Source organism: Oncorhynchus gorbuscha, linkage group LG16 (assembly GCF_021184085.1).
Source record: "Oncorhynchus gorbuscha isolate QuinsamMale2020 ecotype Even-year linkage group LG16, OgorEven_v1.0, whole genome shotgun sequence".
Lineage (NCBI taxonomy): Eukaryota > Metazoa > Chordata > Actinopteri > Salmoniformes > Salmonidae > Oncorhynchus > Oncorhynchus gorbuscha.
Genome location: NC_060188.1, coordinates 31,888,701 through 32,032,879, shown reverse-complemented (window position 1 = coordinate 32,032,879; position 144,179 = coordinate 31,888,701). Strand labels below are relative to the sequence as shown.

General features: G+C 44.1%; 5 protein-coding genes across 9 annotated transcripts in view; 1 reads left to right on the top strand and 4 right to left on the bottom strand.

Annotated features, from left to right (window-relative positions):
- Window positions 1-11,852, bottom strand: part of LOC123999887 (membrane-spanning 4-domains subfamily A member 4A-like) — a 12,920-nt gene extending 1,068 nt beyond the window's left edge. The window contains exons 1-6 of the mRNA XM_046305898.1: window positions 11,626-11,852; window positions 11,412-11,528; window positions 10,912-10,968; window positions 10,478-10,612; window positions 10,071-10,193; window positions 8,416-8,505 (exon numbers count right to left, since the gene is read on the bottom strand). Of these exons, the coding sequence (XP_046161854.1) occupies window positions 8,416-8,505; window positions 10,071-10,193; window positions 10,478-10,612; window positions 10,912-10,968; window positions 11,412-11,528; window positions 11,626-11,796 (693 nt within the window). The 5' untranslated portion in view covers window positions 11,797-11,852. The remainder of the gene's footprint in view (window positions 1-8,415; window positions 8,506-10,070; window positions 10,194-10,477; window positions 10,613-10,911; window positions 10,969-11,411; window positions 11,529-11,625) is intronic.
- Window positions 11,853-34,752: 22,900 nt separating this feature from the next.
- Window positions 34,753-38,080, bottom strand: LOC123999612 (dynein axonemal light chain 4-like). 2 transcript variants are annotated; one of them, XM_046305541.1, is made up of 4 exons: window positions 37,954-38,080; window positions 37,296-37,379; window positions 37,096-37,179; window positions 34,753-36,478 (listed from the first exon to the last, which is right to left on the bottom strand). In XM_046305541.1, exons 2-4 carry the CDS (start codon window positions 37,365-37,367, stop codon window positions 36,314-36,316), a joined length of 321 nt encoding a protein of 106 aa, XP_046161497.1. In that variant the 5' UTR covers window positions 37,368-37,379; window positions 37,954-38,080; the 3' UTR covers window positions 34,753-36,313. The 2 variants fall into 2 exon arrangements, with proteins under 2 accessions (XP_046161497.1, XP_046161499.1); XM_046305543.1 differs by having other exon boundaries at window positions 37,296-37,395; window positions 37,954-38,056.
- Window positions 38,081-49,790: 11,710 nt separating this feature from the next.
- Window positions 49,791-59,012, bottom strand: LOC123999747 (neuronal pentraxin receptor-like). Its single transcript, XM_046305777.1, has 6 exons — window positions 58,816-59,012; window positions 56,430-57,222; window positions 52,118-52,433; window positions 51,447-51,688; window positions 50,555-50,734; window positions 49,791-50,244 (listed from the first exon to the last, which is right to left on the bottom strand). Exons 1-6 carry the CDS (start codon window positions 59,010-59,012, stop codon window positions 50,002-50,004), a joined length of 1,971 nt encoding a protein of 656 aa, XP_046161733.1. The 3' UTR covers window positions 49,791-50,001.
- An 18,879-nt stretch (window positions 59,013-77,891) lies between these two features.
- baiap2l2a (BAR/IMD domain containing adaptor protein 2 like 2a) lies at window positions 77,892-97,357 on the top strand. 3 transcript variants are annotated; one of them, XM_046304751.1, is made up of 14 exons: window positions 77,892-78,075; window positions 78,373-78,448; window positions 79,095-79,181; window positions 85,945-86,006; window positions 86,311-86,382; window positions 87,071-87,151; window positions 87,587-87,712; window positions 88,189-88,378; window positions 88,628-88,847; window positions 89,125-89,190; window positions 89,346-89,499; window positions 90,051-90,094; window positions 93,763-93,862; window positions 96,380-97,357. In XM_046304751.1, exons 1-13 carry the CDS (start codon window positions 77,995-77,997, stop codon window positions 93,839-93,841), a joined length of 1,338 nt encoding a protein of 445 aa, XP_046160707.1. In that variant the 5' UTR covers window positions 77,892-77,994; the 3' UTR covers window positions 93,842-93,862; window positions 96,380-97,357. The 3 variants fall into 3 exon arrangements, with proteins under 3 accessions (XP_046160707.1, XP_046160705.1, XP_046160706.1); XM_046304749.1 differs by having other exon boundaries at window positions 89,331-89,499; XM_046304750.1 differs by having other exon boundaries at window positions 77,893-78,075; window positions 89,334-89,499.
- Window positions 97,358-97,880: 523 nt separating this feature from the next.
- Window positions 97,881-142,478, bottom strand: LOC123999211 (parvalbumin-7-like). Of its 2 annotated transcripts, none has more exons than XM_046304753.1 (5): window positions 142,252-142,478; window positions 100,640-100,708; window positions 98,938-99,070; window positions 98,580-98,689; window positions 97,881-98,447 (listed from the first exon to the last, which is right to left on the bottom strand). In XM_046304753.1, exons 2-5 carry the CDS (start codon window positions 100,698-100,700, stop codon window positions 98,422-98,424), a joined length of 330 nt encoding a protein of 109 aa, XP_046160709.1. In that variant the 5' UTR covers window positions 100,701-100,708; window positions 142,252-142,478; the 3' UTR covers window positions 97,881-98,421. The 2 variants fall into 2 exon arrangements, with proteins under 2 accessions (XP_046160709.1, XP_046160708.1); XM_046304752.1 differs by lacking the exon at window positions 142,252-142,478 and adding an exon at window positions 108,120-108,214.
- Window positions 142,479-144,179: the final 1,701 nt, after the last annotated feature.

Below are 144,179 nucleotides of genomic sequence, written 5' to 3'. Positions count from 1 at the left end.
CTGACAGTCATTCTGAATGTAGGTTGAGGGTGAATAAAAAATATAACTGTTGGATATCCTAACTCTGGCTGGATTCCAATAGGAATTACACATAATCAGTATAATGTGACTTGCAGGCCTGATGTGGCCTTTAAACCAGGAGTTTCCTAACGCCACAGGTGGTCCTGTGAAGCTCAGTTGGTAGAGCATGGCGCTTGTAATGCCAGGGTAGTGGGTTCGATCCCCGGGACCACCCACATGTAGAATGTATGCACACATGACTGTAAGTCGCTTTGGATAAAAGCGTCTGCTAAATGGCATATATTATTATATTATTATTAAGGTAAATCTGGGCCACTTACTATGCCAATAATTAATAGTGATGGGAAATCAAGGATTTCTGAAGGCTTCGGAGTTTTCACCAAACTGTGCAGAAAAACGGTTCTTTACTCAGAGATTCGTTATCGGTTCACATTAGTGACATCTGCTGCTCAACAATAAATAGCAGCGTTTGATTAACAGATGTTTCCCCCCCTTTTCCCACTATTTTCAGCACAACTCTGTGGCGCAGCAGTAAATGGTTGGCTTTAGTAGCTTACAAATCAGTTGGAAACCAGATTCGCATCATGCTTCCATTTTTTTGCCTACAAGTTGACAATTTAAAAAAAAAACAGAATCTATGGCATTATTTAGGATGCTTAAGAAAGAAGCTTATACTACTGTATACTAAATAAACACATTTTTTAACAAACATTTGCAAAAAGTGTGTTTTCTCATAAAATAAAATAAAAAGTGTGCCTTTACCAGAATTCGACCTCATGCCCTCATGTCCCTGAAAGCTCTATAGTCCCCTACTCTACCTGCTAAGCTACCAGTCAGATGAAACTACAAGTACAACATCTGAACTATATTTGCAAGTACAAAGTCCAGCAATGCTCCCTCAAATCGGCAATGACAAATTTCAAGTCTGCTGCATAGAACTTGTGTGCAACTTCTGGCGCATGTTTACTGTGAACACCGAGGCTGTACCTGCTTTAAGTTACAGTTCTAACAGTGGTCAAGTAGGCTAGTGTGGCTACTTGATCATAATGTAGGCCTACCAGAGTGGCCTAACATTTAAAAAAGACATTGGAGAAAATGCATCCCATAACATTTTACCATGGAATTAGCTGTTCTATCATTCAGCCTGTAGTAGCAGCCAATGTGTGGTGTTCAGTGTAGGTCTACATTCCATAAGACTTTTGAAAAAAACATGCAGAGCTTGACATGAACCTGTTTATCCATTTGTCCTTCAGACAAGGAGGTGACTGAACATTTTGTTGTTGTTTGATGCAAGAAACCACTTTACAAAATACAATTATTTTTTCCCCCCATACCATTATTACAGAGAATCAGACAAAATATTATACTCCCTGCCTATTGTCTCCTTAACTTATTCAAGACTGTCTCTAAATACAACACTGCCCCTTTAAGACTCGCTTTTCAAAGATGGCTTGAAATGCACATGTTTTGATCTCTTCTAAGAAGCATTCACTTCCCCATTGCTGACTACAGTACAATATAACTGGGCTAATAATTCACTAACTAGCAAAGGATATGAACAAATGTGCACACGTGGCTACATGTAGCTCTCGCTTTGATGTATATGGCAATGGTTTATTTGGTATAGCCCTATTGCAGCTCTGGTTGGTTATGTCACACTGGTGTAGAGTACAGGCCTGAGTCGTGCCTGTCAATAGAGTACCACAGTATGAGTCATAAAACCTAGAGGTCAAACAGGGAAATGGTTCCAATCGTTTTTACACCATTCATTTTTCACATAGGGGATTTTAGAAAAACTTCAAGTAAGGTCTGTTTGTCGTGTAGACTTACCATGGCGTGACATTTTGATAACTGTGTAAATCTCTCAAAGCCAAGGTGACTTTTATAAATATATTCGGCTCGAATTAGTCCGATTCGGAAATGCTAATTAACCATCAAAGTAGACATCATGCAAAACAATCAACTGAAAGGTGCATACCACCTACTGTACTGGAGTGTGAGTACCACTATATTCTCTTATTAACTAACCTCAAATTTCTAAGAAAATAATTCCCTACAAACCTCATTTACTCCCATCCCCCCACCCCCAAAATAAAACCCATTCCTGTCCAACCTCTCTGACCCTGTCAAACAACCTCTCACTTTCTACATCATCATCATTTCACAAAATAATAATCACCATACAGCCATTACACATTCCAGTACCATGTTTGCCTATCAATTTCAAAGAGGAATTCAATCCCGAATGCCTGAATCTCATCCTACACCACATAAACTCCTCCCTTCTGTTCCCATTATGACACTATCGCCCATGCAGATTTCCTTACTATAAAAATGTCTGCCCTTACTACTTTCATCCCACTGTCTCTGCAAGCAATCTAACCAAATGTTTTAATTTCCCTTCTACCCAACTGCACCTGTATATCCACACAATTATTTAACATTGCTTTTTCTGCTATTATATCTACTATATAATTTCTATAAACTCTGGGCACACCTGTATTTGGGGAGTTTCTCCCATTCTTTTCTGCAGATCCTCTCAAGCTCTGTCAGGTTGAATGTGTCGCTGTTCACTCCGTTCATCTTTCCCTTGATCCTGACTATTCTCCTAGTCCCTGAAGTTGAAAAACATCCCTACAGCATGATGCTGCCACCACCATGCTTCACCGTAGGGATGATGCCAGGTTTCTTCCAGATGTGATGCTTGGCATTCAGGCCAAAGAGTTCAATCTTGGTTTCATCAGACCAGAGAATCTTGTTTCTCATGGTCGGAGTCCTTTAGGTGCCTTTTGGCAAACTCCAAGCGGGCTGTCATGTGCCTTTTACTGAGGAGTGACTTCCGTCTAGCCATAAAGGCCTGGTTGATGGCGTGCTGCAGAGATGGTTGTCCTCCACAGAGGAACTCTGGAGCTCTGTCAGAGTGACCATCGGGTTCTTGGTCACCTCCCCGACCAAGGCCCTTCTCCCCCGATTACTCAGTTTGGCCAGGCGGTCAGCTCTAGGAAGAGTCTTGGTGATTCCAAACTTCTTCCATTTAAGAATGATGAAGGACACTGTGTTCACGGGGACCTTCAATGCTGCAGGAATGTTTTGGTACCCTTCTCTAGATCTGTGCCTTGACATAATCCTGTCTTGGAGTTCTACGGACAATTACTTCCACCTCATGGTTTGGTTTTTGCTCTGACATACACTGTCAACTGTGGGACAGGTGTGTGCCTTTCCAAATCATGTCCAATCAATTGAATTTACCACAGGTGGACTCCAATCAAGTTGTAGAAGCCTCTCAAGGATGATCAATGGATACAGGATGCATCTGAATACTTAAAAACAAAATTGAAAACAATTCTAAAAACCTGTTTTTGCTTTGTTATGATGGGGTATGGTGTGTAGATCAATGAGGAAATAAATGTATGCAATCCATTTTATGATAAGGCTTTAACGTAGCAATGTGGAAAAAGGGAAGGAGTTTGAATACTTTCTGTGTGTGTGTGTGTGTGTGTGTGTGTGTGTGTGTGTGTGTGTGTGTGTGTGTGTGTGTGTGTGTGTGTGTGTGTGTGTGTGTGTGTGTGTGTGTGTGTGTGTGTGTGTGTGTGTGTGTGTGTGTGTGTGTGTGTGTGTGTGTGTGTGTGTGTGTGTGTGTGTTCTTGGGGACCTTCTTGTCATGTTTTGTCTTAGATTGTCTTGTCATTTTGCTTTTCCTTCTGTTCGTTTTCCCCCTGCTGGTCTTTTTAGGTTCGTTCCCCTTTTTCTCTCTCCCTTCCTCTCTCTCTTCTCTCTATCGTTCCGTTCCTGCTCCCAGCTGTTCCTATTCCCCTAATCAATCATTTAGTCTTCCCACACATGTTCCCTATCTTTTTCCCTGATTAGAGTCCCTATTTCTCCCCTTGTTTTCCGTTCCTGCCCTGTCGGATCCTTGTCTATTGTTCACCGTGCTGTGTCTGTGTATCGCCCTGTCGTGTCGTGTTTCCCTCAGATGCTGCGTGGTGAGCAGGTGTCTGAGTCTGCTACGTTCAAGTGCCTTCCCGAGGCAACCTGCAGTTCATGATCGAGTCTCCAGTCTGTTCTCGTCATTACGAGTGGAATTATGCTTTATGATTGTAGATTTACTTTACTGGATTAAAGACTCTGTTTTCGCCAAGTTGCTTTTGGGTCCTCATTCACCTGCATAACAGAAGGATCCGACCAAGAATGGACCCAGCGACTATGGATTCTCTCTACTCTACTCTCGAGTTCCAGGGAGCGATGCTCGGCAGACACGAGCAGGAATTGTCTGCTGCTCGGCATGCCGTTGAGACCCTGGCCGCTCAGGTCTCCGACCTCTCAGGACAGTATCAGAGTCTTCGTCTCGTGCCACCAGCTACTTCCGGGTCTTCCGAGCCTCCGGAACCTAGGGTTAATAACCCACCATGTTATTCTGGGCAGCCCACTGAGTGCCGCTCCTTTCTCACCCAGTGTGATATAGTGTTCTCTCTCCAACCCAACACATACTCAAGAGAGAGAGCTCGGATTGCCTACGTCATATCACTCCTTACTGGTCGGGCTCGGCAGTGGGGCACAGCTATCTGGGAGGCAAGCGCTGAGTGTACTAACAATTATCTGAACTTTAAAGAGGAGATGATAAGGGTTTTTGATCGTTCAGTTTTTGGGAAAGAAGCTTCCTGGTCCCTGTCTTCCCTATGTCAAGGTAATCGATCCATAACGGATTACTCTATAGAGTTTCGCACTCTTGCTGCCTCCAGTAACTGGAACGAGCAGGCGTTGCTCGCTCGTTTTCTGGAGGGACTCCACGCTAAGGTTAAGGATGAGATTCTCTCTCGGGAGGTTCCATCCAGCGTGGATTCTTTGATTGAACTCGCTATTCGCATTGAACGACGGGTAGATCTTCGTCACCGAGCTCATAGAAGAGAGCTCGCGTTAACTGTGTCCCCCCTCTCCCCTACACTACCATCTTTCCCCACTGACTCAGGTGTTGAGCCCATGCAGCTGGGGGGTATTCGCATCTCGACTAAGGAGAGGGAACGGAGAATCACCAACCGCCTCTGTCTCTATTGCGGTTCCGCTGGTCATTTTGTCATTTCATGTCCAGTTAAAGGCCAGAGCTCATCAGTAAGCGGAGGGCGACTGATAAGCGCTACTAGACGGTCCTCTCCGTCAAGTCCCTGTACTACCTTACCGGTCCATCTACGCTGGACCGGATCGGCAGCTTCCTGCAGTGCATTAATAGACTCTGGGGCGGAGGGCTGTTTTATGGACGAAGCCTGGGCTCGGGAACATGACATTCCTCTCAGACAGTTAGGGGAGCCCACGGTCATGTTTGCCTTGGATGGTAGTCCTCTCCCCAGTATATTATATGAAACACTACCTTTAACCCTCACTGTATCGGGTAACCATAGTGAGACCATTTATTTTTTGATTTTTTGTTCACCTTTTACACCTGTTGTTTTGGGTCATCCCTGGCTAGTGTGTCATAATCCTTCTTTTGATTGGTCTAGTAATTCTATCCTTTCCTGGAACGTTTCTTGTCATGTGAAGTGTTTAATGTCTGCTATTTCTCCTGTTTGTTCTGTCCCCTCTTCTCAGGAGGAACCTGGTGATTTGACAGGAGTGCCGGAGGAGTATCATGGTCTGCGCACGGTCTTCATTCGGTCCAGAACCAACTCCCTTCCTCCTCACCGGTCGTATGATTGTTGTCCTGATCTCTTCAAGAAGCGTTTTGCATCCGCTCCTATCCTTGTTGCACCTGACGTCACTAAACCGTTTATTGTTGAGGTTGACGCGTCGGGGGTGGGCGTGGGAGCCATTCTGTCCCAGCGCTCCGATACTGACGATGGGGTCCACCCTTGTGCGTATTTTTCTCATCGCCTGTCACCGTCGGAACGTAACTATGATGTGGCTAACCGCGAACTGCTCGCCATCCGTTTAGCCCTAGGCAAATGGCGACAGTGGTTGGAGGGGGCGACCGTTCCTTTTGTCGTTTGGACTGACCAAGAGAACCTTGAGTACATCCGTTCTGCCAAACGACTTAATGCGCGTCATGCTCGTTGGGCGTTGTTTTTCGCTCGTTTCGAATTCGTTATTTCTTATTGCCCGGATACTAAGAACACCAAGCCTCATGCTTTATCCCGTCTCTTTAGTTCTTCTGTGGCTTCTACCGATCCCGAGGGGATCCTTCCTGTTGGGCGTGTTGTCGGGTTGACTGTCTGGGGAATTGAGAGACAGGTTAAGCAAGCACTCACGCACACTGCGTCGCCGCGCGCTTGCCCTAGTAACCTTCTTTTCGTTCCTGTTTCTACTCGTCTGGCTGTTCTTCAGTGGGCTCACTCTGCCAAGTTAGCTGGCCATCCCGGCGTTCGGGGTACGCTTGCTTCTATTCGCCAGCGGTTTTGGTGGCCTACTCAGGAGCGTGACACGCGCCGTTTCGTGGCTGCGTGTTCGGACTGCGCGCAGAAGAAGTCTGGTAATTTTTTTTCTGCTTCTGCTCCTGGTCTTGCTGGGTCTCAGTCTGTTCCCTGCCATCGCATCTCTCCTGTTCTTGTTCCTGCCCTTGCTGTGTCTCAGTCTGTCCCTAGTTGTTACTCTCCTGGCCTGTTTGGTCCTGTTTGCTCTAAAGCTTTCAGTTCTCTACCCGTGTCTCATTTTTTTCTAGTTTCCCTTTTTTTTCGTTTTTCCGTTACGGTCCTGAGGAGAGGAGTTGGGTTCTTTCTCGGGACGTGCTGGACCGTTTGTGATCTATGATTTCCTCCGTTGCCGCCAGTGTTCCTCCTCGAGAGCGCCAGGAGGCGCTCGGTGAGTGGGGGGGTACTGTCATGTTTTGTCTTAGATTGTCTTGTCATTTTGCTTTTCCTTCTGTTCGTTTTCCCCCCTGCTGGTCTTTTTAGGTTCGTTCCCCTTTTTCTCTCTCCCTTCCTCTCTCTCTTCTCTCTATCGTTCCGTTCCTGCTCCCAGCTGTTCCTATTCCCCTAATCAATCATTTAGTCTTCCCACACCTGTTCCCTATCTTTTTCCCTGATTAGAGTCCCTATTTCTCCCCTTGTTTTCCGTTCCTGCCCTGTCGGATCCTTGTCTATTGTTCACCGTGCTGTGTCTGTGTATCGCCCTGTCGTGTCGTGTTTCCCTCAGATGCTGCGTGGTGAGCAGGTGTCTGAGTCTGCTACGTTCAAGTGCCTTCCCGAGGCAACCTGCAGTTCATGATCGAGTCTCCAGTCTGTTCTCGTCATTACGAGTGGAATTATGCTTTATGATTGTAGATTTACTTTACTGGATTAAAAACTCTGTTTTCGCCAAGTTGCTTTTGGGTCCTCATTCACCTGCATATCACTTCTATGCTGCAGGAATGTCACTGTCACTAACAAATACATTTTACTCAAAGGAAAGGGCCCCGTGGAAAATATGAAAATTAAGCATAACACTATATAGTGCTAAAACAACACCCCAAAATAATTGACTGTAACATTACAGTTGTTAATTTCTTAATCTGAGAAAGTGTAACAGCTTCAGCAATAAGGAAATTGAGTCCAGTTTACTCTAAATCAAGTGTTATGTTTTACACTGTACGTGTTGCATATTACTCTACGGTAGAGCTATGCAAACACCACAATCAATTTCCTTTGAACACTTTAAGAGTTAAATGGGGAACACTGCAACATAGTTCAATCTGTCCAAATGTTTATTTTAACACTAGTACGGTGGGAATCATGTTTTCTGAAAATAGTGTATATTTGACACGTTCAGGGTTAAATGGGGAACACTGCAACAGAGTTAAAACACACTCAAACATGTTATTTCAAATGTGCTGTTTATAATTTCTGTAGCGTTTCCCTCATATTTGCTTTGTTAAAGTCCCCAGCTACAATAAATATGGCCTCAGGATATGTGATTTCCAGTTTGCACGAAGTCCAGTGTAGTTCTTTGAGGGCCCTTAGCGGTATCGGCTCGAGGAGGAATATGCATTGTTCAGTGGGACTCATATGTTGAATGAAATTAGTGTACATTTTACACTTTCAGACTTTCAAAGTTAAATGTATACCATTGATTTTGCTGTGTACAATAAAGCTACATTATACATGCTACAGTATCTACAATTTAAACTGATTACTGGGTTTAGCCTACAGGTTGAGTCAAAATTCTAGTACATAATATTTCATCATTGCAGAATCTCTTTCGTGGCATCCCAAATGACACCCGATTCACTACATAGGCCCTGGTAAAAAGGAGTGCACTATATCAGGAATAGGGTGCCACTTGGGACACACACTGGATGTTTTCAATGACTCAAGAAACTCAGTTACTAAGACACCGGTGAGATCTTATTTTTATATTTAAAAAAAATATATTCATGTCAAGCCACCTATTTCACATGGCAACCCTGAAATTCAACCGGCCAAGATGTCATACCTCGTAGTTGTTCTGAGGAGGGTAAGGTGCGTTGCTTGGAGTCATGCTGCCATGAGGTACCGGTATTTGATACCCAATGGAGGACACTTGCTAAAAGACAGACATGTCCATTTTAAGTCCATTTCAAGTCTTTGCTTAAACAAAAATACAGTGTATTCATGTAAACATGATAGTAACAGTTTCATTCAGCTTGATTGTTCTCTTCCTGCTATTTGAGATGCCATGGACACTCAGTGCTCCTACAGTTGCCAGAACATACTTGACTTAGTTTAATATTTATCTTTTACAGTATAGTAAGACTTACATGTATATGTAGATCTGTTTCAATTACTTATTCTGTGAGATTTTCTTCCGAAAGTCTCAACTTTACCCTGTATAAAAGTGAAACTCTCCCACTCACTGTCCATGTTCGCTTCCTCATTGAAGAGCTCTACTCGACTGGTTCTTGATTTTCTCAACATGACCAAAGTGTTTCCTTGCACATGGACGAGTGCGCGTTCTTTTGTTTATCTCCGGTAAAGACAATAACGATTCTCCGTCTTAAATTTGATTGTTTATTTTCGTATTAGGGTACCTAAGGTTTGATTATAAATGTTGTTTGACTTGTTTGGAAAAGTTTATTAGTAACGTTTGGGATTCATTATGTATGCATCTTGACGGAGGGTAACTGAGTGGATTTTTGACTGAAGCATGCCAGCTAAACTGAGTTTTTATGGATATAAAGACAGACATTATCGAACAAAAGGATCATTTGTGATGTAACTGGGACATTTTGGAGTGCCAATAGAAGAAGATCATCAAAGATAAGGCATTTTTTATATCGCTATTTCTGAGTTTCGTGTCGCACCTCCCTGGATGAAAATGACTTGTTATGCATTTGTATGATGGGGTGCTGTCCTCAGATATTCGCATGGTTTGCTTTCGCCGTAATGCCTTTTTTTTAATCTGACACGGCGGCTGGATTAACAGCAAGTTAAGCTTTAATTTGATGTATTGCACTTGTGATTTCATGAAAGTCTAATATTTATAGTAATTTCATTTGAATTTGGCGCTCTGCCATTTCACCGGATGTTGTCGAGGAGTTCCGCTACCGGAACGTCTAGCCCTAACAGGTGCTGTCTTCCCACATGTTCTAATAAAGGGATTCTAAATCCTAACTCCCCTTTATACAGGATAAGATTTATAGGGTCCACAGCGAATGCTCCTTAGCCCTTTCTGGCTTTGGGTGGCCATCACTCCACATGGTGTAGTTTCCTTAGCTCGTTTCGGAGAACTAGGGAACATCCTCTCGGAGCTTCAGGTATAGCCATTACAGCACACCATACTCTACACAGAGCAGGAACCAGACATACCTGTCTCATAGCTGTCCTATTGGCAGTGGATTAAGAAGTCTGGCTCTCAGTTTCTACATGAGCCTTTCGCAACACTGCCTGACGCTCTACGTCACACTTTCCACGGCGCTCTTATGCACGGTAGCCCCACAGGCTGGACTGGCTAGTGACCCCAAAGTGAGACTTTTGGAATGAAATTCCACTTGTGAAATACGTACTTAACTCATAATATCAGAGAACTTGGGAAATGTAAATAACCTTGAGATTTACAACATTTTGTTAAAAAAAATACAAATGGACAGAAATCTAAGTCTATAGACTCACCTCAGGGGTGGAACGGCAGCACAGGCAGACAGCTCTGCAGGCGAATGACGAGACACAGATGGACACTATGAACTCCAGCAAGGAGAAAACAGCCAAAACACCTGATATTCCCTGAGACCTGACCTATAGACAGAGAGGAACAGGAAACAGCAGTGAACTAGGCTACACCGCCATTCTGGAGCAATTATGAGCACTTTGTGAACTTTCAGTTTCAATGTGGACTAAAATGACCTGTAAACTTTACTGCAGTTATCTACATTACTATTGCTTTCATGTTGCTAATGTCACATGTTTAAATGCATAATTTAAATTAGCCTAATAAAAAATATTCAACAGTAAAATATATATTTAAAAATATCTCCTGACCAATGAAAGTTTAAAAAAATGAATAAGCATTTGGTATATACCCAGTACTGTTGACATAACTGGTATGTACTGTTACAGTAGTACAACATGATCCCAGCACTGTCTAAAGAATGGAGGATGATGCCAGTCAGAGCAGTAACCGTGGCGACAACATTCATTCCCAGGGAGCCATTCACCTAAGGGACAGAGCAGAAAGAGGACATGGACATGGCTGGTTGTGGAAGGAAATTTCTGAAGAATTAAACGCAATACCGAATTCAGTATGTTGTTATTCCTTATCATTGTCATTACGATTTCTTTAAGCGGGCAATCCACAGTTAATGCCAGTGGCACTGCTTGTGTTTTGGGAGGAAAACAAACAGATGAACGAAAACATGAGGGTCTATCGTACAGTAGATTCTATGTCTTCAAATGGAGTGGAACTTTATAAATCAAAAGCCTAAACTTTATCCGGGGAAAAAATATTGATACTGACCAGACATTTGTCCAGTTTGTTGTCAGCGGCAACAGTGAGAGAGCCTGCAACTACATACTGAGAAGGAACAAGAAAGAGATTATTCAAGGCGGCATCCTAAACGGCTCCCTATTCCCTACATTGTGCACCATATGACTACTGTATCCCTATTTCCTACATAGTGCATTATATAGGGAATAGTGTGCCATTTGGGACACACATATTTCTACAGCATGACCAAAGTTCAAATTCAAGTTTAATTACTCCCACATCAATACAAAATGAAATGCATGAGGGAATACATGGCATAGGCCTAGCCAAATTCATATATGTTGAGAAAGGTCATTGGTTAAGACAAATTGTTCGTTAAGACAAGTCATTATTTATAAAGCATTACTTCAAATGAAATACATTTATTTTTTTAAAGTGACACGATTTAACTATGAGGACGTTTTGTTTCAGGCAGACAGGAAAATGAAAGGGAGGATTGTTAGAAAGAGCAGCTCAAGCAGCTCACTCACAATGATCGATCCCCAGACAAATATTCCACTGACTACTCCAATGTTATCCAACCACGGTGCCATAGCCATCACAATTCCTGTCAACAGCATCATCAAACCAATCATGATCTGTACGGTCTGTGAGAGAAAAACAAAGCGCAAAGCAGGAAATATATTTTTTTCTGTTCTTCCATTACATTCAACCAAAATTGTCATTTTAATAAAAAATTCTTACCCCAAGTGCTTTTGGATGCCCTGCCCGGAAACTTTCCAGCACTGAGGAGACCGTCTGTCCCAAACAGTGAGGGGTAGAAGCGACCCCCGCGACCCCCATCCCGTTCCCATAGGGGTAGACATGGGTGATGACCACCGCCCCATTAGTGGTGGTTGTTTGAGAGCTGGACATCTTCACAGAGGAGGGAAGGATGTTTGTGTAATTTGGGATCTGACTGGTTGTTGTGTGTCATGCTTTATACTTTACCTGGGACTTCCTGATAAGAAATGACATGTGACTGTTATGAATAGCAAGTGTGTAAGCTAGTCATGAAACTTTGAACTCTCACCATTGAATATAGGCTGTGTGTGTGTGTGTGTGTGTGTGTGTGTGTGTGTGTGTGTGTGTGTGTGTGTGTGTGTGTGTGTGTGTGTGTGTGTGTGTGTGTGTGTGTGTGTGTGTGTGTGTGTGTGTGTGTGTGTGTGTGTGTGTGTGTGTGTGTGTGTGTGTGTGTGTGTGTGTGTGTGTGTGTCATAATGACATGCGGCACTTTGGGGTGAGAGAAGACTAGAAATAGATAAGATGTTGGCGTACACTGTTGGATTACTTCATGGAGCAAAAATGTTTTTATTTTCATAACGGAGCATTTTCTAAATTCAAACACATCCCCTGCAACTGGACAGAGACATTTTCAGACTCCTGTTTCCACCAATTGAGGACGAAGACGGCATGGCTAAGGTTGGTCGAACGTGCTCTGTGCTATACCAAATAGTACCTATTCTGCAACTCCCAATATTGGATACCGAAATTCTTTGGTTAAATCACATTATCTCTAGTAACAATGCGTAGCTACCAAGTTCTCTGCCTTTTACTACACCCGAGACACATTGAACTGTATGTTACTTTTACCATATACCATTCTTGTTGAATACCCAGTTCTCCTTTTTAGTTAGCATCATATATTGTACACGTCCTTATATTTTAGATTTTGACAAATAAACATTATTTAGATTTATCTGAATGTCTAACATCCGTTTGATGCTACAGAGCCCTGTACAGCTTATATCAATATTGTGGCAGACGGCATGGAGGGGTGAGGGGAGTGGTAATGTAGGCTAACCCCATTCCATACAAATGTGTGCAACTGTGACATTCAAACGAGGCTGCAAAGAAAACAATGGGACTGTAGTGACTGTGTTGACCCCAAAACCTGGGGTGTGAACTATGTTTCTATTCAAGCGTTGATTGACATGGTAATGGCTCTATAGTATTGGAGAAAAGTTTTTTTTTTTTTTTAACTGACCCTTCTGACGCTGTACGTTACATGGTGACGTGTCAAGGCGTAACATACTGCACTCAGAAAGCAACTAATTCTGTCTCACAGCCTCTCTCCACCAGGTATCCACCACTTATCTCACCGTTTAAAAACAAGAAAGGGACAGCGATGGGGGTAAGGGGGAGATACCTAGTCATTTTTTTTGCGTCATCACTGCACGCTATCATGACTCTCAAAAGCCGCTGTTTACTTCTGAAGTTCACTTTAGCATCTCCCAAAAAACCCAATTCAAATTTGACACAAACCTTCAAATAGGTATGTAATGACACATTATATAAGCTCTTTAGTGTTTTTTTTACATTTCAGAGGCGATAAGGAGATAAGTTGGACAGATCGAGTGACGAAAGCAGTTTCTCCAACACGACATCTCTCCTTCTCACTATCACGCAATAGGTTTAGCTTCCCCACCCGCCATTCTTAAAAAGACCCTACGGAGCTCATTGCCTTCTTGAATTATGCAGAGATCAGCAGCATGAAGGTCTCGTCATTGATTTTGTTGGAAAGGGGAGAAATTGTGCTTTACATTGGTATTGATATTACAGTTGATCTGGAAGTATTACGTATTTTACGGACCAGCGCGATGTACAAAACTGAGTGAGTTTACGTTAATTGAGGAGAGATCTTGCAGGTAGCTGGCTCCAACCCCAAGCGTTATATGGACTTCCTGCCCCAACGAGGAAAGACTGTGGTCGTTAACCACCAACTGTTTGGACCTCTTGTAGAGAATTTGCTGGTACTTCACGTCTCCTGGAAAGCCATGGTTGTGGTGTAACTATTTTACACTTTTTTTGTGGAAGGGATGTAGGGCAAGATGCCTTTTTTTGTTAAAGGTGTCAACCGTTTGGGACCTAAGTGTTTAGAGACAGACTAGTGTATTGTTTAGGGAGGATGAGGAACATTGGGAGCTGCTTTTAAGGGGAAAGATCAGTTGACAAAGTGAATGGAATGGAGGGCTAAAGAAGGTATGAAAAGTCTTAGGGAAAATGATTGTGTATGGGAAATTAAGGAGAAATGGTACCTCTCAATCACTCTCATACACAACAACACATTTACTGTCTCAAAGCACAACCAAACCCCCTTCCTCATCTCAAAGATCTGTCTGTAAACCTCACCCAGCCCATTGACTTTGACAGATCGTTCTTGTAAATAGTAGCAGGGGATTTTTGTAGACGTGTCTTTGTATTGTGTTTTGAGAAATCTGCAGAGAGAAGAATGAGGTGGGTGTCCAGAGCGTAGGCGTTGTTGATCTGCTCTGGTGGCGAGGGATTGGCTCAGAGTGATGTCACTCACAACACCGCAGCATCTACTGGGAGTGCTCACTGATGACCAGGCAGCTTCTGCCCCTTGGGTGATGCCATAGAGTTAAATTGGCAGTGCCCGTCTAAGAAGGCTCAAGGTCATTGGCCACAGATAAGTCAAATTATTTTCTCCAGTGATTGGGACTGATCTGCGTTAACTTCATTGTTTACCACATCTTCTAGCCAGCCGAAAAGTTATTATGAATCATGTTGACTATCTCCGAGCAAATCATTTTCAAACTATGAAGAAAATGGAGAGATAAAATGTCTCGGTGCTCATCAGCCACTATAAACATTGAAATAAGACCACCCATTAAAAACAAAGCAAGCTAGAAAAGAAGATTAGACTGTGGTTGGTGGTGGATGGAAGCAGCGGCTAACTTCTGTTCTGAGGTAGTTATACGACGCAGCTTGTTAATGTTTGATGCCACTGTTATACTCATGGAACTGTAACTATGAAATAGAGGAAGCGAGGGAGTAACTTTATAAACTTTGTTGCTTTATTCTTAAACAGAGCATCTTAGTAAAATATACACTCAGAATTGTATTTTCTCTGGGTTCCAACACTTGAATAATGTACCAATATTGTAGACCCAATATTGTAGACCCAATATTGTAGACCCAATATTGTTGACCCAATATTGTTGACCCAATATTGTAGACTCATGCTGAATTTGACTATGGGAAGTAAACGGATCATAACCGAATGTTATAATGTTTGTGTCTGTGGTGGTTTCGATCCATATGAGCTTTTTTGTTATTAAGTTTGCACAATCAATATTTGAATGTTACAGTGTGTGTCACATTATAAAGTATAGATGGAAGGTAATGGTGTAACGGTTCTCTTGTGGTGAAGGAGATTCGGACCAAAATGCAGCGTGTAGATTGCGATCCATGTTTAATCAACAAACGTAAACACGAATCAATACAAACACTACAAAACAATAAACGTAATGAAAACCGAAACAGCCTATACTTGTGTCAACTAACACAGCGACAGGAACAAAGACACTAAGGACAATCACCCAACGACAAACTCAAAGAATATGGCTGCCTAAATATGGTTCCCAATCAGAGACAACGATAAACACCTGCCTCTGATTGAGAACCACTCCAGACAGCCATAGACTTTGCTAGATCACCCCACTAGCTACAATACCAATACCAACACCAAAACCCCAAGACAAAACACACCACAATACAAAAACCCCATGCCACACCCTGGCCTGACCCAATACATGAAGATAAACACAAAATACTTCGACCAGGGCGTGACATATGGTACTCACGTCCTCCCGTTGACTTGGTGCAGCAGTAAAGTGTGATTCCCAAACTTCCCAAAAGTCTCGTAGTGATGTCTGTCCATATTACCTTTAGTAGGAATTAAAGCAAAATAATCCTTTATTGGTTTCTGTCTATTCAAAACCTGTTCCACATCATCAATGGATTTAAACCTTGGCACATTTCTAATATGGTTGTGTGGGGAAATGTTTTGTCATTCTTATGGTATGTATTGCTTCAGTGATTCAAATGTTCTTTTTTTGTTTTTGTTTTTTAAAGAGAAAAATCAAGATAGTGTGTTGAATTGTTACTGATTCAAGAATACAGGAATTACAGGAATTACCGAAGTAGTAATAGTAGTCGAAGCTCACAATCAAATCCAATCAAATCAAATGTTATTTGGTTAGCAGATGTTAATGCGAGCGTAGCGAAATGCTTGTCCTTCTAGTTCCGACAATGCAGTAATAACCAACGAGTAATCTAACTGAATAATTTCACAACAGCTACCTTATACACACAACTGTAAAGGGATGAAGAATATGTACATAAAGATACATGAATGAGTGATGGTACAGAATAGGCAAGGCAAGGCAAGATACAGTAGACGGTATCGAGTACAGTATATACATATGAGATGAGTAATGTAGGGTATGTAAACATTATTAAGTGGCATTGTTTAAAGTGGCTAGTGATACATTTTTTACTTGTATGGCAGCAGCCACTCAATGTTAGTGGTGGCTGTTTAACAGTCTGATGGCCTTGAGATAGAAGCTGTTTTTCAGTCTCTTGGTCCCTGCTTTGATACACCTGTACTGACCTTGCCTTCTGGATGATAGCGGGGTGAACAGGCAGTGGCTAGGGTGGTTGTTGTCCTTGATGATTTTATGGCCTTCCTGTGACATCGGGTGGTGTAGGTGTCCTGGAGGGCAGGTAGTTTGCCCCTGGTGATGCGTTGTGCAGACCTCACTACCCTTTGGAGAGCCTTACGGTTGTGGGGGGAGCAGTTGCCGTACCAGGCGGTGATTCAGCCCAACAGAATGCTCTCGATTGTGCATCAGTAAAAGTTTGTGAGTGCTTTTGGTGACTAGCCAAATTTCTTCAGCCTTCTGAGGTTGAAGATGCGCTGCTGCGCATTCTTCACCACGCTGTCTGTGTGGGTGAACCAATTCAGTTTGTCCGTAATGTGTACGCCGAGGAATTTAAACTTTTACCCTCTCCACTACTGTCCCGTCGATGTGGATAGGGGGGTGCTCCCTCCTGAAGTTTCCTGAAGTCCACGATCATCTCCTTTGTTTTGTTGATGTTGAGTGTGAGGTTATTTTCCTGACACCACACTCCGAGGGCCCTCCCCTCCTCCCTGTAGGCCATCTTGTCGTTGTTGGTAATCAAGCCTACCACTGTAGTGTCGTCTGCAAACTTGATGATTGAGTTGGAGGCGTGCATGGCCACGCAGTCGTGGGTGAACAGGGAGTACAGGAGAGGGCTCAGAATGCACCCTTGTGGGTCCCCAGTGTTGAGGACCAGCGCGGTGGCAATGTTGTTACCTACCCTCACCACTTTGGGGCAGCCCGTCAGGAAGTCCAGTACCCAGTTGCACAGCGCGGGGTCGAGACTCAGTGTTTGGAGGGTACTATGATGTTAAATGCTGATCTGTAGTCGATGAACAGCATTCTCACATAGGTATTCCTCTTGTCCAGATGGGTTAGGGCAGTGTGCAGTGTGATGGCGATTACATTGTCTGTGGACCTATTGGGGCAGTAAGCAAATTGGAGTGGGTCTAGGGCATCAGGTAGGGTGGAGGTGATATGGTCCTTGACTAGTCTCTCAATTCACTTCATGATGACGGAAGTGAGTGCTACGGGGCTGTAGTCGTTTAGCTCAGTTATCTTAGCTTTCTTGGGAACAGGAACAATGGTGGCCCTCTTGAAGCATGTGGGAACAGCTGTTATGCAGGTGAATGAGGACCCAAAAGCGACTTAACAGAAACAGAGTTTATTCCAGTCCAAACAGAAAACGACTAATCCTGAATTCTTAACAGGTAATGTCCAAACGGGGAATAACAGAAATCCTCTAGTCTGTAGAGGGGAATAACAGGAGAAGCGGCCACAGACTGCAGGTCGCTTCAGGTAGGCGCAGGCCGTAGCTGATAGAGACACCTGCTCACACGCAGCATCTGATGAAGGCAAAAACACGACAGGACGGAACATGAACACAGTACAGCAAACAAGGATCCGACAAGGACAGAAGCGGAAACAGAGAGAGAAATAGGGACTTAATCAGAGGGCAAAATAGGGGACAGGTGTGAAAGAGTAAACGAGGTAGTTAGGAGAATGAGGAACAGCTGGGAGCAGGAACGGAACGATAGAGAGAGAGAGAGAGGGATAGAGAGAGGGAAAGAACCTAATAAGACCAGCAGGGGGAAACGAATAGAAGAGGAAGCACAGGGACAAGACATGACAATCTATGACAAAACATGACAACAGCAGACTGGGATAAGGATGGATTGAATATGTCTGTAAACACACCAGCCAGCTGGTCTGCGCATGCTCTGAGGACGCGGCTGAAAGAGACAAGGGGTTGACAAGGAGTCAATAGTACAGTAAACTGACAAAATGCAAGTAATATGCCTACAGTGGACAGTTGTTGCCAAACATTTGGGGTCGTAAACCCATCTCAAAGCATTTGGAGCTTTTCCTTGTGACCAGTCATAAACCCAGAACGAAACGTAAAGTAAACTGTAGCCCACCAGTGCAACCCAACCAACCATTTAGGAAACGTTGGACTAGTACATAGTGAATGCCAATATCCACACACAAGCATAATAAGGAGGGACATTTAGTTGCTATCTGTGCTGATTGGACACGCCAGAGAGAGTTAGATTTAATTATGAAAGCTGATTGGACCAACCGCCACACACCAGGAGAGGTGAAGAAGGTTCTGGAGAGTTTGTGGTTTGTGGTGATATCTCTGATCTCCGTGGTTACGTTGATGAGTCTACCTACCACTGGAGGGATTCGACAGAAACCCAGAGAGAAGACACACACACACAAACACAGAGATAAAGAAAGAGAGAGAGAAATCAGTGGGAAGCCTTTGATAATAGTTATTTCCTTCTCTTTCTTTTGACACACAGGTCTGGGAGGCAGCCATGCTGGGAGGCAGCCATTGTAGCGTCTGCTTCCAACTCACACTCTCAAACACATAGATCCCCTAAACGCAGCTCACTCTCCAGATCCCAATCACCTGAATCCTTATCATCTGTTCACACACCCGTATGTCAATATCACACACTATTTAGTTCAGTTCTGTGCACCCCATCATTGTGAGGTATTGTTTGTTTTGGGACACACTTCTATTCGAAGTGCTGGGTTTCCTGTAATGTAATCCTCCCGTCTATGATCGTTTTTGACTGCCTCGCTAACGACGCCTTTTGCCTATTCCCTGCCTGTACTTCAGCCTATCGGATTTCCGGTTATCAACCTATTGCCTGATCTCCCGAATGACGTTACTAGCCTTTTCTCTGCCTGTACTGTTGACCTTTTGGACCCCCAGTGCATGACCTTCTGCCTGCCCCTGGACCCAGCTACCAGCCTCCTCCTGTGGTCCTTTCCAATTGAACACCTGCTGTGCCCTGCATTTGAAACCAGCACTCTGTCTCCCATCATGTTCATGACAGCAATCTCTGCATTGTGTCTCTCAAAGTGAGAGAAGTAGAACAGGTAGAAGTCTGTCTCTGCATCTCCCTCCTGCCTGCATAGAACAAACACAGGACAATGTGATTTTGTCCCCCCTCCAAAATAAGATTACTGTGACTGACACAATAAACTGGTATTGTTGTATAGTATCATATCGCATTGAAAATCATATCATACCATAGTATATCGTATTGTATATCATATTGTATTGTATATGATAATGTTATTTTATGAACTGCAATGTGCCATTACTATTGTCCAGGTCGCCCTTAAATGCTGATAAGACAGTTGATGGTTTTCACGAAATCTAAGATGAAACTCTTGAAGCCAATTTATGCTTGATCCAAAATGTAGTTGGAGGCACCGTATGGAGGGCATGATGCAATTGCGGAGCTTCCGGAGACATGCAGAGGCCAAATTGAGCTCCGTATGGCATCTCCATGCCCACATCTTCTAACAATGCGGAGGGCTACATATAGCTCCGCATTAACATGATTGGTTGATGGTAGGTGGGGGTGGGAGGTCCAGTATAAACACAAACTCACTTCCTTGACAACTGCCTTGACAACAGCTCAACGAAGCGCAAGAAGTACAAATGCCTTCACTTCTGCAGAGGCCGTATCGCAGTAAATGCTGTATGGTCACTGCAGATGTCGGATTGACCATGCATAGCCTGTTAGACTCTTCCATGTATAGTCACTATACAGGCACAAGCAAATAGAAAGGGTATCAACTTACAAGTACTTGTTTCTTGTGAGATGAGTGTCTCACATTTAAACCCCAACACAGAGGGTCTTGTGAAAAAGCTCAAGCTCAAGTTGGGGTTTCATTTTCAAAATAAGTCATGTTCTGAAGCGAAAAAGAGGCCTGTTTCCGCCACGTTCTTGCCTGTGGTGATACCGTGTACATGTTTGCCCCTGTGGCGTCATTGCGTATGCTGGACACAGCGGAGGTTTGTTGACGAACTTCCTCAAATCCCTCACTCATCCCTGAAATGTTGAACTTTTTTTTTGTCATTTCTCAGACACTCTTGTCCAGAGCGACTTGCAGTAATCAGCAAGTGCATACCTTTTCATGCTAGTCTGACGTGGGGATTGAATCCACAACCCCGGGCGATGCAAGCGCCATCGTCTACCATTGGAGCTACACGGGCTGCACCGTCCTCAGCTCTTCAGGGACTAAGTCATTGGTACGTTTTATTTTTATTTTTTACAAGGCCATGCTAAGATAGCACCCATTTAACCTGTGTACCTAAATTGTCCAACAGATGAATGACAATTATTGCCTATGCTCACAGGACAGTATCTCCTTGACGGTGCCTATTGCCTGTTAGAGAGCTACAGTAGATATAAAAGCAGTCCAGGACTCTGCCCCCTCTACATGGAATGAGCTACAGAACGACGTGACACTACAGGAGCTCGTCTCCTTAAGCGATTTTAAAGCTCGGGGGGAAAACTATGGCGGAAAATGATTTAGGGGGATGTCAACATTTTGACCCCTAGTTGAAACACTCCTCCTAAAACCAATGTGCCTGTTAAATGTGATGACGTTTTTTAAACTGTAGTGCTTTGTGTTTTATGTTGTAAATGTGGAAACTTTGTGTGCTGCTTTTTACGGCCAGGTCTCTCTTGCAAAATAGATGTTTAATCTCAATGAGACTCACCTGGTCAAATAAATACATCTCATATATTGTATCATATATCATATGGATTTTCGTGGATTTTTACCTCATGGCCTGTCCATAGGTGGGGAATGACATGATCAGCTTGAGCTGGGGGCCCCCACTCTGCACTGAAACACACATAACAGACAACGCACCAACATCACCATAATAATCACACACCAGCATGCAGACCCTTAGAACACACAGACACAACACATATTTTAAAACACAGGAAAGTCACAGGGTCTCCACAATGTTCAAAGGAAAATACACCATAATTACTTGTCATTGACTGCACTGATGGTGTTATTTTGGTAATAGTGGAGTATTTCCAGTGGATTTTAAATAAATGCAGCTACCCCAGTTCTCCACAGGGGGTCACCATTTTGTAAAGTACAGAATGTGGCTGAACATCAAAAACTGTCTGGTATCAGTGGTGGTGATTCTAGAATCTCGGGCACTTTAGATAGGAGGAGTAAGAGGAAGATGAGGAGGAGTATATGAAACGTGGCTATGGGCCAGCCCACACACAAGCTGATTATTGCGTAAACCTCTATGCTCAACACAATCTCCATATAGTATTCAAAGTGTGTGTGTGTGTATGCGTGTGTGTATGCGTGTGTGTATGCGCGCGCGCGCGCGCGTGTGTGTGTGTGTGTGTGTGTGTGTGTGTGTGTGTGTGTGTGTGTGTGTGTGTGTGTGTGTGTGTGTGTGTGTGTGTGTGTGTGTGTGTGTGTGTGTGTGTGTGTGTGTGTGTGTGTGTGTGTGTGTGTGTGTGTGTGTGTGTGTATATGCGTGGGTGTATGAGTGGGATTTTTTATGATCAGTGCAGGATTATATTGACTGACCTCAGAACAAGAGATCAGAGGAGCTGGAGATTTATTTATGACGTTCGATTATCTGGCTTTCAAGTTTCTACTCAGATTGTTTCTTCCCTCTCATTCATTTTCTGGCATTCTGGTTTGGTATTAATAACTTTGTGTATTTTAAAGTTTATGACTTAGAATCTTTTTCAGTGGTTTTAGATTTGATCCTAACAGTCTATGGTTGAATTGTTAGTGTTTAAGAATTGCTTTTGGCTTTTGTTTGTTTCTTCAGATTGTGTGTTTAATTATTATACACCCCGAGAGAAGACACACACACACACTGTGGGTTATTTTGACCCAGTTGGGGTGGGTTGTGTGAATATGGATTATACAAACGTGGGTTTATTTTACCATCAATTATTTTGTTTTTTACCATTAGTTGGAATGACATAGCAGTTCCATAGGTTATTTTCAGGAGTAGTGGCCTACTAGAGACGTGGGTTTCAGACAATTATTTTTGGCCACCTGTAACAGTAAATGTATCTGAAAGCCATGCCCCTGCTAAGCCACGCCTCTAGTCTTCTGAGCTCACCTACTGAGTCATATCTCGATAACTCAACATCAATAACTCATCACCCAGCATCAATACCCCAGCAGTTTTTAAAGAAAACAACCCAACTAAGTGACCCAACGCCTTCAACACAGCACTTAGTTCAACCAAACAACCTAGCATTCTTTAGAGTGCATGCTACTTCCCTGTTTACATGTGAAAGATAAACAAATAGATCCCAACTAAGGCTTCTGAACATTCTCATAACAAACAGGATTTGAGGGCCATCAGAAAATGTTTTACAGCCTCCCAGGGTAATCTCTTCATTCACTGTAATGCCAACTCTTTTGTGTATCTTTGTGTGTGTGTGTGTGTGTGTGTGTGTGTGTGTGTGTGTGTGTGTGTGTGTGTGTGTGTGTGTGTGTGTGTGTGTGTGTGTGTGTGTGTGTGTGTGTGTGTGTGTGTGTGTGTGTGTGTGTGTGTGTGTGTGTGTGTGTGTGTGCGTGAGACGTCTCGCTAGTGCTCCTCATGGAAGTTAGCACTCCTGAAGGAAGTTAGAGGTAGTTTCGCGAGCCAATGCTAACTAGTGTTAGGGTTGAATGGGTCCGCGGACACGAAGCTGGGTTTAGGATTGGTGTTATGGCTAGGCTTAGGGTTGAGCCGGGGTGTGGACATGAAGTTATGGTTAGTGGTCTGTATAATTCAGGGACGGCAATGTACATTGAAGAAAAATACAAATGCAACATGTAAAGTGTTGGTCCCATGTTTCATGAGCTGAAATAAAAGATCCCAGAAATGTTACATACACAAAAAAAAGCTTATTTAGCTCAAATGTTACGCACACATTTGTTTACATCCCTGTGTACATCCCTGTGGCAGGTGTGGCATATCAAGAAGCTGATTAAACAGCATGATCATTACAAAGCTGCACCTTGTGCTGGGGACAATATAAGGCCATTCAGTTCGGCGTCGTAACCAACTTAATTGGGAAAATGGTGACCCTCAATGGCCACTGGCACGCCGGACAAGTGTGCTCTTCACAGATTAATCCCGGTTTCAAATGTACCGGACAAGATGGCATTGTATGGCGTTGTGTGGGTGAGCAGTTTGCTGATATTATCATGGTGAACAAAGTGCCCTACGGTGGTGGTGGGGTTATGGTATGGGCAGGCATACGCTATGGACAACAGAAACAACAGCATTTTATTGATGGCAATTTGAATGCACAGACATACCGTGACGAGATCCTGTGGCCCATTGTCGTGCCATTCATCCGCCACCATCACCTCATGTTTCAGCATGATAATGCACCATGTCAGAAGGATCTGTACACAATTCCTGGAAGTTGAAAATGTCACAGTTCTTCCATGGCCTGCATTCTCACCATTGAGCATGTATGGGGATGCTTTGGATCGACATGTACGACAGCGTGTTCCAGTTCCAGCCCAATATCCAGCAACTTCGCACAGCCATTGAAGAGGAGTGGGACAACATGCCACAAGCCACAATCAACATACTGATTAACTCTATCCGAAGGAGGTGTGTCACGCTGCATGAGGCAAAGGGTGATCATGCCAGATACTGACTGGTTTTCTGATCCAAGCCCCTACCTTTTTTAACAGACGCATATCTGTACTCCAAGTCAAGTGAAATCCATAGATTAGGGCCAAATGTATTTATTTAAAGGGACTGATTTCCTTATATGAACTGTAACTCGGTAAAATCTTTGAAATTGTTGCACGTTGCGTTTATGTTACGTTTATGTTACTTCATGTCCAGTTCATGTTTGATTGACACAGTTGATCTCAACTCTGCTTAGTAACACAGTCATCTTGTTTGTGGATTTAGGGCTTCCTCTTGGGGTTGAAAGATAAGAGTACCACCACCATTTTAAGGCTCATTCATTTAACCCAACTGACTTGGAGCAGCTACAGTAGTTTGTTTAAAAACAAGCTACAGTGGTGCCACAGGCTACTGTACTGCAGACAGTCAGGTTTGAATTACAATATTTGTGACTTAGTTTACACAAACAAAAGCAGTATAAGCAAAAGGGCTACTTCAGGATTTTGGTAATGAGGCCCTTTATGGACTTTCCCAGAGTCAGGTGAACTCCTGGATACCATTTGTAAGTCTCTGTGTCCAAATCAACGAAGTTTGAGGTAATTTTATGAGCTAATACTAACTCGCTTGCAAGTATCCTAGCAGATACCCATAGACTTCCAGTCATTGCGCTAACGCTAGCCTCACCTAGCACAGCCCTAACCCTAGCTTCCTGTCCACACCCCAGCTCAACATTAAACCCTAGCCATAACCCGAACCCTAACCTTCGCTTCACCATGTCCACACCCTAACCTTAGTCTTAATCCTAATCTTAGCTACATGTTCACACCCCTGCTCAACCCTTTCACCTGCGCTGAGGATGCGTTGTGTGGCCATCTGTTGAGTCACCTCGGCAACACTAGGGTGATTCCTGTCATACAGCTCCCAGCGAGAGATCCCAAGGTGGTACCTTAGCCAGGCGGGTTGGGTCTACGCACTTCACGTCCAATTAGCTCGGTCATAGCCATCCTCCTCGCTGTCACTCTGTCTATCAGGAAAGAGCAGGGGAAGATGGATGGGAAAACTGGCCAATTAAGCAATGAGTATCACAAATGTATGAGAAAAGTAATATGTCATGACAGAATTATATACTTTGTTGTTATCAGTGGTTTTCCACTCCTCTTTCTCTCACTTACCACTCACTATCGTCAATACTTTTGTCACTGTCATCCTCCTCATCTTCCTCCTCGCTGTCCTCCCCCTTATTCTTTGGCTTCAACTTCAGCAACCAATCGTCTTCCAGCCGATGTGGGTGTGGCAGGTTGTACAACGGGTGGCTGAAGAGGGCCTCGAGCTTGGGGCGACTGTGGACCTGTTGGCTCACTTTGATGGCCATTTTGCTTCCAATCAGCTTTTTGTCCATCTTCTTTTCCTTGACCATGTTGAATGAGGCCTCCGCCTTGTGGTCTATGTGGGCGGCCATTTTGGTAAAGAATCTCTGAAGAAGGCAGTTGTTGAGTCAAGAGTCATGACAGATTAACAGGCATAAAGGAAACCAGGGGAAATATAACAGAGACATAGCCTGGCAAGCAGGTGAACAGACAGACAGAAAGGACAGCCAGCCAGCCAGCTATCAAGAAAGCCAGCCAGGATTCCTGGTGCTTCAGAAAGAGGCAGACAAGGCCTCCCGGGTGGCGCAGTGGTCTAAGGCACTGCATCGCAGTGCAAGCTGTGCCACCAGAGATTCTGGGTTCGGGCCCAGGCTCTGTTGCAGCCGTCCGTGACCGGGAGGCCCATGGGGCGAAGTACAATTGGCTCCGCGTCATTAGGGAGGGTTTGGCTGGCAGGGATATCCTTGTCTCATTGCGCACTAGTGACTCCTGTGGCGGGCCGGGCACAATGTTCGCTGACCAGGTCGCCAGGTGTACGGTGTTTCCTCTGACACATTGGTATGGCTGGCTCCCGAGTCTGTGCGGGAGTTGCAGCGATGAGACAAGACTGTAACTACTACCAATTGGATACCATGAAATTGGGGAGAAAAAAGGGGTAAAAAAAAAGAGACAGACAAGTATGCAGCAGACCAGACAGAAGCAGCCAGACAGTATTCTTGGTGCTTCAGAAAGAGACAGACAGACAGTGACCTGACGCCATCCAGCTATCCAGCCACAGTGATTCCTGGTGCTCCAAAAACACCTCTACTAATCTCTTCTCTCCATCAAAGCACCGCTAAAGATAATCAATGTTTTATTCAAGGCCCACCGCTCCAACATTCACAGTATGAAGCAGCAGCTGGCTAATGCATTACTAACTTTGTTTTTTCACAATATGCCAAGAAGTTGGAAGACTCTCTCTTCCCCTCTGGCTCCTCAAAATGACATTTGTAGTATATTTTCATTTTGTCCATTTTTCCCTTTCTCTCCCTGACAGACTGCTGATATTGATCCTGTTATCTGTGTGGTCATAATAGTTCTGTCACGCCCTGACCTACTCTATCTTTGTTTTCTTTATTATTTTGGTTAGGTCAGGGTGTGATGTGTGTTTTTTGGCTTGTCTAGGGTTTTTTGTATATCTATGGGGTTTTGGTATTGTCTAGGTAAATGTAGGTCTATGGTGGCCTGAATTGGTTCCCAATCAGAGACGGCTGTTTATCGTTGTCTCTGATTGGGGATCCTATTTAGGTTGCCATTTCCATTTTGGTTTTGTGGGTTACTGTCTATGTGTAGTAGCATGTCAGCACTCGTGTGTATAGCTTCACGGTCGTTTTGTTAGTTCGTTCAGTGTTCTTCATTTAAACAAAGAAGAACGTATTCATCTCACGCTGCTGCTCCTCGTTACGACGGACGTGACGAGTTCAAACATAACAGAGGAAGGAGCCAGGTCAGAGTGCCCTGGATGGATGTTACAGTGAGGAAGGGACATTCATACACTTTACCCCTTTTTTTTTAGAACACCCGACACTTGCAATAGAAATACATTAAAATACATTTTAATGTGCAATTGGATTGAATTGTAGATGATTTATTACACATGACACACACTCTCACCCACTGGCTCTCATTCTCTATTGACTGGCTCCCATTCTCTATTTGCAGCCTCATTAGTCTACAGCCCCCAGCCCTCCGTCAACTTAGTGTGCATGCCGAGTGGCACCCTATTCCCTATTTAGTGCACTCCTTTTGACCACCTCCTTCCAGACACAGGCACGCGCACATAGTGACTTTACAAAGCACCCATGAGCACAGACCAGATCAAATATTTGTACTCCCCCTCTCCTCTCAGCTTCATCCATCTCTCCTCAATTTCCACACTCCCCCTTTCCTTTTACCCTCCCTCCAGCACTCTTACCTGCTGATAAATGCATTCTTTATCTACATCTATCCCTTTAATTCCTTCCCTCCATCCCTGATTATTTCCTGGTGGGTCCAATTTATTCCCCAGTATGCTGTACAAAGTCATTGATAGTGAAACACCATAGCTATGAGAGCAATGACATGAATAATGCATATCATGGTACTTATAGGCTGCTCCCTATAGATGTTCATAGATTATTTTTAACCTGAGGCATTTTGTACGGAAAGTGTTGAAACAAAAAGAGCCAGCATAAATGTGTTGCTTTATTGTTTATTTATTGGTGTGGGTACTTGTAAAATGCACTTATAATGATGATATGTTAAAATAACGTTGTCTGTATTCTCTGTGTCTCTCTCTCTCTCTCTCTCTCTCTCTCTCTCTCTCTCTCTCTCTCTCTCTCTCTCTCTGACACACATGCAAAAACGTGCGCGCATACACACACGCACTAATTCACATGCACATACATGCACATGCACGCACATGCACGCACACACACGCACACACACGCACACACACACACACACACACACACACACACACACACACACACACACACACACACACACACACACACACACACACACACACACACACACACACACACACACACACACACACACACACACACACACACACACACACACACACACACACACACACACACACACACACACACACACACACACACACACACACACACACACACAGAGAGAGAGAAAGACAGACACACAGAGAGAAAGACAGACACACAGATCAAAGCTTCAAAGCCCGTCCTGTTTCCCTCAGAGCAGTTAAAGCTTAATGTAGGTTGCTTGGAAACGATCCAGAACTCTCACCATAATTGGAGAGTCTGTTACTTCAAACCAACCAGAAGATTAATCTGTAAGGTGTAGATTTGGACTAGAAAGAAAGGCATGGTACAAGAACAACGTTGACCTGATCTACTAATGTGTTGTACCTCAGAGACTAGGCAGACTTACTTATACAGTGTTGAGACAGAGAGAGGAAGAGAGACAGGAAGAGTGTTTCATGTTACAGATGGTGGGTGAAGTGATGGCGGGGCCAGCAGAGAGATGAGGGTAGAGCTCTTTGATGGCAGTCACTGTGGGTTGCGCTGGTGGTTCAGTCACTCACTAGCTACCAATGAATATTTAATTGAGAGAGAGAGTGAGTGAGTGAGAGAGAGAGAGAGAGAGAGAGAGAGAGAGAGAGAGAGAGAGAGAGAGAGAGAGAGAGAGAGAGAGAGAGAGAGAGAGAGAGAGAGAGAGAGAGAGAGAGAGAGAGAGAGAGAGAGAGAGAGAGAGAGAGAGAGAGAGAGAGAGAGAGAGAGAGAGAGAGAGAGAGAGAGAGAGAGAGAGAGAGAGAGAGAGAGAGAGAGAATGAAAATATCATGCATGGGAAATGAACAGCAAGAGGGGACATGTGGAATACCAATATATAGTGCTGGAAACGTGTTCATTTGTATTGATATGACGGATCCAGAGATTCCATACACATAGCCACACAGTTAAATAATCCTTGTGTAATCCTGCATAACGGCATTCCAAAAGGACTGTCATCCTTATCCCACCCTCATAATTCCTTTTTTCTTGAACTCCCTGACTCGTTTTCTCTACAAATCCATCCCTCTCTCCCTCTCTGTTCCAAGGCAACAGCTTGTGGGATAGTGCTCATCCTCCCTGTCTCCCACTGGGACAATCTGTCACTGGCTAAAGAGAGAGAGAGTGAGTGTGTGTGTCAGTGTGTCAGACTGTGTGTGTGTTGGTGGTGAGAGGGAGAGCATGGAGGAAGTAGAGGGAAAATAGGAGGGGGAGGCCCCAACACGGAAAAAAACTACAGTTTATTATATAATACTACAGTACTTACAATATAATTATATACAGTTGAAGTCGGAAGTTTACATACACCATAGCCAAATACATTTAAACTCTTATTTACAATTCCTGAATTTTAATCCTAGTAAAAATTCCCTGTCAGTTAGGATCACCACTTTATTTTAAGAAAGTGAAATATCATAATAATAGTAGAGAGAATTATTTATTTCAGTTTATATTTATTTCATCACATTCCCAGTGGGTCAGAAGTTAACATACAGTCAATTAGTATTTGGTGGCATTGCCTTCAAATTGTTTAACTTGGGTCAAACATTTAAGGTAGCCCCCCACAAGCTTCCCACAATAAGTTGGGTGAATTTTGGCCCTGACAGAGCTGGTGAAAACTGAGTAGAACTGAGTCAGGTTTGTAGACCTCCTTGCTCGCACACACTTTTTCAGTTCTGCCCACAAATTCTCTATAAGATTGAGGTCAGGGCCTTGTGATGGCCACTCCAATACCTTGACTTTTTGCCCTTAAGCCATTTTTCCACAACTTTGGAAGTATGCTTGGGGTCATTGTCCATTTGGAAGACCCATTTGCGACCAAGCTTTAACTTCTTGACTTGATGTCTTGAGATATTGCTTCAATACATCCGCATAACTTTTCTCCCTCATGATGCCATCTATTTTGTGAAGTGCACCAGTCCCTCCTGCAGCAAAGCATCCCCACAACATGATGCTGCCACCCCTGTGCTTCAGGGTTGGGATGGTGTTCTTCGGCTTGCAAGCAACACCCTTTTTCCTCCAAATATAACGATGGCCATTATGGCCAAACAGTTCTATTTTTGTTTCATCAGACCACAGGACATTTCTACAAAAAGTACAATCTTTGTCCCCGTGTGCAGTTGCAAACCGTAGTCTTTCTTATGGCGGTTTTGGAGCAGTGGCATCTTCCTTGCTTAGCGGCCTTTCAGTGTGGATATAGATACTTTTGTACCTGTTTCCTCCAGCATCTTCACAAGGTCCTTTGCTGTTGTTCTGGGATTGATTTGCACTTTTTGCACCAAAGTATGTTCATCTCTAGGAGACAGAACGCGTCTCCTTCCTGAGCAGTATGACGGCTGCATGGTCCCATGGTGTTTATACTTGCGTACTGTTGTTTTTACAGATGAACTTGGTACCTTCAGCCGTTTGGAAATTGCTCCCATCGATGAACCAGACTTGTGGAGGTCTACAATTTTTTCTGAGGTCTTGGCTGATTTCATTTGATTTTCCCATAATGTCAAGCAAAGAGGCACTGAGTTTGAAGGTAGGCCTTGAAATACATCCACGGGTACACCTCCAATTGACTCAAATGATGTCAATTAGCCTATCAGAAGTTTCTAAAGCCATGATGTCATTTTCTGAAAATTTCCAAGCTCTTTAAAGGCACAGTCAACTTAGTGTATGAAAACTTCTGTGACCCACTGGAATTGTGATACAGTCAATAATCTGTGAAATAATCTGTCTGCAAACAATTGTTGGAAAAATTACTTGTCTTGCACACAGTAAATGTCCTAACCGACTTGACAAAACTATAGTTTATTAACAATACATTTGTGGAGTGGTTTAAAAACAAGTTTTAATGACTCCAACCTTGTATACTTCCGACTTCAACTGTATACTGAACAAAAATATAAACGCAACATGCAACAACTTCAAATATGTTACTGAGTTACAGTTCATATAAGGAGATAAATCAATTGAAATAAATCCATTAGGCCCTAATCTATGGATTTCACATGACTGAGCAGTGGTGAAGTCATTGGTGGGCCTGGGAGGGCAATAGGCCCACCCACTTGGTAGCCAGGCCCACCCACAGGGGACCAGGCCCAGCCAATCAAAATGAGTTTTTCCACACAAAAAGGTTTTATTACAGACATAAATACTCCTCAGCACCCCCCACACCCCCCTTCAGACGATCCCGCAGGTGAAGAAGCCGGATGTGGAGGTCCTGGACAGGCGTGGTTACACATGGTCTTCAGTTGTGAGGCCAGTTGGACGTACTGCCAAAATCTCTAAAACAACGTTGAAGGCAGCTTATGGTAGAGAAACTAACATTGCATTCTCTGGCAACAGCTCTGGTGGACATTCCTGCAGTCAGCATGCCAATTGTAAAACTTAAGACATCTGTGGCATTGCGTTGTGTTACAAAACTGCACATTTTACAGTTGCCTTTATTGTCCCCAGCACAAGGTGCACCTGTGTAATGATCATGCTGTTTAATCAGCTTCTTGATATACCACACCTGTCAGGTGGATGGATTATCTTGGCAAATGATAAATGTTTACTAATAGGGATGTAAACAAATTTGTTCACAAAATTCAAGAGAAATTCCTTTTTGTGCATATGGAACATTTCTGGAATCTTTTATTTCAGCTCATGAAACATGGGACGAACATTTTATATTTTGCAGTTATATTTTTGTTCAGTGTAGTAAACGGTATACTTTAGAATACTATATACAAAATGTAGTATCCCTCAATCATGTGTAGTACTTACTATAGAATTCTGTAGTATCCCAGAGAATACCATAGTAAATATAAAAATATTATCTGCAAAAAAACACTGTAGTAAATACTACAGTAATGTCCACAAAAACACTATAGTGAATACTGTAATATTTATGCCATAGTATACTATGGTATTTTTTTCATGTGGGGGGATAGAGATGGAGAGAGGCAAGGGAGCAAATTAGAGGAAGCAGAGAGAAGACCTGAACAGAAAAGAGAGGAGAAGGAAAAGCAATATTATTTTGCTCCAGCTGAATAACCGAAGAGAGAAATGAGACTAAGGCAGACAGAGCAACAAATAAAAAGGAATTACACGAGGGAAAAGGATGACTCAGGGAGAGGGAGAGACTTGAGGGTTCTGGGAATTTGGGATGATTTAGAAGAGGAAAAGAAAGCTAAGATTTAAAACCACTCTTACTGCTTGCACTCAATAACAGTGTGAGGCGGAATATGGAGCAGTATATCATTCATTCTCTAGTCTTGGAGATAGGACACTCTTAGGTTCACTCACCCCCAGGGAGAAAGGACGCTCTTAGGTTCACTCACCCCCAGGGAGATAGGACACTCTTAGGTTCACTCACCCCCAGGGAGAAAGGACGCTCTTAGGTTCACTCACCCCCAGGGAGATAGGACGCTCTTAGGTTCACTCACCCCCAGGGAGATAGGACGCTCTTAGGTTCACTCACCCCCAGGGAGATAGGATTGCTCTTAGGTTCACTCACCCCCAGGGAGATAGGATTGCTCTTAGGTTCACTCACCCCCAGGGAGATAGGACGCTCTTAGGTTCACTCACCCCCAGGGAGATAGGACGCTCTTAGGTTCACTCACCCCCAGGGAGATAGGACGCTCTTAGGTTCACTCACCCCCAGGGAGATAGGACGCTCTTAGGTTCACTCACCCCCAGGGAGATAGCTCTTTTTTATTTATTTTTTATTTTTGAATTTGACCCCTTTTTCTCCCCAATTTCGTGGTATCCAATTGTTTTAGTAGCTACTATCTTGTCTCATCGTTACAACTCCCGCACGGGCTCGGGAGAGACGAAGGTTGAAAGTCATGCGTCCTCCGATACACAACCCAACCAAGCCGCACTGCTTCTTAACACAGCGCGCATCCAACCCGGAAGCCAGGACCCTCTTAGGTTCACTCACCCCCAGGGAGATAGGACGCTCTTAGGTTCACTCACACTAAGGGAGTCATTTAGCAGATGCTTTTATCCAGAGGGACTTACAGGAGCAATTAGGGTTAAGTGCCTTGCTACAGTGCTTTGCGAAAGTATTCGGCCCCCTTGAACTTTGCGACCTTTTGCCACATTCCAGGCTTCAAACATAAAGATATAAAACTGTATTTTTTTGTGAAGACTCAACAAGTGGGACACAATCATGAAGTGGAACGACATTTATTGGATATTTCAAACTTTTTTAACAAATCAAAAACTGAAAAATTGGGCGTGCAAAATTATTCAGCCCCTTTACTTTCAGTGCAGCAAACTCAGCAAACAATCCACCTGTGTGTAATCAAGTCTCCGTATAAATGCACCTGCACTGTGATAGTCTCAGAGGTCCATTAAAAGCGCAGAGAGCATCATGAAGAACAAGGAACAGACCAGCCACGTCCGAGATACTGTTGTGAAGAAGTTGAAAGCCGGATTTGGATACAAAAAGATTTCCCAAGCTTTAAACATCCCAATGAGCACTGTGCAAGCGATAATATTGAAATGGAAGGAGTATCAGACCACTGCAAATCTACCAAGACCTGGCCGTCCCTCTAAACTTTCAGCTCATACAAGGAGAAGACTGATCAGAGATGCAGCCAAGAGGCCCATGATCACTCTGGATGAACTGCAGAGATCTACAGCTGAGGTGGGAGACTCTGTCCATAGGACAACAATCAGTCGTATAGTGCACAAATCTGGCCTTTGGCAAGAAGAAAGCCATTTCTTAAAGATATCCATAAAAAGTGTTGTTTAAAGTTTGCCACAAGCCACCTGGGAGACACACCAAACATGTGGAAGAAGGTGCTTTGGTCAGATGAAACCAAAATTGAACTTTTTGGCAACAATGCAAAACGTTATGTTTTGCGTAAAAGCAACACAGCTCATCACCCTGAACATACCATCCCCACTGTCAAACATGGTGGTGGCAGCATCATGGTTTGGGCCTGCTTTTCTTCAGCAGGGACAGGGAAGATGGTTAAAATTGATGGGAAGATGGATGGAGCCAAATACAGGACCATTCTGGAGTCTGCAAAAGACCTGAGACTGGGACGGAGATTTGTCTTCCAACAAGACAATGATCCAAAACATAAAGCAAAATCGACAATGGAATGGTTCAAAAATAAACATATCCAGGTGTTAGAATGGCCAAGTCAAAGTCCAGACCTGAATCCAATCGAGATTCTGTGGAAAGAACTGAAAACTGCTGTTCACAAATGCTCTCTATCCAACCTCACTGAGCTCGAGCTGTTTTGCAAGGAGGAATGGGAAAAAATGTCAGTCTGTCGATGTGCAAAACTGATAAAGACATACCCCAAGCGACTTACAGCTGTAATCGCAGCAAAAGGTGGCGCTACAAAGTATTAACTTAAGGGGGCTGAATAATTTTGCACGCCCAATTTCTCAGTTTTTGATTTGTTAAAAAAGTTTGAAATATCCAATAAATGTCGTTCCACTTCATGATTGTGTCCCACTTGTTGTTGATTCTTCACAAAAAAATACAGTTTTATATCTTTATGTTTGAAGCCTGAAATGTGGCAAAAGGTCGCAAAGTTCAATGGGGCCGAATACTTTCGCAAGGCACTGTATATAGATGCATTTACTTTAGAGCTTGTCCTATAGATAAGAAGGACCACCAAGGGCCTAGCAGTAAATTGACTTCTCTAATATGAAACTACTACATCAAAGGGCAGATTACTCTGTTGCTTGTTGCATTTTAAAGGGGGGGTTGGGGGTTGCCCCTTGATTGTAGTGTTAGCATGGTGGCTAATTACAAGGGAGCTCTGCAGGGTTTTTGCCTTTCCTAGACTTCCTGCTGCCTCCCTTTTCCCTAGTCCACAAAGGGGTGTATTCAACAGCGCATAGCATAACCAAACGTTTTGCAACGGAAAAACAAAACAAGTGTTTCTTACTGGACAAATTCAGTTAGGTCCCTCCCCATTTCGTCCCATTTGCTTTATAGTGAATAGACACTAGAGACATACTGTATATATAAATCCCCGGTCCACATACTGTCATTCACTTTCAACAAACAACACCCAAAATCGGAAGATTTGAAAAAACTCAATTTTTTTAATCACTTTCAGGAATAATTTCATGTTCAATGAATTTATGCAAACACACAGTGTTGAAGTGAAAACAACAATACAACGCATCAGTGTTATGGTACCTGGTGACATCCACAGTTGGCAACATAAAGGTTTCTATGTGGCAATGAGACTGCATGCCTAGGTTTATATTCATTGAAATGCAATGCCTAGGCCTAGAGAGGCAGAATAGCTCATGTAATATCATCAGTTGTTATACAAATTCAGAACAACGACACCTATCCATGACATTCTTATAACAGTGGTGTGACAGAAAATAACGATTTCAACAATAAGTTCTTTCATAAAAAGCCCATGACGATCCTATACAAAATCAGATTCCATCTTCACATTCAAATTCAAGTATTTACTGTACATTGAGAGGATATAAAAGTCCCTGTGCTATCTTATCAGTTATAGGAGGAGTAGAAACATAGACAAGGGTGGCTTATGGGACTCATGTCTGAAAGGTGAAGACTAAAGCTATACTACTAAAGACGGAGATAAAATATATAATATATCTAGAGAGGATTGGAGAACAGATATTGTGTGAATTGAGAGCAACGAGAATCTAGAGAGAGGATTGGAGAACAGAGATTGTGTGAATTGAGAGCAACAAGAATCTAGAGAGAGGATTAGAGAACAGAGAGTGTGAATTGAGAGCAACAAGAATCTAGAGAGAGGATTAGAGAAACAGAGTGTGTGAATTGAGAGCAATAAGAGCGACTGAGAGAGGGTGCGTGCTTGTGTAAGGATGTTTTTCAGCAGATGGCATGGCAGCCCACTGAGACGACAGTGTGCCAACGTACAGGCGGTGTGGAGGAAAGACATGGAGCTGGATGCATTTTTTTTTTCTTCTCCAAAGGTGAGCATGAGGAGATGATGAGAACACGCATGCTGCCTCGAGTTAAAGAAGTGGAGCAGAATGTAATAGGGAAAGAGAGAGTGCAAGTGTTTCAGCCCCACTGAATCCCATCAGTAGGATAGTAGGAGACACCAGACTCCTTCATGCAGTGAACTCACTGTTCTGTAGAAACTATCACATCTGTATACAGATAAGACTTGGTCATTTTCATACTGTATGTGCACACACAAGTCAAGAGTGTGACATGCTGATATTGAATACAATATATCAAGAGTGACTTAGCCTAATCAATCAATGACGTAAGGGACATCACACACGCTCGCAAACACGTGTACACACACACACACACACACACACACACACACACACACACACACACACACACACACACACACACACACACACACACACACACACACACACACACACACACACACACACACACACACACACACACACACACACACACACCCTCCATTACCACCACACATACACAATCAGTAAATGACAAAAAAAAAAGACTGCATAGCTCAGAGATGGGTGAATCATCCAGGATGTGTATATAAATATATACACACACTCGTTAGGCAGAGACAGACTGGATGGGAGGGGTGTGTGTGTGTGTAGCCTGTGTGTGTTTTGTGTGAGCGCCTGTGTGTGTGCTAAGCGCACTTCCACACACACACGGCCAGGCTGCCTCCAAAGAACATGTAGAGCAGGTTCTTCACCTCGTGTGTCACCTCGAAGCCAAAGCCCTCCCCGATCACCACGTGCCACGAGCTGCCAAACTTTTTATCCATCGACTCCTTGATCATCTTCGCCGCATTCTGAAATGGAGAGAGCGAGAGAGAGGTTAGAGAACATACAGAAACCAAATCTGAAGCTGTAAATGTACATTTTCATGCAAATCTACTATTTTTCATCAATTCACGATGTTAGCGAAAATTCAGAGTTAAACGCACAGATATTTAAAGTTATGGGATCCGGCCAATAATAACTGGACCGTCTGGTCTGATTCCAAACCAAATCCCTGGCTCCTATCCCTAAACCCTTGTCAAAACCCCCTTGTGAATTTGAGAGTAAATTAAAGGAGTTAGCAATATGGCTGAAACTCCATCCAGCCCACTGGGGGTAGAACACTTATCCATAACAAGCACCTGAGGACAGGAACGAGGGATCCGTTTGGAATCGGGCCTTTGAGGGAGGAGAGGAAGTGATGGAGGGGGTAAAATACAGAGGGGAGGAGGAGAGAGAGACAACCAGTGTCCAGATGGACACACCGGGTTGCTGGCATGAATGGTGAGGCAGGCTGACACAATGCCTGACTGGCTGAGTGGGTGGATTAAAGCAATAGTGAGTGTGCTGTAATAATATTGTTGAACAGTGTGTGGACGGACGGACGGACGGACGGACGGACGGACAGACGGACAGACAGAGTCCTGACCTCATTGTTGGTGGCAAACTTCTCACAGGCTGTGACACACAGTTCCATCGTTTCCACTCTCATCTCCTCTGGCATGTCTGTGTGCTGTGAATAAATCAGAACAATACATTACAACACTCACCATTTACTCCACGAAACCCAGTCACAAAGCCTGTACTTGTGATCCACATATGTGTCACAGCAGCAAGACTCTGTCTCACCCTGATGAGTGGGAAGCTGTGGAGCCTCTTGTAATCAGCCTCCTCTTTCTTGCTCTCTGTTGTCTCTGCCATTCCCCTCTCCTTCTACAGAGAAAACACACTCACATTTGAATGGAAGCATTAGCCTTCGGGCCACAATGTTTGTCAAGTACTAGCTATGAGAAAAGGCTGAACTTAAGAGACACTCCTAGTCCTCCTCACTTCGTCTTCTTCTATCCATGACAGCACAAGCAAGGAATGTAGTGACTGCAGGGTAGCCTATGGCCAGGAAAGTGACGTGCATGACATTGTAAAGCATATTTAGGCAATTTTCAAAAATGGGTGAAAGGTGTCCACAGGGTTGACTAGCTAACGTTAGCTAGCTAGCTAGTAATGGTAGTCTTTATACGTGTAACATTAGCTATGACAGCCAACTTTAACAGGTAGCTACCTAACTAGACATCTTACTAAAGTATCTGCCTTACAAAGTATTCTGCCAAACTAGCAAACTGTAACGTTAGCTAGTTATCTTGTGTGGGTTGTTGTCTTGCCCTCTCACTAACGTTCTCTTAGTTGCAACCATTGCACGCCGTTATGAGCCATTCGTCTTTAAAATGTACTTGATTATGCCTAGCAAGTTAACTAAATAGCTAGCTAGATAACCTAGCTAGCTACTTACCTCTGGCTAGTTTATCAGGAGAAGCTTGGTCCATTTATTGTTGACATGGAAACATGTCGGCCATAGCAACCGCTTCTTTCGTCCCGCTCTCCTTCTTCTCCTTGTGCGTTTCCGGCAGACTGGACTCTGTCTTGCGTATTGCTACCATTCTCAGGTCGGAGTGCGAATTACATATTCAAATATGTAATAGCCTCACACCCGTAGCAGGCCGGTGGAATGGAGAAACGACAGAAGCTTCCTTGCTATTTCGCTCAACCTCTCATTTGAGCCCAAAATCGTTACAAGCGAAAATGTGTTTATAACTCAGCCAACTAACAGAGAAAAAGTGATCCCATCCTCAGCATACCGCCTGCAACAGGACATGCTTCACTGTCTCTACCTCCCCAGAACTCACACTTCCAATCTGGGGGTTTACCCACTAACAATGACCCAAACTTAGCCTTGTCAACAGAACCCCATCCCTCCTTTCACTCCCCAGGTATACCTATGACCCTCCTCACAGAATTCTGGATAGAGAAAAAAAATAACTTCCCTGCTGCACTCTCTCCCACTCATGTTGCCACTCCTGGGTCAACCCCTCCACTATGATGCTCCTATATTCCATCCCCCCCTAACAGGACCACCACATCTACCTCCTCCTTCTTCAGAGCTGCCTTCGTTACCTTATTTGCAACAAAGGCTCAGTGTAACATGGCAGCGTTGCCATTGGTTACAAACGTTTTTCTTTGTAATGTCGAAATAGACATGTCTTCAACACCCATGTCACTCACAAACTGTAAATATATGTGCTTATGTTGTACTAGCAATTGATGAGAGAGAGCCTCAAATATCACATTCAATTGTACATATTCACTGCATACATGAATCGCAACAAAGTTGGTTCCTGTTTCAATCACATCTTTGGTCATGTTCTCGTGGGTCAAACAAAAACACCCTGATGATTGGTTGACAATAGAGCTTCGCCCAATGCATGCGATGGCTGATTTGGGAATGATTTGCACCAAATACAATGCTCTTAGTTTTAGAAATGTTCAGGAACAGTTTATTACTAAAACAGACTGCAACTCTTTGTTAAAGGTTTAAGTGATTACATTAGCTGTGGTTGCTGATTTGTATATGTTGAATCATCAGCATACATGGACACACATGCTTTGTTTAATGCCAGTGGCAGGCCATTGGTAAAAATAGAAAAGAGTAGAAGGCCTAGAGAGCTGCCCTACGGTACACCACACTTTTGAATTATGTTTGAATTAGAAAAGCTTCCTTTAAAAAATCTCTGAGTTCTATTAGATAGATAGCTACAGTGGGGCAAAAAGTATGTAGTCAGCCACCAATTGTGCAAGTTCTCCCACTTAAAAAGATGAGAGAGGCCTGTAATTTTCATCATAGGTACACTTCAACTATGACAGACAAAATTAGAAAAAAAATCCAGAAAATCACATTGTAGGATTTTGAATGAATTTATTTGCAAATTATGGTGTAAAATAAGTATTTGGTCACCTACAAACAAGCAAGATTTCTGGCTCTCACAGACCTGTAACTTCTTCTTTAAGAGGCTCCTCTGTCCTCCACTCATTACCTGTATTAATGGCACCTGTTTGAACTTGTTATCAGTATAAAAGACACCTGTCCACAACCTCAAACAGTCACACTCCAAACTCCACTATGGCCAAGACCAAATAGCTGTCAAAGGATACCAGAAACAAAATTGTAGACCTGCGCCAGGCTGGGAAGACTGGATCTGCAATAGGTAAGAGCAGCTTGGTTTGAATAAATCAACTGTGGGAGCAATTATTAGGAAATGGAAGACATACAAGACCACTGATAATCTCCCTCGATCTGGGGCTCCACGCAAGATCTCACCCCGTGGGGTCAAAATGATCCCAAGAACGGTGAGCAAAAATCCCAGAACCACACGGGGGGACCTAATGAATGACCTGCAGAGAGCTGGGACCAAAGTAACAAAGCCTACCATCAGTAACACACTACGCCGCCAGGGACTCAAATCCTGCAGTGCCAGATGTGTCCCCCTGCTTAAGCCAGTTCATGCCCAGGCCCGTCTGAAGTTTGCTAGAGAGCATTTGGATGATCCAGAAGACGATTGGGAGAATGTCATATGGTCAGATGAAACCAAAATATAACTTTTTGGTAAAAACTCAACTCGTCGTGTTTGGAGGACAAAGAATTCTGAGTTGCATCCAAAGAACACCATACCTACTGTGAAGCATGGGGGTGGAAACATCATGCTTTGGGGCTGTTTTTCTGCAAAGGGACCAGGACGACTGATCCGTGTAAAGGAAAGAATGAATGGGGCCATGTATCGTGAGATTTTGAGTGAAAACCTCCTTCCATTAGCAAGGGCATTGAAGATGAAACGTGGCTGGGTCTTTCAGCATGACAATGATCCCAAACACACCGCCCGGGCAACGAAGGAGTGGCTTAGTAAGAAGCATTTCAAGGTCCTGGAGTGGCCTAGCCAATCTCCAGATCTCAACCCCATAGAATATCTTTGGAGTTGAAAGTCCGTGTTGCCTAGCAACAGCCCCAAAACATCACTGCTCTAGAGGAGATCTGCATGGAGGAATGGGCCAAAATACCAGCAACAGTGTGTGAAAACCTCGTGAAGAGTTACAGAAAATGTTTGACCTCTGTCATTGCCAACAAAGGGTATATAACAAAGTATTGAGAAAAACTTTTGATATTGACCAAATATTTATTTTCCACCATAATTTGCAAATAAATTCATAAAAAATCCTACAATGTGATTTTCTGGATTTTTCTTTCTCATTTTGTCTGTCATAGTTGAAGTGTACTTATGATGAAAATTACAGGCCTCTCTCATCTTTTTAAGTGGGAGAACTTGCACAATTGGTGGCTGACTAAATACTTTTTTGCCCCACTGTATGAATCCACAATATGGCCGAGGTTGAAAAGCCATAACACATAAAAAATATATATATCAAAGGCTGCACTGAAGTCTAACTGGACAGCTCCCACAATCTTCTTGTTATCAATTTCTTTCAACCAATCCTCAGTCATTTGTGTCAGTGCAGTACATGTTGAGTGCCCTTCTCATTAAGCATGCTGAAAGTCTGTTGTTATTTTTTTTTACAGTAATTACAGTATTTTTTTAATGTAATTATCTTGTCTTATCTGGTGTCCTGTGTGATTTTTAGTATAGTATGATCCAGTTTCAACTGTTCTGCCTGCGGCTAGGGAACCCTGACCTGTTCACCGGATGTGCTACCTTATCCCGGACCTGCTGTTTTCAAATCTCTCTCTGCCACACCTGCTGTCTCGACCTCTGAATGCTCAACTATGAAAAGCCAACTGCAATTTACTCCTGAGATACAGCCCTGTTGCACCCTCTAAAACCACAGATTATTATTTGATCCTGCTGGTCATCTATGAATGTTTGAACATCTTGAAGAACAATCTGGCCTTAAATGGCCATGTACTCCTAAAGTCTCCATCCGACACAGCCAGAAGAGGACTGGCAACCCCTCAGGGCCTGGTTCCTCTCTTGGCTTCTTCCTAGGTTCCTGCCTTTTTAGGGAGTTTTTCCTAGCCACCGTGCTTCTACATCTGCCTTGCTTGCTGTTTGGGGTTTTAGGCTGGGTTTCTGTATAGCACTTTGTGACATCTGCTGATGTAAAAAGGTCTTTATAAATACATTTGATTGATTGATAGTGTATGTAAGCAATGTCCCCATGTGCTCTGGCAGCTTTCATGGCTGGGATCAGTTCATCCCTCTTCTGGCACACAGCCTCAGGATAGTCATTGTTGATAAAGACGCACTGTATGTTCCTCTCAAGTTCTTGGCTGTTTCCATAGCAGCTACCTTGTCGTTGAACCTCAGGAACTTGACCACTATCGGCCTGGGCCTGTCACCTGGGCCGGTGGTGGGTTTTCCAGTCCTGTGGGGGCACTCCACCTCAATCATCCTGTGGCCCATATTCAGTTTTTCCGAGATAATTTCCCTCACTTTGTCCTCAGACTCCATCCAGGTCTCATGTGGAGATTCTGCAATTCCGTGTTGTTCTTCCTTGATTGTCCCTCAAGATAATCAGATGTCTCTGTCATTGTTATCATGGATTCACATACAGAATTGGTCCACTCTCAATGACTTTGCTGTCATATTGCCGTTCTCCTGTTTAAACTCATCGAGCTGACCCTGGGAGAACTACAAACTGTTCTTCAGGTCCTGGAACTCTCTGTCAGGTTATCCATTATTTTAGTAGTTGACTCCCAGTATTTGGGCACAGCTATTTTCTCTTTTTGTTAATTTAAACTATCCTTCATTTAGGTTACGTTGTTACTCCTCGCAGTTCCAGACAGGGCAGGTCACAGGGAAGATTGGAAATAACAACAACAAATAGCAGAGATCTAGACAGCCACAAGCCCGGGTCAATCCGCAGTCCCAGCCACAATGGCTAACCGCATTGCGGGCTGCGTTTTAGCCCTCAAGAAAACCCAGCTAGCTTGATAGGCAACTAGCTAGCAGCTAGGCTTAGCTGCTACGCCAAGCAGCTCCTCAGACCCTGCCTTGGTCAGCAGGATAACTGGACAGATATTAGCTGTCCCAGCAACTGATGCCAACAGCGTGACAGGAAGTTAGCTAGTAACCAAACTTTAAAACATTTCCATTATGCTTAATTCTATGTAAAAAAACATGTTTATTTTTCTGCATATTTAAGCATACCTTTGGAGGTGTCTGTATCCTCCTGACTGGTGGTTATTTATTTCAAGAAACTAAATATGCTTAGCTGCATCTCTGCCAAAATCTTGGTAAAATACTGAAGGAATGTAAATCTTATTCAGTAGATTTAGTCATTTCTTACTTTTCTAAAGTCAACTAACCTTTCCAGCAGGCATGCCAGCTAAAATAGTTAGTCAAGCTAGCTACTCTAATTTGATTGATAGCCTAAAAATGGCTTCTTGGTAGCTAGTTATGAGGTTGGGAGATTAAGAACCTATCTGGGCTAGCTAAAGCCAACTTCATCAAATTGCTAGGTGGCTAGTAGTATTACAAGTCTTCATGCTCTCTTGAGAACCTTGATGATCTAGTAATGGAGTCAGTCGGCAGTGGTGAGCGCTCTGAAGTTGAGCCAGTTCAGGATGTAGTGGGTCTACCTGCAGCAACAGGTGTGTTAAAGACTTCCAGCGTTTTGCCCTGAGAGTCTTACCAAAGTTGATTTTGGACCGGTAGATTTTTGGAAAGAGTGGATTCCTACTTTTTGTCCGACTCGTATGTTGTGTCAAGTTGGGTAAAAGACAAACTGGAAATGGTTACATCTGTGAAAGTTTTGAGAAGTGGAATTGTTGAGATTTTTGTGTATCTGCCTCCCAGTGGAAGTGGGTGCTTCGAGTCACACAGCTCGGGGCTCAAACTGTGGCCTGCTTTGCTCTCCGGAGCAGCTCCAGAGCAGGGTGCCGCTAAACAGGGTGCTCAGTGGGGCAATGTGGAGTGTAGAGGTGGATCAAGTGAAAAGGAATATTCCTAGTGTTTGTGATACCCACCTTTAAATGTGATGTAGACCCGGTGGTAATGATGAGACTAAGAATACCCTTTCTTCCTTGTTGAGCTATGACACAGAGTTTCTACCTGATAAGTTCAGGTTAGGTTATATTTTCTATTCTGTGAGGAGCTATGTTCCGAACCCGTTACTGTGCTTTAGGTGCCAAGGATTCGGACATGTTGCAGTAGCGTGTAGATCTGTGAGATCTCACGCTGTGGGAAATGTGCAGGAGATCATAGTCAGATGGAGTGTACATTTGGTGGTAGAGACTGCACTGCGTGGCAACTGTGGGGGTCCGAATTGCCCTGTGAGAGAGAGACAGGTTGAGATTGTTAGAATTTGAGTGGGGAAGAAAGTTTTCTATGCTGAAGCAGTGAGGGTGAGTGAGTCGACTGGTAGCCCCCAAGTGCGTAGGACTGAAGAGAGAACGCCAGAGAAGATTAATTATAGTGAGGTTGGATTTTTTGAATTTATAGCCATGGTGATCAACTGCACTGATGGAGCGGAAATCACAGAAGATAGATGTGGTAGTTGCAGCAGCAGAGAAAAATTATGGCTGACAATCTGGTGTAGGATCGTTTAGGGCCAAAGTAGTGGGATGGGGTGCTGGGGTTTTGGTATTCTGTATAGGTACAGGGTTACGTGGTAGTGGGATGGGATGTGGTGGTAGGTTAGTGGTATGGTGTATAGGTGCAGGGTTACATGGTAGTGGGTTGTAGTGGTAGGGTGTTGGTATGGTGTATATTATGTGCAGGGTTACATGGTTGTGGGATGGGGTGGTAGTTTAGTGGTCTAGTGTATAGGTACAGGGTTACATGGTGGTGGGATAGGGTGGTCGTTTAGTGGTATGGTGTATACTGTAGGTGCAGGGTTACATGGTAGTGGGATGGGGTGGTAGGTTAGTGGTATGGTGTATACTGTAGGTGCAGGGTTACATGGTAGTGGGATGGGGTGGTAGTTTAGTGGTATGGTGTATACTGTAGGTGCAGGGTTACATGGTAGTGGGATGGGGTGGTAGTTTAGCGGTATGGTGTATACTGTAGTTGCAGGGTTACATGGTAGTGGGATGGGGTGGTAGGTTAGTGGTATGGTGTATAGATACAAGTGCGTGTGTGTGTGCGTGTGTGTGTGTGTGCGTGTGCGTGTGCGTGTGTGTTTACAATTCAGTGTGTTTAAAGCAGTGGTGTTTTAAATTGAGCCTGTGGCGTGTGTCCTGAACAGAACAGGATGTGATTGGCAGCAGCGTGAGGGTTTGTGTGTCAGTGAGTAACAGGATGGTCACTAAGTAGCCTAACACACACATAGTAGCTAATCTGTACACAAAGTCCAAATACATGCAATCACATGTAGAACATGCACAGTGAAAATCATTTCATATAATTTCCTATTCATGTGTTATAGCCACCATCTAAGGCTGACATTATGATCAATAATTTTGAAACTGGGGGAGATGTAGAAGGTTATTAATTGACACAGAGATGAAAAGAAAGGAAATACACAGTACTCACATTCGAAATAGAATTTACTTTTGGCCATTTTTCGGCCTGTGCATTTCAAAACCAGTGAAGACAAGGACATAATCACACATAGAGTATACCAACTTTGACAGGAAAAGAGAGGAAAAAGACAAAGATTTGCCTAAACATCGACCTACACATGAAGTAAAAACCTGTTAAAAAATACAGGTAATTCAAAGAGTAATTTTCCAAACCCCGGCTATAAGACATTATTTGGTTAATCAAGATCTGGCTTATTAATTTTCTAAGCTGTACAGTTTGCCACAACATCACATAGACCATAGAAGTGCAGACATAAGCCGAACAAACCAGAGGCAGGCAAAACACTGATCAGACTGCAAAATGATGTTGGAATCAAAACTTCAGCAGAGAAATGAATAGACATTATTGGGTAAAGATACCCGGACAGGCACTTGCCACTAAGTCATAACCAGGGACAGCGACAGTGACGTGCGGTCAGGGTAGGCAAGGTAGGCAGTGTGAAGATGAATGAAAAAAATAACTAATGAAAAATAAATACATATAAATGTTATCAATAATTTAAAAAATTCTGCATGATCAAATAGATGTCAGTACTAGTACTGCTACTTCCCAAATTTGCAGTGATCTGGTACAACATGCACAAGGAGGCCAGGGGAAAGGCAACCTCGCCGTGTACCTTTCTCCAACACTTCAAACACCAAACTCAATGAAAGGCATTGGCATGATTTGCACATTCCTGTTTCTACCTTATACTGCCAGCTAACGGATGCCGAAAGGCAGGCAGAGAGCTTTGCAAGAGGATAGTCAGAGCTCGCCCCTGCCTACGGATGTCACACGCATTATCTGCTGCCTTTTGGTGGTTATATTCATTTTACTTCTAGCTAAAGTCAGCTGATTAGGATGGCTAACGCATTGCATCTGAAATAGTTTTCGAGCGAAACGGTGTGAAGACCAACACCTGAGTTTAGGGACCGACATCTAAAGAAGGGACAGAAAGTAACACGCTCATTTCAATCTGAGTAGTATCAACAGAAAGACTGGCTCTGTGGCTGCAATGTTAGCAGCCGGCTCTACTGCTTCCCCTGCCTGCTGCTCTCTGCGACTTGCACAATTTGTCTATGAGAAACCTGTCTCACCTCCAAAGCCAGATAGCTGCCAGCACATCAAACAGGCCTAGGTGCCACTATGTGGAACTATTCCATTTATTGAATGGTTGTTTTTTACAGTATGGTGGAAATGACAAGATTATTTTATAATGCTGTTTTTGTATCAAATGGTTGTTTTATGCAACATAATAAGGGGTTGTTAGAATGCTCATCTGTGTGTTCTACTGAGGATGGGCCTCTGGAAGATTTGCAATGTCTTTGGGGATATCACATTCCAGAGCATGAGTTAATGTTTCTGTTCTATAAGGAACCAGGGAGACATGGCTCCAGTATGGAGTTGGGGGTGGGGGGCAAACACTGGTCTCTACACAATGAGTTCTCATGATTTTACGGCAGATACTGTCTGCTGTGGATTATAAGTGTCTTTCATACAAATCTTAACCTTGTGACACATTCCATACACCTGTTGTGTGTCATGCAGACTGAAGGAGAATGGATTTTGCTATAAAATGCCGTGGCTCAAACCAGCTCGTTGAGTTCTCAGTGATCACCTCCAGGGTGATGACTGACCAGCTCCATTACTGCACTAATTAAATAATAAAGTTTGATTGTTTTGAAGAAATCTTAAAAGTCTCTCCTTTTGATGACAATAATTCCACCACAACAGTTAGCAACCCATCTAGAGACCGCCACCGTGTTTCCTTTTTGCTCATGACCTATGATGGGATTCTCAAGGATACGGATACGCTCTCCTGTGTTCTGCAGAACAAAATTGATGGATATGGGTCTCTGCCATACCCAGATCGGTGACACACTGAATGCACTGGGACGGCAGTGACACAACTTTGATCGTTTCAATGAGCGATTCGAGCAGAAATGCAATTATCTGGGCCTGGCACGAAACTCGTAGTAAAACAGCCGATCAGAGTAGAGAGGGGAAAAATCTACAACAACATACTGGACAATGTCAATGTTCAGATGAGAGCCAGGTTTGACCACTTTGGTTAACTTCGTTTCCTTGGCTTAGTGGACTGCAAAAAGTGTGAAACAATGTCACACAAAAAATTGACACCAGCAAACAAGAGCCTGTCTTAATATGCCAAGTGCTTTTGTTAGACTTAAGGCTGATCTTGTCAGATTGTACAGTTCACAAATGGTACCAGACAAATCACCTGGACAGCTCCTCAGCTTTTTGTTCCAGCGTGACCTGACACAGACTGTCACAAGGCAACAAAGTCACTGCAGCTGGTCCTCACCACACCAGCCACAGCAGCATCCATTGAGAAGTCATTTTCTGCGCTGATACAGATAAAGACATACAGTCGAAAGCCAGAGCGATCAAGGACGACTCTCACCCCTTGCCATCATCTCCATCACATTGAGACCAAGAGACTTTGAAAACTGAGGGCCAACAGGGAGGAGCTTTACAGTTCAGCCACTGACGTCTTTACCCAGAAGGATAGACAAATGTACTTTGTTTACAGGTAAACAGTAGCGCTGTCTACTGTTATGACATTACATGTCTAATGACATTACATGTCTATCACATAGCTCAGAGAAGTGAAAGTATATATCTCAGTCAGTAGTGCTGACTACTAGGCATTTTGTGTGTGTCGCGCTGTCTACAAGTAGACCTACTCGCTAGCATTTGGGTCGCTGTCTGTGGTGCTGAAAGTCGCCTGTTCGCGCAGGGCTGTTGCGTGGGGCACAAGCGATGACAGCCTGTGAAAGCGTGTCCAATGTTTGCGCCGCCTATCTGCTGCTGTTTGATGGGTGGTCGTGGTTGTTTGATGGTTATCTTTGTGATCGTGTCATACCGATAAACACAGCTTTTATTTAAATGTGCCTACCCGGCCTCAGACCTCACCGCACGTCACAAGGTGTCGAAGATCAAGGGGGATTCCATACATTGAATTATACATGGGTGTGCATTGATACATAACGACGCATTTAAACCCATTGTTATTTCTATGACTTTTTACATTGAATATAAAGGCATTATATAAATAACACAGTTTATACATTTCGGTACAACTTGGTACCAATACCTATTCTGGTGGTCTAGAAAGTATCAAACCTTGTGCTATACCACATTGTGCAACAAAGTTAGTCAATAAGCTTGAGTAATACCACTGACAAAGTCTAAGACATATTTTCTGGATCAATTCAAGCCACACATTCACATTACTGGGTACAGTTATTGAATTTAAATGAGCTCATATCTATATATCTGCAGTTCTTATTAGTCATAGGGAATGATTAGCCGTGCCGTACTACTAAGATACAGACGATTTATACAAATGTTAACGAGAAGGAATATGAAAAGAGAGACCGTAAGAATGCTGTTTTGAAGCGAGTTGATACCAAAAAAAAATGTTTTTAACAAACCAATGCAATACAGACACGGTAGTGTATTCTTAATGTCTGCATATAAAATGCTGTATAAAATCATAATGTACACTTGAGTTATCCCCTTCCGTTAGACACAAGTCAGAGGATAGAGAAAGCTATAGATACCCAATTTGTTTAGCTCCTATTGAGAAAACAAAATGGGCTCCTAGGGCCTAGTGCCTGGCCACGAGACCAAGTCCAAAGCAGCAGTTCAAATGTAGATGTAGGTATGGCTGGCCTACCCACTCTCTGTCCTGTAGCTCTGAAAAAAACTTTACCAACAATAGATGTAAAACATAGATAAATAAAACATGCAAAGCAAAACAACATTTCCCCTTGAGGGATAAATAGTCTTTATGAGTAGTTACGGAACCAGTGTTACTCCCACTTCGAACAATGTGCTTCATTCCCCTATTCCCTGACTCCCTTTCACCCGAGCTCCACCCGCCAATTTACTTCACAAATTCACAAATGCACAATATACTGAACGTTGCAGATAGAAATGTCATGAATAGAGCTCACATGATTCCTTAATCGACACGTCAGTTAGGCATTCCTGCTGTTCTACATAACAAGTCGTTCAGATAGAAATATGTTACCTCCGCAGTGTTTTTGCCCTACTGAACACAGCTCAGGGCTCTCAGTCTCAAAGCAGAAATGCTGATGAAAAATCAGCTTTTCCTATTAGATCATAATAAATAAGATTACATGTATAATATGACATGTACAGTTCTAATTATGGCTGGGAATTGCCAGGGATCTCACGACTGTTATCACGATACTTAGGTGACTATACGATATGTATTGTGATTCTCACAATTCTATATGTATTTTGATCCGATACTGAGATTTTATTGCAATTTGATGTTCCAAAGATATTGCTCTCAAAATGTCTGCTGCAGAGAGACAAGAGAGCCATGAGAAATGAGTTTTGACCAGTCATGGAAATAAAAGCATTGAAAACATGTTGCCTTACTATTTACTATTTACGGAGCTGTGAGGGGAACGGCACCTCAGTACCTCCAGGCTCTGATCAGGCCCTACACCCAAATAAGGGCACTGCGTTCATCCACCTCTGGCCTGCTCGCCTCCCTACCATTGAGGAAGTACAGTTCTCGCTCAGCCCAGTCAAAACTGTTCGCTGCTCTGGCTCCCCAATGGTGGAACAAACTCCCTCACGACGCCAGGACAGCGGAGTCAATCACCACCTTCCGGAGACACCTGAAACCCCACCTCTTTAAGGAATACTTAGGATAGGATAAAGTAATCCTTCTCACCCCCCCCCCTTAAAAGATTTAGATGCACTATTGTAAAGTGGCTGTTCCACTGGATGTCATAAGGTGGATGCACCAATTTGTAAGTCGCTCTGGATAAGAGCGTCTGCTAAATGCCTTAAATGTAAATTTAAATTTAAAAAGAAGATGGAGAGCAACAAAAAAAAAATATGTAACTGTAAAATCCCTATTGATTTTTCCTCGATCACTAGTCCTACTCTGAGACGCTTTGTGACTAAGGTCCCTGGCTCCCTTCCCCTCACAGTGAGGTGTTGATGCGTTTAGCAGCGCAGGGCTCCCTGGGCACCTTGATGGCTCCTCCGAACACCTCTACTTCCCGGTTGGTCCAGGGGGCCACATTGCCCTTTGCCTGGGGGCCGTGCTGGCTGCAGTGGGCCAGGCTGGACACCTCGCTGGGGGTCAGGACCCGCTCCCATAAGTTCCACTGGGATAGCTCCCCCACCAGGGCCTGGGACGAGTCGAAACGCCCGCCCAGAGTGTCCTACAGGCAGGAGGAGGTGGAGGAGTGAAAGGGGTGAAAAGAAGAAGGGATGTTTCAGAGTTTGGTCTAGTGGTAACTCCGGACTTGGCATTGCCCTGCGAGACTGGGGTTTGATCTTCAAGTCCCCCACTTCAACTCTGCATGTTCCTCTCATCTGCCCACTTTCATTTCACCCCTGGGTGTATATCTCAATGAACAATAAAATATGACATCCTTTAAAAACAACAACCCCCGATAGGTCTATGCCGTTGCTGTCTCTTCCACCAATCACTGCTGACCTCACCAAAATACCAACTCCTCCAAGTCTTACCTGTTCCTGCCCCAGGATGAGGACTCCCCCAGGCCTGATGTGGTGCCAGGCTGCCAGGCCCTGCCCCTCTCCTCTCAGCTTGCCCCCCTGGTAGGCCTGCCACGCCCCGCTTCTCTGGCTCCAGCTTACACAGATGTGGTGCCAGCTGCCCCGGGACAGGTTCAGAGGTAACTCTGCCGCCTAGGGGTGGGAGGACAACAGTGCGGGTTAGTATGAGTGTTAGTGCTATACTGCAGGTAATGCAGTGATACTGCATACTATATTAGCGTGTAAATGAAGTATTTCAAATAGCAACAACAGCAAATCAATGGACAATCAATCATACGATGAAGTGGTTCTTAGAACTGACCCTTAGCCATGTGTTGTACAGAGTATCCTAGACTAAAACTCAATATTATGTTAGATAAAATAGAGTGCTTTTAAAGTGCTGATATCTTGATGCTTAACACACTGTGTGGAGACATTAAACAAATGTCCTCCTGGAATACATTACGGCAGTCATTTTATTACAGTGACATTTGGGGACTGCAGCATTACTTTCTCAAAGGCACGGACTGCACTTCCTCAAGGGCACAGCCAGCTAGGTAGCTCTCTATGCCTTCCAGGCATTGTATTACCATAGTGACATCATGCTAATCTACACTATACTCCCAGCTCTAGCCTAAACGGTGCTTTGTCTCTGTCCCAAATGGCATCCTATTCCCTATGTAGTGCACTACTTTTGACCATGCCTCCGGTCAAAAGTAGTGCACTGCATAGGGAATAGTGTGCCATTTTGGTCGTAGACATCATTCCACAGTAGGCTCCTAGGTACTGTTATAGCTACAGCTTAAATTGTGCTGTGTCTAACTCAGCGTGCCCTAAAATACTGCTACTCTGTTTCCTCCATTACCTTGTCGTTAATGAGCAGCTCCACAGGGGTGTGCATGCCCTGCAGCAGAACTAGCTCATTGGGCTGCTCCGCCACAGCGTAGGAGAAAGGGGTGCCGATGCCCCCCTCGGCGGGTCTCAGCCAGAGGCACACGGTGAAGGCACGCAGCTCAGGGATGGGGTGCTGTACCACCGCGTACATATAGTTGGTACGTGTTGGGAAGGACAGCTTGTAGCCCTCGGGGTAGGTGTACTCTGAGAGTCCTGGGGTAAGGAGGTATGGGTGGAGAAATAGAGAGGGAGGGAAAGAGTATTTGAGTAATGAGGTAATTCGGTAGGGGGAATGTTGAATAGACTTCTCTTATTAGGACTTTGTACTGTCTTTTGGGGGTTTATGCAATGGCTACATCACATATTTGACTTCCTTCCTGCCCCCAGGATATCTCATCTCTGTTCTATGATACTTCCACTTTGATTTGTTTTTCTTATCATGTTCTTTTTTCTTATTCTGTGTATAATGTGTTGAAGTCATCTTCATAGATTGATAATAAGTTACCTTTCTGGTAGATCATTTATGGTTCATTGTCCCGACTCGTAACCTCCCCCACCATATCAGTTAATATCATTCAGGTATGAGTATCACTCATAACCATTGATCTTCTCTTACATCTAACCCTTTGCCCCCTCTCTCACCCTCCTCCAGGCCAGCAATGCGGTGGTGTAGGGAGTTGATCCCCAGGTCAATCTCCTGCCTGTGTCTCTGGGATTCCTTTCGCAGGGCCTTCCTCTCCTTCTCCAGGAGTTCCAGCTTCCTCTCAAGCTCTCCCTCCAGATCCTCCATCCGTGGCCACTGCTCTGGTCCATCCCCTGTCCGGGCCTGCCCCACTAGCCCTGCCTCACCCCAACGATCAGGGGCCTCAGAGAGCCCACCACCACCTGCCCCTCTTGAAGTCACCGCAGTTGCTGCATCCGTGTGGTTGTGAGAGAGCGCCAGCGGTCCGATATCTGACTTCATGGGAGGGAGTGTGGGAGAGAGGGAGTGTGGGAGAGAGGGAGTGTGGGAGGGAAGGAGTGTGGGAGGGAGGGATACCAGTGCAGTGGAGGTATACAATTGATCAATTATGTCGTACAATAGTAACATCATGCAAAATGTAGCCTACACAATTGCAAAGCAGGTGAAATATATTTACATGCGCGCCGCACACACAGCCTTGTTTCAGAGGAATATCATCTGCAGGCAGCAGGAGTGTGCAGCTGTCAACTGGTTTTATCATGGAGCAGCTCACAGAAGAATGACATCGGTAGCCGGTAGGGTAGGACAGAGGTTTCAACATATCTACTAGTAAATGCTAACTAAGGCAACAATAGGTAGGCAAACCAGGTATTGAAAAAGTTTGGTACGAAGTCTTGGTTTTGTAGATTATTTGTGATGTGCAATGCAGTCATCATGAGCTGTTTGCATCGAGGCATAGGCATGAGTGGGCCTGGGTGGACACAGGCCCATCCCCTGGCCCATCCCACCCAATCAGATTGAGCAAAAACTGAAAAATAATACATTATTATTACAAAAAACACAGTTCCACTCACCAGATGATGATCATTTGAAAGAACCCTTTCCTGCAGTCAATGACCAAAAGCACCCTCTTTGGCCTCATGGGTGGAATGCTATTAATATTTGTCCTAATTTCATAATTAATGAAGTTTTTTATTTATTTTTTACTACAATCTGGTGTTTCTATGTCAAACAGCTTTGTTATATTTCAGTCTTCTGTGGTGTACATACAGTAAAGTGTAATATCAGGATGCAAACTAAACATTTTATACATTTCAACTCTATTTCTGACATGGTACAGGTTTTTTTTATTTCATTTGTATATTTTGACAATGTGTATATGTGTATACTTTTGTTTCAAAGTAGATTTGTTTGACTACCAAGAATCCCTCTGTGTGACCCTGATTAAGCCCACTGCAGTAAAAGGCTAACTTTTTGTTGAAAGTTATTCTTGAAAAGGGAGAATCTCCTGTGTGTCGCATTGGTCAAAGGTACTGCATCTCAGTGCTAGAGGTGTCACTACAGACCTTAGTTCGATTCCAGGCTCTATCACAACCGGACATGATTGGGTGTGCCATAGGGTGGCACACAATTGGCCCAGCGTTGGCCGGGGTAGGCTGTCATTGTAAATAAGAATGTGTTCTTAACTGACTTGCCTAGTTAAATCAAATAAAACATTTGCAACAACATCCTCTTTGATAACAGCTGCTGAAAATTAGTCTACAACAAAAGCTAGACTTTGGGAAAACTATTGCTTGCTATTGCGCGTTGGCCTGTGAGAAGAGAAAGTTTTTTGTTAAAACGATCCCACCGCTTACAAGTCAAAATGTGACTGGTTGATTCCACTGTCACTCCAAAATGTTGCCCTAATACAGTTGAATGGCGGATGCCTTCTATCTAGGTTCTGATGGCTTAGCCAATGGCTGACTTAGCTAGCCCCAGAGATGACCAAAGAAAAATCCTGATCGAATATGTTTTTCTCTTCAGTGTTAACCCTTTCCTTTCCAACAAAAATTGAAGAGAAATAAATCAGAACATAATTGAAAATAATTATACAAATTTGAATTATTGTTGTTATTATTATTTTATAAATCATTTGCCCTTCTCTGAAGGTGTAGAAGGTCCCCATTGTTCCTCACTGTGTTTGGATTAGTAATCATTTGTAGAGTGGCTCTATTTGCCCATTTTGTTCACCATTCTGAATGTCTAAGAAATCCATATGTTCTCCTGAAATACGGAGACAGAAATACTGGACATTTTGAACTCTTTTTTTTAAACTCTTATTATTTTTGAACTCTTATTATGATGGCAATTTGATTAAATAAATAAAATCATGGTCTTGAATTGGACTCAAATTCTTTTCAGAGCTGCACTCACACTGTTTAATGTGCTGTGATTAATGTGGGCCTTCGTGTTAGATAAGCACTCTAATCTCTGGAGTTAGTTTTATTTTTTATTATGCATAATCAATTATGTGCAGCGAAAAACAGAAAAAAAAGTGCTGGGAAAACAAGTAATTAAAAGTCCGCTCAGTCATTAGTCAGCCAAGAAAAAAACACTACAACTGCAGCAAAACGAAGTGCAGTCAAATAGACACACAGACAATGCCACGTCTTATTTAGAGTGAGGCACATGCTGTAAGTTACACACAGAGCAGTGGTTCTCAACATGAGGTACTAGTACCCGTGGAGGTACCTCACCTTTCCACATGTAGTAAATGTGTTATTCTTTGTTAAGATCAGTTCCAACGTGACTGGAGGTTGAGTGACCAAAGATGGTTGGGAACCACTGATACAGTATAACAGTAGTGTGCTAGGCAGAAGCTGCAAAAAATAATATGATGGTCTCTGCTCTTGACAAATATAGGTAACTGGTCGGATGAATATTTTATGATATTTTCTCCAGAAGAAATGGTGTTGTACATCGCATGTTGCTTGGCAGGCAGCTATAAAGCAGCTTCGTATTACTCTACCCTCCCCTCCCTCCTCCACTCCTCCTCTTCTCCTCCCCTGGGTTAGTCATAGTGGGAAGCAGAGGTGGCTGGAACAACACATTCTCCTGTGTCTGTAGATTAGAGCTAATAAATTATCCTACAATGTTCTTGTTTTGGGGTTTCCATTAATCAAACTGGCTAAATTTAACTTGAGTTGTGAAGCAGGTTGAGAAGACATTGTAATGGTGCAATAGCAACAAATGATACCAAAATATGTTAATAGATTTTGGTGAAGTAACTGATTGGTTCCTCAACATTGTTTTGAACTCTAATAAGCTATTGCTACGATGGATATAATGCATCTAATCAATTTGAATATAATGCATCTAATCCATTTTCAGGGACAATAAATTAAAGACATTGATATACAGGTAACTGCCAAAATAAAGGAAACACTTGAGTAAATGAGGGATATAAAGAATATTGAATGCAGGTGATTCCACATAGGTGTGGATCCTGAGTTAATTAAGCAATTAACATCCCATGCTTAGGGTCATGCATAAAAATACCCAGTTGCCCATTATTTGAAGTCCTTGCTATCTGGGATCCTTGGGACTTTGACATTAACCCCTTGAAGTTGAAATTTAAAATGGTTTAGGTCAGGGTTAAATTCAGGTAAAGTTAGGGCTATGGTAAGGTCAGGGATTAAGGTTAGGGTTCAGGATAGGGATGTCCCAAGGATCCCAGATAGCACTAACCATTATTTTAACCATGTTTAACCAAATAGATCTCAGTGACTTTGAAAGATGGAGGCTCAAAGGAGCATACGAAGTTTAACGTGTGTGTGTGTGTGTGTGTGTGTGTGTGTGTGTGTGTGTGTGTGTGTGTGTGTGTGTGTGTGTGTGTGTGTGTGTGTGTGTGTGTGTGTGTGTGTGTGTGTGTGTGTGTGTGTGTGTGTGTGTGTGTGTGTGTGTGTGTGTGATCAGATGTCAACCCTTTGGAACACTTATTTGAGATTCTGAAGCAATGCCTATGACAGCGTTGTCCATCAACAAAACACAAAATGAATTTATTGTGGAACAATGGTGTCGCATCCGTCCAACAGAGTTCTAGGCACTTGTATAATCTATGCCAAGACTCATTGACGCTGTTCTGGCAGTTTGCGGTGGTCCAGAACTTTATGATGGTGTTTCCTTTATTTTGGCAGTTACATGTAGGTGGTCATCTAACCTGATCTAATCCTGTTCCTGATTTTTATTAACTGGAAATGGTCTCAATTAAACAGTAAAACCACGTAGCCACACCCACACGGACATACTGCCATCAGAGACGTGAGTAGAAATTCAGAGTGAGTGCTATCGAGGTCTGCCAAGCAGGTCAACTGACTCACGAGAGGGTCAAAATTAGCCTATTCACTGCTTTATTTACAGATACAATAACAGTTCGTTTAAAATAAAGATATGTGATAGTGGAATTCAACACCAACATACATGACACATGTTTCTCCCATTCCCCCTTACCTCCAGTTTCTCTATGCGGTCTTTCATCTGAACGATAGCCTGTTCCAGCTCGCCTACAGCCTGGGCGGTGAGCAGCTGTGCCACAGACGACGACGGAGCACTGTCCCGGACCATGAGCCGGCCCTCATCTACCCTCTTACCTCCCCAGAGCCCCGCGCTACTCTCCGCTACTCTACGCCCCTCTATTCCGCTCTCACACTCCGAAAGCTTGCCTGACAGATCCCTAATGGTCCGCTGGTCGGTGATAATCTGGTCCTTCTGCTGGAGAACTGTCTGTTTGAGTTCCTCTGCCGTGGTGCGGAGGTATCCCCAGTCCTCACCCGCGAACAGCGACGGGTCGTCGGCTTGTTGCTGAAAGTTTTTGGGGTTGCATTCTCCGGCGGGGACTGGGGTGCAGATAAGTCTGCTAACCTGCCTAGTTCCACCAATGCCGTCTGAGCCGCTGGGGACGTGGAAGAAAGTGGGCGCTTCTCCGTCCTGCGTTTCAGAACCATGGAGAGCGCCCAGTGGACCCGCTCGCGCCACGGAGCCCCCGGGGAAAGTCTGCTGCACTCCAGCGTCCGGAGACTGCGACTGGTTGTCTGCCACAGGCTGCTGCTGAGATTCGGCAGCGGAGCCGGTATGGACCGCGGCGATGATGCAGATGACTGCTCCAACGAAGGCCACCATCCCGGCGGCCAAGATGATAACGATGAACTTCAGGTTGGCGGCGTCAGAATCAATAGTTATGAGAAAAAAACATAGGATTTGTCTATCTAGTTCAACAACACTGAAAAAGCGCAGTCTGAGTTTAAAATAAAAATAGGCAGATCAAAAGATCCGTGACGATATCACGAAAGACGCATCTTATGGCGTTTCTAGGCTATTAGTCAATACATAGGCTATGTTCCACTTAATTTAATAATTCGGCTATAATGAGTACAGATACTTGCTCCAACCGTTTCTATCTCATCCCTCTGTTCTCTGGCTTCAGTGTTGTTCGGCTTCTTTATCTCGTTATCACAAGGACAACCAGAGAGAAAGGGAGAGAATGTGAGAGGGAGAGAGAGAGAGAGAGAAAGAGAGAGAGAGAGAGACAACCAGAGAGAGAGAGGGGAGAGAGAGCGAGAGAGAGCGCAACAGCATGCAAGTCAATATCAAGAGACTGGAACGGGAGATGGTAAGAATGATGTGAGACGGTGTCTCGTGTCACACAAAATGTAGATCGAGATTACAATAATTCAGCAGTTTGTGGTTTAATAACAATATAGTGATAAGCATTCGATGTGTTTGTGCTTTTCATATGCTGTGATCGCTTGATGGTATGTGTTTATGGCGAGGAATGCATAACCTAAATAACAAAACAGGACAACCCGTGGTACTGTAGTATCCTAGGGAATCACGCTCGTACAGCGGGTTCTCATCGTTCTCGTCAGGGACGATGCGCGGGCACATAGCACACAATCTAGCGTGCGCCCCTATTAGTCAAATAAAAGGTTCACGGGAGAAAGGAAGACTGATGGTGTCTGTGTTGTAAGCGTTGGTGCAGGATAACGAGAAAGCGTGATAAAAACCCTATCAACCCGATCATAACCATGAGATCATTCCTAGCACGACCGGGTCATTTTTAGAAAAGGCAATCTCAGCTAAACACAGCACATAGGTGCAGAGTGGGGTGTGTGTGTGTGTGTGTGTGTGTGTGTGTGTGTGTGTGTGTGTGTGTGTGTGTGTGTGTGTGTGTGTGTGTGTGTGTGTGTGTGTGTGTGTGTGTGTGTGTGTGTGTGTGTGTGTGTGTGTGTGTGTGTGTGTGTGTGTGTGTGTGTGTGTGTGTGTGTGTGTGTGTGTGTGTGTGCGCGCTCTCTCACATAAGTGACTGCAAAGGGAGATTGTGGTGAGAGAAGAGTAATAAGCCTAGGTATGTTTATGGAAAGCTTTTCCTCTGCGAGGGAATAGGTTCTGTGCTCTAAAATATGTTTCACAGAGAAGAAAATGGCCTAGACTCGAAGTGTGCCAACACTAGGCTCTGGGTTCGCATAATAGAAGAATAGTCAAATAGGCTGAAGTTGGCTCTTTCTCAGAGATCGAGGTTGAAAGTGAATTCAGATTAAAAATAGTCACAAAGGAAGATAAATTCAATGGATGATAGCCCAACAGTAACGGGGCATGAATCCGTTTTACATTTGATCATTTCCATTAATAGATCTCAAATATGAAGTATTTTAGGCTACAGATTATCCATAAACAAATACATATTTTGCCTGAATCCAGTCCAGGTGCTTAGCAGGACAGGAAAATCCAAATATTTTTTGGAGAAATGTCCTCTGGTCTGATGAAAAAAGAAAGAAAAAGTTTGGCCATAACATAATGACCATCGTTATGTTTGGAGGAAAAAGGGGAGGTTTGCAACCATCTGGGCAGTCTTCGACCACCCGCCCGAGGGTAGAGCAGCAGCCATCGCGAGGATATCCGTTGGGAGTTGGCCTGCAGGGATACCAATCTTACATTCGACCAGCTGGTGGTCATGTCCATTCGGCTGGATAACCTGCTGGTCACCCGCGGACGTCCAGAGAGGGCTCTGTCGATTCCCTCTCCCAGCACCACCATTCCGGTGCCTATGGAGCTGGGAGTGTCATGCAGGTGAAAGAGGACCCAAAAGCGACTTGGCGAAAACAGAGTCTTTAATCCAGTAAAGTAAATACAAACAAAAAACACAACTTTCACTCGAAATGACGAGGACAAACTGGAGACTCGATCTTGAACAGCAGGTGAACAGCAGGTTGCCTCGGGAAGGCACTTGAACCAGACAGACTCAGACACCTGCTCACCACGCAGCATCTGAGGAAAACACGACACGACAGGGCGATACACAAACACAGCACGGTGAATTCTAGACAAGGAACCGACAGGACAGGAACGGAACACAAAGGAAGAAATAGGGACTCTAATCAGGGGAATAGGAACAGCTGGGAGCAGGAACGGAACGATAGAGAGAAGAGAGAGCGAGAGAGTGAGAGAGGGAGGGGGAGAGAGAGGGATAGAAAGAGGGAAAGAACCTAATAAGACCAGCAGAGGGAAACGAATAGAATGGGAAGCACAGGGACAAGACAAGATAATAAATGACAAAACATGACAGTACCCCCCCACTCACCGAGCGCCTCCTGGCGCACTCGAGGAGGATTCCTGGCGGCAACGGAGGAAATCATCAATGAGTGAACGGTCCAGCACGTCCCGAGACGGAACCCAACTCCTCTCCTCAGGACCGTAACCCTCCCAATCCACTAAGTATTGGTGACCCCGTCCCCGAGAACGCATGTCCATGATCTTATGTACCTTGTAAATAGGTGCGCTCTCGACAAGGACGGGAGGGGGGAGGGAAGACGAACGGGGTGCGAAGAAAGGGCTTGACACAGGAGACATGGAAGACAGGATGGACGCGACGAAGATGTCGCGGAAGAAGCAGTCGCACAGCGACAGGATTGACGACCTGGGAGACACGGAACGGACCAATGAACCGCGGAGTCAACTTACGAGAAGCTGTCGTAAGAGGAAGGTTGCGAGTGGAAAGCCACACTCTCTGGCCGCAACAATACCTTGGACTCTTAATCCTGCGTTTATTGGCGGCTCTCACAGTCTGTGCCCTGTAACGGCAAAGTGCAGACCTCACCCTCCTCCAGGTGCGCTCACAACGTTGGACAAACGCTTGAGCGGAGGGAACGCTGGACTCGGCAAGCTGGGATGAGAACAGAGGAGGCTGGTAACCCAGACTACTCTGAAACGGAGATAACCCGGTAGCAGACGAAGGAAGCGAATTGTGAGCGTATTCTGCCCAGGGGAGCTGTTCTGCCCAAGACGCAGGGTTTCTGAAAGAAAGGCTGCGTAGTATGCGACCAATCGTCTGATTGGCCCTCTCTGCTTGACCGTTAGACTGGGGATGAAACCCGGAAGAGAGACTGACGGACGCACCAATCAAACGACAGAACTCCCTCCAAAACTGTGACGTGAATTGCGGGCCTCTGTCTGAAACGGCGTCTAACGGGAGGCCATGAATTCTGAATACATTCTCGATAATGATTTGTGCCGTCTCCTTAGCGGAAGGAAGTTTAGCGAGGGGAATGAAATGTGCCGCCTTAGAGAACCTATCGACAACCGTAAGAATCACAGTCTTCCCCGCAGACAAAGGCAGACCGGTAATGAAGTCTAGGGCGATGTGAGACCATGGTCGAGAAGGAATGGGGAGCGGTCTGAGACGACCGGCAGGAGGAGAGTTACCCGACTTAGTCTGCGCGCAGTCCGAACAAGCAGCCACGAAACGGCGCGTGTCACGCTCCTGAGTCGGCCACCAAAAGCGCTGGCGAATAGACGCAAGAGTGCCTCGAACACCGGGATGACCAGCTAACTTGGCAGAGTGAGCCCACTGAAGAACAGCCAGACGAGTGGAAACAGGAACGAAAAGGAGGTTACTAGGACAAGCGCGCGGCGACGCAGTGTGCGTGAGTGCTTGCTTAACCTGTCTTTCAATTCCCAGACTGTTAACCCGACAACACGCCCATAAGGAAGAATCCCCTCGGGATCAGTAGAAGCCACAGAAGAACTAAACAGACGGGATAAGGCATCAGGCTTGGTGTTCTTGCTACCCGGACGGTAAGAAATCACAAACTCGAAACGAGCGAAAAACAACGCCCAACGAGCTTGACGGGCATTAAGTCGTTTGGCAGAACGGATGTACTCAAGGTTCTTATGGTCTGTCCAAACGACAAAAGGAACGGTCGCCCCCTCCAACCACTGTCGCCATTCGCCTAGGGCTAAGCGGATGGCGAGCAGTTCACGGTTACCCACATCATAGTTGCGCTCAGATGGCGACAGGCGATGAGAAAAATAAGCGCAAGGATGAACCTTATCGTCAGACTGGAAGCGCTGGGATAGAATGGCTCCCACGCCTACCTCTGAAGCGTCAACCTCGACAATGAATTGTCTAGTGACGTCAGGAGTAACGAGGATAGGAGCGGACGTAAAACGTTCTTTTAGAAGATCAAAAGCTCCCTGGGCGGAACCGGACCACTTAAAACACGTCTTGACAGAAGTAAGAGCTGTGAGAGGGGCAGCAACTTGACCGAAATTACGAATGAAACGCCGATAGAAATTAGCGAAACCTAAAAAGCGCTGCAACTCGACACGTGACCTTGGAACGGGCCAATCACTGACAGCTTGGACCTTAGCGGAATCCATCTGAATGCCTTCAGCGGAAATAACGGAACCGAGAAAAGTAACGGAGGAGACATGAAAAGAGCACTTCTCAGACTTTACGTAGAGACAATTCTCTAAAAGGTGCTGTAGAACACGTCGAACGTGCTGAACATGAATCTCGAGTGACGGAGAAAAAATCAGGATATCGTCAAGATAGACAAAAACAAAGATGTTCAGCATGTCTCTCAGAACATCATTAACTAATGCCTGAAAAACAGCTGGCGCATTGGCGAGACCAAACGGCAGAACCCGGTACTCAAAATGCCCTAACGGAGTGTTAAACGCCGTTTTCCACTCGTCCCCCTCTCTGATGCGCACGAGATGGTAAGCGTTACGAAGGTCCAACTTAGTAAAGCACCTGGCTCCCTGCAGAATCTCGAAGGCTGATGACATAAGGGGAAGCGGATAACGATTCTTAACCGTTATGTCATTCAGCCCTCGATAATCCACGCAGGGGCGCAGAGTACCGTCCTTCTTCTTAACAAAAAGAACCCCGCCCCGGCCGGAGAGGAAGAAGGCACTATGGTACCGGCGTCAAGAGACACAGACAAATAATCCTCGAGAGCCTTACGTTCGGGAGCCGACAGAGAGTATAGTCTACCCCGAGGAGGAGTGGTCCCCGGAAGGAGATCAATACTACAATCATACGACCGGTGAGGAGGAAGGGAGTTGGCTCGGGACCGACTGAAGACCGTGCGCAGATCATGATATTCCTCCGGCACTCCTGTCAAATCGCCAGGTTCCTCCTGAGAAGTAGGGACAGAAGAAACGGGAGGGATGGCAGACATTAAACACTTCACATGACAAGAAACGTTCCAGGATAGGATAGAATTACTAGACCAATTAATAGAAGGATTATGACATACTAGCCAGGGATGACCCAAAACAACAGGTGTAAACGGTGAACGAAAAATCAAAAAGAAATAGTCTCACTGTGGTTACCAGATACTGTGAGGGTTAAAGGTAGTGTCTCAAATCTGATACTGGGAAGATGACTACCATCTAAGGCGAACATGGGCGTAGGCTTCTCTAACTCTCTGAAAGGAATGTCATGTTTCCGAACCCATGCTTCGTCCATGAAACAACCCTCAGCCCCAGAGTCTATCAAGGCACTACATGTAGCACCCGAACCGGTCCAGCGTAGATGGACCGACAAAGTAGTACAGGATTTTGATGGAGAGACTTGAGTAGTTGCGCTCACCTGTAGCCCTCCGCTTACAGATGAGCTCTGGCTTTTACTGGACATGAATTAACAAAATGTCCAGCAACTCCGCAATAGAGGCACAGGCGGTTGGTGATCCTCCGTTCCCTCTCCTTAGTCGAGATGCGAATCCCTCCCAGCTGCATGGGCTCAGACTCTGAGCCAGAGGAGGGAGATGGTTGCGATGCGGAGCAGGGAAACACCGTTGATGCGAGCTCTCTTCCACGAGCCCGGTGACGAAGATCTACCCGTCGTTCTATGCGGATGGCGAGAGCAATCAAAGAGTCCACATCTGAAGGAACCTCCCGGGAGAGAATCTCATCCTTAACCACTGCGTGGAGTCCCTCCAGAAAACGAGCGAGCAGCGCCGGCTCGTTCCACTCACTAGAGGCAGCAAGAGTGCGAAACTCAATAGAATAATCCGTTATGGACCGTTCACCTTGGCATAAGGAAGCCAGGGCCCTAGAAGCCTCCCTACCAAAAACTGAACGGTCAAAAACCCGAATCATCTCCTCTTTAAAGTTCTGGAACTTGTTAGAGCAATCAGCCCTTGCCTCCCAGATAGCTGTGCCCCATTCTCGAGCCCGGCCAGTAAGGAGTGAAATGACGTAAGCAACCCGAGCTCTCTCTCTAGAGTATGTGTTGGGTTGGAGAGAGAACACAATCTCACACTGCGTGAGAAAGGAGCGGCACTCAGTGGGCTGCCCGGAGTAGCAAGGTGGGTTATTAACCCTAGGTTCTGGAGGCTCGGCAGGCCAGGAAGTAACAGGTGGCACGAGACGTAGACTCTGGAACTGTCCAGAGAGGTCGGAAACCTGAGCGGCCAGGTTCTCCACGGCATGGCGAGCAGCAGACAATTCCTGCTCGTGTCTGCCGAGCATGGCTCCTTGGATCTCGACGGCAGTGTAACGAGCGTCTGAAGTCGCTGGGTCCATTCCTTGGTCGGTTCCTTCTGTCATGCAGGTGAAAGAGGACCCAAAAGCGACTTGGCGAAAACAGAGTCTTTAATCCAGTAAAGTAAATACAAACAAAAAACACAACTTTCACTCGAAATGACGAGGACAAACTGGAGACTCGATCTTGAACAGCAGGTGAACAGCAGGTTGCCTCGGGAAGGCACTTGAACCAGACAGACTCAGACACCTGCTCACCACGCAGCATCTGAGGAAAACACGACACGACAGGGCGATACACAAACACAGCACGGTGAATTCTAGACAAGGAACCGACAGGACAGGAACGGAACACAAAGGAAGAAATAGGGACTCTAATCAGGGGAATAGGAACAGCTGGGAGCAGGAACGGAACGATAGAGAGAAGAGAGAGCGAGAGAGTGAGAGAGGGAGGGGGAGAGAGAGGGATAGAAAGAGGGAAAGAACCTAATAAGACCAGCAGAGGGAAACGAATAGAATGGGAAGCACAGGGACAAGACAAGATAATAAATGACAAAACATGACAGGGAGGTGCTGCGCACAGGAAGACCGGAGATGGCGCTTTCACGTGTACTATCTGTGGCCACAGAGGTCACACTGCTGGTCGGTGCCATGTTGGCTCCTCTAGGGTTCGAAGCAGCAGGCAGGGCACTCTGGCGTTACCCCAGGTGAGAAGGCACCATTCTCACCCAGAGCCCTCTGTTGCACACATGTTTTTGTTTGTTACTTTTCCTGAGTTTTCCCCGCATTCCCAGCACAAGGCGCTCGTCAATTCAGTTTAGGGATTCCCATCGTTCCCGTGGATGTGCCCTTCCCCGTTCACGCGTTAGACAGTCGACTATTAGGGTCAGGGTTGATTAGGGAGGTCACCGCTCCTTTGCGCATGGTGACGCAGGGAGGTCATACGGAGAGAATTAGTTTCTTTATTGTTGACTCTCCTGCATTTCCCGTGGTGCTGGGCCTACCCTGGTTAATTTGTCAAAACCCCACTGTTTCTTAGTCACAGAGGACTCTCACAGGGTCGTCGCGAGAGTGCTCAGGTAAGTGTTTAGGGGTTTCCATTTGTGCCACTACGGTGGAGAGTCCAGACCAGGTCTCCACCGTGCGCATTCCCCCTGAATATGCTGATTTGGCTCTCGCCTTCTCTAAAAAGAAAGCGACTCAATTACCACCTCATCATTGATGGGGTGATTGTGCGATAGATCTCCTGGTAGGCGCTGCACTTCCCAGGAGTCACGTGCATCCCCTCTCACAGGCGGAGGTGGAGGCTATGGAAACATATGTCTCCGAATCCCTGCGTCAGGGGTACATTCGGTCCTCCACTTCACCCACCTCCTTGAGTTTCTTTTTTGTGAAGACGAAGAAGGGGGGTCTGCACCCGTGCATTGACTATCGGGGTCTGAATCAGATCACTGTGAGGTATAGTTACCTGCTACTGCTCATAGCCACAGTGATAGAGTCAATGCATGGGGCGCGCTTCTTCACCAAACTAGATCTCAGGAGCGCTTATAATCTGGTGCATGAGTGGGAGATGAGTGGAAGATGGCTTTCAGCAACACCTCTGGGCACTATGAGTACCTCGTCATGCCGTACGGGTTGATGAATGCTCCATCAGTCTTCCAAGCGTTTGTAGACAAGATTTTCAGGGACCTGCACGGGCAGGGTGTCCACCACGGTAAAGGAGGTGGTTTATCGAGGTTTTGGTCAGGTAGCAGCTCCCATTACCTCACTGCTTTAGAGGGCCCGGTGCGCTTGCAGTGGACAGCTGAGGCGGACAGGGCTTTAGGTCACCTGAGGGCTCTGTTTGCCTCGGGCTCCTGTGCTGGCTCATCCGGATCCCTCCTTTGCATTCACTCGGGCACACCACCGAAGCTCTGTCCCTGTGCTTTCTTCTCGAGGAAGCTCAGCCCCGCGGAGCGAAACTATGAAGTGGGGGACCGGGAGTTGTTGGCTGTTATTCAAGGCTTTGAAGGTGTGGAGACATTGGCTTGAGGGGGCTAATCAACCTTTTCTCATCTGGAGTGACCACCGCAATCTAGAGTACATCCGGGCGGCGAGGAGACTGAACCCTCGCCAGGCAAGGTGGACCATGTTTTTCACCCATTTTGTTTACTGTCACTGTTGATGCCTCTCCTTATTCGGGCGGTGCTCGGCGGTCTTCTGGCCATCGTCGATCCATTTTCTATTTTCCATTTGTCTTGTCTTGTTTTCCCACACCTGGTTCTCAATTCCCGCATTATGTGTTGTGTATTTAACCCTCTGTTACCCCCATGTCTGTGTGTGGTATTGTTTATTCTGTTTCATGTTATGCGCACAATAGTTTTTTTGCGCTGTTGTTATTTCGTGTTCACTTTGCCGTGTGCTTTTGGTTCGCCTAAATAAAAGGCTCCGTTGGCAACCCAATATCGGCTCTCCTGCACCTGACTCCCTTACAGCCGTTTACGCATACCTGACAGTGGGAAGCTTGTGGAAGGCTACCCGAAACGTTTGACCTGAGTTAAAAAAATGTAAAGGCAATGCTACCAAATTCCGAGTGTATGTAAACTTCTGACCCACTGGGAATGTGAAGAATAAAAATATATCTGAAATAAATCATTATCTCTACTATTATTCTGACATTTCAAATTCTTAAAATAAAGTGGTGATCCTAAATGACCTAAGACAGGGAATATATACTTGAATTAAATGTCAGGAATTGTGAAAAACTGAGTTTAAAGATGTATGTAAACGTCCGACATCAAGTGTATATCCTACCAACTGGACATGACAAACTGTAATATATTATGTTTCACTGAGTCGTGGCTGAACGACAACATGAACTACATACAGCTGATGGGTTATACACTGCATCAGCAGGATAGAACAGCAGCCTCTGGTAAGACAAGCGGTGGCAGTCTATGTATATTTGTAGACAACAGTTGTTGTACGATATCTATGGAAGTCTCGAGGGTTTGCTCCCCTAAGGTAGAGTATCTCATGATAAGCTGTAGACCACACTATCTACCAAGAGAGTTTTCATCTGTATTTGTTGTAGCTGTCTACATACCACCACAGACAGATGCTGGCACTAAGACTGCACTCAATGAGCTGTATACCGCCATAAGGAAACAAGAAAATGCTCATCCAGAGGTGGCACTCCTAGTGGCCGGGGACTTTAATGCAGGGAAACTTATATCCGTTTGACCTAATTCCTATCAACATGTAAATGTGCAACCAGAGGGAAAAAACTATATACCACCTTTACTCCACAAACAGAGACACGTGCAAAGCTCTCACTTGCCCTCAAGTTGGCAAATCTGACCATAATTCTACCCTCCTGATTCCTGCTTACAGGCAACAATTAAAGCAGGAAGCACCAGTGACTCAGTCAAAGAAGTGATCAGATTAAGCAGATGCTAAGCTACAGGACTGTTTTGCTAGAACAGACTGGAATATGCTCTGGGATTCTTCCAATGGCATTGAGGAGTACACCACATCAGTCACTGAATTCATCAATAAGTGCATCGATGATGTCGTCTCCACAGTGACTGTACGTACATACTCCAATCAGAAGCCATGGATTACAGGCAGCATCCGGACTGAGCTAAAGGGTACTTGCATTGCCTCCCCCTCTTTTATACGTTGCTGCTACTCTCTGTTATTATCTATGTATAAGTCACTTTAATAACTCTACCCACATGTATATATTACCTCAATTACCTCGACTAACTGGTGCCCCCGCACATTGACTCTGTACTGGTACCTCATACATATATAGCCTGTCTATTGTTTTTTTACTCTTTAATTATTTGTTAGTTTATTTCTTGTTTTTTTTAGGTATTTTTCTTAAAACTGAACTGTTGGTTAAGGCCTTGTAAATAAGCATTTCACTGTAAGTTTGTATTCGGTGCATATGACAAATACAATTTGATTTGATTAATCTAAACATGTGACAACATAGAGGGAATTCTATTAACATGAGCCACAGTGCACCCAGCTATGGCCGTGGTGTGAACAGGCAAAAACGTTGAGTGAGGAGTTCCCATCTCAAATGGAACAGTAATCTTCTCCGCTCGGTCATCTTGTCAACAAGGTAATGTTGACAAGTCGGGATTTTGAAATTCAACGGAGGGCCACATTTTTGGGGGGACTAATTGTTTGTTAAAATCAATTTGTGGGATCCTCCCGAGTGGCGCAGCAGTCTAAGGCACTGCTATATGTATTGCTGCTGCAAATATCTATATCTGTAGGCAGCCTTTAGGGTTCCATTGAAACTGTGAAGGGTTTTAGTGTAGGGCAGGGGTGGGGAAATCTTTTGGCTCGAGGGCCACATCGGGATTTTGAAATTCAAGGGAGGGCCACATTTTTTGGGGGACTAATTGTTTGTTAAACTCATTATTATTCTTTTTTTAATGTCTCGCAAGCCGTATTGAAGTGCCCGGCAGGCCATACTTTGCCCCACCCTTGTTGTAGGGTATGCTACAGCGCCGCTGCTAGAGTCAATGATGTTTAAAATTCCAGTCATGTCTCCTGTGGTTTTATGGTGCCACCTAGTGTACAAATAGCCATCAGACAGACAGACCATGATTACTGCGCCACTAGTTTTATGAGAGCTCAAGGGCCTTCTCTCTTGCTCTCTCACTCTCTCACTTTCTCTCTCTCCCCCACTTTCAGCTTTCTCTCTCTGTCAGACCTCTTTCTCTCTCAGTTCTCTCTCTTACTTTTCCCTTCTGTTGTTTCTTTAACTCTCTCCATCTCTTATTTTCTCATTATATCTCTCTCTGCCCCTCAACTATATCTCTCTCTGCCCCTCTCAACTTCTCCCCCCCCTTTCCCACCAACATCTTTCTTTCTTTCCTTTCCTCTGATTTTTAAAAATCATGTTACTTAGATTTTAAGACAATCGAACAACCTCCTGGAAAATACACACATAATCAACATGTACACATGAACTATTTACATGAAACTGTGCCTTATAGTTTACTGAAGAAAGGTACTACACTACCTGTAAACAAAAGTGAGTTATAACTAAATATCAAATTTACAACAAAATGTATAGTCAACTTTGTAAATACAATTCAGGGATGGCCACAACTGCTCTTGAGAAGCTACAGGTTTATGCAGGATGTTTTGTTCAAGCCCAGTTCTACCACACCTGATTCTACTATTATTGATCTTGGTGAACAGCTGAGTAGTAGAATCAGGTGTTGTAGCACTGCTTGATCAGAAAAGCCTGCATAACGCTGTGGATCATCAATAACAATGTTGATAACTCCTGTCATCATCAGCATGTCCAGTTAAATAGGCCAGACAGTCCATATAAATAATGTCAAGTTGATAAGCTTATAACAAGGTCTGTGGTGCAATGGTTAGCGTCACCGTCTTCGGAACTGAGGACACAGTTTGACCATTCTCTTTAGTGTATAGTTTTAATTGGCTCTTAAAAGAGCCTTTGGTTTCGTGGAGTGGCAGGCAAGAGGCAGTGAGTGGGCTGGTATGTACTACTGCATCCCGTCTCGCTAGAACGGAGGAGAGACCAGCTCTCAGACTCTCAAGGAAGAAAGAGGTCGTTGCCCTCATCCATGAGATTCACGCCATCCCTAAAGTACTGCCCAGTGAAACAGTGCTTGTATGACAGAGTAGCGGATTGTGGACATGAGCCTGGAAGCTTTGTCTTTGTTGTTCATTCACTCAGTACTGATTGAACGTGTATTTATCTTGCTTGCTCAAAAATAAATTGTCTTAGACAGTTGATGTGTTGAAAACAGTATCATTTCAGTTAGGTCATATATAGAGTTAGCTCGAACCAGGTTAGCAAGCAATAGCATTTTTAAACTGCGCTCAGATTCGGTTGCACTCGGAAGTTTTAACTGGGTGCACGTGTGGCAAATTCAGATTTTTGGGAACACACTGAAAAGTAATTTGACACTTGTTAGGGTTGCGTAAATTCGAATCTGGTATCAGGCTAAATATAACAATGAGTCACCGATTTTATACTATGTATTTTTTATTAGCTAAGTCATAAATGGCAAATGCAACTTTCGTATATACGGGCTCACTGTAATACCACGCAGGGCAGAACAGAGAACTGACAAGACGTATGTAAAACAGTATTCTTCATACTGTGATAGACAGTTCCAACCCGTCTGTTGGCCTATCACAGTAGAGACTGGGCGTGGTTTAAACTTGCTCAGCCTATTGCAGGCGCTCAGGCGGGTCCCCGCCTCTTGGCGCTTCTGTTGATAGATGTAAATGTTGCTTGTGAAGAACATCCAGGCTTTCATGTTCCATACCGTTATCTCGCACCTGGCTCCTGTTATCTAACAAAAGACCGCTTGTTCTCGCAACACCCCGCTCTGAATGTGCCCCCCTCCCAACTAATTTGAACAGTTCCTGTCTTCATGCTTCTCTGTATTTTTCCATCATGAGAAAGTCCCATGGCCCTGATACTTTTAACAATGTTTCAAGTCAGTATGTATGTTGCATAACACATACATACATACATACATCCACACAAGCCAACAGCAGATAATATTCAATCATATATATGGTAATGGCTATAATGTAAAACACAGGATCCAACATTGATCAATCAGTGCAAATTTGGATTATAATGACAGGAAGACAATTGCATTGAGAGCATAGGGTAAGGTCTGTAACGTTAGCTAACGTTAAATGAGCAAGCTAGCTAGCAGGTGTTATGTTATAAATTGAAATCTGGTTGTACATGTAACGTTAGCAAGCAAGACAATTTTACTTTATGGAGTAGCTAACGTTAGATGAGCAATGCCCAAATGAGCTGTGTGGAAGTTTTCCAAAGTTTGGTGTTGACTATGAACTTTACTTAGCTATGCTTTGTGGAATATTGTGGGATATAGCTAGCTAAGTTATTGTCAACATTGAGTTTTTGCTAGTTCGCTAACTGACTATAGCAGGCAAGGACATTAGCTAGCGTATCTGTTTGTTTACACAGATGACTTCAGCCTTATAAAACACCTTCCCAGGAAAAATATAGGTAGGTAGCTTTCCTCGCTTGTTGGTTAGCAAGCTAGCCAACATTAGTTCTCATCTGACAGGTAATTTATGCTGTGGTATAACGTTATGTTAGCTAGTTATATAATGTTACAGCTGCTGGCTAGCTAACTAACATTAGCCAATCAAAACAAAACCACATTCAGCTCACTAATAACAACCAACCCATTTTTCATGTTGGACAATTAATTATCTGTGTGCATTTATTGATTAACCTCATCTTGAATACCAACATATAGTTTATAACATGTAGTTTAGGTTTGTCCTCAACCACTTCTTATCATGGCTGGCTGCCTGGCTGGTAGAGGCGGCGACCTGTTTGTGTTGGCAAGTTGCTGAGCACTCTGAGATTCAGCTAAAAATATTTTAGCATTGATTAGAAATGTTACAAAAATTTAGCACATCATTGTTTTCTAATTGAAATGTGCACCTACAAACTTAGCCTATCCGACATTGTTTAAATTCAATGGTCACTTTATGGACGCTATTAGTCTCGCTTTTAATCCGACTTCTAGAATTTGAGCTAGGTAGCCACAATAAATACTCAATTGCTAACGACAATGTAAAAACAAAAACTGGTCTGTGGTTCTTATAAAAGTAGCTATTGGCTGTCCTAAAAGTAACTAGAAGTCGCTAAATGACGTCATCGCCTAATTTGCATAATTGACCAAGTGCATGTCATTGTGATGGATGCTGTAGGAGAGAGGAATAACTTCGTGGTAGAGAGTAAAAAAACACCCTAAATATGTTTAGAACTACAAATGAACTTTCTTCTGTTGATTCTTGTTTTTTTTTTTATGTCACAATTCCAACCCTCCTCCTTTATCAGGGCTTGTGACTGGCAAAAGTGACCCAAAAGAGACACTGGTGGAGTTACTTAGTTTTTTATTTTATTTTTTTAGTTTAGTTTTCTTAATTTGGTTTGGTTTTTAACCTTATGGTCCACTTAGGAGCCTACAACAAGTCACAGTAAAACATGAACATTTTTAACCATAACATTTAAAAAAAAAAATTGTATACAATCTACATTAAGAATCTTCCCACTGGTCCAAAATGTGTGGAACCGCAGGTTCAATGGAGAGCCAACGTGTGGCACACACCTTGGTTATCTGTAAAGGTTTCTCTCCCCAGTTGATGGTCTCATATAAGGCCTTGTAGGCCTCCCTGCGCTTTGGAGACACATAAAACCAGTTATAAGTCTCTCGCACCAAGTACTCCACACTACGGGGGATGGTGTCATTGGAAGCATGACTTACAGCAAGCTGCAGAGAGTGGCACACACAGCGAATAAGAACCAGATATTTGAGGCCATACTCCTCCTTCAGCACTTTATGGACCCCATTGTTAATCCCCGCCATAACAGAGGCATTGTCAGTCCCTATCCCCAGGGGTTTCTCTTTTTTAAGACAACACTTCTCGAGGAAAGCCACAACAGCACGGGCTATAGATTTGTCATCTCCTCCCTCCAACTCAACAAGCCCCAGAAATGTTGATACAATTATCTGCTTGGTGTCACTAAAGTACCTTATCACAACCCCCAGGTACTTAGAAACACTTACACCCGTGGACTCATCGGGGAGGAGGCTGAAACGCTGGTCACCCACATCTGTGACCAACTTTTCAGAATGTATGGTGCTAGAACACCATTAATCATGTCTGTGCACTTTGAAGTGGGTAGCAGCAGTGGAGTCTGAGAAAGCAGATCTACATGCTTCTCCAATGTGCCAGGATGGAACAGTGTTCAGCGATAGCTAATGCCATGGTGGCCTCAACCTTTTTTGCAGAGTCAATTGTTTTGACCATAAATGGCAGCTTGTTTTGGGTGGAACTGTTATAAGGCTTTGCCTTTTGAGTATGTTTTTGAGTTGTCATGTGTTTTTTTTACATCACTAAGTTTGGCGTAGAAATCAGCCATACAATACAGGCAGTATGCCTTTGTATCATCTCCAATAAACGGCTTCAACCAACCTTCTAATTCAGGTTTTAATTCCCACTCCTTTCTGTATTTTTGAGTGTACAGTTTAGACTGAGACATGATGAGCGAGCCAGCTAGATGTTTAGCTTATGTTACAGAGAGGCACACACGGGGTGGCAGCGTAGCCTAGTGGTTAGAGCGTTGGACTAGGAACCGGAAGGTTGTGAGTTCAAACCCCCTAGCTGACAAGGTACAAATCTGTCGTTCTGCCCCTGAACAGGCAGTTAACCCACTGTTCCCAGGCAGTCATTGAAAATAAGAATGTGTTTTTAACTGACTTGCCTGGTTAAATAAAGGTAAAAAAATAAATAAAAAAACACACAATGGACGGGTGCAGTGATTTATTTTAGACAAAGAACATTTTACATCTACATCCCATTTACATCCCGCGCTGAATGCAAGCCAGGGCGGGATCAGCCAGCGGCGGCTTCTCGCATGCGCGATTCATTTGCAGTCTGGACGCGTAGGGGTGAACATCTCCTGCTCTGGCTGCAGCTGGGAGTGACTGCTTTGTGAGGACTGGGCCACCTGCTGCTCGTTGAGAAGAGTAAGAACGATACATGCTTTCACGTCAGGATCTACAAAAGTCTCCAATAACACCAGAAAAAGTCAATAGATTTGTCGCTAGTTGATTTTTTTGAAAATGTGTCGATCATGACGAGAGGAGGAGAGTGAGTTGTGTATCTCCAATCAAGTTGATTTGAAATCGGTGTCATATTGGCTTAGATATATGATGGTAGGGAGATTTGAATTTAACAGTGAGCTTCAACCAATACCTAAATAGACGAGACTATCCTCATGTTATGTCACGCCCTGGTCAAAGTATTTAGTGTTTATCTTCATGTTTGGGTCAGGCCAGGGTGTGGCATGGGGTTTTTGTATTGTGGTGTGTTTTGTCTTGGGGTTTTGGTATGTATTGGGATTGTAGCTAGTGGGGTGATCTAGCAAAGTCTATGGCTGTCTGGAGTGGTTCTCAATCAGAGGCAGGTGTTTATCGTTGTCTCTGATTGGGAACCATATTTAGGCAGCCATATTCTTTGGTTGGTTTGTGGGTGATTGTCCTTAGTGTCTGTGTCTGTTAGTATAGGCTGTTTCGGTTTTCGTTACATTCTTTGTTTTGTAGTGTTTGTATTTTAGATTCGTGTTACGTTTTTTTTCATTAAACATGGATCGCAATCTACACGCTGCGTTTTGGTCTGACTCTCCTTCACCACACCTAGAAAACCGTTACAGAATCACCCACCACAAACGGACCAAGCAGCGTGTTAACAGGCAGGAGCCACAGGAGAGGCAACAGAGGCAGCAGCAGCAGCTGGACGGTAAAGGACCCTGGGCTCAGCCTGGAGAATATCGCCACCCCAAGGAAGAACTGGAGGCGGTAAAAGCGGAGAGGCGCTGGTATGAGGAGGCAGCACGGCGACGCGGATGGAAGCCTGAGAGTCAGCCCCAAAAATGTCTTGGGGGGGGGGGCTCAGGGAGAGTGTGGCAGAGTCAGGAGTCAGACCTGAGCCAACTCTCCCTGTTTATCGTGAGGAGCCAAGGAGGAGACCAGAACCAGAGCTGGTGTTGGAGGTGAGCGAAGCAGAGACTGTGAAGGAGTTAATGGGGAAATTGGAGGAGAGAGAAATGAGGGAGTTGCTGTGTTGGTGCTTTAAGCATGGAATTCGCCCGACGGAACGTGTCAGGGATTTGATGGCACCTGAGTTAGCACTCCATAATCGTCCTGAGGTGCGTGTTAGTCGGCTGGTGAAGTTGGTGCCAGCCTCACGCACCAGGCCTCCTGTGCACATCCCTAGCCATGCACGTCCTGTGCCAGCACTGCTCTCAAGATCTCCAGTACGCCTTCACGATCTAGCCCATCCTGTGCCACCTCCACACCCCAGCCCTCCGGTAGCAGCTCCCCGCACCAGGCTTCCTGTGCGTGTCCTCGGTTCAGTTCCACCAGTGCCAGCACCACGCATCAGGCCTACAGTGCGCCTCGCCTCTCCAGCGCTGTCGGAGTCTCCCGCCTGTCTAGCGCTCAGAGCCTTCCTCCTCTCCAGCGCTGCCGTAGTCTCCTGTCTGTTCAGCACAGCCAGAGCTGTCAGCCGGCATGGAGCAGTCGGTGCTGCCAGCCTGTATGAAGCAGCCAGAGCTGCCAGCCTGCATGGAGCAGTCAGAGCTGTCAGTCTGTATGAAGCAGCCAGAGCTGTCAGTCTGCATGAAGCAGCCAGAGCTGTCAGTCTGCATGCCAAGCTGCAGTCCAGGAGCTGCCAGTCTGCAAGGAGCTGTCAGTCTGCAAGGAGCTGCCAGTCTGCAAGGAGCTGCCAGTCTGCAAGGAGCTGTCAGTCTGCAAGGAGCTGCCAGTCTGCAAGGAGCTGTCAGTCTGCAAGGAGCTGCCAGTCTGCATGGAGCAGCCAGAGCTGTCAGTCTGCATGGAGCAGCCAGAGCTGTCAGTCTGCATGGAGCAGCCGGAGATGCCAGTCTGCACGGAGCTGCCAGTCTGTAAGGAGCTGCCAGTCTGTAAGGAGCTGCCAGTCTGCAAGGAGCTGCCAGTCTGCACGAAGCCGCCAGAGCTGTCAGCCTACATGGAGCAACCAGAGCCGCAACCTAACCCTTTCAGTCTGCCAGATCTGCCAGTCAGCCAGACTCTTCCAGATCTGCCAGTCCGCCAGACTCTTCCAGATCTGCCAGTCAACCAGACTCTTCCAGATCTGCCAGTCGGCCAGGATCCGCCAGTCAGCCAGGATCTGCTGAGACCACCAGCCAGCCAGGATCTGGTAGATCTATCTACCTGCCTGAGCTTCCTCTCACTCCTGAGCTTCCTCTCACTCCTGAGCTTCCTCTCACTCCTGAGCTTCCTCTCACTCTTGAGCTTCCTCTCACTCTTGAGCTTCCTCTCACTCTGGAGCTTCCTCTCACTCCCGAGCTTTCTCTCACTCCCGAGCTTTCTCTCACTCCCGAGCTTTCTCTCACTCCCGAGCTGCCTCAGTCCCGAGCTGTCCTTCAGTCCCGATCTGCTCCTCAGTCAAGTGGGGTTCTGGGTGAGGACTACTAGGCCATGGTCGGCGGCGAGGGTGGACTATCTAGGGACGCGAGGAGAGGGGACAAAGACATTGACTGAGTGGGGTCCACGTCCCGCCACCATGGACAGATGCCCACCCGGACCCTCCCTGTTGTTTTGAGGTGCGTTCGGGAGTCCGCACCTGGGGGGGGGGTTCTGTCACGCCCTGGTCGAAGTATTTTGTATTTTGTGTTTATCTTCATGTTTGGGTCAGGCCAGGGTGTGGCATGGGGTTTTTGTATTGTGGTGTGTTTTGTCTTGGGGTGTTTGGTATGTATTGGGATTATAGCTAGTGGGGTGATCTAGCAAAGTCTATGGCTGTCTGGAGTGGTTCTCAATCAGAGGCAGGTGTTTATCGTTGTCTCTGATTGGGAACCATATTTAGGCAGCCATATTCTTTGGTTGGTTTGTTGGTGATTGTCCTTAGTGTCCTTGTTCCTGTCTGTGTTAGTGTTCACTAGTATAGGCTGTTTAGGGTTTCGTTACATTCTTTGTTTTGGAGTGTTTGTATTTTAGATTCGTGTTACGTTTTTTGTTCATTAAACATGGATCGCAATCTACACGCTGCGTTTTGGTCCGACTCTCCTTCACCACACCTAGAAAACCGTTACATGTTTATAATACATTTTGGCAGTTACCTGTATATAAATAGGAAATACAATGAATCTTCTAACATATTGTCATATTAAATATTATAATTATTAGTAGTTGGAAATTGGGAACGATAGTTCTAGCTACTATCACGAGCCTCTGTAATAATCTGTATTATATGTGAACAGAAAGATTGGTAACAGTAGTCCGTGGGGAGATGGGATAATTATTTATTATTGACTAGTTCACTGCCTCAGCTCACATACCTGAGAGTTGTATGTGTTTGAGGTCACATGAGAATCTGATAAGTTATTCCTATTGGTCTATTTCTTTGATTGGGTCAGGGCCCTATAGTTCCCCCAGTGATACATCTGAACCCTCATGCTGGGATAGCTCACACACACACACGCACACCCGAGCACACGCACACACTATCCTGGGTGTGAACATGAGCTCATGCTCATCAGATTGTGAATGTTATAAAATTCACTCATTGAATCATTCCAGTTAACTTTGACATCTGATTAGTGTTGATGACGGATTAAATGTTTTATTAAAGGGCAATTCAGCCACTTTTCAACCTTGTATTCATTATCTCCAGCGTCATACCAGTGTCTACATGATGTCTTTCTTTGATCTGTGGTTAAAAACGTAAACAATTATTCTCTGTGACATCACAGGGTAGGATTAAAAGTAAGTAAAACTGATTTTGTGAGGACAGACGCTTGGAGACAAGTAAGTACAGGAGTGAACATTTAATGAATAAACAGACATGAAACAAGACATGTCAGCGTCTGGACATGAAAAACATAACGACATCAATGCTGACACGGGGATCAAACTAAGGAACAGACAGATATAGAGGGAGCAATCAACAAAGTGAAGGAGTTCAGATGAGTCCAATGATGCGCTAATGCGCGTAATGATGATGACAGGTGTGTGTAATGATGGGCATAGAGGGGGAGTGGAAACAGGTGTTACAGTAGCTCCCCCTCTAGGGGCGCAACCCGGCATCCCACCTGGGCGAGCCTGACGGGCCGGCTGAGGCGTGGCAGCCTGACGAGCCGGCAGCCTGGCACTCGAGGGGGAGCGGGAGCTGGCGTGACAGATTTTCTAAACCGGAAACTAGTTTCTAGCCAGGGGGATCGGTATTTTCTTGCTTCCCACGTCATCCGAAACCCATAGTGTTTGAAAATCACTATCTTTAAAATGATTTAACTTTTGATGATGTCATCGGGTAGAACTTTATATATTTTTCTACAAAATGTAGAAATGCACTTTTTTCACATATGTAGACACTGGTATTGTAATGGGGATAATGAAAATGGCAATTTAAGGCCCCTACTTACACAAATAACCGATCTTTGTAAAGCTTAGGTCACTAGTCGCTGCGTGTTTTGTGTTGTTTATAGCTTTGACTTGATTAATAATTGACAACAGTCCTCTCTGAGCTCCAGTGTCAGTTACTCACACGTTCTGTTCTGCTCCCCGCCCAGTTTCCTGTGAATTAGAACATCCGCGTTGATACGGATAGGGGACTTTCGAGACTGTCACCCTTAATTTTCACAACGTAGAAATAAATAGATTGAATGTTTCATAGGCAGCCAGTGGGAACAATGTCTGGACAAAACAGTGACCAGTTGCATCGCTCTACTTTGGGCATATATGCGGTGAGTGAGATTGGTTTGAAATCTTGACAATTGTAGCGTAGCCCTAGATGTAAGCTTCAACTGTAGGCCTAATCTGCAATGCACATTTGTTGTTTGTATATTCTGTTCAATTTGGCGCACTATAGTGGTGAGCAGTACTGTATTCGATGGATAAATACAATATCACTTATGAACAGGGTATATGTATACAGCTTACTGTTCAAGATAAACACCACACTTATCAATGTCTCACCGTGTGTGTGTGTGTGTCTGTCTCTGTGTGTGTCTCTCCGTCTCTGTGTGTGTGTCTGTCAACAGAGCCTGATGGATCAGTTCAACCCAAGTCTACAGAAGTTAGTGTCTTTGGGAAACAGCTACATGCAGGCTTTCCAAGGTGAGAAAGAAAGGAAGTGAAACCGATGACCTTTGTGGCATGCATTTGAATACGATGAAGCATTCAAATAAAATAGAGTACATTGTGACAAAAGAGTCATTCTCATTACAGTTAGTATATGACTGATTTACACTAGAGATCCTTCTCAGAACTATATCATCTCATCAATGAGAGATCATTTGTCGTGCCCTTCCTTGTCGCCTCTCCTCCCTTCTACAAAACAAACCTGGAAATAAATGCAAATGACTTTTCATTTTTTCAACAGAGTTCATAAGGTTTCCCGTACTGCCATATCACTTGTGAATGTTTATTACAATGAACCTATAGCACATAATATGACCTACACGTTTCTGTGGGTTGAACTGCCTAATGTAAATGTGTCTGTCCAGGTTATGTTCTGTCTGCAGCAGTCCTTTTCCACACCAAAGCAATGAGATATGGAACACATATATGCGATGGGCCCAGCTATTTGAATCAATTATAGATTAATCTGTCGATGCATATTAAACAACCTTTCTGCAATTTGCTGCTTTTAGATTCATGTGTTTGTTGTGCATGAGTCTAATTCTGGCATGTCAGCAAAATGAATCATATCAACTGGATATGCAATTCAATTGCTTGTTTGTTTCTGTGTGTGTGTGTTTAGCTCTTGCTGTGACCAGTGAGGCTTACTTCAGCACCCTTGCTAAGATAGGGGAGCAGGCCTTCCACACCATGTCATCTCGCTCTATTGGTAAGAACCTCTTCATTCACTGTGTGTGTGCACACGGGTGTGTGTGTGTGTGTGTGTGTGTGTGTGTGTGTGTGTGTGTGTGTGTGTGTGTGTGTGTGTGTGTGTGTGTGTGTGTGTGTGTGTGTGTGTGTGTGTGTGTGTGTGTGTGTGTGTGTGTGTGTGTGTGTGTGTGTGTGTGTGTGTGTGTGTGTGTGTGTGTGTGTGTGTGTGTGTGTGTACATTACATATGTGCATGTGTCTGCCGTATGGTGTGTGTGTCAGGTCAGTTAAAGAGTATGAGTAAGGTTAGAGATGCAGGAACAAAGCTAGAGAAACACGAAGGACTGATGTACTGTATGGGTCCTTTGTGCTGTTTATGATTGTGGTTATTACCCCAATCAATGCAGTGTCCTTCATCGAACCACACAGAGCAAAGTTTACCTGACAGGCAGCACATTGGTACACTTCCTTTTAACGTCACAATACCTCTGGAGCTTTCTTAGACCAGGGCGTTTGTGTGTGTATGTGTGTGTGTGTGTATGTGTGTGTCTGTGACAGAGGGTGGACACTGGGTTGGATTGAATAGCAGTTGTGCTGTATGCGTGTATATTTTTTTGTGCCATACATAGTATGTCTGTTCCTGTTTGTATAGAGCAGAGTTATAGAGCGCATAGGTGTGTATTTCTATGTTGTTTTTTTTTACCCCATAGTGGAATATGTATTAAAATGAACTTTGTAATGTTGATGCATTTTGAGGTAACAAGACAACATGTACGTGAGTCTAACCATAACAACTGGTCCAGAGTCAGTCTTCCCATTTCCCTAATAAGAGGTATAATGTAACCGGAGCCCTTGTTAGGGGGTGTTATCTGTACTATAGCAGTGGAATCAGGTGACAGACTAGTCTTCAGAGCCGTATGCATAATAGAGTGTAACAGGCTGTGGGTCCTGTTTAGTTCATTTAACCCATCCTGAACCTAACCACTTAGACACTCAGAGGCTAAAAGGAGTTACAGATGTAGGATCTTAATTTGATCACCCTGTTGAAGGAGAACTTTCCTGCAATGTAGGAAATGTAAAACATGTACTGTATTTGAGGTTTAAAAAGGCATGGGACAGGTAGCACGTCCGGTGAACAGGTCAGGGTTCCATAGCCGCAGGCATAACAGTCGAAACTGGAGCAGCAGCATGGCCAGGTGGACTGGGGACAGCAAGGAGTCCTCATGCCAGGTAGTCCTGAGGCATGGTCCTAGGGCTCGAGAGAAAGAAAGAGAGAATTAGAGAGAGCATACTTAAATTCACACAGGACACCAGATAAGACAGGAGAAGTACTCCAGATGTAACAAACTGACCCTAGCCCCCCGACACATAAACTACTGCAACATAAGTACATGAATGTTATACAATTGTATAATCTATGTAATTGTACTTAATAGGGCCTAAAATAGAACCCCCATCCATGCAAAAAGTGTCAAATAAAAATTATACTGTTACCACTTTAACAATGTATTTTTTAGGCCTTGATATTCACATTATTATTACATTCTAAAATATGTGAGAATAACGTGGACATTGCCTGACTAAAATATTATCTGTCTTCCCAGTCATGTGAAATCAATGGATTAAGTCCTAATTCATTCATTTCATTTCATTGATTTCCTTATATGAACTGTAACTCAGTAAAATCTTTGAAATTATTGCATGTTGCGTTTGCATTTTTGTACAGTTTGGATTTATACATGGCGATTTTTCTGTAGCCATGTTGCCGACGTCGGCACACATAATAAAGCCATGAATAGGGACAACATCCCTAGCCATGTCCTCAAAGCATACGCAGACCAGCTGGCTGGTGTGTTTACGGACATATTCAATCGCTCCCTATCCCAGTATGTTATCCACATATGCTTCAAGATGGCTACCGTTGTTCCTGTACCCAATAAGGCAAAAATAACTGAACTAAATGACTACCGCCCCGTAGCACTCACTTCTGTCATCATGAAGTGCTTTGAGAGACTCGTCAAGGATCATATCACCTCCACCTTACCGGCCACCCTAGACCCACTTCAGTTTGGGTACCGCCCCAACAGGTCCACAAACGACGCAATCGCCATCACACTGCACACCGCCCTATCCTATCTGGACAAAAGGAATACCTATGTAAGAATGATATTCATTGACTACAGCTCAGCATTCAACACCATAGTACTCAAGCTCATCAAGCTGGAGGCCCTGGGTCTCAAACCCACCCTGTGCAATTGGGTCCTGGACTTTCTGAGGGGCCACTTCGGCCCCACAAGGGTACGTGCTCAGCCCCCTCCTGTTGTCCCTGTTCACGCACGACTGCGTGGCCATGCACACCTCCAACTCAATCATCAAGTTTGAAGACGACACAACAGCAGTGGGCTTGATTACCAACAACGTTGAGACAGCCTATAGGGAGGAGGTGAGGGCACTCGGAGTGTGGTGTCAGGAAAACAACCTCTCACTCAACGTCAACAAAACAAAGGAGATGATTGTGGACTTTAGGAAACAGCAGAGGCAGCACCCCCCTATCCACATTGAAGGGATAGCAGTGGAGAAGTTGGAAAGTTTTAAGTTCCTCTGCGTACACATCACAGACAAACTGAAATTATTCACTCACAGACAGTGTGGTGAAGAAGGCGCAACAGCGGCTTGTCACCCAAAACCTTGACAAACCTTTACAAATGCACAATCGAGAGCATCCTGTTGGGCTGTATCACAGCCTGGTACGGCAACTGCACTGCCCTCAACTTCAAGGCTCTCCAGAGGGTGGTGCAGTCTGCACAACGCATCAGGGGGCAAACTACCTGTTCACACCCTACTGTCCAGAAGGCGAGGTCAGTACAGGTGCATCAAAGCTGGGACTGAGAGACAAAAGCAGCTTCTATCTCAAGGCCATCAGACTGCTAAACAGCAATCACTAACTTGGAAAGACCCAATCACTGGCCACTTTAATAAATGGATGACTCGTCACTTTATACAATGCACTCTAAATAATGCCACTTTAATTATGTTTACCTATCTTACATTACTCATATCACATGTATACTTCAACTGTATGTAGATGTCTTAATACACTGAAATATCTCACAGCTGCTAACTGGGACAGTCAGCGCGGCCTGTATGATTGCTTTCAGCGATGGAAATATATCACAGGGTCTAACAGTTTATACACACAGGACATGTCAGAAGCGGCAGCTTTCTCTTTACGAGAGGTCATGTTTAGCAAGAACTACTTCCTCTGGCTGGAGAGCAATATGGCATGTTTGTCTTGTGTTGGTCTCCCCTCTCTCTCTATGTTTTCCTGTGTTCTCTCTGTCCTGTGTTCTCTTCTCTCTCACTCCCCTCTCTTCCTTGCTGTCCGAATATCCTCTATTATTATTACCGATATTATGCCGTGACAATATGGTGCATTCTGAACCAACGAACACACACAGGAGCAATATGCGTGTACACACACACACGCAATATGAAAAACACTCTTTTTACGCTGCTGCTACTCTCTGTTTATCATTTATGCATAGCCACTTTAACTATATCTACATGTACGTACTACCTCAATCAGCCTGACTAACCGGTGTCTGTATGTAGCCTCGCTACTTTTATAGCCTGTCTTTTTACTGTTGTTTTATTTCTTTACTTACCTACTGTTCACCTAACACATTTTTTGCACTATTTGTTAGAGCCTGTAAGTAAGCATTTCACTGTAAGGTCTACTACACCTGTTGTATTCGGCGCACGTGTCAAATAAACTTTGATTTGAAATAATGTTTACCTGAATTGAGCTAAAGGTAAAATCTGGGAAATTTCTGTTCCGTATTGATATTAGCAGTTCACTCAACCGTAAACCTGATTAACATTCAACTATCTTACCCTTCACTAACAATACCTGTGTTCATTCTCTCTGTCGCTTTAGCAACAAAATCGACATGTATTCAACCATGGGGCAAAACAGATAAGGTTGGCTTATATAGTTGACATGTAAGTTATATTTTGTCTCCAATGTTTATAGCAAACGAATACATTTGCACAATGACCACGTTTTGTCTCAAATACATTGTTACAGTTGTTGGTTAGCTAGCTAGCAAATATTTGCATTGACATGAAATCAGTCAAAACACTTCAAAACAAGACATGGTATCAATAACATGATATGATCCACTTACGATTCCTCACATGGCAGTTTGTCATTCTTGCCAGCAATCTGGCAATCCAGAATCACAACAGGCTGACTTCTGCCCCATGGATGCACACACATCGTTTTCGTGACATTATCAGCCAACCCATCTAGGTAGCTAGATGCTAAATAATTGTATTGTGTACACACACACACAAAATATAGTCACTTACTCCTGCAAATACAGCAACCGTCTCACTCTGTGTTTGGTGAGCTCAGCTAGCTATGTTAATTCAGCTATTGAGCTTTGTTTTTCAACGGATACGGTAGCTAACTAATTGAGCTGACGCTACTGAAAGTAGCTAACGTTAGCCTTAAGTTAGCTAGCTAGCTGAGCAATATTTTGCATATTTGAACAATAGCGTTACTTGATTAGACAGTAATTGGTTAGTTAGTGATACTTGTGGGGTGTTGAACAGCATTTTCAGTGTCTAAATAGCTACTCAATTACTGTCAAAACCAGTGGTGTAAAGTACTTAAGTAAAAATACTTGATAGTACTACTTAAGTAGTTTTTTGGGGATCTGTACTCTACTTTACTATTTATATTCTTGGTCACCTCCCTGACCAAGGCCCTTCTCCCCCGATTGCTCAGTTTGACCGGGCGGCCAGCTCTAGGAAGAGTCTTGGTGGTTCCAAACGTCTTCATTTAAGAACGATGGAGGCCAATGTGTTCTTGGGAACCTTCAATCCATTTTAGAATAAGGCTGTAACATAACAAAATGTGAAAAAAGTCAAGGGTTCACGCCTTGTATGATAATGGGCCAGCGATTCTTGTCCCTCCCACAATATTTTACCACAGCAATATTTATTTACAGCAAAATATCAATACAGTACTTTATTGTTGAATTGTACTGAAAAGCTATTCAGCAATTGCTAATAGTGAAAATGTAATTCTATATTACAGCATACCAACTGATATTTGGTGTTTTATATCACTTGTACTTTGGGCCTTAACAAAGGCTTCCGAAACTGACAGTGACTACAGGGCAAAAGAGACACGGTTGTGTAATTTGGTCATTTTCAGTCATTTGGTCTTCACCAAGTGAGTTAATAGGTTAATGTTATCCAGGAATCTTCCAATTGGGATTTCTGGGAAACCTGGAAATCTGTATTGCATGATGTTTGGGGTTTAAGGCTGGGTTTCTGTATAGCACTTTGTGACATCTGCTGATTTCAAAAGGGCTTTATAAATACAGTTGATTGATTGATTACAATATGTCAGTTAAATCCATACAGCATTCTCACTAATGGGTGCAACAAATAGAGCCTCTTACAAGTCACACCTAAAAATATGTTAATGAAACAACAACACCATGCACTCACTGGTGTTAAAAAAGTTTTTGCGCTCCAGAAATGCAGTATGATACAGTATTTTGCATAACAGTGAATTACTGGCAGAAATTGACCAGTAAGTTACTGTACATTTTTGGGACAAGGTTTGTATATTACTGTATTCTCTGGGGGCATAACATTCTCACTCAACTAGAGCTTCTTACAAGGCATGCCTTAAAATATGTTGATGAGATTCTTTCCCCGCCCACAGCATTTTCCCACAATGCACCATCATGTATTCTGTAAAACATATTTAAGGTATGTTTCTGTGCCTTCTACAGTGTTTTATTGGCTTGTGCCATCAAACCCCTGCAACTTTTACAGAATGCTGAAATCCGCCTGGTATTTAACCTTCCCAAGTTCTCCCATGTCATCACGCTCCTCCGCACTCCACTGGCTTACAGTCGAAGCTCGCATCCACTACAACACCATGGTACTTGCCTATGGAGCAGGAAGAGGAACTGCCCCTTCCTATCTTCAGGCTACACTCAAACCCTACACCCCAACCTGAGCAATCCCTTCTGCCACCTCTGGTCCTTTGTCCTTCCCAACCCTACGGGTGGGCAGCTCCCACTCAGCCCAGTTCAAGCTCTTCTCTGTTCTGGCACCCCAATGGTGGAACCAGCGTCCCCCTGAATCTAGCACAGCAGAGTCTTTGGCCATCTTTCTACCTCTGACTTTTCTGATATCTATTTTATTGAGGAAAAATGTATTTGCTATGCCTGTGATATGTGGTTGACCCACCTAGCTGTTGTAGGATGAATGCACTAACTGCAAGTCGCTCTGGATAAGAGCATCTGCTTAAATGACAAAAATGTCAAATGTGAATGTAAAATGACAGAAAACTCTTACAATGTGCTTTAAAACTCGTTTACGATATTTTACTGTGAATTCTACCGTGTTTTTACTGTTGAAATTACAGAAGTGTCTTACAGTGTAGTCAGAGAGATGCGCCTTGGGATGTTGTTAAAGATGATACAAGCAGCCTCTCATTCCGTGTGCGTGTATGGGGGGTGGCCGGGTAGGACTGTATGTGTGCTTTGACAATGTCTCTTTTTCTGTGTGTGTGTGTGTGTGTGTGTGTGTGTGTGTGTGTGTGTGTGTGTGTGTGTGTGTGTGTGTGTGTGTGTGTGTGTGTGTGTGTGTGTGTGTGTGTGTGTGTGTGTGTGTGTGTGTGTGTGTGTGTGTGTGTGTGTGTGTGTGTGTGTGTCAATGTCTGCCTATGATAATAATTTCTCATTGTGTCCCACAGGAGATGTTCTGATTCAGATTTCAGAGAACCAGAAGAGTCTCACCACTGAACTGGAAGGAATAGTAGGTTACTTTACACTCCTCGGCAAACAGTAGAACAGTGGCACTGCACTAGTTCTTTTACTGTATTAGAATTCAAAAGGACGAATTACGAGTGTATTGCAATTGTACCTGGGGTTGTAGTTATACACCTGTCAAAACTCACAACTAAGCAAGCCACTTATTCATATATTGTACTGTATATTTTACCAGATGGTGTAGCATCACAGTTGACTCTATAATCGGACAATTTGAGATGTGATTGTTTGGCTTACCAGTGGTGTTTCAACTACTGCGATCATAATAACCATTCTCTGTGTTGCTCTAGTTCCGCTGGTTCCACACTGAGGTGCTACAGGAGATGAACAACAATGTCAGACTGGATAAGGACTACATAGCAGTGAGTAGCCACTCTCCTTCACATACCCCTTTCACATACTGTACCCCCTTGTGTTGACAGTACAGAAGTAGTGTAGTAAAGATCATGGACTGGCACACAGACAGAATCCGAATGTACAAAAGTAGTACAGAAGTAGTGGGCAGTGCCCGGACCATTCCTGTTTGATCCTAACTGATACTTTTACATAAAGACTATGGTGGTGTTATTATGTATACACTGAGTGTACACAACATTAAGAACACCTTCCTAATATTGAATTGTACCCCCTTTAGCCCTCAGAACAGACTCAATTTGTTGGGGGCATGGAAAGCATTCCACAGGGATGCTGGCCCATGTTGACTCCAATGCTTCCCACAGATGTCCTTTGGGTGGTGGACCATTGATGCGGGAAACTGTTGAGCGTGAAAAACCCAGCAGCGTTCCAGTTATTGACACACTCAAACTGGTGCGTCTGGCAAGGGCACTTAAATGGCACAGATACATAATCCAGCTGTCAACTGATTTAAGGCTTAAAAATCCTTCTTTAACCTGTCTGATTGAAGTGTATTTATCAGGTGAGATCAATAAGGGATCATAGCTTTCACCTGAATTCACCTGATCAGTCTATGTAATGTAAAGAGCTGGTGTTCCTAATGTTTTGTACACTCAGTGTAAAATGTATCTGGCATTGATGTAATGTGTCCTCCAGGGCAGCAGGAGGCGATATGAGATGGAGGTACAGAGCCAGGCCATATCTTTGGAGAGGCAGCTGAGGAGAGGAGCTCACCAGGTCAATCCTGTGTGTGTGTGTGTGTGTGTGTGTGTGTGTGTGTGTGTGTGTGTGTGTGTGTGTGTGTGTGTGTGTGTGTGTGTGTGTGTGTGTGTGTGTGTGTGTGTGTGTGTGTGTGTGTGTGTGTGTGTGTGTGTGTGTGTGTGTGTGTGTGAGAGAGAGAGAGGAGGTTGGTGGCATCTTAATTGGGGAGGACGGGCTCATGGTAATGGCTTGAGCGTAACAGGTGGAATGGTATCAAACACATGGTTTCCATGTGTTTGATGCCATTCCATTTGCTCAGTTCCACCCATTATTATGAGCTGTCCTCCCCTCAACAGCCTCCACTGGTGTGTGTGTGTCAGATAAAGAGTATGAGTAAAATCTAATAAAAAGTATTTACACAGTGCGTGTCAGAGGAAGTTCTATATTTACACATAGCATGTGTGCTCACAGGATGAGTACATTCACTTCCTGAGGGAGAGTCAGCGCGAGGCTCTGATGGAGGAAGAAAGGCGATACCGTTTCCTGGCTGAGAAACACTGTGGTCTCACTCAGTCCATCATCTACCTCATGAACAAGGTAGTGTAGCTTCGTTCATTGTACTACAGTCTAATTTAATCATACACACTCAATAATATACACCATTAGGCAGACACTTTTATCCAAACCGACTTACAGTCAGGGATGCATACGTTTTACATATGGATGGTCCTGGGAAGCAAACCCACTATCCTGGCATTGCAAGTGCCATGCTCTACCAACTGAGCTACAGAGGACGACCCATAAACCACATTCATCATAGAAAGAACCGTGGCTGGTTTGTAATATGACCACATGCTCCTGGCCTTTTCCTTTTCCAAATCTACAATTTGTGGATTTGAAGGGAATGAATAAGTAGAGGCTCCACCTAGTGTGTTGCTTTCTGTTTGTTTTTTTTTTGAGAGAGAGAGTGGTGAGTAAAGAGAGAAGAGAGTGAGTTTCCTGACCTAGATGAAAGCCAATGAATAAACAAGGTGAATGAAAGTAATGCAATGTGTGTGTTTTCGATGAGCCAGACAGGGGCAGGGGGAAGCCTACAGCAGATAGCTGATGGATGGAGAGACCAGGTCAACGCCACCAGACGACCTGGATCCCGGAACCCCTCTCACCTGGACCAGGACAACACATCCAGAACGAGGGAGGAGGACAGGGGGAGCCAATGGTCAGGCAAAGAGGAGCAGCTTCTAGGAAGAGTGCCCTCCAGAGGTGGGGGCATGATATACTGTATATCTACACTACAGTATACCAAACCTATAGTGTTAGATAGAGTACTCATCTTTTTGCCCAGTTGACTACTTTGGTGGAAGCCTTTAATGGCAATGTTCATGCTAAAACAGGTTAAGTCTTTCTGGATAACTATTATGTACATGACATACCCATGGTGTTCAGGTGTTTTTCCTCTCCTATGACTTGCCTTCCTGGCCCTCTGATGTTCACATATCCATGTGTGAACAGGCCCGTCACCCCAGAACATCCGTTCCCGCTCCAGCTCATTTGGCGAGTCCCTAGGTCTGGGTGGAGGTGGAGGAGGGAGACCTATGAGAGCTCTGGTATCCCACCCTGCTAACTCCAGCAACCCCACCCTGCTGCCCTTCTCCCGGGGGGAGGTGGTGAGCGTGCTGGTGCAGGAGCCCCGTAATGGCTGGCTCTACGGCCGGGCAGAGAGCAGCTCACGGTGAGGGAGAGGGAGGTAGAGAGAGATGCTCCTGCCTTTGAGGCAGAGCTGCCCTCACAGAACAACATTGTATAAGGAAAACTTAAATCTGTTCAAGAGATACTCCACTTGATACTGTAGTCTTTGGGTTATGAACCAGAAAATGTAAAATATAATTTTAATATATATATTTTTTAGCCTACTTGCTTATGACATGTGCTGAATGCTAGCATGCCATAGCTCTCTGTCCTTCATAGAAACTCATAGAAATGTATGTCTTCTCTGCTTCCCCCCACAGCCAGGGCTGGTTCCCAGCGGCCTATGTGGGGACACTGGAGGAGGCCCCTAGATCAACTGGCTCCAGGTGATCCACTAGCTCTTAAAGGGACAGTTCAAGCAAATAAGCAAATAATAATTTCTCTTGAGGGTACATTTGGGTAAATTATCCCTTTAAGAGATAGTTGCTAATGCTGTTTTGACTTTTGGTGACCTTTGACCCTTCAGTAGCTCCACCCTTAGGTGCGCCCACAGTATGGACAACCTGCTGGACCAATCAGCAGGCAGCAGCCACGGTAGACCCCCGCCCCCGCCGCCTCCACCCAATAGACAGACAGAGATGCGTCCAATCACACCCAGCATGGATAGAAGGGCGGAGTCTCACTCTGACAATAAGGTAATGCTGCCTGGGTGAATGATCACTGAGGATCAATTATGGCCATGAAGTTCTTAAAATCTAGTCTTTACACTGTTCACGCTATGGTGAGCCTGCTGTACAAACACTAACGTGGTGTTTCTAACAAATCAATGTTGGTTTGTTATTGTTAACATTATAGTCTGAGGAAAGTCTCTGAGTGAAAGTCATTCAAAGCTAGTTAGAATGGAGTTAAAGCGGAAAAGGTTTAATGAAAATGAGTATTTTAAATCGGCGGCATGTTTGTCCTCCGGCCAGCAGGGGCACTGTGGCAATGTGCTGTTCTCTATGACGCCACAGCCCTCCTTCTGGTGGATGCAGGGGGGAAGCTCCAGCTGCTGACAGTGTAGGGGGGTGAGGAGTGTGTGTGTCTGTTTGTGTGTGTGTTTGCATGGTGTTGGATCTTTGCATGGTGTGGACTGCACACCCGTAGATGCTCTGCCCCCCTCGCTGGGTTACAGCTCTATATGTAAACATGTTTGCATGGGTTGGAAAAGAAACCTTTTTAAAGTTGTTCTTTCCTCCCCCTGCAGAGAGAAGAGCGTCATGGTGGACCTGGGCCAAACCTCTTTCCAAAGTAAGGAACAGCCATTGCAGTTCTCATCAGTCCTATTTGTGTTTATTCATTACTAAGAAGTGATATTTAGAGAGATCGTTCAAGATTGACGTCGAAATTGGTTGTTTATCCATGTCCCGAGGGAAATGCCATCAAAACCGTCAAGCTATTACCATCAAGTAGTGTTGGGTTTTGCTAGGGCGTGGTGCCTGGATGTCATCCCATGATTCTGGGTCAGAAGGTTGTGTGTTCGATCCCAGTTGTGGACACTGTCTTTTAATACAGAGTACCTTCGGAAAGTATTCAGACCCCTTAACTTTTTACACATTTTGTTAGGTTATAGCCTTATTCTAAAATTGATAAAATTGTTTTTTTCCCTCATCAATCTACACACAATACCCCATAATGAAAAAGCAAAAACATTTTTTTTTAACATTTTTGCTAATTAAAAAAAAAGAAACTGAAAAATTAAACTTACATAAGTATTCAGACCCTTTACTCAGTACTTTGTTGATGCACCTTTGGCAGCAATTACAGCCTTGAGTCTTCTTGGGTATGATGCTACAAGCTTGGCACATCTGTATTTGGGGAGCTTCTCCCATTCTTCTCTGCAGATCCTCTTAAGCTCTGTCAGGTTGAATGGGGATTGTTGCTGCACAGCTATTTTCAGGTCTCTCCAGAGATGTTCGATCTGGGTTAAGTCCGGGCTCTGGCTGGGCCACTCAAGGACATTTAGAGACTTGTCCCAAAACCACTCCTGCGTTGACTTGGCTGTCTGATCTCCGGAGCGGGTTTTCATCAAGGATCTCTCTGTACTTTGCTCCATTCATCTTTGCCTCGACCCTGACTACTCTCCCACTCCCTGCTGCTGAAAAACACCCCCACAGCATGATTCTGCCACCACCATGCTTCACCGTAGGGATGATGCCAGGATTCCTCCAGACGTAACAAAGTTCAATCTTGGTTTCATCAGACCAGAAAATCTTGTTTCTCATGGTCTGAGAGTCATTAGGTGCCGTTTGGCAAATTGCAAGCGGGCTGTCATGTGCCTTTTACATTTACATTTACATTTAAGTCATTTAGCAGACGCTCTTATCCAGAGCGACTTACAAATTGGTGCATTCACCTTATGACATCGAGTGGAACAGTCACTTTACAATAGTGCATCTAAATCTTAAGGGGGGGGGGGGTTTACTGAGGAGTGGCTTCCGTCTGGCCACTCTACCATAAATGCCCGATTGATTTAATGCTGCAGAGATGGTTGTCCTTCTGTAAGGTTCTCCCATCTCCACAGAAGAACTCTAGAGCTCTGTCAGAGTGACCATCGGTTCACCTCCCTGACCAAGGCCCTTCTTACGCGATTGCTCAGTTTGGCCGGGCGGCCAGCTCTAGGAAGAGTCTTGGTGGTTCCAAACTTCTTCGACTTAAGAATGATGGAGGCCACTGTGTTCTTGGGGACCTTCAATGCTGCAGTAATGTTTTGGTTCCCTTCCCCAGATCTGTGCCTCGACACAATCCTGCCTCGGCTCTCTAAGGACAATTATTTTGACCTCATCGCTTGTTTTTTTCTCTGACATGCACTGTCAACTGTGGGACGTTATTTAAACAGGTGTGTGCCTTTCCAAGTCATGTCCAATCAATTGAATTTCTTAAAACCAGTTTTTGCTTTGTCATTATGGGGTATTATGTGTAGATTGCTGAGTATGTTTTTATTTATTTAATCCATTCTAGAGTATGGATTAACGTAATGTAACAATTTGTGGAAATGTCAAAGGGTCGGTATACTTTCCGAAGGCACTGTACATAACCTATTGGGGTACGACAGTGGAACTAAGCTTCTGAGGCATTTCTAAGTTCTATTCTTCAAGAATCAATGGGTACATGTCATAAATGTATAAGTCCTAAAATGGATGTAGCAATTGCATTTTTTTTTCTCTCTCCCCGCTTTAACCATTCAGAATGAGTGCCTAAACGTAATGTTTTAACCCTATCCCAAACCCTAACCCTTACCTTAACCATTCAGAATGAGTGCCTAAACGTAATGTTTTAACCCTATCCCAAACCCTAACCCTTACCTTAACCATTCAGAATGAGTGCCTAAACGTAATGTTTTAACCCTATCCCAAACCCTAATCCTTAAATTCCCGTAATGTTTTAACCCTATCCCAAACCCTAACCCTTACCTTAACCATTCAGAATGAGTGCCTAAACGTAATGTTTTAACCCTATCCCAAACCCTAACCCTTACCTTAACCTTTGGAACGAGTGGCTAAACGTAATGTTTTAACCCTATCCCAAACCCTAACCCTTACCTTAACCATTCAGAATGAGTGCCTAAACGTAATGTTTTAACCCTATCCCAAACCCTAACCCTTACCTTAACCATTCAGAATGAGTGCCTAAACGTAATGTTTTAACCCTATCCCAAACCCTAACCCTTACCTTAACCATTCAGAATGAGTGCCTAAACGTAATGTTTTAACCCTATCCCAAACCCTAACCCTTACCTTAACCATTCAGAATGAGTGCCTAAACGTAATGTTTTTTAACCCTATCCCAAACCCTAACCCTTACCTTAACCATTCAGAATGAGTGCCTAAACGTAATGTTTTAACCCTATCCCAAACCCTAACCCTTACCTTAACCATTCAGAATGAGTGCCTAAACGTAATGTTTTAACCCTATCCCAAACCCTAACCCTTACCTTAACCATTCAGAATGAGTGCCTAAACGTAATGTTTTAACCCTATCCCAAACCCTAACCCTTACCTTAACCATTCAGAATGAGTGCCTAAACGTAATGTTTTAACCCTATCCCAAACCCTAACCCTTACCTTAACCATTCAGAATGAGTGCCTAAACGTAATGTTTTAACCCTATCCCAAACCCTAACCCTTACCTTAACCATTCAGAATGAGTAAACGTAATGTTTTAACCCTATCCCAAACCCTAACCCTAAACGTAATGTTTTAACCCTATCCCAAACCCTAACCCTTACCTTAACCATTCAGAATGAGTGCCTAAACGTAATGTTTTAACCCTATCCCAAACCCTAACCCTTACCTTAACCATTCAGAATGAGTGCCTAAACGTAATGTTTTAACCCTATCCCAAACCCTAACCCTTACCTTAACCTTTGGAACGAGTGGCTAAACGTAATGTTTTAACCCTATCCCAAACCCTAACCCTTACCTTAACCTTTGGAACGAGTGGCTAAACGCATCCCTGTGACGTTTTGAGAAATGGAACGATACAGAGCAGCAAAGGTCAACCCGGGGTGTCAAAAACATTTGGAGCAACTTCAAAATTGGACATTTGGAGAACGTGGAAAAATGTCTAGTTCTGCATGTGAGACTGTGGGAGCTTGTTGGGGATATTGTCATCTGCGCGCACGTTCAAATGGCTCTCAGCATATCACACACTGTTATGCAAATGAGTTACTGTATGTGATGAGGCTGGGCCATGCTTGGTCAGTTAGTTTTGGAGAGGCGCCGTGTGCGTTGGGTTAGTGCTGCTGTACACTGTTCATCCAAATAAATTACAACTTGATTATTTCATGGGAAATCATCATTCTGGACTGTTTATGCTGGTTGACAAACTATGTGTGAGTTTCGGTTTTCTTTCAGGCTCGTTAAAACATAATGCGTGAGCTACCATATCTCTGTTCTCTCACTGTCTTTGATGTATAGGGGCACCAACCCTTTCGCCACTGTCAAGCTGAAGCCCACGTCCACCGATGACAGATCTGCTCCACGGCTCCGTCGGTGAAGAGGTCACGCCCTTGGGAAGGTATTGGGCGTGTTCCAGTTCGACTACATTTCAGTCATTGCATTGCATCAACAAATGGTTTCATTCCGCATTATCAACTGTGCAGTCGACTGCTATATCATATGATTCACTGATATGTTAAATTCATACCTATCCAGGCGTTGTGAGATCTGGCAGGTGTCTGAAATGTAGTCATGCAAATGCAGCAGGGGTTTTAGGGTTGATGCCCTAAAACAGCCCCAAAACCTCCCAAACTGTTGAAAACTGTCTTAAAACTGCCCCACACTTTCCCAAAGCAGCCCCTAATACCAACCTTGTACAGTTGGTTATTTAAAAATATGATGGAGTTTATGAGATGACTACAGTGATAAAGGAAGTTCGGCGGGCAATCTAAGATGCCAGAAACCCTAACAGATGCTTGGTGCACTGATTGACCTCTCAAGTGCATTCATACTTTTTATTTAATTAGTGAGACAAATCTTTGAGGGCGCTCCTTTATGCACTTTCCTTCAGAATCAGGAATATTTTCTGACTTCATATACAGTTGAAGTCGGAAGTTTACATACACTTATGCTGGAGTCATTAAAACTTGTTTTTCAACCACTCCACAGATTTCTTGTTAACAAACTATAGTTTTGGCAAGTTGGTTAGGACATCTACTTTGTGCATGACACAAGTACTTATTCCAACAATTGTTTACAGACAGATTATTTCACTTATAATTCATTTTCACAATTCCAGTGGGTCAGAAGTTTACATACACTAAGTTGACTGTGCCTTTAAACAGCTTGGAACATTACAGAAAGTAATGTCATGGCTTTAGAAGCTTCTGATAGACTAATTGACATAATTTGAGTCAATTGGAGGTGTGGATGTATTTCAAGGCCTACCTTCAAACTCAGTGCCTCTTTGCTTGACATCATGGGAAAATCAAAATAAATCAGCCAAGACCTCATAAAAAAATGATAGACCTCCACATGTCTGGTTCATCGTTGGGAGCAATTTTCAAATGCCTGAAGGTACCACGTTCATCTGTACAAATAATAGTAAGCAAGTATAAACACCATGCGACCACGCAGCCGTCATAGCGCTCAGGAAGAAGACACATTATGTCCCCTAGAGATGGACGTCATTTGGTGGGAAAAGTGTAAATCAATCCCAGAACACCAGCAAAGGATCTTGTGAAGATGCTGGTGGAAACAGGTACAAAAGTATCTATATACACAGTAAAACGAGTCCTATATAACCTGAAAGGCCGCTCGGCAAGGAAGAAGCCACTGCTCCAAAACTGCCATAAAAAAGCCAGACTACGGTTTGCATCTGCACATGGGGACAAAGATCGTACTTTTTGGAGAAATGTCCGCTGGTCCGATGAAAGAAAAATAGAGCTGTTTGGCCACAATGACCATTGTTATGTTTGGAGGAAATAGGGGGAGGCTTACAAGACGAAAAACACCTTCCCAACCGTGAAGCACGGGGGTAGCAGCATTATGTTGTGGGGGTGCTTTACTGCAGGAGGGACTGGTGCACTTCACAAAATAGATGGCATCATGAGGTAGGAAAATTACGTGGATATATTGAAGCAACATCTCAAGACATCAGTCAGGAAGTTAAAGCTTGGTCGCAAATGGGTCTTCCAAATGGGCAATGACCTCAAGCATACTTCCAAATTTGTGGAAGAATGGCTTAAAGCTCATCTATAAGCTAAGGACCCTGGGACTGAACACCTCCCTCTGCAACTGGGTCCTGGTCTTCCTGATGCGCCGCCTCCCAAGTGGTAAGAGTAGTTATGGGCAAAAAGTCAAGGTATTGGATTGGCCATCACAAAGGCCTGACCTCAATCCTATAGAACATTTGTGGGCAGAACTGAAAAAGCATGTGTGAGCAAGGAGGCCTATAAACCTGATTCCGTTACACCAGCTCTGTCAGGAGGAATGGACCAAAATTCACCCAAGCTTGTGGAAGGCTGCCCGAAACGTTTTACCCAAGTTAACAATTTAAAGGCAATGCTACCAAGTACTAATTGAGTGTATGTAAACTTCTGACCGACTGGGAATGTGATGAAAGAGATGAAAGCTGAAATCCTTCTCTCTACTATTATTTTGACATTTCACATTCTCGTAATAAAGTGGTGATCCTAACTGACAGGGAATTTTTACTAGATTCAATAGTGAAAAACTGAGTTTAAGTGTATTTGGCTAAGGTGTATGTAAACTTCCGACTTCAACTGTACATGTCAGGTACAGGAAATATCGTGGTAGAAGTAGTTGTTTTTATCAAAGCCTTTTGCATTGTTTTCTTCAAGTAGCACTTTTTTGTTTAGTTTTGCTTGTACAGTAACAATATGCCAATTTAAACCAATACTTCACTTTGATGCTAAACTACAGTGAACCACAGTGAGCTAATCTTTCTCTTAGGAATGCCATGCAGGTAGATTGTTATGACAAGTGAGTTTTAGTGCTTAACTTAACAGTGCTGTTTGGTCCAGTGCCTTTAGTAAATGTACAATGAGATTTGTGTGTTTCTTTGCTCATGCAGGCAGTAGGGTGGCCTACTACTCTAGTGAAGGACCTGGGTTTGTCAATTCTAATCTACCAATGGGGATACTTAACCTAAATGACCCTTAGTGTGTACTCGGCTATGTGAATGGCTGACATGTGAGAGTGTTGAGCTAATGTAATAGTCCCAACAAAACAATGACTTTTAACTTTACTGTTAAAATAAAAATGGTAGCTGCTTTTCACATTGTTTCCAGACAGAAATTCCTTTAATCAGACAGAAATTTTCTAGTTATTGAGGGCCAATCGGTAGTGCTGAGCGATTAACTGAAATGTATTGAACAACCAATTAACCAACGTCGGTTTTTGTGAGTTTCTGTAGAGAGAAATCCAATAATTCACGAGCAAAATCAAGTCAAGAACTCCTTGGGGATGCTTGGCTGTAGTATTAAGCCAATAATTAAACTTAATTCAGCACAGAAATTTGGTGATGAACTACAATGACCATAATCCATTGCGCCTGTACTTCCCGGCTTGGATGTTAGATAAGACACACACACAGACCAAATAGACCGCATGATAGGAATGTACAGAACACAACGATGAGAGGGAAGGAGACAATTTGTGAAAGTATGCCTTACCTTGTTTGAAGAGCTAGTAAAAATGTTTTTTTTAACAGACTGCTCTGCAACATTATTAGACAGGCTGGCCTAGCTAAATAGGATGACTAAAGACAGTACGGTATATGAAACACAGAAATACTGTAACGTTAGATGCTACTACTTGAGCAGAGATGAGATGATGACTTTAAGGAATGAAACATGATAAAGACATCCGATAAAAATGAAGTAATGTACACAACTGAAATATGTTATCATTATGATAGTAATTTTCTATTTTTCAATGGATGTCTACCCAATGTGAACCTTGACAGAGACAATGGAATATTTGAAATGTTTTAACAGTATAATGTTCACTATTTTTGGTTTTTAATTTCCATTAAAAAGCTTTAAAATCACTTAAATTGTTTTATTTCGTAATGCATTTAATGTGTACCCCATCCCTGCAGTCAAAGGACAACATTTCCCGTCTAGTGGCCTCGTTGATGGAATTTTATTAATAGTTTTTATAATTTCACAATTAATTAACATCCTTTTTAAGAAGCTGCCGAAAATCTATGTCAATCTATGTTTTGCTATATTTCTATCGTCTGTGATGTAATATTGGGAAGCAAACTCAAAATTGAACACATTTCAACTCTATATCTGACATGGTACAGGTGTCTTAGTTTTTGAAGCTCATAAACATGTGAATGAGGGGTATACTTTTGTTTCAAAGTAGATTTGTTTAACCAACACTCTGTGTGACCCACTGCAGTAAAAGGCTAAATATATTATTGAAACCGAAATCGAAAACCTTGATTACTTTTTTTGTAATCAAACCAAAAGTGAACCGACCTCCAAAAAGCACTAATCACTCAGCAATACCAACCTGAGAAGAGAAGGAGACAAACAGAGGAAGCATTCAGAGTGAGTCAGTTGTTCTTGAGGCATTTTTTAAATTTATTTTAGTTTGTTCGTTCACAGCTTCATCTTTTGGTGTGTTTTTACAACAGCTCATTACCAAAGGAGAGAGGGGAGGAAAGGAAAGGAAAGGAGCAGTGCCAGAAAGTTGAAATAGAGATGGACAGATAAAGATAAAGAGTGAGGGAAGCGGGACAGAGTAAAAGGGGGGTGAAGTAAAATGACTTTCTCTCACTTTGAAATATCTACATTATTATTTTAACTTGAGGTTATTGGCCTTCCAGGCGGTCTGATAACTATACATAAACAGAAACACATACGTTTTGTATAAAAAGGAAAAAAATAAATAGGTTGTGGTTGGGAGTGGTGGAGAGGGGTAAGTTAGCGGGGAGCCACGACCCCATTCCTCCAGTGCAGTAGTAGTAGTGCGCTTGAGTGGGAGAGAGCTGGGTGTCAGTGAGGGCAGGTGGAGGGATGAGGGGGGGGGGGCTGCAGACTGGGAGAGAGAGAATATCGGGGGCCGGGTGGTGGAGCGCTAGTCGGTTTAGGGATGTGTCTATTACTCGTGCACCAGGGCAACGAACTCTGAAAGAGAACAAGGAGAGACAAGAGGTTAGAGCACTCTGTGGAGTCTGTGGAAAATCGGATGACACTATGATGACACAGATGACACAGGTGAGTAGATGTGTCCGTCGGTCAGAGAAATAGTTTACTTACCGTCGATGCCGATCATGCCGTCTCCGTCCTTGTCGGCTTCGTTTAAGAACGCTTTGGTTTCTTTGTCGGTCAGGTCCCTGCCATCTGAGGCAAATCCCTTCAGTACGAACCTATGGACAACAGGAGGATGGCAGAGAGATTTGAATAGAGACAGTACAACAACTAGGAATGCTCTGGTGCCTAAACAGTTAAACGTGAGTGTTTGTTTGTGGATATGGGATGTGGATGCATGTCCGCGTGGTCACTGGATAGTCACCACGCACTGTATATTATTTAATAAATGAAGGTGTAGTTAGTCAAAGTGTCGGTGTGTGGGTGTCTCTCTGTCTGTGTCTTTCTGGTTGTGTGTGTCTCTTACTTGAGCTCCTCCTCCTCTATGAACCCGCTGGCATCAGCGTCCAGCACCAGGAAGGCTTTCTTCACATCCTCAGCTGACTTGGCCTTCAGACCCACCATCTCAAAGAACTTCTTGTGGTCAAACGAGTCAGCCGCTGCACGGCATAATACACACACAGTTTAGTGAACACACACGCATGTGCGCACACACACACACACAGAGTACAGACACAAATGGAGGCAGGCACGCACATACATATGCACACACGCGACAGGCACGCATGCACACAGACAGACCGCATGGCAAGTGGTACCGGAGTGCCAAGTCTAGGACAGAAAGGATTCTCAACAGTTTTTACCCCCAAGCCATAAGACTCCTGAACAGGTAATCAAATGGCTACCCCGACTATTTGCATTGTGTGCCCCCCCCCAAACCCTCTTTTTACGCTGCTGCTACTCTCTGTTTATCATATATGCATAAGTCACTTTAACTATACATTCATGTACATACTACCTCAATTGGGCTAACCAACCAGTGCTCCCGCACATTGGCTAACCGGGCTGTCTATCTGCATTGTGTCCCGCCACCCGCCAACCCCTCTTTTACTCTACTGCTACTCTCTGTCCATCGTATATGCATAGTCACTTTTTAACCATATCTACATGTGCATACTACCTCAATCAGCCTGACTAACCGGTGTCTGTATGTAGCCTCACTATTTTATAACCTCGCTACTGTATATAGCCTGTCTTTTTACTGTTGTTTTATTTCTTTACTTACCTACTGTTCACCTAACACCTTTTTTGCACAATTTGTTAGAGCCTGTAAGTAAGAATTTCACTGTAAGGTCTACTACACCTGTTGTATTCGGCGCACGTGACAAATACACTTTGATTTGATTTGAGACAGGCACGCACGCACGGATGCTTGCACACGCACACACTCACACACACAAAAAAACAGCATGGGATTGAAAATAAATATTGGAGGACCTGACCAGTCGCACATCGAACAAAAAAAAACAATACATGAGCTGCCTGGACACAGCACTCCAGAGGCTAAACGTTAATGCTAAACAATCATGAAGAAATGACTATTGTTACACGATGATACAACGTTTGTCTGAGTGTATGTGCGTGTGTGGATTCTGTTGTGCCAGTGGTCATATCAATTCTATAGGTTAGAGGACTGTGCCAACACCAGGACTAGCTGCTATCTTCTGGCAGATGTGTTACACAATACCAGTATTTACACTATTATAATTATGTCAGATATGATGTGCTATTACAGTATCATAATTATGTAAAAATGTGTTGATCCCAAATGGGACCCTACTTCCTATATTGGAGGGCACTATAGGGAATAAGGTGCTATTTGGGACACGTACAATGTGTTTGTTTGACCAAGGAGCTCCTCCTATTAACACTTTAGTATAGAGAACACATATTCGCCACTAACGTGCAATACAATAAATTAATTTGACCTTTACTAAGTATAATTAGGCATTTATTTTGCCTCTATTCAGTATTTTCTTGTTTACACATTGTGGGATGGTTTCCCATACACAGATTAAGCCTAGTCCTGGACAACAACAGGAAAACTTTCAATGGAGAATCTTCATTGAGAATGCTTCTTAGTCCTGGACTAGGTTTAATGGATGTCTGGGAAACTGTTCCTAAATGTGATGTAAGAAAATAAAATGGAGTAAAAGGTGTTTGGTCACCTGCGAATGCGTCTAGGGCTTTCTTGATATCGGCAGCGTTGAGAATGCTGTTCATCGCCATCTCTGCAACTGGAACGTCAAGGGGAGGGGAGGGGAACCAAGTTAAACACAAGGGTACATGAGAGCAAAGGGAGCAGAGAGAGACATTCTCATATTACACTGCTGAGACTTGTGAACTAGAGCAAGAAATCAGGGCGAGAGCGAGATATTAAGAGAACAAATTAGAAAGGAGGGAGGAGGAGAAACAGGAGGGGGGTGGAGGTGCTCAGTTCTCCATTTAGTGTGTGTGTGTGTGTGTGTGTGTGTGTGTGTGTGTGTGTGTGTGTGTGTGTGTGTGTGTGTGTGTGTGTGTGTGTGTGTGTGTGTGTGTGTGTGTGTGTGTGTGTGTGTGTGTGTGTGTGTGTGTGTGTGTGTGTGTGTTTTGGGAGGGGGCTGGGGTTATTATAAGAGAAAAATGGCTGGTCTCCAGGCGTCTACTCAGCAAGGTTAGTGCCATAGGATCTGTGCCTTGTGCTGTGTCGGACATACCATAGAACAAGAACAAGAGCTGTGGAGCTAGGAGGCCGTTGGACATACCACAGAGTTGGAGCTGTGTAGAGCTATAGTGTGGGCCGGGGGCTCCTTCTGTCTCACACTTTGAAAGGCGAGCAGTGTGTCCAACTCTGTGTGCCACTGAAGTCAATTGCTTCTTACTTATAAACGTATCACCTTACCCTTCCTACCCCAGTGCCCATCTGTCTCCGAGGAGAGGAGAGCTGGGGAGTGAGTGGTGTTGACTAAGGGGTTATTGAGGAATGGATTTGTGGGTTGAGGTATGGTTGCTGTGTAGTGGCCATGCTATGATATCGTGCGAGGGCAATTTATAGTCTATTTTTGGATTCGTTTACGTCTGCAATGGCCCCCGAGGGGTGGCCCTACTCCAGGACGTCAGGACCGCAGGGCCAAGTAGGGTGCTCTAAGATATTTCCCTAAGACACAGCTGAAGCAAAGGCTCATGGGAGTGAGCAAAAAGGCCCAGCTAGACATATATAGTACAATAGAGCTCGCCAGCTTGTAGTCCTAAAAAACTGAAATGCGTTACCTCTGGCTCGTTCAGCCATTCCTATGGAGGAAATGAATTGGGAAAGAATGGGGTTTTGGGATAAACGCCGAAAAAAAGGTCTGAGGTTAACGCAGGCTTAGGAGATCTTATAAGTTTTGTTCTATAAGATAATATCGTTAGTTAAAATGACCTTTATGAATTATGAAGCCTTTCCCTTTCAGAAAAAACACAACATTTCACATGTGAAATCATTTGAAACTGTGTTTTTGGAACACTTCATATTTTTTTCATGTGATTTTCCACATGTGAAATCATGTGGTTTTTCCATAAGGGGGATGCCAGCAATCTGAATTTCCGACTACACAACCAGGTATGTGGCCACAGATTTATAGGCAAGAATAAAAGGTCAAAAGTACACATAAGGTACCTTCGGAGATACACAGGAATTCACATGGTACTGGCAGGGCCGACTAAATGCAGGGGCTTACCCCAAAAATACATAGTATATATTATATATAATAATATAATATAATAATAATAATATAATAATATATAATAATAATAATATAATAATAATAATATATAATATATGCCATTTATCAGACGCTTTTATCCAAAGCGACTTATAGTCATGTGTGCATACATTCTACGTATGGGTGCAACTGCCAACCACAGGAGGATTCAGGAGCCCACTCTCAATGAGTGTAGATAGCCTGCTGCTGCCTGGTGCCACCCTGCTAATCGTTAGATCAAGGGAGGAGATACATGTGACTGGTCAATTGTGTGAGTCAGGGCAGGGGCCAAAGCCCATAAGGGACCCAGTTATTATGTATACATGTTTTTTTTTCAACCACAGGAGCCCGTCCTCAAAATACAACAGAGAGCATAATTTAGCCACAGAGGAACAATAGTTTCAAAAATATTACTGTGGATAAAATGTTATCACAAGCACATACAGGTAACTGCCAAAATAAAGGAAACACCAACATAGTGTCTATGAAGGGTTTGGCTACGAGCTGTCAGAATAGCTTCAATGCGCATTGGCATAAAGACTACAAGTGGACCTAAAACAAACCGTGCCAGTAAAATAGCTGGCTAAATAGTGGACAGAACACATGTTGGGTTATTGAGCTATGATCCAGCATGTCAGATCAGAATACAGAATACAGAATACTGGAGGCATGGCTTTCAGTTCTTTTTGGCCACCTGTGAAAGTAAATGCTGTTCCGGTTAATCTGTTCTGTTGTATTGTCAACACATGTTAAAGTTGAGCACTGACACTTTTTTTTGTAACCAAGGGAACAACACTGTACACTAACCATAGCCTTGTTTTTGTTGTATGTCTTAACACGTTCCAAGCAATAAGTATGAACCCGGTGGCACTGCAGAAACTTTGATGCACTCAACCAAGCGGTTGAACGTTTAAATCCCCTAAATATTTATGTATACTCTATGTCTAGCACTGCTAGCTTTAGGTTAATGCAACATTGGTGGTGATAATTGGGCAATTATTGACTTGATTCTGGGCAGGTTTTAGTAAAGTGCAGGAATGTATTATTGCCAATACGTCTGTAGCCCTATCTCTTTTATGCTCACAGACCTGGTGGTGTAGCTGGACATTTCAGATGGGTATCAATGAAGAGGTTATACTGTGGTCACACTAATTGAAAACCGAATACAGCAGCATACTGTCATTGTATAGAAATAACACCTTGAAGTTGTTGTATGTATACTTTTGCAAACATGTATTCTTGGCAATATACAGTATGTATGACCAATCTCTTTTATGTCCACAGGCCCGGTGGCGCTGGAGGAAGTTCAGGTACCTACCAACAAAGAAGTTGTGAGTTAAAATCACAACTGAGGTTTAGTCCCAAGTAATCCAGAGGTCCATGACACAAGGATCTTAAAAGGTTGTCGGTGATGTCCTGGGAACTAGACTAAACTTGGAGGGGGCCATGACTGTTTAAACTGAATGCATGTCAATTATGCCGTTTAAAGTCAAATATTTTCAATGACATCCGACACCTGTGTTTCACGTGCTCAAGTGTGCTCACGTGTAGTTTCATGGTATCACATGTTGAAATATGCCATCCCCACGTTGTCACATTTATTTCCCATGAGATCATAATTTTGCATGTGTTACCATGGTCACAGGTTTTCCCATAAGGCTTATGTGGTTTATGTTTGTTTTGATTACATAAATGCTTCAAAATTCACAAAAAGTGATATTAGCAGATGAAGATTATCTCATGGAACAAAAAGTACAAATTCTCCTCAGACTATAAATTAGCAGTTTATCCAAAACCCCTCCAAACACCCCATTTATTTCCCCATAGGCTTTGGCCAATGAGCCATGGGGGAGATAGTGCCTACAAAAAGATGCCATTACTATTGCTCTCTACAGGATCCTACAAGACCCTATTTAGTAGTTAGCCTCTTTCCACAGTTTGTCCTATGCGAATGCCTCAACAGTCAGCCTCATCTTAGTGAGATATAGTGCTTTCTTCCACCCAACCCCTTTCTAACACTCCTCCATTTGTCTAACCCTTTGGCTCCAATGAAAAGTAGAAATATGAAACCCTCCTTTTTTCCTGCGTGAGAGCCGGCTGTGCCCTTCTTCTCACCCAGAGGTGAGGGAAATCCAACCGCGCCTCAGGAGAATGGACCGACTCCTAGCCTTCAGTACAACAGCTGCATGGTGTGTGTGTGCGTTTGGAAGAAGGGTTCTGGAGATCAAGGGAGAATGCACTTGCGTCTCAAGAAACCCGAGCCCCTTAAGTTAAGCCCCCTCGATCTCAGTTTACTATAACATGTGTAAGTTTGTACTCGGTCGTTTGTAGTGTCAGTGTGTGAGTGAGAGTGTCTATGAATGTGTGGCTTTGCTAATATGTCTGTGACGTGTGTGAACTTAGATTTGATTTTTGTGCTTGGTGTGTGTGTGTGTGTGTGTGTGTGTGTGTGTGTGTGTGTGTGTGTGTGTGTGTGTGTGTGTGTGTGTGTGTGTGTGTGTGTGTGTGTGTGTGTGTGTGTGTGTGTGTGTGTGTGTGTGTGTGTGTGTGTGTGTGTGTGTGCTCCCATGGGGTGGGGATGAGTTTGTGTGTGTTATTGTACATGCATATATGTACGTCTGTGTGCTGTTGAGATAATATTTTGCAACATTGTGTGTCGGGACACATATACAGTTGAAATCAGAAGTTTACATACACCTTAGCCAAATACATTTAAACTTAGTTTTTCACAAATCCTAGTAAAAATTCTCTGTCTAAAGTCAGTTAGGATCATCACTTTATTTTAAGAATGTGAAATGTCAAAATAATAGTAGAGAGAATGATTTATTTCCGCTTTTATTTCTTTCATCACATTCCCAGTGGGTCAGAAGTTTACATACACTCAATTAGTATTTGGTAGCATTGTCTTTAAATTGTTTAACTTGGGTCAAACGTTTCGGCTACCCTTCCACACGCTTCCCAAAATACGTTGGGTGAATTTTGGCCCATTCCTCCTGACAGGACTGTTGTAACTGAGTTGTCCTTGTCGCACACGCGTTTTCAGTTATGCCCACAAATGTTCTATTGGCTTGAGGTCAGGGCTTTGTGATGGCCACTCCAGTACCTTGACTTTGTTTTCTTTAAGCCATTTTGCCAGAACTTTGGAAGTATGCTTGAGGTCATTGTCCATTTGGAAGACCCATTTGCGACCAAGTTTAAACTTCCTGACTGATGTCTTCAGATGTTGCTTCAATATATACACATAATTTCCCACCTCATGATGCCATCTATATTGTGAAGTGCACCTGCAGCAAAACACCCCCACAACATGATGCTGCCACCCCCGTGCTTCACGGTTGGGATGGTGTTCTTCGGCTTGCAAGCCTCCCCCTTTTTCCTACAAACATAATGATGGTTGTTATGGCCAAACAGTTTTGTTTCATTAGACCAGAGGCTTCTTCCCTGCTGAGCGGCCTTTCAGGTTATGTCAATATAGGACTAGTTTTACTGTGGATATAGATACTTTTGTACCTGTTTCCTCCAGCATCTTCACAAGGTCCTTTGCTGTTGTTTTGGGATTGATTTGCACTTTTTGCACCAAATGACGTTCATCTTTAGGAAACAGAACGCATCTCCTTCCTGAGTGGTATGACGGCTCCGTGGTCCCATGGTGTTTGTACTTGCGTACTATTGTTTGTACAGATGAACGTGGGTAACTACAGTCGTTTGGAAATTGATCCCAAGGATGAACCAGACTTGTGGAGGTCTGCCATTTTTTGGAGGTCTTGGCTGATTTCTTTAGATTTTACCATGATGTAAAGCACTGAGTTTGAAGGTAGCCCTTGAAATACATTCACAGGTACACCTCCAATTGACTCAAATAATGTCAATTAGCTTATCAGAAACCTCTAAAGCCATGACATAATTTTCTGTAATTTTCCAAGCTGTTTAAAGGCACAGTCAACTTAGTGTTTGTAAACTTCTGACCCACTGGAATTGTGATATAGTGAATTATAAGTGAAATAATCTGTCTGTAAACAATCGTTGGAAAAATTACTTGTGTCATGCACAAAGTAGATGTCCTAACCGACTTGCCAAAACTATAGTTTGCTAACAAGAAATTTGTGGAGTTGTTGAAAAACGAGCTTTAATGACTCCAACCTTAGTGTATGTAAACCTCCGACTTCAACTGTACCTCGTAGAGCTCTTACTTACAGTTGATTTGACGTGTAAATACTTTAAACACAACAAATTGGGGACTGTGCTTGTTTTTAGCATACTTTACAGCAGAAACATTTCATTGGAGGATTTTGTTTCAGAATGACAGCCAACTTGTAAATGAATAGCTGAAAGTGTGTCGAGAACAGGTCAACTGGGTGGCTACAATACAATGCTGTAGCTCCAACGGTAATGATGTCTTTAGTTATGGTTGCTATCTTGTGCTAAGTGTATCAATCTAATGTTTGCTATTCACGGTCAGACTCTCGTCATGGTAACAATAGCAAAACACAAAAAGCAGTGGTCCGAGTGGCACGGCCATAATAACAAAACCCAGATGGATTGTGGGGGATCATCTTTGGACATAACACCAAAATCCAATATCTTATCTCACGGCATTGGTGCTGAAAATAACTGCTGATCTACCTACCTGCTGCTCAACCACTGTACAACTAAACAATCAGACCTGGGTTAAAATTCTTTCAAAAACCTTTTCAAATACTTTCTGTACTTGACTAAATTTGACTGTTGCAATGGACCAATAGAGCTGTCCGAGTGCAAACCTTGCCCATCTGGTTGTCCAGGTAGGCTGATAGGCTGATAAAAATATTTAAAATAGTATCCGAACCCAGGTCTGGATACCAAAGTACCCACAATTCAATGACCGAGCAGCCACAACAATAGGCGTTGTGTAGTAGTAGGGACTCTCCTGGCTGGCACAGAAAGGTACCGCTATGATAATGTAATCTTGTCTAATCAACTAATCACATCGTCTCATAATTCAATTTGGGACAATGGGACAATCAATAATCTACATGCAAATTCCAAACATGTCAATAACAAAACGACGTCACGAGACATTTACATAAAACACAAACAGAATAATATAATATTATTAAATAAATAGAAATGTGTAAGTCGCTTAAGCTACCTATTAGCATTTAAATCAAATTCTGAAGTCTTGAAGTCGTACAAATTTCATTGACACACAACCAAAACATTAAATATGTCCCTAATGGCACCCTATTCCCTATATAGTGCACTACTTTTGACCAGAGCCCTATTGAGTTGTTATTTGTCTCTGTTTAATTAACAAGGGCTATAGCCACTAAAACAGTTCACCGACTCCATGAATATGCATTAACATAGAGATATGAGTATCATGCAAATCATACTCAACGACTCAACGTAATCACATACAGAATGATAATGAGGGAAGGTTATGGTCCCAAGAGACGACTTAGTTCAAAAATTTAATTAATAAATACAATTTCCCAGTGTCAGCAATTTGCACCATACTTAGTTAATGTCCTCTTCATCATTATTGAAAGGTTTGGTCGTTTGGTTCATATTCTTTATACAGTAGCTATTCTCATTATACAACTAATACCACAAATTGCACCTACTCATGCTATTTACCAACACGTAACTACCTACATACTTAAACAAGACCCTCACAACTTTGCGTATAATTTTTGTCATTTTTCCCCCAAAGTAGTTGTCAGTAAATGTACTGCAAAACTGCCTAAAATTGAATTAGAGATATTCTCTACTGTGGTGACCAATTTATGAAACCTCTTCCATGTTATTACTAGGGTTGGGGTCAATTCCATTTCAATTCAGTCAATACAGGAAGTAAACTGAAATCCCAATGTTTACTTCCTGATTTGGCTGAATTGAAATGGAATTGACCCCAATCCTGGTTGTTGACCAAAGCACGCAGCCTTACCTGAGTTTAAGGCGAGGAGTAGTACGGAGGAGATGGAGAAATGGGCCAGAGAGGTAGGGTGGAGGTCTGATAAAGAGACGAGGGTCCACTCCTTTCTTTTTTTATACTCCTCCCCTCCGCCTATTTTAGGAGGGAAAGATGGAAACCCTATCGCTTCCTTTAAACCACACTTAACTAATCAAACCCCTGCTATTAATAATCACCTGCTCAGTCTCCAGCAGCCATTCAGGACCCATTCCACCTGACACCTCTTTCTTTGCTCTAGCTCTTTCTTGCCTTCCCTCCACCCATCTGATTTTCTTACCTTATTTTCTCCCGCTCAGGGGGCTCTGTCCTTAAATCCTCCTTTGATGTCATTCTTTCTCACAAACTCTCTCTTTCTGTGTTATATCTCTCTCTCTTTCCTCCTCCTCTCTCTCTCTCTCTCTCTCTCTCTCTCTCTCTCTCTCTCTCTCTCTCTCTCTCTCTCTCTCTCTCTCTCTCTGTCACTGTCACTCTCTTCATCTCCTAAGCCCTCCGTCCGCCAACGTCCCCTGTCTCTCACACTTAACCATTCTCAAAGCAGAGATAGTAGTTAGTAGTAGTTCTGTTACATGTATTTGAAATACGTATTTGAACTACTTCTGAGTATTTTGTACGTTGTATTACACTGGGCTGAACTAGAGTCCAATGTACTTTGTAACAATATATTTTCAAAAGCTGTAATTTTCAAATGACAAAATACTTTTCTATACCATTTCTTTATAGAAGTTCAAATATTTTGTGGCCCTCTTTCACCCTACATTGTTATCAAAAGTCTGACGGCACTATGGAGTGATAAGACTATCTGCTAAATTAACTTAATGTAAATGTACAGTATATGTAAAAATGAACAATTGCAAGGCACGCTGAGTATTATTCTAATGAGCACCACCCCGGAACAAGGCCAATTACAATAACCAGTGTGCTTTGCAGTTGTTAATTTTCATACATACATTTTTGGTAATTTAGCAGACACTCTTATCCAGAGTGACAGTGCATTTAAGTAAGCTAGATAAACAACAACATATTACAGTCATAGCAAGTAAGAAGTTTCTGTAACCATTACTGAGAATGTTGTTTCTGTTCGTCCGGTTAGTTGAAAATGTATATCTGTATTTTTTTAATACAAAAGATATGTACTTCAATAAAATACGATACTTTACAAAGGTATCTTATATTTTATTTTGATACATTGGTCTTTAGGGTATTTTGCAGTTTTGTTTTCTAATTGTAATTTCTCATTTACGCCCATCCCTATCTCAAAGTCTCTCTCATCTACCATTCTTTCTCATGGGGGATTAAAACCATTAGCCAACTTCCTTAATCCGTCCCTTTATATCCACCTTCGTTATCGTGTTCCTTTCTTTGTCTGTCCCTAATGAATCTATATTTAGCAGACACAAGGCAAAGCCAAACTGAAGGTAAATCCTGAACAATCATGACTTATTTTTACATCCATGATCATAACTGTAACTGAAATCTGACATCCGTGGGCTACCTTATGCGCAATGCTCATATGAGTTTGTCCAAAAGAAAGGCACCCTATTTCCTGTATACCGCTGGTAAAAATGAGACTGCATGAAAAGTGCAATACTGTTGACATAACGTGTTTAAATGTGAATTCTCAGCAACAAAAGGGTGATCGAATTAAGATCTTGTATGTGTACAGTGTGTGGTCAAAAGCAGTGCACTATATAAGGAACAGAGTGTCATTTGGGACACAGGCTATGTTCATTTGTGGGGAGGGAATCCAAAACAGGGTCTCGGCATCAATTAATCACAAAACATAGAAGCTTGGGTCACTCTGCCGCAAGCAGCACCCCGTCAGGAATCTCCAAAGCCTGTCGTATATAGATATGTATTACTGATTATGGCTGTACCAGTGGACTGCACACATCAGCTGTTTCCATGTCTGTGATATTATTGAAGTGTGTGTGTTTGGGTGGGGAGATTGTGTGTGTGTGTGTGTGTGTGTGTGTGTGTGTGTGTGTGTGTGTGTGTGTGTGTGTGTGTGTGTGTGTGTGTGTGTGTGTGTGTGTGTGTGTGTGTGCAGTGTGTACAGTGTGTACAGTGTGTACAGTGTGTACAGTGTGTGTGTGTGTGTACAGTGTGTGTGTGTGTGTACAGTGTGTGCGCAAGCATGCATGTGTGTTTAGTCGTTGACCTTTGGAAAGGTGGGTTTTGAAGGCTAGAGATAGGGACTGTGATGTGGGCTGCGGTGCAACTGTACTGTACATAAAGAGAGCAATAAACAGGTTTACTACTGGATAGGGTGGGGGGGGGGGGGGTAATGGCGGTGGTTGTGGTGGTGGTGTGGGCCACTGAGCTCTCATGTATAAATGTACTGGGACATGGTGTGATGAGGAGGGATTTTCTGCTCTGTAGGGGACCTCAGTGACTGTTGCTATTAAACCTTCTTACCTTACCTCATTGGGACCGTTTATGGAGCAGATGCTGTACTTAAAAAAAATAATAATAATTAAAACGGATAAAGTTTTGTTTCTGGAATGACATGCATTTCTCAAACGAGGTTAATCACGCAGTTTGATTAGACGTCGAGTCATCGTGACATATTTCCAATCAATGACTGACTCCCCATCTGTACTTCTCTACAATTTACCACTATCATTTACCACTCTATAATTTCTCCCTCTGTTTCTCCTGTCCCTTATTCCCTCTGGTATCACTCATAGGAATGTTATTCCCCGTCCAATTCTAATGCGCTCAAGCACTTGAATCTTTTTTAACTCTTTCTCTCCTCTCTTTCCCTTCAAGATAGCATCCCTTCCGCCTTCCGTTCACTGCATGAAGAGGTATATACAGTACCCTCCTTTTAAGGAGCCCCTTTCGCCATTTCTTCCACTAAACTTGTGTGCTCTCCAACCTTCCTTAGACTAAATGTATCATCCTGCTCTCTCTGCCTTTCAGGGCCATGTAGCCAAGAGCCACCAAGAGGCTTGACTTAACCCCACAGTGTGCTTGTTTGTTGTCTGGGTCTCTCTCGGGGAGGGATGACAGTGGTGCTCAGTGGTGAAGCCAGGGTGGTGGCAGAAACGGACTGGCCATAGGGAAGCTCGGGAAAATAACAGATAGGCTGGTCCATCTTTAGCTCAGTGGGTCGGTGATACATTTTGGGAGGGGGCTAATATTGAAGGGTCTGGAAAGACAAAATGGGTTTGTGTGGGGACCTCAAGGAAATGCCCGGCCGGTTTCTGGTCACTGACTTTCCTTGGGTGGATGGGTGGTGCTTAGGGGGAAGCAGAAAGGCGGGCCGAAGGGTGGTGAGATACATAAACAGGTTGTATGGAAATCAGTGTTGACCGGGTGGTTTTCACCCCAAGGTGTCAGGGCCTGGAGGGTGGAGGGTGAAATGACTGTTCTCTTCCAAATCTCAACCTCTACCCCAATGCCCTAGCTGTCATTAACAGGCATGGCACCAGACACCATCAAAAACCTTTTGAGCAAAATAATATAACAAATTTTGACACTTTGTGGTTTTGTAAGGGATTTTATGGAAGGTGATGGAATTATCTGCTTCTTTGATTCAAAATTACTTTCTGTTCATTTGAAAGGTTTTTGTTGAGGTTGACTTGAAAATGGATGTATCAATAAAATGTGTTCTGACTAGCATGTTAATGAGGAAATCAAAAGTTCCTTGTTGGTTCGTTTAAAGGAGTGCGTGTTTTTGTTGTTTATCCCCAACAAAGCACACAATGCACATCGACGGGCTGTCGTGGAACAGGTCAAGAGCTGGTATTTCAGGTTTTTATGTTTAACAAATGTGCACATATTTTTTTTTTTAAATCTGTTTTTAGCTTTTTCATTATGGGGTATTGCGTGTAGATTGATTGAGGGGGAAACACGATTTAGTACATTTTAGAATATGGCTTGTGTTATTATTTTATATTTTTCTCTACTATTTCTCTTTTTTCCCCTCTGTATTGTTGGGAAGGGCCCGTATGTAAGCAGTTCACTGTTAGTCTACACCTGTTGTTTACGAAGAATGTGACAAATAACACTTGATTTGATTTCAAACTGTAATGAGTTCAGTTGTAAGTCATTTCCAGTAAAGGTCTTTGAGTGTTTGATTGCAGTCTGTCTCGGCCAGTTTGTTGAACACACTGACATGTTCACACTTGGCCTACTCTTAAACAAAGTTGTAATATGAAACACACTTTTTCCAAACCACATATTTAGTTTTTACATTTCTGGTGGGTGACTATCGTTCCAAGGCCTTCTCTTTAAAACACACTTACAGAATAAAACTGAATACGTTTTAGAGGAAGCCGAATTCCAGGGAGAGAAAGAGAGGGGGACGGGGACGGAGGGAAGATTTGAAAAAGTCCTAAAAAAAAAAGCTCAGCTAAAACAGACAAAATCTCATTCCCTTTGAAACGGACAGCTTTTGAAGAAGCAGAAGTCGGGGCTGTGCGGCTGGTCCAGGGTGAGATGAGAGGTAGTGGGATCTCCAAATGTCATCTTTGCAGAACAGTGTGGGTCTGGATGAAAAGTTGGACGTTATGAAGGCTTGAAACAACCACAGTTTAAATAAACACGTTAGCATTTATTTATTTTTCTTTTATGTACATTTTGGAGTACTAGCTCTTTCTTGCCACCTGGTGTATTTACTGTGTCATCAGGTTGTGAAGAGGTTGTGAAGGGGAGATATGAGGAAAGAGGGAGGACTCGGGGAAAGCGATATGAGGAGAGGGAAGAGAGGGAGAGTAGAAGGGTGTGAGGATTTGAAGAGGTAGGTATAAGCGAAAGGAAGGTGAGGAATCCAGTGAAATACTGGTGAAGTCTGTTTCAGCAAACCACTGAAAGCAATGCATTGTTTACTTGTTTAGCTGTGCTGTGCTGAGCCTTGCCACCTGGCATTAGGTGTGGGTATGTAGGGGCATGACTGTTACCGGCTGTGGGACATCACATGACAGACCTATTACAGAGAATCATCGTCCTCCCTTCAACTATTAGATTTCTCTGTTTCAGCATTTTCTCCAAGGGAGACGCAGAGCGAAAAATGACACTGACAGGGATGAAGGGAACAAGGGAACAATGGATGAGGGGAACATGAAAGGCGTAAAGAGCGAGAGAAAGACCAAGGGTAGGAAATGGAGAGGCAATGGAATGAGATACTGTCCAGAGAGAGAGAGAGAGAGAGAGAGAGAGAGAGAGAGAGAGAGAGAGAGAGAGAGAGAGAGAGAGAGAGAGAGAGAGAGAGAGAGAGAGAGAGAGAGAGAGAGAGAGAGAGAGAGAGAGAGAGAGAGAGAGAGAGAGAGAGAGAGAGAGAGAGAGAGAGAGAGAGAGAGAGAGAGAGAGAGAGAACAAGATGGACACGGACATCCATGGGTCCTGACAGAGGGAATGAGAGGAGAATGAGAGCTGGACGCCCATGGGACAGAAATTAATTAGTTATTTAATAAAGTAGCTACTGGGTCGTCCATCTGCAGGGATCCTCCCTTAGCCGTATCAAATAGGAGTCTGCATTTGAAACATTAAGACGGCTGGGCTTCTTCTCTCACTCCGCATGATCAGCCGTTCCGTTGCAATGATGTAACGCTATTTCGCGCCGCGAGCATCTTCTGATGCAAGAAAAGAATACCAAGAGACACACAGAGACAGTAAGAATGATGGGCCAGTCAGGAGGCTAGGAGAGAAGTAGTGTGCAGAAGATACAGAGGAAAGAGACAGGAAGAATGATGGGCCAGTCAGGAGGCTAGGAGATAAGTAGTGTGCAGAAGATACAGAGGAAAGAGACAGGAAGAATGATGGGCCAGTCAGAAGGCTAGGAGAGAAGTAGTGTGCAGAAGATACAGAGGAAAGAGACAGGAAGAATGATGGGCCAGTCAGGAGGCTAGGAGAGAAGTAATGTGCAGAAGATACAGAGGAAAGAGACAGGAAGAATGATGGGCCAGTCAGGAGCCCAACCTTTTGATTAGTAGCCCAACCTTTTCTTAGACCTGAAGAATTGTGTCAGCTCCTCAAGTTAGGCTTTAGCTTAGTAGGCTAACAGACCCCGTTCGTCACACCAGTATGGACAACCAATGTGAATCGCGCCAACAAATCTGAACTAAATCATTTCAATAAGTCTTGAAAGCCCTTTGAGATGACGGTGGCCGCAATAGAAAAGCTGAACCTCAACATAGACAATGGGGTGGGTTATTCACACGGAGTATACGTCCCAAATGGTACCCTAGTCCTATATGCAATATACTCCTTTTGACCAGGGTCCTAAGGGCTCTGGTCAAAAGTAGTGCACTACGTAGGGAATAAGGTGCCATTTGGGACGCTGAGAGTATCAGAGCTGGTCTGTACTGGACTTGGCAGAGGGAGGTGTGTAATCCCTTCAGCAGGTGCCTTGGGACCAGAGAGACAGGCTTTGGGAGAATATGAGGTTGTGAAGGGGAGATATGAGGAAAGAGGGAGGACACGGGGAAAGCGATATGAGGAGAGGGAAGAGAGGGAGAGTAGAAGGGTGTGGGGATTTGAAGAGGTAGGTGTAAGCGAAAGGAAGGTGAGGAAATGTGAGTTTGAGGAGGGAGGGAGGTGGGGGAGATGGAGTAGAGGGGTGAGGAGATTCCTCAGGAGCATCTGTCGACTTACAACTCAAGAGGTAGGTGTTGAGTTGCACCCGGCGATGCTACACATGTTTTATGGGAGACAGACACTGTATCCCTGGCGATGTCGTCATAACTAATGTTGGATGCTGGCCAGTTTGCATTTTTGTCATACATTTTGTAGCTCTCCTTGGGTTCTAATATCAGTGTGTTCCTGTTTGTTTTAGGAAGGATGTCAGCGAGTCAATGATACCTTCTCTTCCTCTGTAGGCCAACTGACAACATGACATTTATAACCGTGTCACTTGAGAATCACACCACCACGCAAGCACAAAAATGCAAGCATGCATGTTGATACACACACACACACACACACACACACACACACACACACACACACACACACACACACACACACACACACACACACACACACACACACACACACACACACACACACACACACACACACACACACACACACACACACACACACACACACACACACACACACACCAAGATCGGTTTGACCTTGAAGTCCAAGGCTACATGTGTCAGATGTGTGGGTGCAGTATGTAGTGTGAATGAACTGTGATAAGACTGTAAATAGTAGCTCTAATATATACAGAGAGCACAACACCAGCTCAAGACCTGAGGCAGCAAGAGGACGAAAGTTCACTTGACATTAGATGCAGTCAGGCTTAAACTGCACCCCCAAATGGCCACCACAGCATGATAATAACTACTACAATGATCATTATTCCGCTTTGGTTTCCATGGTTTTGACGATTATTGTTATAATGCCCGTTGGTGTGTGTGAGTACCTGTGCTGTGTGTTTTGTGTTTTCGTGCCCTTGTGGATTGCGCAGATGATTACAGGTCTCGTCCCGTGGGTGAATCATTGTGCTCATGTGTTATTTATTCGAGGTACTCCTCACTCTTTTTTTTCTACCCTGTGTTTTGTTCCGTGTTTGTTTGGTCTTTGTCCCCGTGCCTTTACACGGCACGCCGTAATTTGGGCTTAATAAAAAAAAATATTACGCATTCCTGCATCTGCCTCCCGACCCTTCATGCCAACGTGACCCTGGTAGACATTCCTGCAGTCAGCATGCCAATTCCACATCTGTGGCATTGTATTGTGTGACAAAACGGAACATTTTAGAGTGGCCTTTTATTGTCCCCAGCACAAGGTACACCTGTGTAATGATCATGCTGTTTAATCAGGTTCTTGATATGCCACACCTGTCAGGTGGCTGGACTATCTTGACAAAGGAGAAATGATCACTAACAGGGATGTAAACAAATTTGTGCACAACATTTGACAAAAGTAAGCTTTTTGTGCGTACGGAAAATGTCTTTACATGTAGCGTTTATATTTTTGCTCAGTAATAGTTGTTGTTGAACAGACTTGAAAGGCTGGCGCTGGTTCTGACTCGTGTCCATTTAGGGGGATATGCTATCTCTGACTGTGTTGCCAAATGTACCACATTATAAAAACATTAAAGAGACGGCAGCGCTCACAAAGACAGAACACACACCGCTTGAAATTGAAACATCAACACCGACCGACTGGCCCGCACATCCACTCAGTCAGGGGTACGTCCATTTAGAACGCAGACAAGATGTTGGATTGGAGTGTCTTCACATGTGAACAAATACAATAGGCTTCTTGAAGGGCCCTTTAACAATCCACTGCCGTTAACTCTACGCTACCTGTTCTTCCCCGGGACCCAGCCGCATTGCAGTTAAAATCCAAGTTTGTTCGCAGGTGAAGGATGCCTTGAGTCGCTTGGTTGGGAAGGTCTGTATTATTACTTCACACAATCAATTAGCTGTTACATGGGCTATGAGGGTGGTGTGTGTGTCTCTGTGTGTGTGTGTGTCTCTCTCTCTCTCTCTCTCTCTCTCTCTCTCTCTCTCTCTCTCTCTCTCTCTCTCTCTCTCTCTCTCTCTCTCTCTCTCTCTCTCTCTCTCTCTCTCTCTCTCTCTCTCTCTCTCTCTCTCTGTGTGTGTATATGTATGGGCAGCGTGTGTGTGTGTGTGTACTTATGTGTGTGTGTGTGTGTGTGTGTGGGCAGTGTATGGGAGCCAAGGAGTGGCCACCATAGAACAATTAAGCCAAGTTAATGCACCCCCGTGCACATCGATCCACTATACTCTAATATCCCTCAGCAGTGCCAGTCATTACAGTGTGTCCATAATGGCACTATATAGGGAATTGGGTGTCATTTGGGATGTACCCATTATATTTATCATGGTCGATGCAATAGCACCATATTACAACAAAAACATGCGGTCTCTCCTTCACTGCAGCTGAGGTGAGTAAGACATTTAAACGTGTTAACCCTCGCAAGGCTGCAGGCCCAGACGGCATCCCCAGCCGCGCCCTCAGAGCATGCGCAGACCAGCTGGCCGGTGTGTTTACGGACATATTCAATCAATCCCTATACCAGTCTGCTGTTCCCAAATGCTTCAAGAGGGCCACCATTGTTCCTGTTCCCAAGAAAGCTAAGGTAACTGAGCTAAACGACTACCGCCCCGTAGCACTCACTTCCGTCATCATGAAGTGCTTTGAGAGACTAGTCAAGGACCATATCACCTCCACCCTACCTGACACCCTAGACCCACTCCAATTTGTTTACCGCCCAAATAGGTCCACAGATGATGCAATCTCAACCACACTGCACACTGCCCTAACCCACCTGGACAAGAGGAATACCTATGTGAGAATGCTGTTCATCGACTACAGCTCGGCATTCAACACCATAGTACCCTCCAAGCTCGTCATCAAGCTCGAGACCCTGGGTCTTGACCCCGCCCTGTGCAACTGGGTACTGGACTTCCTGACGGGCCGCCCCCAGGTGGTGAGGGTAGGCAACAACATCTCCTCCCCACTGATCCTCAACACGGGGGCCCCACAAGGGTGCGTTCTGAGCCCTCTCCTGTACTCCCTGTTCACCCACGACTGCGTGGCCACGCACGCCTCCAACTCAATCATCAAGTTTGCGGACGACACAACAGTGGTAGGCTTGATTACCAACAACGACGAGACGGCCTACAGGGAGGAGGTGAGGGCCCTCGGAGTGTGGTGTCAGGAAAATAACCTCACACTCAATGTCAACAAAACTAAGGAGATGATTGTGGACTTCAGGAAACAGCAGAGGGAACACCCCCCTATCCACATCGATGGAACAGTAGTGGAGAGGGTAGCAAGTTTTAAGTTCCTCGGCATACACATCACAGACAAACTGAATTGGTCCACTCACACTGACAGCGTCGTGAAGAAGGCGCAGCAGCGCCTCTTCAACCTCAGGAGGCTGAAGAAATTCGGCTTGTCACCAAAAGCACTCACAAACGTCTACAGATGCACAATCGAGAGCATCCTGGCGGGCTGTATCACCGCCTGGTACGGCAACTGCTCCGCCCTCAACCGTAAGGCTCTCCAGAGGGTAGTGAGGACTGCACAACGCATCACCGGGGGCAAACTACCTGCCCTCCAGGACACCTACACCACCCGATGTTACAGGAAGGCCATAAAGATCATCAAGGACATCAACCACCCGAACCACTGCCTGTTCACCCCGCTATCATCCAGAAGGCGAGGTCAGTACAGGTGCATAAAAGCTGGGACCGAGAGACTGAAAAACAGCTTCTATCTCAAGGCCATCAGACTGTTAAACAGCCACCACTAACATTGAGTGGCTGCTGCCAACACACTGTCATTGACACTGACCCAACTCCAGCCACTTTAATAATGGGAATTGATGGGAAATGATGTAAATATATCACTAGCCACTTTAAACAATGCTACCTTATATAATGTTACTTACCCTACATTATTCATCTCATATGCATATGTATATACTGTACTCTACATCATCGACTGCATCCTTATGTAATACATGTATCACTAGCCACTTTAACTATGCCACTTTGTTTACTTTGTCTACACACTCATCTCATATGTATATACTGTACTCGATACCATCTACTGTATGCTGCTCTGTACCATCACTCATTCATATATCCTTATGTACATATTCCTTATCCCCTTACACTGTGTATAAGACAGTAGTTTTGGAATTGTTAGATTACTTGTTGGTTATCACTGCATTGTCGGAACTAGAAGCACAAGCATTTCGCTACACTCGCATTAACATCTGCTAACCATGTGTATGTGACAAATAAAATTGGATTTGATTTGATAGTGTAATTACCTAAAGAAGCATTAATTTCTTTGGACTAAATAAATATTTAGTAAAATATACTGTATGTAAAGTATAGGCGGTGTTAGGTTTCAAAGTGTGTCGCAGATTTTGAAGTGGTTTTTCAGATGTGCTCAATATAGGGAATGAGCTTTACCCCAGTAACTGTTGTTATCTCGCTCAGAAGAAATTATATTCACAAAATATCACATTTCAGTTTCGGAGAAACTAACCAAAATGTTGGTTCATTTTTATTCACAATTATTTGGGGAATTCCAGTCGACACAATCCCAATTTAATGGGCCACACACACACACACATGTACACATACACAAATGCGCACACACACACACGCATGCACTCACACACACCGCATGCACGCATGCACACACAAGCCATTGTCTTCTAATTGGGGTATCGGGTGATATTTCTCAGGGTCTTTGAACAACTCTTTCTGAATCATTCATGATTTGTATGAACAAACGGAAACAATGAATATTTTATCAAAAATATAGAATATCCAACCCATGCTGTTACATCTGAGACAAGTCATAGAGGGATCACTGGTTAAAAAAAGATAAAAGAACATTTTTGAAACAGAATAAAAGTAAATATTCCCAGCTTCAGTTTAATCTTTTAATAGTAGCTGACTGCACACCATGGACCTCATTTCTCAGTCATGCACAGGCCCAAATCTGTGCGTAAACCATGGGTGAGATCATTTCCACTCAAAGTGTGAGATTTATCCATGTAAATGTTTGCTTGAGAAGGTGCGTACATTTACACACAGCCATGACCATGTGTACACACAGTGCCAAGTGGTGGAATAAGGGAACTGCTTCTCTAGTGACTGGGGGGAGAATACAGTGCTTACAGAAAGTCTAACACAGCTTCTGTCTGTATCATCCGGACCGCTTGGGCTACCCACTAATACCGTTTGGGCTACCCACAAATACCGTTTGGGCTACGTTTGGGCTACCCACGAAAACCATTTGGACTACGTTTGGGCTACCCACTAATACCGTTTGGACTACGTTTGGGCTACCCACTAATACCGTTTGGGCTAACCACTAGTACCGTTTGGACTACATTTGGGCTACCCACTAATACCGTTTGGGCAACCCACTAATACGATTTGGACTACGTTTGGGCTACCCACTAATACGATTTGGACTACGTTTGGGCTACCCACTAATACCGTTTGGGCTACGTTTGGGCTACCCACTAATACCGTTTGGACTACGTTTGGGCTACCCACTAATACGGTTTGGACTACGTTTGGGCTACCCACTAATACTGTTTGGACTATGTTTGGGCTACCCCTAAAACCATTTGGACTACGTTTGGGCTACCCACTAATACCATTTGGGCAACCCACTAATACGGTTTGGACTACGTTTGGGCTACCCACTAATACCGTTTGGGCTACCCACTAATACGGTTTGGAGTACGTTTGGGCTACCCACTAATACGGTTTGGAATACATTTAGGCTACCCACTAATACGGTTTGGACTACGTTTGGGCTACCCACTAATACCATTTGGACTACGTTTGGGCTACCCACTAATACCGTTTGGACTATGTTTGGGCAACCCACTAATACCATTTGGACTAAGTTTGGGCTACCCACTAATACCGTTTGGGCTACCCACTAATACCGTTTGGGCTACCCACTAAAACCATTTGGACTACGTTTGGGCTACCCACTAATACCGTTTGAGCTAACCACTAGTACCGTTTGGACTACGTTTGGGCTACCCACTAATACCGTTTGGACTACGTTTGGGCTATCCACTAATACCGTTTGGGCAACCCACTAATACGGTTTGGACTACGTTTGTGCTACCCACTAATACCGTTTGGGCTACGTTTGGGCTACCCACTAATACCGTTTGGACTACGTTTGGGCTACCCACTAATACCGTTTGGACTACGTTTGGGCTACCCACTAATACCGTTTGGACTACGTTTGGGCTATCCACTAAAACCATTTGGACTACGTTTGGGCTACCGACTAATACCGTTTGGGCAACCCACTAATACGGTTTGGACTACTTTTGGGCAACCCACTAATACCGTTTGGACTACGTTTGGGCTACCCACAAATACCATTTGGACTACGTTTGTGCTACCCACTAATACGGTTTGGACTACATTTAGGCTACCCACTAATACGGTTTGGACTACGTTTGGGCTACCCACTAATACCATTTGGACTACGTTTGGGCTACCCACTAATACCGTTTGGACTACGTTTGGGCTACCCACTAATACCATTTGGACTAAGTTTGGGCAACCCACTAATACCGTTTGGGCTACCCACTAATACCGTTTGGGCTACCCACTAAAACCATTTGGACTACGTTTGGGCTACCCACTAATACCGTTTGAGCTAACCACTAGTACCGTTTGGACTACGTTTGGGCTACCCACTAATACCGTTTGGGCAACCCACTAATACGGTTTGGACTACGTTTGGGCTACCCACTAATAACATTTGGACTACGTTTGTGCTACCCACTAATACGGTTTGGACTACGTTTAGGCTACCCACTAATACGGTTTGGACTACGTTTGGGCTACCCACTAATACCATTTGGACTATGTTTGTGCTACCCACTAATACCATTTGGACTACGTTTGGGCTACCCACTAATACCATTTGGACTACGTTTGTGCTACCCACTAATACCATTTGGACTACGTTTGGGCTACCCACTAATACCGTTTGGACTACGTTTGGGCTACCCTCTAATACCGTTTGGACTACGTTTAGGCTACCCACTAATACCGTTTGGACTACGTTTGGGCTACCCACTAATACCGTTTGGACTACGTTTGGGCTACCCACTAATACCTTTTGGACTACGTTTGGGCTACCCACTAATACGGTTTGGACTACGTTTGGGCTACCCACTAATACCGTTTGGACTACGTTTGGGCTACCCACTAATACCGTTTGTACTATGTTTGTGCTACCCACTAATACGGTTTGGACTACGTTTGGGCTACCCACTAATACCGTTTGGACTACGTTTGGGCAACCCACTAATACGGTTTGGACTATGTTTGGGCTACCCACTAATACCGTTTGGACTACGTTTGGGCTACCCACTAATACCGTTTGGACTACGTTTGGGCTACCCACTAATGCCGTTTGTACTACGTTTGTGCTACCCACTAATACGGTTTGGACTACGTTTGGGCTACCCACTAATACCGTTTGGACTACGTTTGGGCAACCCACTAATACGGTTTGGACTATGTTTGGGCTACCCACTAATACCGTTTGGACTACGTTTGGGCTACCCACTAATACGGTTTGGACTACGTTTGGGCTACCCACTAATACCGTTTGGACTACGTTTGGGCTACCCACTAATACGGTTTGGACTACGTTTGGGCTACCCACTAATACCGTTTGGACTACGTTTGGGCTACCCACTAATACCGTTTGTACTACGTTTGTGCTACCCACTAATATGGTTTGGACTACGTTTGGGCTACCCACTAATACCGTTTGGACTATGTTTGGGCTACCCACTAATACCGTTTGGACTACGTTTGGGCTACCCACTAATACCGTTTGTACTACGTTTGTGCTACCCACTAATACCGTTTGGACTACGTTTGGGCAACCCACTAATACGGTTTGGACTATGTTTGGGCTACCCACTAATACCGTTTGGACTACGTTTGGGCTACCCACTAATACCGTTTGGACTACGTTTGGGCTACCCACTAATACCGTTTGAGCTAACCACTAGTACCGTTTGGACTACGTTTGGGCTACCCACTAATACCGTTTGGGCAACCCACTAATACGGTTTGGACTACGTTTGGGCTACCCACTAATAACATTTGGACTACGTTTGTGCTACCCACTAATACGGTTTGGACTACGTTTAGGCTACCCACTAATACGGTTTGGACTACGTTTGGGCTACCCACTAATACCATTTGGACTATGTTTGTGCTACCCACTAATACCATTTGGACTACGTTTGGGCTACCCACTAATACCATTTGGACTACGTTTGTGCTACCCACTAATACGGTTTGGACTACGTTTGGGCTACCCACTAATACCATTTGGACTACGTTTGGGCTACCCACTAATACCGTTTGGACTACGTTTGGGCTACCCTCTAATACCGTTTGGACTACGTTTAGGCTACCCACTAATACCGTTTGGACTACGTTTGGGCTACCCACTAATACCGTTTGGACTACGTTTGGGCTACCCACTAATACCTTTTGGACTACGTTTGGGCTACCCACTAATACGGTTTGGACTACGTTTGGGCTACCCACTAATACCGTTTGGACTACGTTTGGGCTACCCACTAATACCGTTTGTACTATGTTTGTGCTACCCACTAATACGGTTTGGACTACGTTTGGGCTACCCACTAATACCGTTTGGACTACGTTTGGGCAACCCACTAATACGGTTTGGACTATGTTTGGGCTACCCACTAATACCGTTTGGACTACGTTTGGGCTACCCACTAATACCGTTTGGACTACGTTTGGGCTACCCACTAATGCCGTTTGTACTACGTTTGTGCTACCCACTAATACGGTTTGGACTACGTTTGGGCTACCCACTAATACCGTTTGGACTACGTTTGGGCAACCCACTAATACGGTTTGGACTATGTTTGGGCTACCCACTAATACCGTTTGGACTACGTTTGGGCTACCCACTAATACGGTTTGGACTACGTTTGGGCTACCCACTAATACCGTTTGGACTACGTTTGGGCTACCCACTAATACGGTTTGGACTACGTTTGGGCTACCCACTAATACCGTTTGGACTACGTTTGGGCTACCCACTAATACCGTTTGTACTACGTTTGTGCTACCCACTAATATGGTTTGGACTACGTTTGGGCTACCCACTAATACCGTTTGGACTATGTTTGGGCTACCCACTAATACCGTTTGGACTACGTTTGGGCTACCCACTAATACCGTTTGTACTACGTTTGTGCTACCCACTAATACCGTTTGGACTACGTTTGGGCAACCCACTAATACGGTTTGGACTATGTTTGGGCTACCCACTAATACCGTTTGGACTACGTTTGGGCTACCCACTAATACCGTTTGGACTACGTTTGGGCTACCCACTAATACCGTTTGGACTACGTTTGGGCTACCCACTAATACCGTTTGGACCATGTTTGGGCTACCCACTGATCTTTCTCATATCTCTCAGATATAGGAGAGACACTTCAGAGCAAACCTGCTTTTGATATTTTTTGGGGGACTATCTGTGGTTCCATGTCGTGAATATGTTATCCAATAAGTTTGTTTGGGCTAATAGCAGGCCAAAAATACTTTTTTCATCCATTTTAATGAACAATTTTGACAAAAACAGTGCCTTCAGAAAGTATTTACAACCCCTTCAACTTTGAACCTTTTCACATGCACCAACAAATGGGTGTGTCCATTCTACAGTGGTCCCTGGAGCGTACGCTCAAACCGGTGTGATTAGAACGCTTATTTAGAGCATCTAGTTTTGATGGACACGACAGCCAACATTTGAGCTTGCCACACTGTTTTTTCACAGAAAGATTTTGCACAAACACAGTCCTTACAAAGGTATGTCCTGAATGTGTCCACTTTATTTTTGGATGCAATGTTCAGACATTCACAGAAGTAGCGACAGCATAACACAATCATCCAAACCGGAAAATGTAGAGCACATTAGTCCTATCGCTAACTGAGGAAAGATTGACATAAAACAAGCGGTCATATTTATAGAATTCTCGGCTGACAGAAACTACAATATGAATTGGCTAATAGCAATTTCTATTAAAAGTAATCGCATCACTGGTGAGATCAACATTGATCAAAATGATTGAGTAAAACACTTTCTAGAAATCAAAAGGATTCCAATGATGGGTAGTTTGTGCATGCCAGCATGTTTATTTTTTCACGTCAACCAAAGATAGTACAAGGAGACCAGATAAGTTTGGTCTGTTTGCATTATGCATGTTGAAGGGGGTGTGTCGTGTACGATCATTCCCTTCCCTTCATTCAATAGCATAAGTTTATTAGAGAGATGAGTGAACCATTCCTTCAACATCTTTGGTCTGATAGACGTTTACGTGACACCCAGAATGCATTGTATAATGTCAACAAACATGGCGCCACACATAGCTGGCAAATTGACTCCTATTAGCTCATTATCATCAGTACAACCTTCAAAAAAGTATTTTACACACATCATAGGTGTCCATTACAATCTATGCAATAACCGGAAAGCATGATTTGTCACCAGAACTTGAAAACATGTGAATAAAACTGTAAATACATTATGCTCTATACATACATACTGTACATACCGTATGCTCAGTAGAAACAACATAGTAAGCAATTCCAGTGTATAATTGGTGTTTTAGGTTATTGTCCAGCTGAATGGTGAATTAATCTCCCAGTGTCTGGTGGAAAGCAGACAGAACCAGATATCCCCGGTGGATAATGCCTATGCTTAGCTCCATTCCATGTATTTTTTATCCTGAAAAACTCCACAGTCCTTAACGATTAAATGCATACCCGTAACATGATGCAGCTAACAAAATGCTTGAAATATGGAGAGTTGTACTCAGTAAAATGCTGTATTGAATTTCCCCTGTATCTTTGTAGTGACTGGGTGTATTGATACACCATCCAAAGTATAAGTAATAACTTCACCATGCTCAAAGGGATATTCAACGTCAAAATTGACGTTGAATAAGTTATTTTGGTTTTCACTTTGTCATTTAGGGGTATTGTGTGTAGATTGATGAGGACGTTATTTCATTTAATCAATTTTAGAATAAGGCTGTAAAAAAGTCAAGGGGTCTGAAACACTCTTTTTGGAAGTCAAGAACATTGACATTCGCCTGGCTTGCGCAGCTTTCTGATTCTGGCCGTTGAACAAACTGAATAATATGGTTAAAAAATGTGGTTTCTCTTCAACTCTCTCTTTATCTCTCACACATTCTCCCTTTCTATCGCCATCTCTCCCTCTCTCTCTCTTCTTCTTTCTCTCTGCCATCTTCTTATTTCCTTTTACTATGCATTCTATTACTCTTTCTTTGTTCTCCGAGGTGACAGAGAGCACTATTAAACGTGCACAACACACGTGCACATGCACACACACATGCACACTCTTTTTGGAAGTCAAGAACATTGACATTCGCCTGGCCTGCGCAACTTTTTGATTCTGGCCGTTGAACAAACGAAGGGACGCAGAGTCCCGGGAGAGTAACGGATACTATTCAGCCATGTCGGCCCAAAGGTTGAGCTATTGATCAAGCTTTAAACCCGCTCACACCCTCTCATGCTTCACAGAGCCTGACGGTCAGAGGAAGGACTACGGTTTGATATTACGCCCATACTGTCAGCAGCTAGCGAGCAAGGACCCGATAGTGCTCACTCTTAGATTACCGCGCCACTGTAGGCAATTTTTTTCATGCCTGCCGTGTATATTTCTCTATCTGCCAGTACATTGTGTTTTCTTCTGCCTACACAGAGAGATGGAGTCATAGAGAAGACCCATTTCGGCTCACATTATAGGCCTGCCTATATGATGAGGATGGTTCATGGCCCTGTTGGTGCCCCTTGGGTCAGAAGTCAGTGAGTCGGAGAGGAGAGGAGAGGAGAGGAGAAGAGAAGAGAAGAGAAGAGGAGAGGAGAGGAGAGGAGAGGAGAGGAGAGGAGAGGAGAGGAGAGGAGAGGAGAGGAGAGGAGAGGAGAGGAGAGGAGAGGAGAGGAGAGGAGAGGAGAGGAGAGGAGAGGAGAGGAGAGGAGAGGAGAGGACAAGTGTAGTGTAGGGTCGGAGGGTTAATTCCAGGGTTGGGGTCAATTTAATTTCAATTCCAGTCAATTCTAAAAAAGTGAACCAAACTCCAATTCAAGATCAAATGTTTCCTAATTGAAAAGCATTGAAGTTAATTTTAATTTCATTGTACTTCTTGAATTGACTGGAAATTCCATGGAATTAACCCCAACCCTGGATAATACAGACTCATAATAATTAACTGAGTCGTAAACTATACTGTGACTCTTTCCACACAATTACGGGTTGGTGAAAGGATATGAGTTATCTTGGAGGTTATACTCACTGGCCAAAAGGCAAGCCAGTGGAGGAACAACAATGCATTTGAGAAGGAGCCTGCTTTTTAAAGACATCACACTAGAGCAGAGAGCCACGAGAGCTCAGCTCAGTTACTCACATACTAATGTTGCCTGTTTCTCCCGAGGCACTTAGATGCCCACACTTTCACACGAGCTGTCTCTCTCTCTCATATCCTTCCACCGGCTTGCTCTCCCTCACTTTTTTTTCATGTCTTCCACTATTTCTCTCTCTATATCTTAGTCTCACAGATATCGGCAGAGGGGTTTGAATGTGAACACAAAGACGGGACTAGTTCATCTGTAGCCAGGCTTGGCTAGAAGCTCTTCTACTGGTGAAAGACACACATGATAAAGACTATCAGACTGAGGGCAAAATACAAATATTTTGGGGGGTTGTAAAGGAAATTTGATGCAGCCAAACTTTTTAACCAGTACTTTCTCCATGTATCGTTCCTCTTACAGAGCACAGGCAGTGGGAAAGTCGACAGAACATAGACGAGGATCACCTGGGGCCTCATATATCAATTTATCTCAAATACTATTGACGAACGGAACTCAGAATGTTCATACGCGTAGAAAAAGTGTGATTATAAAACAATCCAATGAGTGTCATAAACGCACCGGTAGGAGATCACCATTGATAAATGGCGATCGTTCCCAGCCTTAGTGCTCGCGCATGACCTTGGCTATTTGCATTTCGAAAACAGCCCCTAATTAAACAAGGTAATCCCAAGGAACTGACCGGGGTTCAGAACAATGATAATCTATTGACGTTGCCCACTGTTGTTACCATTCTGATACCAACCTGTTGCCAACTGTTGCCGTGATGATACTGGAATCTGCTCAGAATGCCAGCATTGGTTTTTAACCTGAAGTGGCCCTGCCAATAAGCCACCTGAACTAGAATTGGAGGTGACAAGATGAGTGGGGGGAGAGAGAGAGGGGAGGAAGGGGAGGCTGGGAGACAGACAAGAGGGCATAATTAGGAGAGGCGTGTGAGGCTTGCGAGGTGGCAGCGCCCCGGAGGGAGGAATGGAAGTGAGAGAAGCCTTGGAGGAGAGGAGCTGATAAGCTAAACTGCTTCAGTAACGGCCCAGTGGATGCTGCTCTGAGCAGAGATAGATACGGTGTGATTGAGGTGCCATGCTGCTGGCTTGGCTGAGTTTTCTCCTCATCGCTCTGCTCCTCCAAATGCAACCAGCGCCAAATGAAATGCAAGAGTGCATTTCCTCTCTTTTTACTCTCCTCTCCTCCTCTGCCCCCTGCATTTCTGCCAATTGTACAAATGGAGTGGAAATCTATGGAGCTCGGTAGTATTCTACCTGCCAGACAGGAGGCACCTCACCTGCCCTCTCCCTGTCAAGGGCCTGTTATGCATATGGAATCACCAGTCTCTTCTCGCAGATGCCTCAGCAAGCTACAGTACATGTTTAATCAGCCCATTTGAAGGACTCTACTTATTTGCTACTCTTTATTAAAGAAATATATATATATATATATTCCGCTCTGCTCCTTCTCCAAATAGTTTTTGGTTTGTTGCATCCAACTCTCCAGTCCTTGGCTCCCTCTCTCCGGTTTCTGACATATTTCCTAAAATCCATTTAAAATAAGACTCGTAAAATAAAAACAAATTGAAGTATATAAATACAAATAAAGAAGAGAATAAAATTATTACACTATTACCCATTGCAAACAAAAAGCACTAATCTTATATCACACAAATAGGATAACACACTTATAAATAAGAGAACCTGATAATTACACTATTGCACTTCAAACAAGAAACACACAAACTAAATTGCACAACTAATTGCAGTACTGTACAAAGATAGTTCGCTATTTAATAGATTCCCCCACTCCCCCTACCTCGGGCATCCAGTGGGAGACCTCAGGTCAACCAACCCCCGCCCCCCCTCCCCATCTCGTACTTCTGAGTGGTAGACCTTCCCAGGCAGTAGCCTGCCTAGCTCACAAACTAGAATCAGTGTGCCCACTCCGACAAGGTTAATTGACCCACAGTCCCATATGGTGACATGATATCATTGACGTGACATGCAAATGAGCAATAGAAAAATGATTGCGTAAATGTCACCATTTTGTAAATGTCACGATTTTTTATATTTTATTATTATTATTATTTATTTTTTTTGTGAGAGCGCCCGGTGCCGCCCACGGCAAGATGCCGCCCTCGGCGGCTGCCAATGTCGCTAATGCCTAAATCCGCCACTGATTATTGCACTTTGTTTTGCAGCGGGAAAACAAGGGTTCCTTATAAGTTCAGGCTGCCCCTTCCCATTGCCATCTGTTTTCTTCAGTTTGTTATCTAGTGAATATGACCCTGGTTTTTATGTTACGTAATTTCTGCTTTGTTTTTCTTTCCTTGCTTAGTCATCCCCCCTCCCCCGCCTCTCTTGGTGGAAGCCAGGCAGTTGGGTGACAAATGTGAATTCCTCACGAACACTCCCGGGTTTCCTTCCAAGTCATTACTAGATACACTATTTCTGAATGCTCCCTCTCTCCGGTCTCTCTTCTCTTTCTTTCCAAATGGATAAATGCATCTTCTCTTTTAATAACCCTTGTTTTAAGATGGTCATACCATGGCTCATTTAGCTATTTGATTTGGATTTGTAGGACCCCTGTCGGTATATATAGAACCAGTCAAAAGTTTGGACACACCTACTCATTCAAGGGTTTTTCTTTGTTTTTCTTATTTTCTGCAATGTACAATAATAGTGAATACATCAACACTATGAAATAACACATATGGAATCATGTAGTAACCAAAAACGTGTTAAACAAATCAAAATATAGTTTTGATTTTAGATTATTCAAATAGCCACCCTTTGCCTTGATGACCGCTTCTACAATATAGAAACCAGTAAAAATGAAGAAAAACCCTGGACTGAGTAGGTGTGTCCAAACCTTTGACTGGTACTGCGTATAAATTGGCCTTTATTGCTATAGCCTATAGAAATGTATTGAACAAACAATTTATAAATGGCAAAACAGACAGTCCAAAAATAAATCACAAGGTTTTTAAGTGTCTGTCTTATTTTTAGGGGAGTTTGAGAAAGCTCAGCAGGGGGGCAGGAGTACTCTGAACAACTCTGAACTGAGCATAAATTCACCACATGGGAACAACTCCCGAACAAATGGGCTCATCGTAATAGCTGCAATGGAATGGATGGAAATATTTCCATGTTTTTGATACCGTTCCATTTATTCCATTCCAACCATTACAATGAGCCCCTCCTATTTATTCACCCACCAGCCTCCTCTGGTACAAATGTCGACATCCGATCCTCGTTTGCTAAGTCAAACGGCACCGCTGGTTCTGCTCACACTGCCCTACCCTGTGCTCTGACCTCTTTCTCCCCTCTCTCTCCAGATGAAATCTTGCGTCTTGTGACGGCCGGCCGCCCAACAACCTGCCCGCTTGACCCTATCCCCTCCTCTCTTCTCCAGACCATTTCCGGAGACCTTCTCCCTTACCTCACCTCGCTCATCAACTCATCCCTGACCACTGGCCACGTCCCTTCCGTCTTCAAGAGAGCGAGAGTTGCACCCCTTCTGAAAAAACCTACACTCGATCCCTCCGATGTCAACAACTACAGACCAGTATCCCTTCTTTCTTTTCTCTCCAAAACTCTTGAACGTGCCGTCCTTGGCCAGCTCTCCCGCTATCTCTCTCTGAATGACCTTCTTGATCCAAATCAGTCAGGTTTCAAGACTAGTCATTCAACTGAGACTGCTCTTCTCTGTATCACGGAGGCGCTCCACACTGCTAAAGCTAACTCTCTCTCCTCTGCTCTCATCCTTCTAGACCTATCGGCTGCCTTCGATACTGTGAACCATCAGATCCTCCTCTCCACCCTCTCCGAGTTGGGCATCTCCGGCACGGCCCACGCTTGGATTGCGTCCTACCTGACAGGTCGCTCCTACCAGGTGGCGTGGCGAGAATCTGTCTCCTCACCACGCGCTCTCACCACTGGTGTCCCCCAGGGCTCTGTTCTTGGCCCTCTCCTATTCTCGCTATACACCAAGTCACTTGGCTCTGTCATAACCTCACATGGTCTCTCCTATCATTGCTATGCAGACGACACACAATTAATCTTCTCCTTTCCCCCTTCTGATGACCAGGTGGCGAATCGCATCTCTGCATGTCTGGCAGACATATCAGTGTGAATGACGGATCACCACCTCAAGCTGAACCTCGGCAAGACGGAGCTGCTCTTCCTCCCGGGGAAGGACTGCCCATTCCATGATCTCGCCATCACGGTTGACAACTCCATTGTGTCCTCCTCCCAGAGCGCTAAGAACCTTGGCGTGATCCTGGACAACACCCTGTCGTTCTCAACTAACATCAAGGCGGTGGCCCGTTCCAGTAGGTTCATGCTCTACAACATCCGCAGAGTATGACCCTCCCGTCTGGATTACTGCAACTCGCTGTTGGCTGGGCTCCCTGCCTGTGCCATTAAACCCCTACAACTCATCCAGAACGCCGCAGCCCGTCTGGTGTTCAACCTTTCCAAGTTCTCTCACGTCACCCCGCTCCTCCGCTCTCTCCACTGGCTTCCAGTTGAAGCTCGCATCCGCTACAAGACCATGGTGCTTGCCTACGGAGCTGTGAGGGGAACGGCACCTCAGTACCTCCAGGCTCTGATCAGGCCCTACACCCAAACAAGGGCACTGCGTTCATCCACCTCTGGCCTGCTCGCCTCCCTACCACTGAGGAAGTACAGTTCCCGCTCAGCCCAGTCAAAACTGTTCGCTGCTCTGGCCCCCCAATGGTGGAACAAACTCCCTCACGATGCCAGGACAGCGGAGTCAATCACCACCTTCCGGAGACACCTGAAACCCCACGTCTTTAAGGAATACCTAGGATAGGATAAGTAATCTTTCTCACCCCCCCCCCTTTAAGATTTAGATGCACTATTGTAAAGTGACTGTTCTACTGGATGTCATAAGGTGAATGCACCAATTTGTAAGTCGCTCTGGATAAGAGCGTCTGCTAAATGACTTAAATGTAATGTAAATGTAAATGGGCTCCCCCTCCAAATATGCTAAGAGCGTTTGATTGAGTCTCGAGTGACAACTGCCACTAGTCAATGTTAGATTGTCGTGATATTTACAGATAGCTATTCACGCCATAAAAAGTGTCCTATAGGTGCACGCCTCAGAGGACTATCTGCAAGGACAAATACCACAGTCCCTTTCAAGCATGAGTGCCTTTACACGGTGTGATGTAAGGGCTTATTTTTTCTTCTGAACTATAAAACTCTACTGTTCACCCCAATTTTCCTTTGTGTATAGAGAAAGACACTAAATCAAGTGAGACAGATGTTGTCACCCCCAATGCTGTGTGTGTGTGTGTGTGTGTGTGTGTGTGTGTGTGTGTGTGTGTGTGTGTGTGTGTGTGTGTGTGTGTGTGTGTGTGTGTGTGTGTGTGTGTGTGTGTGTGTGTGTGTGTGTGTGTGTGTGTGTGTGTGTGTGTGTGTGTGTGTGTGTGTGTGTGTGTGTGTGTGTGTGTGAGTGTGTGTGTGTGTGTGAGTGTGAGAGAGAGAGAGAGAGAGAGAGAGAGAGAGAGAGAGAGAGAGAGAGAGAGAGAGAGAGAGAGAGAGAGAGAGAGAGAGAGAGAGAGAGAGAGAGAGAGAGAGAGAGAGAGAGAGAGAGAGAGAGAGAGAGAGAGATCCACATGGGTAGGCCACTGTAGTGAACAAAGGAGGCTAAAAGAGGTCATGGTGATGTCAAGAGAGTGTGTGTGTGTGTGTCTAAGTGTGCGTGTGTGTGTCTATGTTTATGAAGGGGATTCCTGTTTCCTTTAGTATAGTGTGAGTGGCAGCCAGGCCTGTCCAGGATGAGTCTGATGGGTTTGGATGGCTGCTGAGGCTTGAGTCACACAGCCCTGTGTGCGGAGTAGAGGGTGACAGAGGATCCTGGGGGGAGGCGTGAGAGAGAAAGAAAGAGACTATGGGGAGGGGCTGGATATCAGGGTCCTGTGTATCACTTAGCCAACTAGCACGGTGCTGAGGCTGAGGATTCATACATCCGCAGAACAGTGCCTGTCCATCCATCACACACTCCTTCATCTTTTTTTACTTTCTTGTCTTTTATCCCTCGCTCCTCTGGCTCCTCGCCTCTGTCTCTGGTTTGCATTTTCCTTTTCTTATCTGTTTCTTTCTTCCTCGCCCTCCAGCACCTCCCTTTCGACGGTTCTCCTCCTTCCTCTTCCCATTTTCTCTTGCTCTTTTATTCTCTGTTTCTCTCATTTCTTCTCCTCTCAGCTTGTTGTCTGCATCAGGCTGGTCTAAGCCTCTCTATTGTGCTGGATCCTTTCTTTCTCTTCCTGGGACAGATTCACTTCTATTCCCCATTCTCCTCATGCCCTAGGCTTATGGTACCAAAAAACTAAAGCGCAACACAATTTGTATTCTGCACTAGTCTTTGATAAGGGGGAGGGGGGGGGTTAGAAGAGAGATGAAGGAAGAGGGAGACAAGGTTTAAAGCCACAGTCGTGGGCTGCTTAAAATTGTTGAACATACAATTTGTTTGGGCGTTACATTGTCTGCACATTCTCTGTTCGTCTGGGATTTAACCCAAAGGTCCTGCAGGCTGCGAACACAAAAGCCCAAAACCCTATAATGGTGTTGTTATCGTAATAACTTGTCATTCAGTCTTCGTAATTACGAGATTATCGGCTAATGAGTAGTACATTACATAAGTGGCCTATCCGTCAGAACTTTGACATCACATCACTTAAATATGTTATGTTGTGTGTGGTTGTTTGCATCAGACTAAATATAAACCAGATATTGAGTATGTGTTCATGTATTTGCATTAGCTCTTGATGTGTTTCCTCGTGCAGTGTGGGTGACTGGGTGGGTGACCACCATCCACGCAGATCTGCACATTCCTCTGCTCATGTTTTTACTGAGTGTGTGAGTGAGTCAGGGTGTGTGTGCGTGTGTCCGTGTGTGTGTTTCAGTGTAGATTGTCGGAGTGTGTCTGTGTATTCAAACAGAGTAGCTGAAGCCCCTGCCCCATTGACAGTGGCTTGCCTTGTCAGCAGTATTGCCAGCAGAAACTCTGCCACCTGACAGCGCATCTTGTCTTGCAGAAGTAAGTGTGTGTGTGTGTGTGTGTGTGTGTGTGTGTGTGTGTGTGTGTGTGTGTGTGTGTGTGTGTGTGTGTGTGTGTGTGTGTGTGTGTGTGTGTGTGTGTGTGTGTGTGTGTGTGTGTGTGTGTGTGTGTGTGTGTGTGTGTGTGCGTGTGTGCGTGTGCTATATAAACCCTACATTGACCTTTCACCATAAAAGCCAGTCCAGCACTGGGCTTCCACTCCTCCTCTACAGCTCTCCTCTCTTACTCTGACACAGTCTTCACACTCTGCTGGTGGGAGCCAGGGCCGAGCCTGGGGCAAGCTGAGTTGAGTGTGTCCAGCTAGCGCTCTCACACAGAGAAGAGGGAGGGATGGGGAGAGAGATGGAGAGGAAAGAGGGAGAAGGGGATGCACACATTCATGGTTCTACAAAGGAACGATATGCGTTGTCATTCATAAAGATAGAAAATAGAGAGAGATTAACACAATCTAAAAGAGCTAAAGTGGCTGTTGGCAACTGTGCACACACACACACACACACACACACATACACAGATGGTATGATTGTGTGTGTGTGTGTGTGTGTGTGTGTGTGTGTGTGTGTGTGTGTGTGTGTGTGTGTGTGTGTGTGTGTGTGTGTGTGTGTGTGTGTGTGTGTGTGTGTGTGTGTGCGTGTGCGTGTGCGTGTGTGTGCGTGCGTGCGTGCGAATCTACAGTACTACAGTATCATGACCAAAGCCCATTCACAGATAAGGCTTCAACCTAACACTCCCAAATAGAGAATGACATTCAAGTGAAATAAGCTCATCAGTGTAATACGTGATAAACAGAGACGTTTAGTGCTGGCTATACTGCAGGCCCCTTGCTCACACTGACATAACGATTGCATCCAAAATGGCACCCTATTTGCTAGATAGTACACTACTTCTGACCAGGGCCCATAGAGCTCTATTAAAAAGCAGTGCACTATGTAGGGACATAGAGGATTTTCGGACACAGACGGGATTGCATGTTTCCTGCATTCAGATGATCTCTATGATGATCGGGGGCCAGTCCGGAACGCTCCCAGCTCCCGTCTAAAATATATTAGCCGGCTGGCAAAGCAATGGGAGAGAGGAGGGGAGAAAAACGTCCACCATCCTCTTTGCGCATTTTCAGATAATATGACAGCTAATGTGGAATATGATGTATATTGGTGCTATTGGAATGCTATTCCAAGTCCTGCTTATCTGTGTATCTCTTGTATCACACTGATAATGCAATGACATCTGGTCATCGTAGTCATTGCTAGGAATAGAATAGAACACATTGGAACGGAATAGAATAGAGTTTGGTAACTTCTGCATTTTGCCCACTAAGTTGTCCTTTCTTGGCATCTATTCTCTATGCAGGGAGTAGAGAACAGTAGTTCTAAGAAATGAACTGTTCAGCCAGGGACCAGGCAGCAGTCTTCTGTAAGGGACTGATTGTGTAGCCGGTAAGTGAGAAATCATGAGAAACCTCGGGAGGAGATGGAGCAGAAGTTTGAGACCTCATGTGGGGAATGCAGCAGTATCTCCATTGACTCATCCACTTGTCCGTGAAACAGTGCCCCCTGTCTCACGTAGATGAACTGTGGATGCTGTTTTCAGGTCACAGAGCCGGAGTACCCTTTTGCAAATGATGTTGGGTAAAGAAGCGTCATTTGTTGTGCTGTGCATGTGTCTACATCTATGTCTATATATCATCCACATCCACTGACTCTTACTCTTACTTACTCCAAAAGATTAAGGAGTTTAATGTCACGCCACATCAAAATAGGTCACAATGTTACATTATCATCCCATTTATTTCACCAAAAACCCCCCTCCCTCCGTGACCCATAAAAATAAATATCTCAATCCACTTTCGTCTCCCCTGCCTCTTCCCAGATGACTTCCATCCATCCCATCACACTAATGATCTCATTTAGGAGTTTGTGGAGGTTTTAATTGCTCGGCCTGACTCCTGCAGCGCTGCGGTGGCCTCTGTGTCACTACTAAAGTTAGATTTGCTCGATGCGACCTCTGTTGCTCGGGCGGTTTAAAAATACATTGGCCTTAAAAATAAAATAAAAACACATGGCCAAATCTCTAAAATAGATCGACTGAACTTTGGCACGAAGTGAGAAGTGTCCCCTTTTCACACCTTCGTTTGGACCGGCAGAGCGCCGGTGATAAGAGAGAAAGTAAGAAAAAACGTGAGTACGTGAGGAAGAGAGAGAGAGAGAGTGAAAGAACATACAAGAAAGGGAGGGTATTGCAGGTGTGGTGGCAATTACATCAGCACCTGGATATTCAACAACAGACAAAAAATCCCTCTTCCTTCAAAACAATTACAACAATTTCCCCCCTCCACACATTAATACACGTACTGCAAGATAACACAGGTAGTTTGTAAAACTAGAATGTCTGAAATCTAGATGCAAAATGTCGGAGGAACAACAGCTGATGTTCCAGCACCATGCATCATTAGCACTAGCCTGGGAGCCAGCCTGTTTCTGCTCTCTTGCCAACTCCTTATGGAATGCCAATGGAGCAGGGAAAAGCACAAACAGATCTGGGACCAGGCTACATTAGCACAACAGTCGTAATTCTCTATTAGCAGGTGACTCAAAGTTATGGCTCCCTTCCAGCTTCTGGCTTCCGACTTCCAGCCCTGCAATGCCAATTGGTCCCACATGTGCTTTCATCGGATCAGTAACACACACACACACACACTGCATACATACACGCACACATACACACAGTCTTGTATAACTAACCTTGTTGGGACACACAATTCAGTCCCATTCAAAATCCTATTTTTTTTATAACCCCTAACTATAAACATAACCCTAACCCTTACCCTAACCCCAAGGCATTATGGGCATTATGAGTTGGAGGATGATGTCTAAGTGAATTTTGTTGGCCAAAGCTCAAGAGATGAATGCATTGCATTGGTGACCTGACCGTGAGAGTTCATGTAGGTGGGGCTGGAGGGATGGAGGGATGGAGGGATGGAGATGGTATTGTGCTGTTCTGCTGAGCAATGGAAAAACTAAACGTCCTCTTCCGGAACGGTGTGTGTGACCTCTCGCTATGTGTGCATCTAGGTGAATGGGTTTATAAGTGTGTGTGTGTGTGTGTGTGTGTGTGTGTGTGTGTGTGTGTGTGTGTGTGTGTGTGTGTGTGTGTGTGTGTGTGTGTGTGTGTGTGTGTGTGTGTGTGTGTGTGTGTGTGTGTGTGTGTGTGTGTGTGTGTGTGTGTGTGTGTGTGTGTGTGTGTTAATGCAAGAGTGTCTCAACACAGTAATGAATTGTCATGAGTGTCAAACTACATTGGGATCAATCCCCACGATGCTGACAGGCAGGCAGGCAGCAGCTTCTGAGTTTCCCACTCCTTACAGCAGTGGAGGCTCCTCAAATGAGGAAGTGGAGAACCATCCTACCCAGTGATTTTTTTGTTGTTGTTGTAAAACATTTAAAAGTGATCTTTTAAATCAATCTCTACTAAATATATTCAAATGTCACCAAATAATCTATTAAAACACACTTTGAAGGTCTACAGTAGCCTCAACAACACTCTGTAGGGTAGCTTCATGGTGTAGCCGGAGGACAGCTAGCTTCCGTCCTCCTCTGGGTACATTGACTTCAATACAAAACCTACTATAGGAGGCTCATGGTTCTCACCCCCTTCCATAGACACAGTAAATATGACAACTTCCGGAGGACACTCTTACAGCATGAACTGACATGTTGCCCACCCAATCAAAGGATCAGAGAATGAATCTAGCACTGAAAGCATAAGCTACAGCTAGCTAGCACTGCAGTGCATACAATGCGGTGAGTACTTGACTAAAGGAGAGAGAAAGACAATAGTTGAACAGTTTTGAACAAATTGATTTATTACAAAATGAAGGACAAGCAAAAGAGAGATAGAGAGAGAGATTCCGTCATTTAAAAAATAATCTGTTTCACTTACTTAGCTAGCAAGTGCAGCTAGCTAGTTCAGCCTTCTCAAATACCCTGCTCAAACAGAGGGATGCTATTTTAGCTAGCTGGCTATGGATTGCCAACACAACACTGGAACTCTTTCAATTCAAGGTGAGCTGCTTACTGACTGTGCACTGTAGCGTTACTGCATGATTGTAGCGGGTTTACTAACACATTAGTTCTATTAGCTATGCTGACTATGACATTACTTTAGGTAATATCGTGACATCGATGCAAGCTGTGTGTAGAGGTTTTGATATGGTTCGGCTTGAAAAGGTTTTTTCACCTGGTCACATACAGCTGATGTGTTGTGCATTGAAGTTCACAAACAAAGAGAAAAGGTGAGAGGAGGAGAGCTCATGGATGCAAGAAGGAATACAACGTGGCTGCTATGAAAGTGAACTGTGTTTACGCGTGATCAGGGGTGTATTCATTCTGCTGATTCTGTTGGAAAAAAATGTTTCTTAAACGGATGCAAACGTTTGCAACTGTTGGACTAAGGATTACACCCTAGATTAGCTAGATGTAAACTTTCATTCATAGACTAGGTTGTACCATCCTCATGATGGGTATAAGGAACATTGAGTATTATGTATTAGACCGAACCTATTAATGTTATATTGAGCTGAGTGAATGAAATATGAACGACAGTCATCCAATATGCTATAATAGAAATAAGACCATGCTCATTAAAAAAAAGACCCTTCCTTAACTTAAACGTCACCGACTGCCACTGCCTTACAGTATAACTACAGCCTGCCACTTCAGCAAAGAGAGAGGAAAATACTCTCTTCTTTCTCCCCCCCCCCCATTTATTCACCTCTTTATAATGATGGCGACCTGTTTTTTCATTAACGCTCTGCACCGGAGGTCGATTAACTCTGTGTCAATTCCCAGTTTTTAATGTCAAAATCTATCAGCGCAAATTGAGAATAGCTTTGTTTAAATTCATTCAATTCCATCTATCAGAAATGCACATAATGGGAGTGGCTACTTTCAAGTAGCCTTTTAAGTGGGGGAAGCAACATATTATAGTCACATCCCTGTACACTCTTAGAAAAAGAGAACTGAAAAGGATTCTTTGCCGGTCCCCATAGGAGAACCCTTTGAAGAACCCTTTTGAGTTCCACGAAGAACCCTTTCCTCAGAGGGTTCTACATGGATCCCAAAAGGGTTCTACTTGGAACCAAAATGGTTTCTCCCATAGGGACGGCCGAAGAATCCTTTTGGAATCCTTTATTCAAAGAGTGTAGTTGTGGGTGATGCCTTTCGGACCATAGAACGCAGCTGTGCTTTAGTTTCATAACGTTCAGTTTTGAGGCTGCCCACGTAAAAATTCAAACATGCACTCTGGATCCGTCCACACACAATTAGCTGGTCCTATCTTAACATCTAACAACCTCTCACCTACACAATCCCACACAACAAATGTCTCTTCTTCCAAGCAATCATGACATTCTCCTATTATTTCACCCACTGGCACCCAGCTAGCTACCCACTCACTCAAACTCACTCAAACATACGTGCGCTGCACACGCAGAAAGGCACCCACACACGTCTATGTGGAATTGGAGAGAATATATAGATAATAAGTAGATCTGTAGTTTGATGTATGTGGGGCTGCTGAACTGGTACTGGTACTAGCAGGCTAGATTGATCATCTCTGTTGGATTGGTACTCTAATCCCATCCATGTTCCATGGTGTCATTAATCTGCCCATGCCTGAATAAGAGACAGGGATCGGGGATGAGACGTGCTTCATTAACTGCGGTGCCACATTGCGCTGAAGAGGCCTGCTCTGGTCCGGTTTGTTTGCGCACACGCACACGCACACACACACACACACACACACACACACACACACACACACACACACACACACACACACACACACACACACACACACACACACACACACACACACACACACACACACACACACACACACACACACACACACACACACACACACACACAATTACATGCTTGAATGCTTTAATTACTCCCCTATTTCAGACAGGGTTTGTGGAGAGACGCCTCAAGAAGAAGGAGGATGAAAGTCACTCTAACACACACTGCAGCGGCAAACCATACCAGAGGCAGAACCCTTGAACACATAGCTGCCACCAAGCGGAAGGTGTACCCAACAAGAACTCAGTTCCCCGCACTGACACAACCCTGAAATCTCCTCAGAGTCCCACCCTTCCACCACGTTCCCGTGCACATCCCCATCACTCCTGTCCTGTGCTGTTTTGGGTATCCCAGCAGATCCCAGCTGCCACGAATGCGTCAGACACTTCGGCGGTACATTTCACAAGGTTGTATTTCACACTCCAAAGAGCCGCTCGCTTCTAAATCAGTGAATCCCTAGAAATTCATGAGATGATATAGACTAGAGTCATGCATCACACCCCTCACGTTCACTTCTAATGAAAGAGGAGTGATGGGGTGTGAAATACTATAGGTAGTGAAAAAGAGATGGAGAATGGATGGAGCAGGGGAAAGAAGTATCTTTCTACACACTGGGCACCGACGTCAATTCAACGTCTATTCCAGGTCTTTTTTGTGAATGGGATTTTACGGAGAGGCAGAGCTGCCGCTGCTTCCTGCTTTCTGCAGCTGCACAGCTGACACATCAACATTTTCTTGACATTCTTTATATCCCTCTCCATCCCTCTCTCTTACAATCCCTATCTCTCCCTGTCTCCCTTTCTCTGTCTGCCGGTTGCATGCATCAATCTGTTCTCTCTTTCTCTATTCTCAGACAGTGTCCTCAAGACCCACCATTTCCATCTACACATCTCTTTCTATATTCCTCTCTTCTCACAAGTAACAGTGCACTGCATTACCGCCACACATCTCTTTCTCGTTCCGTCTCTCTCTCTCTCTCTCTCTCTCTCTCTCTCTACTCCTTTTATTCTGTCTGCCCAACCCTCCTCGTCCTTTTTTCCTGCTATCTCACTATGACCCTCATTCCCTCCATATGTCAGTTCATTTTTTCTCTCTTCTCTCTCTCTCACACTCTTTCGTCTCTCTCTCCCTCTCCCGGTCTCTCCTCTCTGTCCCATTAGCTCCCTTGTGGTTGCTGAAGTTCTCCCCATCGCTCTATCCCTCTCTCTCCATCCCGTATGTATTTCAGGTTGCCCCGTACTTTGCCGCACCAACGACAGTTTCCCAGAAATGTAACGTCACTCTTACAGACTGCTGTTTGCATGTCAGGAGTGCAGCTCTGTTTCTACAGATGTTATGAAAGGGGAGCAATCTGGAGTGAGAGAGGAGGCGATCAGGGAGAAGGGGAAAGGAAGGGGAGGGAGGAGTTGAAAAGGGAAAGTGTCCCAAAGTCTGTCGCAAAGTCACACTGATCGTCTCTGTATTCTTTAGCCTGCATTATGACAAGCGTACCAACCCGCACCAGCGACATCACTCATTATTTCCATTTGGACCCCCTCAGCCCACCTCTCTCTCTATCTCTGTTAGTCTGCATGGTGTGTGCTGCTGGAGCAGCCGCTCAAGCACAGCATTAGCACCAGACTCACAGAACAGCTATCTGATAGACTTTCTATTCCCCTCCTCCCTCCCACTTTCCCTCCTTCCCTCTCACCCTTTCTCAATCTCATTCTCTAATACAGTACACACGCACATTGGAGCAAACACACACCACTCGGGGACCAATCGGAGTCGCCAGAGTTCAGTTCTTATTTGTGAATGGGATTTTACGGAGAGGCAGAGCTGCCCGCTGCTTACTGCAGCAGCACAGCTGATACACCAACATTTTCATGACATTCTCTCCATCCCTCTCCATCCCTCTCTCCCTTTCTCTAATTCTCCTCGCTGCATGCATCAAACTGTTCTCTCTTTCTCTGTTCTCAGACAGTTTCCTCAAGACACCTACATTTCAGTCTAAACATCTCTTTCTATATTCCTCTCTTCTCACAAGTACCAGTGCACTGCATTTACCGCCCCTCCTCTCCAATCCCCTCTCCCTCTTCTTTTTCCACTTCATCTCTTCTCATTTCTGGTTCTCCCCATTCCCTTTCTCTTTATTTCCCTCATCCTGTCTGCCTCCAGCATCAGTGATAGTTGAGGGAAGCAGAGCCCCTCTCATCTTCCCTTATTTCTTACCTTTGTGAGAGTCTGTGTCCCGGGTTGGTTCTGGAGCTTCACTGGGATCGTCGGACGGTCAGGCAGACGGGCAGAAGGACAGACGGACGGACCAGGAGCCTGGGAACCTTCTGTGAGCCAAAGAGAGAAGGAGAGAGAAAGAAAAGGGAGCGAGAGAGAGAAATAGGTAGAAAGAGAAAGAGAGCGGGCGGTGCTGCTGAAGAGGGTGCGCTGAGTGGCTGGAGGTGAGATGAAGGGGAGAAAGCGAGAGGGAGGGAAAGATAAATGGAGAGGGAGGGAGAGAGGGAGAGAGGGCTGGATTGGGATAGGAGGGTATTTTGTGATGTTTAAGAGGAGGGAGGGATTGCAGCAGTGGAGGGAGATAGTGGAAGAAGGGATGCGGGGAGGGAGGGTCGCTAGGTAGATGGAGAAGAGTGGAGAGAGGAGGGAGGGCAGTAAAGAACTTGAGGCAGAAAAGGAATGAAAAGGTGATGGAAAAGGGAAGAGTGAAGGAGGAGTACAATGTGGAGCGAGGGATGAACCCCATATAGATGAAGTGCTGATTAAGAGATGGAACGAATTGCAATGAGAGATAAGAGAGCATGTCAGTTTGTTCTGGGGCCTGGGGTGAGTGCACTTAGGAGTGGAAGGTTACAGGGAGGAGGACAGAGGAAGAAAATAATAGGCTATTTTGAGGCTATTTTATACAAGACGCCTCCAGACAGTAGAAGTTCCTGTTCCAACCTGGACTCAGGGGTAGATGTAACATAGTAAAAGTCAATTATATGATATGTTACACATTCAAATGATATGTTAACAATTGCAATTGGTTGTGTCTAATGTTGGCTAGGTGGCTAAGTGGCTAATGCTAACATTAGCTAGGTGGCTAACATTAGCTAGACTATGGCTTAGGGGTTAAGGTTAGAGTTAAGGTTAGGAGTTAGGTTAAAGAGTTAAGGGTTAGGGTTAAGGGAAAGGTTAGCTAACATACTAAATAGTTGAAAGTAGCTAAAAAGTAGTAAGTAGTTGCTAATTAGCTAAAATGCTAAAGTTGTCTGTGATGAGATTCAAACACGCAACTGCCGGGTTGCTAGACGTTCACATTATACACCTACCCATCCAGCTCAATCGTTTTTGCATTAAGGAACTGTCTGTCTTATGCAACTATACCAAATGTAACATATCATACTAATTTGAGTGTCCCAGATTTACATTTAGTATGTTATGTCTAGTCTATAAGACTTGGCTGGCTGTTCTAGACCTTGGCTCAGTGTTAGTTCTGGAATTCACAAAGTGTCTCAGAGCAGGTGCTGGTCTAGGATCAACTTAGAGTTTTAGATCAAAATGAGGGAGGACCTGATCCTTGATTAGCAACCCTATCATAAGTTGCTTTGTGAATAGGTGAAGATCTCTCAGTTGATTTGCAGTGAGTGAGATGTCGAAAAGTCAGAGTGGATTCTACCTTAGCGATTGGAGAGGCTTTAGGGTGCTGCTCGCTACAACAATATAGGACATAAAGGAACACAGAATTGTCTATGAGAAGCCAGATTATGAAAGCCACATTCAGCCACTGCCCGAGCAATGGAGAGTGTGATTGCATCATCATCCTTCCTCTAGTTCTGTGGAAAGAAACGACATGCGTACATTTATTTTCACACAGTCATGATGGGTTCTACTGTGATGTACAGTGGGGCAAAAAAGTATTTAGTCAGCCACCAATTGTGCAAGTTCTCCCACTTAAAAAGATGAGAGAGGCCTGTAATTTTCATCATAGGTACACTTCAACTATGACAGACAAAATGAGGGGGAAATGTAGGATTTTTCATGAATTTATTTGCAAATTATGGTGTAAAATAAGTATTTGGTCACCTACAAACAAGCACAATTTCTGGCTCTCAAAGACCTGTAACTTCTTCTTTAAGAGGCTCCTCTGTCCTCCACTCGTTACC

Excerpts from the sequence above, each read along its gene's own strand:
- baiap2l2a (XM_046304749.1), top strand. The coding sequence starts at position 77,995 with ATGTTTCATAGGCAGCCAGTGGGAACAATGTCTGGACAAAACAGTGAC. Across the intron at positions 88,379-88,627 it reads AGGAAGAGTGCCCTCCAGAG|GCCCGTCACCCCAGAACATC; the intron begins GTGGGGGCATGA and ends ATGTGTGAACAG. Across the intron at positions 88,848-89,124 it reads CGGGCAGAGAGCAGCTCACG|CCAGGGCTGGTTCCCAGCGG; the intron begins GTGAGGGAGAGG and ends TTCCCCCCACAG.
- LOC123999612 (XM_046305541.1), bottom strand. The coding sequence starts at position 37,367 with ATGGCAGAGACAACAGAGAGCAAGAAAGAGGAGGCTGATTACAAGAGG. Across the intron at positions 37,180-37,295 it reads ACAGCTTCCCACTCATCAGG|CACACAGACATGCCAGAGGA; the intron begins GTGAGACAGAGT and ends ATTTATTCACAG. Across the intron at positions 36,479-37,095 it reads AGTTTGCCACCAACAATGAG|AATGCGGCGAAGATGATCAA; the intron begins GTCAGGACTCTG and ends TCTCCATTTCAG.
- LOC123999211 (XM_046304753.1), bottom strand. The coding sequence starts at position 100,700 with ATGGCGATGAACAGCATTCTCAACGCTGCCGATATCAAGAAAGCCCTA. Across the intron at positions 99,071-100,639 it reads AGCCCTAGACGCATTCGCAG|CGGCTGACTCGTTTGACCAC; the intron begins GTGACCAAACAC and ends TATGCCGTGCAG. Across the intron at positions 98,690-98,937 it reads ATAGAGGAGGAGGAGCTCAA|GTTCGTACTGAAGGGATTTG; the intron begins GTAAGAGACACA and ends TGTTGTCCATAG.
- LOC123999747 (XM_046305777.1), bottom strand. The coding sequence starts at position 59,012 with ATGGTGGTGCTGGGAGAGGGAATCGACAGAGCCCTCTCTGGACGTCCG. Across the intron at positions 57,223-58,815 it reads GGTCGAAGACTGCCCAGATG|TAAACTCAGACTGCGCTTTT; the intron begins GTTGCAAACCTC and ends CTATTTTTATTT. Across the intron at positions 52,434-56,429 it reads ACCGCATAGAGAAACTGGAG|TCAGATATCGGACCGCTGGC; the intron begins GTAAGGGGGAAT and ends CCTCCCATGAAG.